Consider the following 144,179-nt stretch of genomic DNA (forward strand, 5'->3'; position numbering starts at 1 on the left):
CCCGCAACTTGTGGCAAAATATAAAATATTCCATGGACTCAACATGCCTCTCAGTAAATAGCTTGGGGTGTCTACTTTCCAAAATGGGGTCATTTTGGGGGGTTTTGTGCTATTTTGGCATTTTATGGCCTTCGAAACTGTGATAGGTAGTGAGGAGTTAAATCAAAAATTTGCACCCTTAGAAATCCTGAAGGTGGTGATTGGTTTTCGGGGTGCCGTGCGCGACTAGACTCCCAAAAAGTCCCACACATGTGGTATCCCCATACTCGGGAGAAGTAGCGGAATATATTTTGGGGTGCAATTCCACATATAACCATGGCATGTGTGAGCAATATATCATTTAGTGACAACTTTTTGTAAAAAATTTTTTTTTTTTTTTTTTTGTCATTATTCAATCCCTTAGGACAAAAAAAATAAATATTCAATGGGCTCAACATACCCATCAGCAATTTCCTTGGGGTGTCTACTTTCCAAAATGGGGTCATTTGGGGGGGATTTGTACTGCCCTGCCATTTTAGCACCTCAAGAAATGAGATCGGCAGTCATAAATTAAAAGCTGTGTAAATTCCAGAAAATGTACTCTAGTTTGTAGACGCTATAACTTTTGCGCAAACCAAAAAATATACGCTTATTGACATTTTTTTTACTAAAGACATGTGGCTGAATAAATTTTGCCCTCAATGTATGACTAAAATTTAGTTTATTCGATTTTTCTTATAACAAAAAGAAGAAAATATCTTTTTTTTTTCAAAATTTTCGCTCTTTTTCCATTTATATCGCAAAAAAAAAAAATCGCAGAGGCAATCAAATACCATCAAAAGAAAGCTCTATTTGTGGGAAGAAAAGGACGCAAATTTCGTTTGGGTGCAATATTGCATGACCGCGCAATTACCAGTTAAAACAGCGCAGTGCGAAATTGCAAAAAGACCTCTGGTCCTTAAGGTGTTTATTGGTCCGGAGCTGAAGTGGTTAAAAATGCCTGTAATGAAAGTTTTTTGGAAGAAAAATGCTGGAAATCAATAAATGTGATTTTCATTTCTCGAAGTCCAAGTCTCACAATGTACTGGGTAACAGAGTTACTAATTTGAGGGTAATTACAAACACTGTTGCAACAGCAGGAAAGTAACATAGTTGTATGTGTCCTCATATGAACCTGCTCCAGTTTGATGGGTACAAGGGATTAAAGTTAATCTCCCTGGAATCAAAAATATTAAGATATAGTTTCTTCATTACTTACATAATACAGCACAGGGACACATTTTTAATATGATATAATCGTAAACTGTTGGCCTTTTTTTCTTGATGCCTTTTATTACATATTTGCACAATCATATTTTTCTTTGTAACTAGTCAGTAATGCGGTGACTGGAAAAACTGGAAACAATATTGTGTTGTGAGATCATATTCACTTTAGTGACAAGGAGAAGAAGAATATGTAAATGCATATTGTGACTTTAGAGTGCCACATTAAAAATAAATGTTAGACTGGAAAAATTTATTTTCTTAATCCACACACTTAATACAAAATTTGGCCGAAATTTGACAAGTGACTTTAGCCTACATTTTAAATATGGTAGAACATCAGTGTTATTTCAACTGAACCCTGCCTACATGGACGAGTTTGACAGCATTCATTGAACCTATACAGCTCCAAAACCCATGTTTGAGTCTCTACTTCCCACCTGGCATGCTGGCACAGCTCCCGAGCTCAATTTGGCCATTCTGTCAGCTAATTTGCTGATGTATATGTATGTTATTCACAAAACTGTTCTACCTTTGTCAACCAGTACAATCCACCTAGATAGTCAGACATTTTTTCTTGGGGAGAGAGAAACAACAGGCGCAAGAGCCACCGTAGTGTTGAAAAGAAAACACTTTATTAAAAAATAGTAAGTTGCACTCACAAGAGCAAGTAGGAGACAGGCAGAAGTGAAAAGATTCACAGCACCGGGTTTCTGACCATGAGAGAAGCCAACAGATGACAGCCAAAGAGATGGTGTTGGGTGCCGGGTGACCAAAGTTTAACTGATATAAATGGTGAGAAATATAGGCTCACAGTGTACCTGAGTGCACTGTACACATACAGTCCTAAAAGTGGGTGGGTGTACGCATTCCTGACATATGGGGTAACTCTGGGGGTTTCCAGTACTTGGCGCCTATTTATTATTACTAAGCTGGCTATCAGTGGGACCTGTCTGTTAGGTGGTGCATGTGTAGCTGTCCCATTAAGACAGTCAACGTATGACTGATGGTCTGCTAGGCATAGTGTAGTCTCTATTGGCATTAACTGTGGGCAGTAAGGGATTAAGCTGGGTTGTTCCACTCGCCACTTCTGGTAAACAGGTTTGGTCCTATACGCTTGGCGGTCAGTTGTCCCAGAAGGCTCAATACGACAATCAGGTCCTCACTGAGTTTGCCCTCTCTGATGCAGGCACACATGACAATGGATCTCTGGGTGCTCAGAACACAGGAGCAGGTTTGCACACTTTGGTTCCCATACTGCTCTGTCTCCTCTGTAGCTGTCTTTCTGGTGGGGCACTGGCAGCCCTGAACATCAGGTCTGCACTGCTCTGTTTTCCTTTGGCAAAGACCCGGACCGCTCCAAAATTACCTGGGAAAATCTCTGTCTATCCTCCTCTGGTGTGCAAAGCCTTGTGTGTACTGAAGTCCAAGCCCTTTTATCTGGCTTTGTACAGTTCTCTTAAGGGAACTATATGCCCCGTGATCCTCTTCCTTTATTCCTGATGAGACCGCCTTGCTGCCAGAAGGGGGGGGGGGGCATTTAGATATAATGGATACAAACGAAGATGTGAGCCCGACAGAGATATATATTTATCCTTATGGTGGCACCATCCCACTTGAGTATATATCAAACCACATCATAAACCCAGTGAAAGGGAAGAACGCACGCTCACAAAGAAGGGGAGAGAGCCCTACCGTCCACAGGGGAAGGGGCTTTATTGTGCCAACAATTGAGGAAACAAAATTAAAAAGTTCAAATGTATAAAATCATAATTTTATGTTATCATTAAAAATAAAGTGCCTTCAAGATAAAAACCAAAAGGTATAAAACCAGTGAAGTATTGGACAGTCAACAATGGGTATGATAAGCGTGTGTAATCAATGTGTTTCGCTGTAATAGCTTCTTTAGGATTCAATAATTGATTGCACATGCTTATTAAATACATTCTTGACTGTCCAATATTTTACTGGTTTTATACCTTTTGGTCTTGATGGCACTTTATTTTTAATATGATATAATAAAATGATTTTATACATTTGATCTTTTTCATTTTGTTTCCTCAATTGTTGGCACAATTAAAGTCCCTTTCCCTGTGGACAGTGAGGCTCACTCCTCCTCTTTGTCAGGGTGCAGTCCTCCCCTTTCCAGGGTTTATGGTGTGATCTGGATTTTACATACAACCCACAGCTGCACCTCTCCCTGATCTCACCACAGCCGCTATGCCACTGCCTTGCTGGAGGGGGGTTGAAGGCGGAGAGCTAGCACAGGCATACACAGCCCATTCCACACACACAGCCAGCAGGCACCCGGCTATGCTTATATTCTAGGCCAGCTAATAAAAACTCTCAAGCACCTTTCCTCACCATTTACAGAATATATCTTATAGAGGAAGTAAACTTCCTCTGCTAACATTTACCTATAGGTAAGCCTAAAATAAGGCTTACCTATAGGTAGTGTAAATATCTCCTAAACGTGTACATTACATGCAGCCGATGACGTCACCGATGCATTCGCTCAGAAGAAACGCCCACCAGTGCCAATCCTTTCAAGCCCATGAGTGACGTCATTGTGGCTCCCATCAGTTACAGATCCATAGCCTGTGAACTCGTGAAGCCTGGGAAATGTGGGAGAAAATGAAAGCGGCTTCGGGCCTGACATTGCTTTGTTTCTTAATCGTACATCACGGGACACAGGGCCATAGTAATTGCTATGTGGGTTATAGGCCACCTTCACAAGACACTGGCACAACCTAAAACAGGAAGTCCATTCCCTGTATAATCTCTCCCAATACTGAGAGTACCTCAGTTTTTTTGCCAGTGTCTAAGGTGTTGGTCACGAGTAAAGATGTGCTGTGCTGAGCTCCACTGGAGCAATCCTTGCTGGGGCTAGCTATGCAGCTAGATCCACCCAAAGTGTCTTTTCAGGCCAAATTGAATGGTACCCGGGCCTCGTGCCAGAAGCCCGTAATGCTTCTCTTTCTAGCGAGCTAGACCCCGGGATCCAGTGCTTTTGGTTTTTTCATCCTTAAGTTTTTTCTGGCGGGGTGTTATATGGGTCCAGGAGTATGGATCCCCTGATAAAAAGGGGCCCCAGTTCCTGATGGTTTTTTAAACAGAAGCCACCGTAAGGGGTGAAGATTGAGTCTGTTGGTTTTACCACAGAAATCCCTGCGGCGGGAAAGGTAAGTGAAGATTTCTAAGGAATTTTTAAAGTTTCTTATGAATTGTCTCATTTAAAAAAGTAAATATTGTCATGCCTAAAAGTCACCACTGGGGGCTGAATAGATCACATACCTTGTCATGCTTTCCTACAATGTGTCATGCTGTCTCAGTAGAAGCTGCAGATTCATCTGATGAGCAGCCCCAGAACTCTGGTAAGATTGGGGGGGGGGTTTCCCTACAAAAACACCTCCCACCTGGAAAAAGCTTTCCCCCTCTCCCAGGATAGGGGGAGGCCAGAACGGTTGGCGATGCTGCTCTGTTTTTTACCGCTCCTGCACGGCGGTTGGATTAATGGATCTCCTCACCACCCCCCCCCCCCCCCCCACACACACACATACACACACACACAAGCCGATCCAGTCAGATCGGAAGCCCCGAGGCCATGCGGGAAAATGCTCCTTTTGAAAAGAGAGGGGGCGCGATGTGATGGAGGGGGCAGGGCTTAGCACGGCGTTGGCGCGTGGCAACGCCCAGCGCAGGAGTATGTTTAAAAAGCTCCATTATTTGCTGGCTGCAACTGCAGGAACACAAGAGCAAAGAGGGGCATGTAAGAGGTTGGTGACACAGGCATTCCCTTGGCACATTCACTAAAAGCATCAGGCTGAGCATTAAATAGCAGCGGCAGTTGCTGGACTATTTGCTCAAGCAGTGAATGCGATTTCTTCTGGTAGTACTTCTGTATTTGTGCACCGGGCTATGGTCAGGAGGGGGGTAAAAACCCCCCAAAAAGGGCTCAAGAGAGACTTGAGGGGCTTCAAGCTCAAAAAAGCCTAAAATCATCTCTAAAATGGCATTCTCCCCTGAGAGATCTAAAGTGGCTGGTCAGAGCGAACCATCAGGGACTTCAGGTGGTGCAACTGTTTCCAACACTGCAGACCCTGTCTGTTACTGAAGAAATTTTGTCCTCAACCATATTAGGATTGTAGCAGAGCTTAGCGGCTTTTATTGCATCCCAGAGTGGGGATAGGCCCCCTTCCGTTACCAAGGACCCTCAAACTTAGGAACCAGGGGCGGGAGGTGAGTTTTTCTCAGGGGACCGAGAAGAGGCTGATGACTCCTCTTCTGAGGGGTCAGATGCGGAAGGATCAGGTTCACAATCTGAAAGATTGATGGTACAATCTCTTAAGCCCCATACACACTATCAGTTTTTCTGCTGAGTTTTTCCTTCAGGTTTACCAAAACCATGTAGTAGAAGGGCCTGCCTGATTACATACAAATTGAAACTCCTAAGGTTTGACCTCATATTATATGGTTTTGGTAAGTCTGAAGGAAAAACTCAGCAGAAAAACTGATAGTGTGTATGGGGCTTTACTGAATTGGTCCGCTCCACATTTATGCTACCCTTAACCTCCCTGGCGGTATGATTATGTCTGATTTTAAGTGCTGAAAGTGGTACAATTATTTTGCATGGAAATTTGATGTTTTATATTGTAGGCCTGGCAAAATAATAAGTGTCTCATAAACAACAAAAAGATAATATGTGAAAAAAATCTTTCTGTAAAGTAAAAATGCACCCAAGCATCTATACGAACATTAACATATTATATGAAAAATAGAACATTAAGTGAGTGGATATAGTCCATATCAAAAATACAATGTGTGTAGGGTGAAGTCCCAGAAGAAAACCAAATGAAGGTGATCTGAAGAACATCCAAGAAAGGTATATCTGGGGAATTCACCACTGTGCTGATACCATCACCGTAAGAAATACAGGCTTACCAGATCCTGGTGACCCAATTAAACATATGTTCAGAGGGTCTTAAATCGCTTATTGCTCCAATTCAGGGGCGCTGGCTTTGCAATCACAGATCTTACTGAATCTCACTATGTGAGTAGTCCTTTTTCAATTTCTGGACATATATATTTAGAATATTTACAGAGACATCTCAGACAGCTACCGAGATTTAACATAGAATGGAAGGAAAAAGCCAAAATAGCATAATACCGTTTAAAAATAAAAATTTAACAAAAACAAAATAATGAACTCACATTTAAGTAATCATTCAAATGCATATCAATAAAAAGTAGGCAGTAATGGAGTCTCGCGACGCGTACATCATCTGGGGTGTACCTCCACTGCTGCTATACTGCCTTATATAAGATACATACCATAGAACAATCAAAATCAATCAGAATCCACCCCTCTGTGACACAGGTGCATACTTCCGGTTTCTAAAAGATGGCAGCTTGTCGTGTGCGTTCCACGCCTCTACTCTATACACTACTATTGCGTTCCACCTGTCTTTCATGTCAGATACTGTAATAATACCATGTATGTCTAATTATTAATTTATTATAGGGATATATAATATCAATCCTATATCTGTATGAATAAATGTATTAATAAAGTAAATTTTTTTTACATTTTTGGGCCACGAACGCGATGTTAACTACATTACATTCCATGTGGCACCAGTGTGTGATGATGCTCATGGGGGCGGTGCCGCGATGGTAACGACATGGCAAGTCCACCAGAAGTCACATCCGGGGTTGCGCAGTAGACCGAAATGGAAACTAGGCGTGAACCTCATAACAAGACCAAGCGGAATAGAAGCAGGGCGTGGATTCGTACATTACTTCCAGGGACACTCCCACTGTGCTAGAAAGCGGCTTGAATATCGTAGAGATGGCAACAGCCATAACATCCCCGCAACTTCCAAACCCAACAAAGGGAACAACACCAACAAAAGTATGAATGAAAAATATAAAGAAAAAATTTGAAATAAAATCTGGTTTCAAAATATCCATGTTTTAGTGCGCCAGCTGCTTTTTCTTTTTGAGATATTTGGGATAGCGCAGTGTCACATTTGTTTTATTATATTGTAGGCCTGCAATTCTTAGGAATAACTCTCTTAAATCTGTTCAAACAAGAGTCTAGTAGAAATCCTGGGTATGATAAAGTTTATAATATAATAAATAACTATAAATAATGATAACAAATAATAATAAGAATTATTCAATAATGTAATTAAATCCAAAAACACTGAAATTTGCTCATTTGCAGAATTGTCGCTGTCATTAGATTTAGTGTTTGATGAGGGATCTCCCCACAAATCGATATCGCTAAATTCTGCAAGTGATTCTAATTTATTATCGTTGTTTTCTAGCTGGTCTAAAATCACTTTTGACATAAAGGGACACTTTTTGGTTGCTATGGACAATCTCCAAATTCCAGGCGGAAAAAAACTGTATTTATAATATAAAAGTGCATGCAGGGCACTGGACAGACCACTAGGGACAAGTGGGATGTGTATTTTTTTATACAGTACTATAATCTGTAAGATTACAGTACTGTATGTGTATTTTAACTTTTTTGAATTTGGCACCAATCTCCGCTCCCGTGCGTCGTAAAGTCGCAGGGAACAGAGCTCGCTGGCACTGTGTGAATCGAGCGGGGAGGACATCGCAGGATCCAGGGGACAAGGTAAGTAACTCTCCCTGTATCCAGCGATGCGATCCCGAGTCTGGCTCTGGGTTACCGCTCATGGTACTGAAATTCCAGCCCGAGCCAGACTCGGGATTACCGCCAGGGAGGTTAACTGAGTCGGTTGATAAACCTACTTGTTTTTTGGGTTTGCTAAAGCCTCCCCAAGCTATCCACTCTTTGCTGGAAAAGCTTGTGTATTCTGAGTGGGATACCGTATATACTCGAGTATAAGCTGAGATTTTCAGCCTCTTTTTTGAGGCTGAAAGTGCCCCCCTCGGCTTATACTCGAGTCATCGCTGTCTGCCCGCTCGATCAGCGTGTCGAGCAGACAGACAGCGGCCATTCTATTCAAAAGCCGCGCCTCCGGCTCCGCCTTCGCCTGTGATAGGCGGAACACTGAATTTCCCAGCAGCCTGTGTTCCGCCTATCACGGACATCGTATCATCCTCGTACTACGGACGAGGATGATACGACGTCTGTGATAGGCGGAACACAGGCTGCTGGGAAATTCAGTGTTCCGCCTATCACAGGCGAAGGCGGCGGCGCAGCTTTTGAACTTTACAATGGCCGCCGACGAAGAGGGCACGGGACGGAGGCAAGGGAAGGCACGGCACGGGACGGGACGGGACGGCGGCGGCAAGGCACGGCACGACACGGGACGGATGCAAGGAGGCAAGTCACGGCACGGGACGGAGGCAAGGAGGCAAGGCACGGGACGGAGGCTCGGGACAAAGGTAGGCTGGACACACACACACACACACACACACACACACACACACACACACACACACACGGATGGAGACACACACAGGGATGGATGGATGGATGGATGGAGACACACACACACACAGGGATGGATGGATGGATGGATGGAGACACACACACACAGGGATGGATGGATGGATGGAGACACACACACACACAGGGATGGATGGATGGATGGACACACACACACACAGGGATGGATGGACGGACACACAGGGATGGACGGACACACAGGGATGGACGGACACACAGGGATGGACGGACACACAGGGATGGACGGACACACACACAGGGATGGACAGGCATGTCTCACCCTCGGCTTATACACGAGTCAATAAGTTTGCCAGTTTTTTTGGGGGTAAATTGGGGGCCTCGGCTTATATTCGGGTCGGCCTATACTCGAGTATATACGGTAACCCAGATAAGCATTTTTATCCTCCTAAAAAGTTTTCAACACTTTATCCTATGGAGGAAAAGTTTAATAAAAAATGTGAGATACCAGCATTTGACGCTGCTATATCCTCTGTGCATAAAAGCCTGACTTTTCCGGTAGACAATGCACAAATGCTTAGGGATCCAACAGATAAGAAGTTGGAATTCCTATTAAAAAACACTTTTTCTCTGGCAGGTCCAGTGACTCAGCCTGCACTGGCAGCAATTGGTGTGTGACAATCCTTGAGAGACCAGTTTAAACAGGTGCTCAAGATTATTCCTGATCAGCAGGCCCAAAATTTGTCCGAGCTACCAGGGGCGTTATGTTTTGCAATAGACGCTATGAGAGATTCTATTCTCCAGGCCTCACGCCTTACGCTTTGGCTGGTGCATATGCATAGAATACTATGGTTGAAAAATTGGTCAGCCGAAGCGCCCTGCAAAAAGCTCCTGGCTAGTTTTCCTCCAGGCAGTCTCAACGGCCTCTACTGTCAAATTCAAGAGGTAAACCTCAGGGTCAACCACAGGGACACAAGAAGTCCTGGGGAAGGAAATCTACAAAATAAAATGCTAAAGCCTCCTTATGAGGATGGCTTCCTCAATTACTGTAGGGTACAAACTAGAGTTCTGAGAGTCCCCGTTCCCTAGTTTTCTCAGATCAAACATTCCCAGGGATCCAGAGAAAAAGAAGTCTCTCTTTCAAGCATTGGACCATCTTTTGTCCCAAAAGGTGATATTGGTGGTCCCCATAGAAGAGCAGGGACTGGGGTTTTATTCAAACCCTTTCACGGTACCAAAATCAAATGGAGATGTCAGACCCATTCTAGATCTCAAAAATCAGTTTTTGAATATCCGCTCTCTTCACATGGAGTCAATCCGATCAGTATTCTCCATCCTACAAGGAGGAGAACTTCTGGTGTCAATTGACATCAAGGATGCATCCATGTGGCGGTTTTCCCCGTTCACCAGAAATATCTACATTTCGAGGTAGAAAATCTTCATTTTCAGTTTGTACCTCTGCCTTTCGGCCTAGCTACTGCACCTCGAGTATTTGAAAAGGTCCTGGCCATTCCTCTAGCCAGATTAAGGGATCAGGGTATAACAATTATAGCGTACCTAGACGATCTGCTCTTGATAGACCAGTCGGTAGCCCTCTTAGACCAAAGTATCGTCACCACGGTCAACTACCTGGAATACCTAGGTTGGATTCTCAACCTAGAGAAATATTCCTTAAAACCATCATGGAGATTGGAAAACTTGGGTCTGATCATAGATACAGTCCAGAAGAGGTTATTCTTACCCCAGGGGAAGATCAGTGCCATAAGGGAGCTGATTCAGGTAGCCAAGGCAAAGAAGAATCAATCTATCTGACTTTGCATGAGACTGTTGGGAAAGATGGTGGCTTCATTTGAGGCCATTCCTTATGCTTAGTTTCATTTGAGACTTCTGCAAAACAGTATCCTATCGGCTTCCAAGCTCTAAATTTCCCAATTTGTTTGTCTCCAAAGGTGCGCCAGAGCCTCAGTTGGTAGTTGATAACCAAGAACCTGCAGAAGGGAAATCCTTCCTACCAATTACCTGGAAGGTGGTAACAACAGATGCCAGCCTTTCGGGTTGGGGAGCAGTCCTGGAAGAGACGACTGTCCAAGGGAAATGGTTCAGATCAGAAATTACCTTGCCCATCGATATTCTAGAGATTCGCTTGGCCAGGAGGGCCTGGACATTCAGGTTACAGAATTGTCCTGTCAGGATCCAATCCGACAATGCCACAGCAGTGGCCTATATCAATCACCAAGAGGGCACGAGAAGTCATGCGGCCCAGAGAGAGATGAATCGTATCCTAACTTGGGCAGAAAACAAAGTACCTTGCCTATCGGCAGTCTTCATTCCAGGAATAGAGAATTGTCAGGCAGACTACTTGAGTCGCCAGCAGTTGTTCCCTGGAGAATGGTCTCTTCACCCCGATATCTTTCTGACAGTATGTCAAAGATGGGGGATTTCGGTTGTACATCTGTTTGTATCCAGGTTCAACAGGAAGATCGACAACTTTGTGTCGAGAACAAAAGATCCGTTAACTTGCGGAACATATGCCTTGGTATTCCCGTGGAATCAGTTTTCACTAATTTATGCATTCCCTCCTGTTCTGCTGCTTCCACGACTTCTTCACAGGATCAAGCCGGAAGGGAATTCGGTGATTCTTGTGGCCCCTCCGTGGCCCAGGAGGTCTTGGTTTGCAGAGATCATAAAGATGGCAGTAGGGGACCCTTAGACCCTACCACCACGTCCAGACATTCTCTCGCAAGGTCTGGTATTTCATCCTACCTTACAAACGCTAAATTTAACAGTTTGGCTATTGAGACCCACATTCTGAAGAAGCATGGGCTGTCAGGTTCAGTGGTATCTACCTTGGTTAATGCAAGGAAGCCAGCCTCCAGAATAATATATTATAGGGTCTGGAAGGCATATGTCTCCTGATGGGAATCCAGGGTTTGGCACCCCAGGGAGTATGTCATAGGTAGAATCCTTGACTTTCTGCAAATGGGGTTAGAAATGAAGCTGGCCTTGAGTACTATCAAAGGCTAGGTCTCGGCCTTATCGGTATTATTTGAGCAACCACTTGCTTCTCATTCTTTGGTTAGTAGCTATATTCAGGTGGTAACGCGTCTTAATCCTCCGGTTAGGTCACCCCTGAACCCCTGGGACTTGAATTTATTTCTCTCAGCATTACAGAAACAGCCTTTTGAGCCAATACAACATATTCCCTTGGTCCTTTTGACAAGGAAACTAGTTTTTCTGGTAGCCATATCTTCTGCAAGAAGGGTATCAGAGTTGTCTGCTCTTTCTTGTAAAGAGCCATATTTAATTATTCATAAGGATAAGGTAGTATTTCGTCCTCACCCTAATTTTCTACCGAAGGTAGGGTCCAGTTTCCATTTAAATCAGGATATTGTTCTACCTTCATTTTTTCCAGAACCCGATTCTACGGAAGAAGATTTTCTACATTCTCTTGATGTGGTGAGAGCAGTCAAAGTCTATTTGAAGCTCGGATTTGAAAAACTGATGTTTTGTTTGTATTGCCTGAAGGTCCTAAAAGAGGGCAGCATCGAAATCTATTATTTCTAAATGGATTCAACAAGTAATTGTTAAAGCTTATGGTTTAAAGAGGAAGATTCCATCTTTTCAAATCAAAGCTCACTCCACAAGGGCTGTTAGTGCTTCGTGGACAGTGCATCACCAAGCCTCCATGGCTCAAATGTGCAAGGCCGCAACTTAGTCTTCAGTCCATACATTTACCAGATTCTATCAGGTAGATGTAAAAAGTCATGAGGATATTGCCTTTGGGCACAGTGTGCTGCAAGCTGCAGCATAAATCCTCTAATTCTAATGGTGCCCTAATTTTGTTGTGTCTCCCTCCCTTCAATTGGCATTGCTCTGGGATATCCTATATAGTAATTATAGGCTCTGTGTCCCGTGATGTACAATTAAGAAAATAGGATTTTTATAACAGTTTACCTATAAAATCCTTTTCTTTCAAGTACATCACGGGACACAGAGGTCCCTCCCCTCTTTCTGGTATACACGTGCATTGCTCTGCTACAAAAACTGAGGTATTCCCAGTAGTGGGAGGGGTTATATAGGGAGTGGACTTCCTGTTTAGGGTGTGCCAGTGCCCATCACCTGAAGGTGGCCTATAACCCACATAGTAATTACTATGGCCATGTCCCGTGATGTCCTTCGAAGAAAAGGATTTTACAGGTAAGCTGTTATAAAAATCCTATTTTTAACCACTTGCCGACCGGCTCATGCCTATATACATCAGCAAAATGTTACGGCTGCGCAAATCAACTTATGGGTCGGTTGTTCCCTTTAAGAGCCGCCGGAGGTGCACTCCGGCTGCATGGCGAGGGACCCGATGCACGTGGCCTTGACCGCATCATGGTCACGAGAGCCAGCATGGGGATTTGTGTCTGTAAACACAAATCCCTTTTCAGTCAGGGGAGAGGAGACATATCGTTTGTTTCTATTAATTAAGAACAGCGATATATCTCCTCCCCTAGTCAGTCCTATCCCCAAACAGTTAGAAACACTAACTAGGGAACACATTTAAACCCTTGATCGCCCCTAGTGTTAACTCCTTCTCTACCAGTGACATTTACATATTAACCCGTGCATTTTTATAGCACTGATCACTGTATAAATGTCCCAAAATAGTCCCAAAAATGTGTCAAAAGTGTCCAATCTGTCCACCGCAATGTCGCAGTGCCGCTAAAAATATTAAATATTTACAAAAATGTGAGGGGTGTACTGACTTTTGTGAGATACTGTAAATGGCTGCAGCATTGGTCTGAAGCTGCAGCTGTCCCCCGCCAGCTCTAATGCCCCGTGCACAGTAGGGCCGTACACACGATCGGAAATTCGGCCAGAAAAAAAACTATGAGAGCTTTTGGTTGGAAAATGCGACCATGTGTATGCTCCATAGGACTTTTGCTGGCCGAATTACCGCCAGCAAAAGATTGAGAGCAGGTTTTCTATTTTTCGGTTGGAAAAAGTTCCGCTCGGAAATTCCTATCGTCTGTACAAATTCCTACGTGCAAAATTCCTACGCATGCTCGGAAACAATTCAACGCATGCTTGGAAGCATTGAACTTAATTTTCTCGGCTCATGGTGGTCTTGTATGTCACCGTGTTCTTGGAGGTCGAAACCATCCATGTTTTTTCTGACGGAAATTCCACTCATGTGTATGGGGCATAATGCCGGACATTCCTACCATAAAATCCGTCTGATTTTTTCAGACGGATTTTGGCCAAAACTTGTCTTGCATACACACGGTCGCACAAAGTTGTCAGAAAATCCGATCGTTTGGAACAAGGTGACGTACAAAACGTACGTCAGAACTACGTAGAGGGCAGTAGCCAATAGCTTTCGTCTCCAAATTTTTTCTGAGCATGCGTGGCACTTTGTGCGTCGGAATTCTCTACACATGATCGCAAAAAGTCAGATCGGATTTTGTTGTCGGAAAATTTTGGATCCAGCTCTCAAACTTTTTCTGTCGTAAATTCCGACTGAAAAAGTCCGATAGAGCCCACACACGATCGGATTTTCCGACAAGATAATTCGATCAGATTTTTTCCATCTGAATTTCCGACCGTGTGTTCAGGGCATAAGACTAAGAACTGAGCAATTACATGACCACTGATCACTGAGTTTTCAGTCCACTCTGAGCAGGGAATGGTGACTGACAGTCAACAGCTCTTGGCTCTGCCCTTCTAGCGCTTACTGGAGTTCTAGGCTGGAGTGGCTGGTTCAGGCTGTCAGTGGCGTGCTGAAAGGCTGAGTAAGCTCCCAGTCAGACATCTGGGTGGATCCCGCATTAAAGTCAAGACCCCACCAGAGTCTGGACAGGCTCTGTGAAGGCAGCTCTCGGCTGAATCTGGGTCACAGGAGTGCAGGAATAAGTGTACCCCTGTGACCCAGAAGAGATATATGGCCAAAAAAGCTTTGGCCATACTTGTCTTTTAACTGTATCCGAGGACCATAAACTGAAAATGCTATTTAATTCATTTTTAATATTCAAAGCAAACACCCATCTATGCATGTCTCCATGCTTTATTTTGTTGAGAGCTCACTGTGAAAAACACCCCCATAGCATTTCTAGCTGCAGCCATCTTGAGTAAGGGCAGATGATTCATTTAGCATTTACTGCACTTCCTGGAATCCATCTGTCCTTAGCTCAGTCATACAGGCAGGATGGTGTGCTTAGCTGAGAAAATCTCCTCTCCCCTCCTCCTGAAAACAAAACATGCCCATGAAGACTTCTGGAATGTATGACATCATTTTGGCCAAGGCCAGATACCAGGAAGCAACTAAAGAACTGTAGAAAAAAAAAAGTTTAAAACAAGTAAATATAATATATCCTTATTTATGGTCGAAGCCCTATGGCCGATACGGATATGAACAAATAGACTTAGCATAAGACTTACAACATGAAATAGACCTGAAGTGTGCCCTGGTCTTATGGTCGGTATACCAAAATAAGGGGGCATACCCTAGATTAGAAATGAATATTTGTGAAGAGAAATTAATTTGAGAAATGCCCTGAAAAGGGGATGGGAGGGTGGGTACCGCGCACAGGAAACCGACAAAGACCACAGGCGAGCGGGCTGGTTAAATACCCCCCGGGCTCCTCCCATGAATTCAGGCCACCATACTGGCCTTCCTACATATATTTATTAAGGCTGGTAGCATAAGGATTAAAATAGTTCATGATGATTGAGATAGCTTAGTTCTGCTTTAAAGGAGAAGCGTGGGAATACAAAAAAACAACTAAATACATACTCATCTCCCTTCGACAGCATTGGTCTGATGCCGGGCTGTGAAGGGGACAATAGCGACTGGCTCAGGCTCTCAGTGACGCTGAGAGCCTGGGTCAGCTGCCGTTCAGGCATTTAGGTGGATCCTGAACACAAGTAAAGTTGGCTGCACATTATACAATTTTCTGGTACAATTTTCCATTAGATTTACCAAAACCATATAACATGAGGTCAAACCTAAACACTTTCAAATGGTACAATCAGGCAGGCCCTTGGACTAAATAGTTAAATCTAAAGAAAATTGAACAATAAAAATTGTATAATATGTAGCCAGCTTAAGGTCAAACAGTTTATTGGCTTATTTTGCTCTTTTGGTAGATATGGTGGCCAATTTTAGTCAATGTGACTGCTTGTTCACCTGGGGGACGCCCTTGTAAAATGTCATCCTGCAAGTACATTGAGCTGACAATGGGTAGGTGCCTCTTCTGCATCTCTGTGGCCTCACGACCATCCTGGTTATTACCGCAGGATCATTGGCTCCCTTTCAAAAGGGTTACTATATATGGTGGCCAATTCTAGTCAATGTGACTGTTTGTTCACCCAGGGGACGCCCAAGTAAAATGTCATATTGCAAGTGCATTGAGCTGACAATGGGTGGGTGCCTCTTCTGCATCTGTGGCCTCACGGCCAACCTGGGTATTACCTCAGGATCATTGGCTCCCTTTCAAGGTGTTAGTAGATATGGTGGCCATTTCTAGACCTTGTGACTGCTTGTTCACCCAGGGGACACCCAACTAAATAGTCATCTTGTAAATGTATGCTGATAACAATGGGTAGGTGCCTCTTCTGCATTTCTGTGGCCTCATGACCATCCTGGTTATTACCGCAGGATCATTGGCCCCCTTTCAGGGGTTTACTAGACATGGTGGCCAATTCTAATCAATGTGACTGCTTGTCCACCCAGGCAGGGCCGTTTTTAAGGCAGGGCAAAAGGGGCAGCTGCCCTGGGCCCTGTTATTGTTGTGGGGCCCAAAGCAGCTACTTCATACTTGCCAACTATCCTGGTTAAAATTCCCTCGCCCCTTGAGATTTTAGTCCTGTGCTGTGTCCCAATATCTCAGTGTAAAGTGCTGCTACTAATGCTGCCAAGGTCTGCCCTATTTTTGTGTACAGATGACTCACCTGTAGACCCTGTGTTTACATGTAAAAGTGGCGGCATTACTAAAGTAAATAGCTGTGGCTAGCGGCATTGATATGTAAATAAAGGTATCAGTCATATGTATATCATGCTCCCCTGCAGTAAGGAGATAATGTGCTGTAACCTCTAGCAACCATTCAGTGAGCAATATTACTGTACAGTAATCTCTAGCAACCAATTAACAAGCAGAAGTAATTTGCTGTAACCTCTAGCAACTAATCAGTGACCCGTAATGTGTGCTGTAACCTCTAGCAACCAGTCATTAAGCAGTAATGATATGCTGTAACCACTGGCAACCAATCGCAATTGCTGCCTGATCTGATACGGTAAACTGACTTTAAGTCTAGCTGCTATTTATTGTAAATAGTGACAGCATTCATATGTAAATAGCGACTGCATTCATATGTAAATAGCGGCGGCCGGCGGCATTTATATGTATATCATGCCCCCCTGAGGTCATATCCACAGTAATCTCTAGCAACAAGCAGAAATCATGTGCTGTAACCTCTAGCAACTAACCAGTGAGCTGTAACCTCTAGCAACCAGTCAGTGAGCGGTAATAATACACTGTAACATCTGGCAACTAATTGCAATAGCTGCCTGATCTGATTCAGTAAATTGATTTTGAGTCTAGCTGCTATTTATTGTATGTCTCAGAGCAGGTGGAGAGCAAAACTGCATGGGGAGGGTCCCCAAGAAAAGTTTTGCCCAGGGTCCAATCAATATTAAAGACGGCCCTGCACCCAGGGGAAGCCCAAGTAAAATGTAATCTTGCAAGTGCATTGAGCTGACAATGGGTAGGTGCCTCTTCTGCATCTCTGTGGCCTCACGGCCATCCTAGTTATTACTGCAGGATCACTGGCTCCCTTTCAATGAGTTATTGCCTGTATGTTATTTGCATGAGTTCCTAGTCAATGCACACTGCCGGGGGGAACCCACACCCCTATTTGTATAGTTCCAGTTTTACTAAGACGCCATTAAGGGCATCACAATTAACTAGTTTTCTCAGTAAATCTAAAAATATGTAAATTATTAGGAAACATAAGCTTGCTGTAAAAGGAAATGTGAGCTGTGAGCTGTTCATGTGTGGTGAGCATTATGATTGTGGAAATGAGCATAACCTCATACATAACGCTACAATCATTATTACACAAACACATTACAAAGCACCTTTTTTTGCAAAAAGACTTTATTTTAATAAATAGCTCAGATTAATAAATAAAGACCATTGGTTCCCCAGATAAAATTTAGGGAGCAATGAGGAAAACATAGGGATGGAGGGCATTTTGTTGCTACCTCCTCCATCTTTGGAGGATGCCCAGTTTCACAGTGTAATTAGGGGATTTAACGCCCGAGGTAATTCAGTCTCCAGCACGGAAGATTTAAGACACACAAAACATGGAGGTTGGGCAGAAGTTGGCATTGAAAACACCCCTGGTTTTGGACAGGAATGGGCAAAGGTTGCTACGTTTCTGGCAAATACCTAATTTTTCCTATTATGGAATACTAAAAAAACCAACAAAAAAAAACACAAGTCTGTCACATCCTTATTGCACATGATTATTATGTTGCAAAATGTTTTAAAAAAATAATGTTCGATGTTCAATTTTTTTTTCTTTTTTTTACAAGTAAAAAACCCTGGTATACTTTATTGTTCTTTTTTCCATTTATCGTTCCATGCAGCGTGGTTAAAAAAGGGATTACCTCTGTCATCCTGCAGATTAATGTTGTGTAATTGTGTAATCTCTTCTTCCATGTGAACCTCTGTTGTACTTGGTAATGAAGGTTTATATGATGTAACAGCTCAATGTATAAAATGCAAAAGGCATACAAAAATTGTGTTTAGTATACAGCCGCCTATTAATAGCATACATCTATCTCTATCCCTGTCTGTATATATATTACTCAATTGGTATGCAAAGTATCCACCAATCCCATTTAAAGCTGGATGCCAAACAAACTGCTGAATATACAGTTCAAATGCAAATATGTAAACTGAATTTTTTTTGTTTGCTCTAACCATGCTTGTGATTCTTACACTGCTAACAAATAGAAAAGTCGGAGGCTGAAACCAATTTCTCAGTTACCAATAATGCTGCGTACACATACACACAATCGGACTTTCCGAAAGACTTGGTCCGGCGGACCGGAATCCGTCAGACAATTTGATCGTGTGTGGGCTCCAGCTGACTTTTTTTTCACAAAAGTCCAACGGACCTAGAAATAAAACATTTTTCAAATCGATCCGACAGACTCAAGTCCGACGGACTAAAAAATCGGGAAAACCGTTCGTCTGTGTGCTGGTCCAACGGACCAAATACGACGCAAGGGCAGCTATTGGCTACTGGATATTGAACTTCCTTGTTTAGTCCCGTTTACGTCATCACGTTCAAAACAAACTGACTTTCGAACAGACTTAGTCCGGTCGTTTGTGACCAAGTCTGTTTTGTGCAGAAAGTCTGTCGAAAGTCCGTCGGGAAGACCGTCGGACCTAGCCCGTCTAAGCCATTGTACACACGGTTGGAGATTCCGACAACCAAATCCATCGGATTTTGTGCGAAACTGTTGCATACACACGGTCGGACAAAGTTGTCGGAAAATCCAATCTTTCAGAACGTGATGACGTAATTTCGTTATGATGGGACTACGTTCAGGCTAGTAGCCAATAGCTTTGATGTAGGAATTTGATCTGAGCATGCGTGGCACTTGGTCCGATCGGAATTCTCTACACATGATCGGAGTATGTCCGATCGGAGCAGTTTGTCGGAAAATATTTCCAGCAAGTTGGAAAATTTGGTCCGACGGATATTCCGACGGAAACATTCCGATGCATACCGCACAAAGTCGGAATATCCGACAAACCGCTCCGATCGGACACATTCCGACGGAATCTCTGACCGTGTGTACAAGGGCTAAAAGTCCGTTTGTGTGTACGCAGCATAAGGGATAAATTGGTGTCACATCCCTGTCTACAACATACTTACTGGAAAATGAGGATGCATGTAAGTCATCAACTTTGCTCTCTCTTCATTTTCATCATGTTGCCGTTAAGCACATGTGCATGCAGCGGAGCCTGATTGGCTCTAAGTGCTACCTCTCCCTCTCCCAGTCTGCTGTACAGGGGAAGACAGAGGCTGATATCAAGGCAGTTTGGGGTATACTAGTTATATGTATCCATTTAATAACGTACCTTAAATGGTATTAAACCCCAAAAAAACATAATTGTATTGCAGCTTACCAGTTCTCACATGTGATGGCTCCATTAGTTTTCTATTTTGGTCTTTCTTTATTTAATTTTCACCTAGTGATCCAGTTAGTAAACTAGAAAGCCTCTTCTGCAAATGTATCAGTCATCCCTCTATGAGATAACCCATTTAACACTGACAGGGGTGCTTACAATGATCAGCTTTTATAGATTTGTTTAGTGTATCTAAATCTGCTAGCACTCCCCTCCCCCAGATTAACAATGTTGCTGTCCAAAAGGTGTTTTTATTGCTCCTTCGTCCAGAGTGTAAGCATTCAAACTCAGGCAGTGTGTTACTGGCCAGATCACTGGGTGAAAATAGAGGGAAGAAATTCTAAAAAAAAAAAGAAAACGAATGCAGCCACCACATCTAATGATTCCTAAGCTGCAATATATTACATTTTTGGTTTAATACAGCTTCAGCCCCAGCTCACACTATGAATGGCACAGGAATGTGTAGCACATTCCTGTGCAGTTCACATGAGATTCAGTGTGGTGAAATTGGGGCCCATAATGGGCTCCAATTGCAATGCATCACACCAAAAGTAGTACATGCATTACTTTTGAAAACGCACTGCAACCAGCATTTTGCACCATGTGATCTGGTGCAGGCAACTGCACTGCATTTGCGACCTGCAATTGGGATGTCGTTAACATTGCACTGACACCCACTGCACATTACAAGGACAGTGCAATTTGAACACACCACAATCTAGTGTGAATATAGCCTTAGGAATATACAACTACAATGCATGGTGCTTTCCTTCTGCCTGGGATAAACTTTCAGAACAAATCAGCCCTAAAGCACCCCATTAATTATGCAATTTTCTTTCCTTCCACCACAGGTGGATACAAAAAAAAATGCTTGATTTCCCATCAATACAGTTAGTGTTCATGGGGCAATCTCTACTGTAGCACCTGTCGGCAGAACACAATGATCACTGCTGGCAGCTATAGCAGCCAGCAGTGATTTAATGAAAAAAAATCCAACAGGTTGGATGTACTGCAGTCGATTAATGGATCGACTTCAATACAACCAGCCTGTCCATAGATAGATCAAATCCCGGCCAGTCCCAGCTGAACTGCCTGGGATTCATTCCATCTATGGCTGGTCTTAAGTCAGCCCAGTCATCCATCCAGTTGATACTGCCCATGTAGACTGCCATTATAAGCATTTACTGCTCACACGGGGAGTAAGTACATTCTGGAATAATGAGAACTTGCTGGCTGACAAGAGATAAATTCACACGCTGTTTAGGCTGTCATTTATAGACATGTATAAAAATATACATACACTATATTGTAAAAAGTATTGGAACACTTGCCTTTGCATGCAGATTAACTTTAATGCCATCCCAGTCGTAGTCCATAGGGTTCAATATTGAGTTGGCCCACCCTTTGCAGCTATAACAGCTTCGCCTCTTCTGGGCAGCCTATACAAGGTTTAGGAGTGTGTCTACGGGAATGTTTGACCATTCTTCCAGAAGTGCATTTGTGAGGTCAAGCACTGATGTTGGAGGAGAAGGCCTGGCTCGCAGTTTCTTCTCTAATTCATCCCAAATGTATTCTATCGCATTGAGGTCAGGACTCTGTGCAGGCCAGTCAAGTTCCTCCACCCCAAACTCGCTCATCCATGTCTTTATGGACCTTGCTGTGTGCACTGGTGCACAGTCATGTTGGAACAGGAAGGCGCCATCCCCAAACTGTTCCCACAAAGTTGGGAGCATGAAATTGTCCAAATTGTCTTGGTATGCTGACGTCTTAAGATTTCCCTTGACTGGAACCAAAGGGCCAAACCCAACCCCTAAAAAACAACCCCACACCATAATCCTCCCTTCACCAAATAATTTGGACCAGTGCACATAGCAAGGTACATAAAGACATGGATAAGTTTGGGGTGGAGGAACATGACTGGCTGCACAGTCTTGACCTCGACCCGATAGAACACCTTTGGGATAAATTAGAGTGGTGACTGCAAGCCAGGCCTTGTCCACATCAGTGCCTGACCTCACAAATGCACTTCTGGAAGAATGGTCAAATGTTCCCATAGACAACCCTAAACCTTGTGGACAGCCTTCCAAGAAGAGTTGAAGCTGTTATAGCTGTAAATGGTGGGCCAACTCTATATTGAACCCTACGGACTAAGACTGGGATGCTATTAAATTTCATGTGTGTGTAAAGGCTATTTACTAAAGCTAATACTTTTGGTACTATAGTGTGTATGTTCTCAGTGCATCACTTTGGGGGAGATTGACTGAAACCGGTGCACTCAGAATCTGGTGAAGCTGTGCATGATAGCCAATCAGCGTCTAACTTTAGCTTATTCAATTAGGCTTTGACAATAAAACCTGGAAGCTGTTTGGTTTCTATTCAGAGTTGCATCCGATTTTGCACTATCCAACTTTAGTAAATAACCCTCATTGCCTTTGCTGGTCATGAACCTAGTGCAATACTTCCATCCAGCAGTGTGTATACATATCAGCATTTAATTATGATGTTGCACATAGCAAGGCCATGTTACCATAAAAGAGAACAGAAACATTAGCCATTACCTGCTTGCATGGGCAGATGTGGCTTGGCAATGACTTATGCTGGCCATACACTATACGAAAAATCGTCCGGAATTCGGTCATTTAGACAGTTCATTCATTTTTTGGCCAGTTAATGGGCATAAAATCGATAATCATTGGGACGTTTTTTGAGCCGAAAAAACAAAGGACAAGTTTGGAAATTTTCTGCTGAATGAACGATAAATTGAAAGGTTAATGTGTTTCCCGTTGAACTGTCTGCACTAGGTATATGTAAAAAAACATATAATTAATATGTTATATGTGTAATAAAAACACATTAATTTATGTCCACTGAACGATTTATCAGTCATTACATGATGGCACTATCGATTGCACTTGTTTTTCGAAAATGGGTTTGGCCAATTTTTCATATAGTGCATGGCCAGCATAAATGATCTGGCTAGGTTTGGAGTAGGCGGTAGTAATCTGGTGTGGAAATGCAGACATCCAAACTAGGTTAAGCATGGCTATGGTCAGTGAGTAAACAGAGACAAGCCTTAGTTAACCTAAAGTAATCTGAAAGCATCTAAATAATCTCCACGACAGCAAAAGCACAAAATGCCACTCTTGCACGATATGTGTAATATCGCAGTCCTCTGGGGCATTTGTGGCTAACTTGTTGTTGGACAAATGATGTTCAGCTCTTTCCACAGGTCACCTTAGTTCCTTACTGATCAAAAAGAATATAAAAGTATTATAAAGTATTGATATCTCTGGAACCTAAAACTGCAGGATGTGTCTTTTTTTTTTTTTTGCAAAAGCAATTAGAGAACTGTGACTTATAAATTTGCATCCGAATCACATTATGTGATCATGTTGTCGGCGCACATTTTCTTCCGATAGTACAGTGTCTGTGGGAACTGAGATGTGAGATTGTGAGGCTCCTCTGGGATTGAAGATTGCTGCTGTAGTATTTTACTGTGAATGGGCTGATAGACTACTGGGGTGTGAAGTTGGATTTTCTGCAAACGCAGAGGCTGTGCATCCACTGGGATCTGACTCGGCTTTTCTAAGTGGGCTGCAGGCTGTCAATGATATGTTGCTTTTTTTTTGTAGATTTTGCTTCTTGTTTTAATCATGACTCGTTTTTGTTCCTCGCCATTTTTTCCCCCCATTCCACACCACAGTGTCTCCTTTCTTCTTTTCTGTTCTTTTCTGTTCATCACACATCGCTCTCAACACCACGTAGCCTGGGGACCAAAATTCTTGGGGTAATTCCAGCATTCAGATCAGATTCAAACTCCAAAAGCTGCCCCATAAAATTCAGGTTAGGAGATATAATTGGGCGCTTCCCTTTGACAAACTTGTATGCATCTCCCACAGTCATCAGAGTGTGCTTCATTAAGTAGGCGATGACCACGGTCGCAGATCGAGAGACTCCAGCCTGGCAGTGGATCAGCACTCCTTTTCCTTCCTGCTGAGCCTCTTCTACAAGAGATAAGAAGAGATGATTGAGAAACATCTATAGAATGCATTCTTGTGTGCTGAAAATGCTGACAGGAAGAGAGAGCAGAGAGATGACCTCATTAGTCTGTCGCTGCTCCTATACTGTCCAGTAATAGGCTAGCAAAAAGACAGTAACCTAGCTTTGTTCGTTAACCTGCAGTAAAGAAAATTCAGGTCACCAGATTGGCTTGTAATGTGTGCACAGTCATGTAAATCTTAGGACTAGACAGACAGACATAACAGGAAATACAAATTCTATCACAGGTGAAACAGTTTCCATATATTGATATCGATGGTGTATTTAGCTATTTGCCTAGAGGTAAGCTCTAGAAATAAAATAAAAACACAAAAAGCTTTAGTGTAAAGCTAGCCAAAGAGATCAAATTGTGTCTGGTTTAACAGGGACTGTCTGAATCTCGATCGATCTATAGCTGTTCGGCTCAGGAGAAGTCGATCTAACAATCAGCTTGTCTTGACTGGGACTATTGGAACATTTTCACTTGATCAGTGCATGCAGCCAATTGCTGCAGAGATCATAAGCTTCTCTCCAATGGGACTGTTGGAAGATTCTCATTCGATCAGCACATGCAGCCAATGGCTGAAGCGCTGATCAGTGTATTCTGACAGTTCCTGCTGTCAGACTACAGTAGCACAGCAGGGAGGGTTCCTTCGTCCACCTCAAATGTGTGGATGGGGGAATTGGTTGTTTTTTTTTTTTTTTTATAATAAAAAAAAGGATCCCTCTATGGCCAGTCTAAAGCCTAGTACACGTGGGCCAAATGTCGGCTGGGTCCAATAGAAACCGGCCGACATTTGGCTTGTGTGTACTTCAGCCATTTGGCCGGCTTCTGTCGATGGGGCATGACCGATGGCCAATGGCTGAGAGTGCTGACCATAGTGTTCTAGCGTGGGGGGTCCCCCTGTCAGAACATAATAGCACAGCAGGGTAGATCGCTGTACTAACACTGAAATGTTAGTACAGCGGCTGTCAAGATTTTTTGTGTTCAGCCCTCCTGGGTTGAACGGAAAAAAAAACGAGTAGTGTGTAGTAGGCTTTACCCTGACCCAAAACTGTAGATAATAGTTGAATGCTTGTTCATTTAATATAAAGGCCAGGAGACATTTTCAGCAAGTCAGTGAAGGTGTGACTCCTAAAGTGTATCCAGTCGTCTGAGTATTTCCAAAGCTTATGCTAAGGCAAAATTAAAATAAAAAGACATATTTAGTATTTCTCTGGATGGCATGCACATTTATCTGTTTTTTATCTAAGCATACGGCAAAAACAAAAAAAATAAAAAATTCTGATGTATCATAGTATTATGGTAGTATGCTCCTACCTATAAAAAAAAAAAAAACTCTGCTGAGCATTGTATATACATATAATAGCTAAATAGAATAAATATGTTTAAAACGAAGCGTCTTCTTTCCTGTGATACATATAGTACTTTGTTTCACTAAGTGACGGTTCACACAGGGGCGACTTGTCAAATGACTTAGCCGCCTGACATTCGCGCACCGTTCTGTACTATGGAACCATTCTAATAGCAACGACTAAAGCCGCTCCGGCTTAGAAAAAGGTTCCTGTACTACTTTGGGACGACTTCAGAGCGACTTGCATTGACTTCTATACAGAAATCATTTTTCAAGCAGTCGCTGAAGTCGTGTGCAGATCACCTTGCAAAGTTGCACTACAAGTTGGGCTGCCCCTGTGTGAACCGGCACTTACACATGAAATCGTGGAACAGGAAGCACATGAAGAATGTTTTGTTATTGTCAGATACTTGGATGTCAAATATCTGTTCTCCTATAGCAAAAAAACATATGCTGGGTAAGAAAAATAATGTAGTAGGGTTAATTTAGAAAAAGCAAAGAGGCTCCGTTCACTTTATAGGGGTAGTTGCACTCTGCAAGGGAATTTTTCCCAGAGCTTAGTGAATGTGAAGAAATTTCACTTGGCAAAGAATTCCCAATCATGCAAGGAAAACAGGTACAACTGCATTTTTGCTAGCACATAATTGGATGATGGAAATCAATAGATCTTCACCTTATTCACTAAGCTCTGGGGAAAAGTCCCTTGTAAAGTTAACAGTCTACCAGTAAATCAACCACAGTGCCTTTATTTACATTACAATACTCAACCGTCAAGACTATAAAGAGGCACCTGGTCTATGGATGAGTTGAATGCTTCAGGAAATTATATCGCTAGAGTCTAGACAATAGGAGGGAGCAGTTGGACAAAGCAAAGACGAATGTTCAAAGAGGTGTCTGGGCAAAGGCTGTGTTTTAAAGGAAACCTTTTTCTGATACTTCTTATTCTGGAAATGCTAGTTGCCTTCAATAACATACGCTACTAAGCCAGAACAAGTATGCAATTAAGACTTCTGACTTTTCTAATATGCAAACTTGTTTTAGATAAGTGACTCAGCAAGCATGAAAGCATATCAGCCTGTCAACAAGCATTTTCATAAGGAGGTCAGCTATTGCAGCCCAGATATAGCAGTGGCAGCTAGTGGTATATTTTTTTTGGGGGGGGGGGGGTGGCAAAAAATCCTGCAGCTTCCCCTGCACCTCTTCCTCCTCCTTGCTAGCCAATAGAATCACTTCTCCTCTGAAATCGGGTGTTGGATCTCAGGACGGAGGAGAATCAGGAAGACAATAGCGAATATTCATTTGCTATTGACACACAACAGGGTGGGCTCAGGGTGCAGTGCTCTGTGCCCTGAGCCCACCCTTTTTTTTAAGCCAATTAGAGCCTCAGACTCTAATCACGTGCTTCTAAAAAAAGAAATAAACCCTCATTGGAATCCATGTGTCCGGCTCCCTGCATGTAGATTAGGGGCCGGGCGCATGGATTAGGGGGGCGGCGTATGAACGAGCCGCCACTGATATATAGTATATAAAGAGAAAGAAGACACAGGGGTTGACTTACTAAAATTGTAAAGTGCAAAATATGGTGCAGCTCGGTTTTGTTGTCAAAGCTTATTTGAGTAAGCTGAAGTTATAAGTAAGGATGGGCCAAATGGACCCCTGCATCAGAACTTTCGAACACCGTGAAAATTTGGACCCGAATAACAAACCCCATTAAAGTTAATAGGACTCAAATGTAAAAAATCAAAAGTGCCCATTCTGAAGGCTTATATGCAAGTAATTGGGCATACAATGGTTATAGGGGTCCGGGTCCTGTCCTGGGGGGCATGTATCAATATAAAAAAGTTTGTGAAAAAATAAATTTTTTCCCTGCAAGCTGCCTTTATTTTGCTCAGCAACAGCTGGGGAGTCATTGTGTATAATGAGGCCACAATGTAGTGCACTGAGAACAAGATTAGATATTTTTTGGATACATTCTGGTGTCACTTTGACTTTGGATAGAAGTAACGGGTTTGGAAAAATTGGTCTTTGGTTGTCGGTGCTGCCTTCCCACATAACCCTATAGAGGTACTCTTGATGAAAGCAAGAATTGGCCTTGCTGTAAAAAATTGCAATGATATGCACCTGTCACACAGGTGCTGAAAAATTGGTCTGCATGCTGTGGCTGGATAGCATGGGCAAACTCACTAAACAGAGGAAATGATGCCCTGCCTGAGGACTGACCACCACATCCACTTTTGCCTGCGGACACAATTGTTGCTGGCCTCCTTACAGTGCCAAGGAAACGTATGCCTCTCCTTGTTGTCCTTCCAGGCATTATTGGGAGGGAGGGGGCGGTGCTTATAAGCAAATGTAAATAAGAAGTTGAAATCTGTACATAGATGCACTTTAATTAATGTAAAGAGGTGTTTGGTGCACTTTAATTTGAGTACTCACACTACACAGACACACTCCACGGATACACTATAATATACTGCAATATAATGTGCCAAACGTACAGTGATGCACAGAACTATATGGCGTTAAACTGGCAGTAATGCACGCAAAACGATATGGCGTTAAACAGGCAGTAACGCACAAGGAACTATATGGCATTAAGCTCTCAGTAATACACAAAACTATATGGCGGTAAAATGGCAGTAACGCATACAGAAGTAAATGGCGTTAAACTAGCAGAGACGCAATCAAATAGCCGGTGTTCAAACATCACTACACCGACGCTATCTCAACTGTCCCTACTCTAGCTATACACTAATGTAAAGATTACTGACACGGTCTCACTACACTACACTGAAACTGTATGAGCTGTCCCTGCTCTACACTAATGTGTGTATGAATGACACGGTCTCACTTCACTACAGTGAAACTATCTGAGCTGTCCCTACTCTAGCTGCACACTCTGCAAAACTGAATGATGGTCCTCCTCACTACACTCACACTATCCCTAGACTGACACTAAACTAATATTCTACACTGAAAATTGAAGCAAAATAGCAGAGTATAGCACACTAACTAACTAATAGCCCAGTTCTATCTCTCTCCATGTGTAAATCACACTCAAATGGCTGCTATTGAAAGAATACTTTTATACTGTGGGGCGGGAATGAGCCATGATTGGATAAAGTCATGATGACATGTGCCCTGATTGGCTGAAGCTTTCACTGCTTCAGCCAGTCAGGGCTTGCAATGCATTGTGGTCAGTTCAGGGGGCTGAACAAATGGTCGAACAACCTGTTTGTTTGGCTGTTCGCCAAACGACCGAACCCCGAAAGTTTGGCCTGAACTTATGCTCGGGCTGAACCATTCGCCCATCTCTAGTTAGAAGCTGATTGGCTACCATGCACAGCTGCACCACATTTTGTATAGTTTTAGTAAATCAACCCCACAATGTCAAATTTTCAACCCTCAATGTCAGATAAGGAATTTGCTGACAACTCATTTTTTCTTAGGGCATCTCACTTACCAATAAATTCGAAGGCTTCCTCAAAATATTGACGCAGATCCTGCTTGCTGTTATCAGTGGCTGGTAGTCTCTTGTACCTCAAGGCCCCAGAGTCAGCATGGTACAAAGGCAGATGAGTTGTGATGTTCAACACATGCCCTATATTTAGGGTAATCATGCAGGCTAGGTCTTGGGCATCCTTCTCATTCCCCAGGAACAAAAAAGGCAAGATGAGGCTAAGCTCAGCTTTCTCAAGGTCAGGCGATAGTGGCACAGGAGGAGACACCTCCACTGGCAGAACACAATCATCAGCCGGGGCATCATTCAAAGCTTTAAAAAAAAATATTGTATATTGAGTGCAACAGTCGCAATGCAATTTATTATTTGCATTTAAAGATACTAATTTAATTGAGACAATTATAAAACAATGTGAGGATATAACTGCATCTTATGCATGCTTGGTTTCCTTAGTTTATTTCTAGCAATGTAGATAAACAATTTTCCTTAGCTAGCCTGAAACAGCTAATAGCATAAAAATATTTCTTTCAAGTGACCTTGAAAATCCGTAAAATGCTCAAATAAGTTTCTTAAGCTGTTGAGTTTTTATTACACATATATTTGTGGGTTTCATTTGGTTCTCTTGTATAAAAACAGTTTTTAAATGTAGAGAAATGAGAAATCACAGTGGGAATAATAAATCATAATGGTTGATTTAACTGACTTCATGGCATAACTAGTCTTGTGTTTAGGGAAAACAATTACATCTACATTTAAGGACCATTGCACATTACAAAATTGTTCTTTCTTTTTAGGATGCATGGTACCAACCAGAGCAGGAGTTTCCTGTGCTGTAATTTAGGCAACAAAACGTTTTGGTGTAGAATATGGTTAAAAAAAACAGCACGGGGCAAAGTGAACATTAGGCCAAGTATTCAGGTGATAGTTACTGTAATGCCGCGTACACACGATCAGACTATCCGGCGGACTTAGTCTGGCGGAACAAACCGCCGGACTGTCCGAACGAGCGGACCTGCCCACACACGGGACTTTTTCAGCAGACTAGGTCTGCCGGACTATCCGCTGTACTTTTGAAATGAACGGACTTGCCCACACACACACGGAGAAAAGTCAGTTCATTCTGAGCGTGGCTCCAGGTAGCCACCTGGTATGGAGTTAAAGGGGAAGCCCTACGCCGAAAAAACGGTGTGGGGGTCCTCCCCAGGTCCATATCAGACCCTTATCCGAGCACGCTACCCAGCCGGTCAGGAAAGGGGGTGGGGACGAGCGAGCGCCCCCACTCCAAAGCATCTTGTCCCCATGTTGATGAGGACAAGGGCCTCTTCCCGACAACCCTGGCCGTCCTCTGGGACTGGGACATCATATTGGGCGGGGACATCATCCGGCGATGTCCCTATATAAGTCGCTGCATGCCGCGTGCCTGTCATTGTGACCGGAGACAGCGACGAGGCAACAGCTCAAGAAGAATAGAAGAGAAGAGAAGAACAGAACAGAAGGCAGCGACAGAAGACCGGGCCACCGCTTGTAAAAGAGCTAGAAGAAGGCGCGGTGGCCCGGCAAGAAGAACCGAAGAGGGGGACAAGACCCCCGAAGTCGGAAGAAGAGGGCGGCGAAGAAGAAAGCCGGGCTCCTCCGCTAGTAAAAGAGCTAGCAGAAGATAGCGGAGGAGTCCGGCGAGAAGACCCCCGAAGACGGAAGAAGACCCCCGGAGCTGTGCAATAAACTATTTTAACCCTTATGTGTTGTGTTTTTTTTTACCTTTTTTCACAGGTGAATGGGTAGGGGTACATTGTACCCCATACTCATTCACATAGGGTGAGGGGCCGGTATCCGGGGCCCCCTTATTAAAGGGGGCTCCCGGATTCCGATAAGCCCCCCACCCGCAGACCCCGACAACCAACAGCCAGGGTTGTCGGGAAGAGGCCCTTGTCCTCATCAACATGGGGACAAGGTGCTTTGGGGTAGGGGGCGCGCGCCCCCCTTCCCCAAAGCACCCCCCATGTTGAGGGCACGTGGCCTGGTATGGCTCAGGAGGGAGGCACTCACTCGTTCCCACCCCCTTTCCTGACTGGCTGGGTAGCGTGCTCAGATAAGCGTCTGATATGGACTCAGGGGGGACCCCCACGCCGTTTTTTCGACGTAGGGCTTCCCCTTTAACTCCATACCAGGTGACGGGGCCAGCAGCGCTTCCTTCGCTGGTCCCGGAGCTCAAAATGAGCGGACTTTTCTCCAAGCGGGAAAAGTCCGTTCATTTCAAAAGTACGGCGGACTAGCACACACGGCCGTATTGTCCGCCGCAATGCGAGTCCGGTGGACATATTTGAGTGCAAAACTACTTTCTTAGTCCACCGGACTTTTGGGTAAAAAAAGTCCGCCGGAGCCCACACGCGGGCGGAAAGCCCGCCGGACTTTTCCACCGGATTGTTTGATCGTGTGTACGCGGCTTAAGTATCATTTAATAGTTCCAGTGACAATTACATTTTTGGGAAAAAATAAACCTTTACCGAGAGGAGTATGGAAGCTGCAATTTCTGAAAAGGTAGCTGCCTGTGATGCAAAGATTGTATGGCTACTGTGACTTAAAGGAGAAGTGCGTAAAAACAAAAAAAAATATACACACTCACCTCCCTGCTGCAGCTTCGGTGTGATGCAGCTGTCCCCCAGTGGCTCTAATCCTGAAAACTAAGTGATCACATGGCTGCTGATTGCTCAGTTATCGGTCTGCTCCGAGCAGAGTGGTGACTGTTAGTCACAAATCTCTGTTCTGCCCCTCCAGCAGTCACTGGAGCGCTGTGCTGGGGAGGAGGCAGGTGTGGTGGGCTCGGGGTCTCAGTGGCACATTGTGAAGCTGAGCCAGCTGCTAGGCAGGCTTTTAGGTGGATCCTGACATTATTGTCAGGATCCTTCCAGAGCCTGGAGCGGCGCTGTGACTTCAGCCAACAGCGGGCTTTAGCCTGCTTTGGCCATGCTTCTCTTATAAGTACTTTTTTTAATTACTGACCTGAAACATACATGCATCCAGTGCAGTTAGAGTGTATTCAGAAGCCCTGTTTTGCATACTTTTTGCATACTTTTAGCAGCGGAGAAGATCTCTGTACTAACGTTGTATAGTAGTCCGTTTTTTTTTATTTCAGCCTGCTGGGTTAAACAAGAAAACCAGCAGTGTGTACTAGGCTTTAGGGTAAGAGATTAGGATGTTAAGATTGAGATGGGGGGATTGGGGTTAAGTGTTAAGGAAGCGTTTGTTTATTTTTATATAATAATTTAGAGGATTGTGATAAATTAAGGGCTAAGTTTGTACATTTATTGCTTTGGTTTTATTATTTAGGAGATACATTGTGGTAAGTGTAGGGATAGGGCATGGGTGATTACATTAAAAACTCATGTTTGATCTCTGCACTTAAAAAAAAAATAAAAGATGCATAGTCCCAATTCCAAAGCAATTTAGACTAATGCACAACTTTCAGACTTGTGCTGCATATGCTTTTAGATGCATGATTATGTCTAGCTATAACATCTATAGTCCGTGGACAAGGGTGCTTCTCACGCAGGCACATTTACAACAGGAAAAATGTTATTATAATAGGAATCTGTCTGACCTCACTCCTCAGGGACACATTCATTTTCTCTGCAAGTGCCGTCATACAGACAATTCAGAAATAGCTGCATACTTGAGTCTGTGTGTCACAGAGGAAACATGTTTCTCTAATAAATCACAGTCACGTGCATATCGGCTGCCTTCCTGTTTACATGTTTGTTTTTGATGACCTGTTTTGTTGCGATTAGTACAGTTCATTCCCACTGTATGTTACATCTAGAACAATATAGTCACATTCACTGAGTACATTATGCCATCACTATATCTCAATTATGGCGCCTTTAACGCGTTGCTTTTGTTTTTTTAAGCAAACATGGGCCTTTCACCTGCCCTGTCATAAGCCAAACGTTTCATCATATGAAGGATCTGTTTATATTTCAGTGATTCAATTTTTTTTGTCAGAATCATTTATGCTCCTTCACTCTTGGCTATGAGAACTTTTTGAGAATGTTGAACAAAGCGACACACGTGCATATGTGGTACCTAGAAATTTCACTGATTTATTTTTGTCACTAATTCATGTGTTTTTTTTGTAAAAGTACAACTTTATCAGTAGAGAAAGTCACTATCATTTATAGAACAGCAATTTGTACAAAATTGTATAACCAAATATTTGGCCATTCGTCTGATACATTTTTATTTCAATGGTTGGAAACAGGCTTCTACTTTTTTGCCCCTGAATCTTCACTTGTTTATTTTGTCATCTTCATCTTGTATTAATGCAGTAACTGTAATAACTGCTGGCATGACACAAGCATCTTGATAGGGTACGATACAGTCATGTTTTTTGCAAATGTTGTCCTCAATGTCCACTAGCAGGTCATGTTTTCCATGCTTTTAGGTAAACCTTTTGAAAAACACAAATGGTTAACTTCTTGCTACTTTATCCTACCCACATACACATATCAGGTATAACAAAGCCCTATATTTTCCTACAATTTTGATGGACCATGTCATCCTTTCATTGTGGTCTATTATTAAACTGTTACAGCTTTTGTTATGTGGGACTTTTGAAGGATGGGTAATATTGGTCGGTGAACCATAAATACAAGATAGAAGGAAAAGTTTTATTTTGGGATATATATTATTTGCCACACAGTACACTTTTCTATAAAATAATTTTCTTTCCTTTTTTTTTTTAAAAACATTAGCACATTTTCATTTTAATTCCTGACACTTACCTCTGCCTGTTCCCCCTGAACTCTCTTTGTCCGTTAATGGCTCAAGAAGAAGGTATAGACTCTGAATCCTCTTGTTTGTCCCTTCAATTGGTGACAAAGGTGGTGGTGTTGATGGTGGAGGAGGAGAACGGGGGCGTGCTGGTTCATCTACCTCCAAGCCCTCTAAACCTCTGGGGTCCAGTAGCAGGGGTGACCCCCCAAGCATTCCACCCCTTGTCCGTGACATAATTTTTCGAGCCAACTCATCTGGCCAAATAGCACGTACGCTGTAATCATCATCATCATAGCTCACCCTTGAGCTCCCCATAAATTGTGGATCAAAAGTTACAATAGGGTCACAGCTACAGGATGAACCCACAGATTTTCTTGGAGGACGAAGCAGGCGCCAGCAGCCTTTGCAGCCACATTTTAGAGGGTGAAGTGCCCAACGGAAGCATGAAGGGGAGCGTGTGGATGGTGATGGAGGAGAACCCCTCCGACGAGAACAGGATTCCCGTGGCCAGCGGGGGGGTTGAAGCTGTGGAAGATGTCCAGGTAAAGTGAGGTCAGCATGTGATGGTGCCCGGTGACCAGGCTGCAGGCCTCTGACTTCAGGAGCCATATGTGAATGAGGTGCAACCCGCAAAGGAAGGGAGCGGGGACGAGGCAGGGGAGCAGAACGATCTTCTAGAGGAACAGGGGGCATAATGCTGCAATGAAAAAATATGAATTATCAATTTATACCATGTAATGCAGGAGTCTTAACTACATAATTTTCTTTTAAGAGTAAAATATAATATAGATCATATGCCTAATTTTAACAATGTCTTTTGGGTTACCTAACAAAAACTGAAAAACAATATAGAACATATCTAATGTTCATTTAAAACCTAATTCAAATACTGTAAGTAACAATACCCTGGATCTTTATTACACACATTGCATTACTTCGTGTTTGAGCAAAGAATGTATAGTATCTTAATTTTCTCTGCTGTACATCTGATTTGCTGTGCTGTCTGTTTGCGGTTCTGCAGTGGCTGCCTCTTTCAAACGTGAGCTCCATCGAATACGCAGAGATCACCTTCACATACTGCAGGGATTCTACGACACTGCTGCCTTACAAAACACAATGCACAGGCCATATTCACCAAATACGCCATAGTGCAATAAAAAAAGCCTGATATCCAAAAGTGATGTCACAAACATATTGCATTTAATATTGTAATGACTTGTATAATTTGCATAGGCATGCATATCCCACAAGTATCACAGTATGTAATTGTACCGCTAGGATGCAGTACATCAACTGTAATGTATGATCATGGAACATCAGGATAATAGTGACTACTTAGGATTAGAGAAATTTTAATGCATGCTCAGCAATAATAAATAGTATTAAAAATAGCGCTTGCTTAGAATTAAAAAAACAAGCATGCACAGTAAATGTGTGTATGTATGTATATATATATTTAAAATGATACTTTCTGTATTATTCTTATTTCTTGTAATGTAAAAACATGCAAGAATTGTTAAAATATTATACATTAGTAATTGCATATAATTTCAAACAATTGTACCTTTGTCAGCTGTTCCCCTCCTCAGTTAATACAGATTCCTTAATAGTTGGCCTCATTTGTGCATGACTGACTCCGCAGTGTCAGTGCTTGTGCATGTCCTTTGTGTTTGAGCCTGTTGGCGTGTGTGTATATGTGTGTCTAGTGTGTGCAGAGGGTGACACTGAATGACGACTGCAAGCACCCTCCCTTCCTTACAGGATGACCTCACCATCAGCCAATCAAAATTCGCCCACATTATCCAAACCGACAAACCAGCCCAAGCTAATTACTACCTTACACATTGTGCTGATTACAAGATAATACTATGTCTGACAAAGAGGAGATGAATACTGTTGAGACACAGATTGACAAAAGAAACAGACATTTGTGAAGTTACAAAAGAGATTTTTTCATTGTATATAGAATTATTTTATGCATTCATGCATGATTAACTTACAGAAGAATTAAAATTATTATTCTGATTTATATTACTTTTTTAACTTTATTTTAATAGATTTTTTTTTTTTAATTGTGGATAATGCATTGTACTGGATGTACAAGTGCTCATTCAGATGAATCAAAGCAAATAGAAATTTGCAGAGCGGATAGCACGCCATTTGCTGATTTCAGCAGATTTCCTCTTTCTCAAGGGGATTGTTCTGATAAATGAAGCATCTTCTGCACATGAATGAATCCACACACTGCAATAAAAAACACATATTTGGGATTAAAACACCATCCCCCCATGCAGAGCATAACAAGAATATACCGTTTAAAAATTTTTTTATTTCAATCACGTATGTATGTATACATCTAGATGACAGATATTTTCTTCTTACAAAATAATTTCAATTGTATACATTTAGACATTTTAGAAAACATTTCTACAAATGCACGAAATGTTATTTTTAAAATTTAGAAGTCAGCTATCTTTATATTGACAGTATGTAGTTATATTAATCATATTTTTGCACCCATGAAAACATACAGGATTGTGCACGGGTTATTAGTACTGCTTTTTCTCTATACTTTAAAACACCAGTTTTTTTAAAATGAAGATAGGAAAATCAAAATGCATATTCTTTTAAACACAGCTGTCAATTAAGATATATTAATAATATTTCTGACACACAGCATGGGCATACTAAGATTTACACAGAACAATTGTAGTATTAGCGATCAGCAATTGTAGCGATCCCTAATGCCCCATAATCACGATCTTAAAATCGTACAAAAAATACAGCTTTTTCAAAGCGATCGTGCGTTAATCGGATCATTAAATACACTATTACATCACTTCTGATTTTTTATTCTGGCATACGAGAATTTTCATAACTGTAACCTCTCCATTTTCGATATGGGACTAGCATTGAAAAAAAAAAATGGATGATCTGTCGTTCGATTTTTGGATTGTGTGTACGGCCCATTAGGGTGTGCACTGATATCTAAATAATTATAGGTGCTTGCATACTTAGATTTACACCTTAAACCACAGTCTGTTACTCTTCCCGTGAATGGACATACCACATTTGTGAGACCTTTTGCAGCCTAACCACATAGAGATGCCTAAAATCCAAGGAATGCCTTCAAGCTTTCAAGGGGCATAAATTAGGCATCTAATTTCATGACTACCTATCACATGTTTGAAGGCCCTGGAGTGCCAGGACAGATGAAACATCCACAAAATCATAGTGTTTTAGTAAACAGACACCCCAAGGTATTTTATAAGAGGCATAAAGAATCTTTGGAAGATTTCCTTTTTCTGCCCCAAGTTTTCGGAAAATGCGAAAAAAAAATTAAAGTAGTTGTAAAGCTTTAATTTTTTACCTTAATGCATTCTATGCATTCTTAATGCATTCTAAAAAAAAAAAAACACTGTGAAAACAACAGCAGAAACTATCAGCAATGGAGTTTTACTATTGGGTTCTGATCATTTTTAAATATAAATAATAAATGTAAAGTTTTATAGTCAGAGATCTGGTATGTTAACCAGTGGGAGCCACTGGCTGGTAGGATTGGGGGCAGTATTTGTGTGTCACCAAGGTTTCTTACTTACACATGATTAGGGGAACAAAGGATTGAGTCTGATATGGAAGACTGGCAGCTCTGCTACCAGTCTGGTACTGACCTTGGCCTGGACTTTGATCCTGCTACTGCCAACTGAATCAGTACCTCTGCTGCTTGGCTGTTGCTGACCTCTGCTCGTCCTGAATACAACCTGCATCTGTAGAATTCAGAGCCTTACCTTCTTCAGCTTTTTGCGCTTGATCTGGTCTTAGCATCTTCAGCATTTAGCAGACTCAAGACTGTTTTCTGAACAACCACTGTGTTTGGACCCCATGCAGGTACATATACCACACCTTATCCCGCTATGCTCTGTTACTGCCTCCATAGTGTAAGATTAAGTAAAGTTAATATCTCTCTTCAACTCGACTTCGACCAAAGTATGTGACAATTTTGTTAACAAAGTGCTGGAAGACTGCAGGAGCATTATTAGGTATTCATAGTGACCATCCCTAGTATTCTTCTTTGATGCAAGTTAAATTATAAGCACATCATAGATTAAGTTTAGCCAATACTTGAGTTCCATAGAGGTGATCAACAATGTCCTCAGAAAGGGGCAGCAAGTTGCATTTTTTGAGAGTGATGTCATTAATGCCATTGTAATCAATCCAGAGGCGGAGAGGGCTGTCTTTCTTTTATACAAAGAAGAATCCTTCCTCAGAAGAAGATTTGCTAATAAAGCCCTTTTGTATTGTATGACATGGTCTTGGGAGACAACAAGGTTATACAGTCCATGTCCTCCAAGGGGAGTATAGTTCAGAAATAGGCTGATCGTGCAATCAAAGGGACGATGTGGTGGGAACTGATCTGCATTGCACTTGGAGAAGACATTTTGGTAATCCAGGTAATAAGATAGAAGTAATGAATTTACCTCAAAAATAGCAATTGAAGAGGCTTGGCTAGCAAGTCTTTAGTAAAGCACACTGAATGACAGGAGGACCCTTTAGACCATTAACTTAGAAAAGGACCAATCCAATACTGGGTAGTGTAGTTGGAGCCAGGGAAGGCCTCATTTTCTTAATGAGAAAGAAATGAGAATTGTGGTAAAGCATACCAACGGGCACAGTTTGAGATGAGATGGGCTCACTGGAAAAGATAGTGCCATCTACTGTGGAGTTTCAAAGGGATTGAAGGGAGGCTCGAGAGACCAGGAAAACTTACAGATGAGGTACACAGAAATTGAGTTGCCAGATGCTTCCAAATCTATGAGGGTTTCCAAGGTGACAGTGGACTTGTCAAGGTGCAGCTGCAGTGGAAGTGTTGGCAATTATGAGGAGGGGAGAGAAGAGCAGTCTAGCATTGCTCTGTATAGGCATGCTAGCTGTTGAAATGTTCCCAATGACTGTAGACATTGAGAATAAAGTGTTCTTTTTTGTCCACAGTAAATATCAAGGCCCTTGGGACTGACATTGGAACATTACTTCTTGGGATAGTCGTGAGCAACCAAGTTGCAAAGCCTCCTCTAGGGGAGATGAAATAGGCAAGACCTCTCTTGGGAGCCCTCTTAAAAGTGAATGTCTGTATAACCAGGGTAGCCAGGTCATCAAAAACAGTAGGAATATCACACCTAGTCAGTTCATCTTTAATTCGCTCAGACAAACCCTGCCAAAAGGTGGCTTCATTATTTTAGGCAAGTTAAGCTCTGAGAGTTTGAAACTTCAGTCATTCAGTAATTGATCCTTGGCTGAAGTGTAGAAGGGCACATGCTGCGGTGGAGGCTCGAGAAGGTTCATCAAGCATTGATTGGAAGAGTGACAGAAAAGCAGCAATGTTGTTAGCCACAAGGTTGCCTTTTTTCTCAGAGCAGGGATGCCAAGGTCAAAGCCTTCCCAGAGAGTGGGGAAGTTAAATAGGCCACTTTAGCATGGTGTGTAGGAAACTTCTGTGGCTTCAGCTTAAACACTACACTGATTTCTAAACCTGTAATAACCCTTGGGATCCTTTGAGAAATGTGAAGGAGGAAGTAAGTGAAGTGTGGAGGCCACAAATGTCACAGATGACTGAGCAGGAGGAGGGTATGATTGGCAAGAGGTTTGGTCACTGAGAGCTGATTAAATGTAGAAATGGCATGTCACCTTGACTTGTCTGTTATCCTGAGCATGGAATGTTTGAGACACACGTTAATTCAAATTGGTTGATGACTGAGGTTAATTGGTTCCTGGTCTGAGTGACTGAGGTCTATATCCACTAATAAAAGGACCGTTCAGATGGTGCAGAAGCATATTGGAGGCTGTATGAAGACTAAAGCCGCGTACACACGGGCGGACTGTATGGCCTACTTAGTCAGTCGAAACACATTTCAGCAGACAGTCCGCTCGTGTGTGGGCTTCAGCGGACTTCAGGACGGACTGTCCGTCGGATTGTATGACGGACTAAGTAGGCCATACAGTCCGCCCGTGTGTACGCGGCTTTAGGTAGACTTAGGTGTCATGAGGAGTCACTAGATGGCACAGGATGCACTGGAGTCATTAGATGACACGGTCAAGATGCTCCGGGTTCACTTGGAGTCACATACAGTAGGTGCACAGGGGACCACTGGAGTAAGTTGATGACACAGGATGCCTTTGAGTTGCACTTGGAATCATGGGATCACATAGGAGTCACTAAATGACACAGGGTATGTTGGAGTCACAGGGCTGCACAGAGGTGCGTTGGGAATCACTATAAATCGCAGGGCACCCTGGAGTCACTAAGTGACACCGGGTGCGCTAGAGTTATAGGTTGTATAGGGGTGCAGTGGAGGGGCAGAGATACTGTGGACGCTGATAGCTGATGATGCATGGTGGAAACACACTGGTCTGATGGCAGGCAATGAGGATGCATTGGGAGTCTGAAGAACACTGGGACTCAGGAGGCACAGAGGAGACTGAAGCTGTATCCATGGTATACACTGGGGGCAGGAGGACGAAGGCAAAACTTTAGCAGTGTAGGGTGCTTGGCTTAGGCGTAGCAATGCAGTGCTTGAATTGTAACCCATGTGTCGCTTTGCAATTTAAAGCCGCTGCAATCAAGAGCGCTGTATACTAATTTTCTGCAAAGCACCAGATGAAACCCAGAAGCGCCTGCGGTAATATGCCAAATAGGAGAACCAGCGCTGGATCTCAAAAGAGGTGAGTGCGACAGAACAAGGGTTTGTTTGCTGCATTGCAGAATAAAATTCAGGACAAGTCTGCTCAGTCTCTGCTTTGTGCATGTTTACCATTTCTACTAGCAGCAAATCCTGTCCCCCCCTTACACCACAAACCCACTATCGTAAACCAAATTGGGTAAGCGTCATAAGGACTTTCAAGTCTGTTTTAAGTATATTTCTGTAGCAGTAACAAATAGACATGTGTGATTCGTTTAGTTATGAATCTAAATTCTGACAACATTTCCATTATTTCGGAGATTCGGATGTATCTGAAACAATAGTAACGAATTTCAAATCCCAAAATAAATAACAAAATGAATTATCCGAATTAGGAAAATAATTTAAATTCTAAATGCTTTGAACACATGAGAGCATATACCAGTAATCAATGATTCCAGGTGTGAGCACACCCGGTGGAGGTTTTTGAGCACTACGTGAAGCACTTTGGATAACAGTGGATTGCACTATATAGAGAGTGTTACTGGGGGTGACACTAAAGGACATTGAACTTTCTTGAAATTTTTGTGATTGAGTAGTCTCTTTATTACTATCATGTTTGTATACATTATAATTTTGATATGGACACTAGTGAAGGAATTAATGTACCATCAGAGCACCACATTGTTAAGCCTCGTACATATGATCGGATTTTTTGACGGGAAATGTGTGATGACAGCCTGTTGGCAGAAAATCCAACTGTGTGTATGCTCCATCAGACAATTGTTGGCCAACTTTCCGTGGACAAATGTTGGATGGCAGGTTTATACATTTTGCACAGACAAATGTGTGTTCACAAGTCCGTCGGACAAAAGTCCAAAGTACAAACACGCATGCTCGGAAGCAAGGACGAGCCAGAAGTGGTCGGTCTTGTAAACTAGTGTTCGTAATGGAGAATTAACATTCGTGACGTGGCAAATTATGCAATCTCAAAATGCAGAGCATATTCTCTTCTTCTATAATGGGATAATAATGAAGCCACTTTGCTGGTGATACTGATGGAGTTATTGCAAACGAATTTTAAAAGGCTTTTTTTTTTCTAGTGATATTAAGAATAATATTATTATGCTTTTTTTCTTTTTTTTTTTAATTTGGGCAAGTTAACACAACACCATTATCCCGTAGTTTTTTAAGATCAAAGATACTATGTTGGTTGCCTACTCCCAAACTGTCATTTGAAGTAAAACACATAGCCAAGTATTATTCTACACAATTTTTTTTATTGTGCATTAAAAAAAGAAAACAAAAACTAAAATTAGACATGCTGTCAATAGAATTTAACCAAAAAGTGAATTCTATGTATCCAAAAATATAGAAAATATACGAAATCAAATCATTATTCAACCAAAAAATAATGTCAAAGCAATAACTCCAAGGCCAATAATAAATAACACGCTATCTCCTCCGATTCTGCAACATGTCTGGTTGACGAACAGCCGTTCAGAACCGAACTGAAAAGCACAAAATGAAAAACGCGAACTGAAAAGCGATAAATGAAAATCGCGAAAAGAAAAGCGTGAATCAACACTCACCAAACTTCTACTAACACAAAATTAACAGAAGGAGCCCAAAGGGTGGCGCTAAAGAGCTGAAAAATGAAGTAGTACGTCACTATGTTCGTATTTGTTGGCCAACAATTGTGTGGCCGTGTGTATGCAAGACAACTTTGGGCCAACGCCTTTCGGAAAAAATTCCACGGTTTTGTTGGCCAACAATCCTATCATGTGTACAAGGTTTTTAGGTACAGTGTGGATATTGGAGTCTATATAAGTTTTGTTCACATGATGATAGAGTGTGAAAGGTGTGAGCCATTCACAATTCATTAGCACCTTATAGTAGGTTTTTGCACATTTTTTGCTCATAGAACATAGCAGCGTGCAGTATTTCAATATTTATTTGATCGCATACATGCGGTAGTATGCTGTCCTGGGTTGGCTCCAGGAAAGAAAAACTAAATTTTTTTTTACACATTTCCATTTTACTAGTAGTACTGTATGCTACCATAGACTGATACCAGATATTGAAAATTACAGTAAGTATTTTTATTTTTTTGAGATGAGATCTCATTGAAAGGACTGGGGATGTTGCCTTCCCAGGGAGCATCTTTGAGGCCAGGGGCTATGTCTCATTTAGGGCAGAGAAACAAATTAGCGTTGAGATTGATCATGTAGCTCTTTTACCATGATTGATAATTACATGAGCCTGAGGATGTGTGCAGCTCTGTTACTTTTGTGTGAAGGTGAATGGCTAACAGGAGCCCCTTATGAGCACCGTCTGTCTGCCCATCAAGTCAAGGATACCTGGGTTTGAGCAGCGGAGAGTGTTTCTGCTACATCACCATTGCCTTCAAGTAGAACTAAGCACAAAACTTTTTTTGTTACTTTGGATAGAGTAAGGGAGAGTTATAACCCCTGTCAGATTGTTTTTGCCACCTGTGTCCCATTGGGGAGATTTTCCTTCACTTCCTGTCCCATAGACAAAACAGGAAGTGAGAGGAAATCCCTAGTTGTCACCAGAACTAGTCTTACATAATCAGCCTGAAAAAAAGACACTGGTCCATTTAGCTCTACCAAAAAAAAAAATATAGAAAACCTCCATATACACTATCCTATACCCACAGATTTCCTGATCCCACAGGAGGCAATTGGATATTCCCTGGATCATTTACCCCTGGCCTTATTACTTCTAAATATTAGTATTCAGTTTATTAGTAGTATTCAGAAATAAATGCTTAATCTCCTATATGCATCTCCGTACGGATAGAAGGCATTCTAATTGGTCAGCACCTTCACATGGATAGTCTGAGTCAGAGTCAGACTCTGTCAAGCCCGTCCAATTAGCGCGAGAGGAGAGAAATCCAGGAGGATTTCAAATCACTGGACTAGGGCTGAGCGAACCCAAACTGTAAAGTTTGGGTTTGTACTGGACTTTTGAGTTTTTGGTTCCCGGACCCAAACAATTTACTGTATGTTCGGGTTCGGTAATGTAATGGCGCTTTTTTAACAGCTGCAGGGCAGCCAATTAACATTCATTTAACTCCTGTGCACTTAGAAACCATCACAGCCATGCCTACTAATGGCATGGCTGTGATTGGCCAGTGCAGCATGTGACCCAGCCTCTATATAAGCTAGAGGCACATAGCACAGCACGCCACTCTGCTTTAGATAGTGTAGGCAAAGGTTGCTGCTGCTGCTTTGAGGGAGAGAATTAGATAGGAGTCCTGCTTCAGAAATCGAATTACTCAACGATCTACCTTGATTTATTTGTGTGGGTGCAGTGCACAATCTTTTTACACTGCCCTGAGTCCAGTGCCAGAGAAAATATAACTTTTATCCGTCTGCTAGTTAGGTTGGCGTCGGCAGCATTTTATGCAAGCTCAGTGCACCAGCACTGCATATGTTACTGTGATACACCTTTTAGATACTGTTGCTCTATTCTGCTACCCTAAAAACACCCATTTAGGGCAAAAAATATATTTTACAGTGTTTTCTGCATATCTGCACATGTGAGATACACACTTTAGATACTGTTCTTCTATTGTGCTATTCAAAAAATAAAATAATTTAGGGCAAAAAACATTTTTATTTTTGAATAACATTTTCTGCATATCTGTACATGTGAGATGCACCGTTTAAATACTGTTGCTCTAGTCTGCTATTCAAAAAACACCCATTTAGGGCCAAAATAAATATTTTACAGTGTTTCCTGCATATCTGTATGTGTGAGATACACACTTTAGATACTGTTCTTGTATTGTGCTATTCAAAAAATAAAATAATTTAGGGCAAAAAAATGTTTTTTTGAATAGCATTTTCTGTATATCTGTACGTGTGAGATACACAGTTTATATACTGTTGCTCTATTCTGCTATTCTATAAACACCCCTTTAAGGCAAAAAACATTTTTCCATAATAATAAGAAATTATTACTAAAGTCCAAAAAGAAGGGAAGAGATGATGAGGTGAGCTCCACAAGCAGAGCTGACTCCAGGGGGAACTGAAAACCAAGTTCCAAGATTCTACAACAAAAGCACAAAGAGAGGGACTCCTCTGGGTGTAGACGTATAAAACAGTTTATTTGCACATTACATATACAGGCAACTCACATTTATGAAGTTGACAGTAAGCATATCAAAAGCATCCTCCTGCTCACTTGGCACCTGGCCATGTAGTGTGAACACCGCTGAATAGTAAAGCCGGTGTCTTGTCAATTAGGGTCCTCTATCAGATGCTGTCCTCTGCGTACTGCGCATGCGCAGTACACAGGAGCACAGATTCCGAAAATTGCCGAGGACGAACGGCGCCTGCGCCGTGAGTCCAGGTTCTATCCCCACTATCCAAGTGGACATAGAGTTAGAATAAAAAAGAGCCGAGCGCAGCGAGGCCGAGCCCGAAGCGTGGCGAGCGAAGCTCGCCCGCGAGGGGCCCTCTAAAATTCTAAACCCTATGTCCGCTTGGATAGTGGGGCTACCTCCTCCACTCACGGCGCAGGCGCCGTTCAGCTTCGGAGATTTTCCGAAGCTTCGTCTGCTCCGTACTGCGCATGCGCAGTACGGAACGGACACATATCGATGGCCGGACTCTATTAGGCAGAACACCGGCCGCGGTGGAGAAAAAACTCACTCAAAACGAGGCCTGGAGCGCTGTGGTAGAAAGGCGAGGGGAGATGTCGTCAGTGGCAAGCGACGCGTTTCCTGATCGTACGGGCTGCGATGACGAGGCAGCCGCACTCCTTCACCAAGCTAAGGATGGATGAAAGTGATTTTTTTTCTCCACCGTGGCCGGCTTTGCTATTCAGCGTTGTTCACAATAACACTGGCCTTAACTTCTTGCAGAACTTCCAGCTGCTGTAGATCCCGCTACCAAGAATGAGAGGCCGAGTGCTATTAATATCACTCTACCTGACATTGTAGCCAGAATTATGGACAAGGCATTGGCTCCTGAGGCAGGTTTGATGCCCCCGAGGCTGCCTGCTCCCTCCTGCCCTGCTTTTCTTGTTCTGTGGCCAGCCGCCGCCTTCATCCACAATCAGTGACAAAAGGTCGGCATGCCCAGGACCAATCTACCAGTCACCTTGATGTGATCGACTGGTAGATCGTGGTCCATGGGTTGTGAGCATTTTGTAACAGCCTCCCGGTGTGTAAATATACAGAACATACAGTATATAGGGAATGCTTTCCTCTGTTTCTTTCACTGCCTGCACCAAACCAAGGGGCTGTGACTGTCCAGGCTGCTGCAGAAGATGGTTCTCCCTTCCCTGAAGCAAAGTACAGAAAAAAAAAAAGACTCACGTGGGCACTTGAGAGCTGAGGGGTCATTTCTTGCTCTGGCATTGAAAATCATTTTGGTAGTGTGCAACCAGTATAGGTGTATGGGAAATGCATGGAGTATGCAGCGAGCATATGGGGTGTTTGGGGAATGCATGGAGTGTGCAAAGAGCATAGGGGGTGTGTGGGGAATGCATGGAGTGTGCAGCAAGCATAGGGTGTGTGTGGGGAATGCATGGAGTGTGCTGAGAGTATAGGGGGTGTGTGGGAAAGGCATGGAGTGTGCAGCGAGTATAGGGGGTGTATGGGGTGTACTGTGAGTATAAGGGGTGTATGTGAAATGCATGGAGTGTGCTGCGAGTATAGGGGGTGTATACAGAATGCATGGAGTATGCTGTGAGTATAGGGGGTGTATGGGGAATGCATGGTACACACACAATGCAGGGTTCAGGAGTGTGCTACCCAAACAATGCAAGGTTCAGGAGTGTGCAACGTGCACACATAATACAGGAATTAGGAGAGTGCTACGCGCACACACAATGCGGGGATCAGGAGTACGCTGAACACACAATGCGGGGTTCAGGAGTGCGCTGAACACACAATGTGGGGTTCAGGAGTGCGCTGAACACACAATGCAGGGTTCAGGAGTGCGCTGAACACACAATGCAGGGTTCAGGAGTGCGCTGAACACACAATGTGGGGTTCAGGAGTGCGCTGAACACACAATGCAGGGTTCAGGAGTGCGCTGAACACACAATGCAGGGTTCAGGAGTGCGCTGAACACACAATGCAGGGTTCAGGAGTGCGCTGAACACACAATGCAGGGTTCAGGAGTGCGCTGCTCAAACAATGCAGGGTTCAGGAGTGCGCTGAACACACAATGTGGGGTTCAGGAGTGCGCTGAACACACAATGCAGGGTTCAGGAGTGCGCTGAACACACAATGCAGGGTTCAGGAGTGCGCTGCACACACAATGCAGGGTTCAGGAGTGCGCTGAACACACAATGCAGGGTTCAGGAGTGCGCTGCACACACAATGCAGGGTTCAGGAGTGCGCTGCTCAAACAATGCAGGGTTCAGGAGTGCGCTGCGCACACAATGTGGGGTTCAGGAGTTCGCTATATACAAAAGCTCTGTCTTGTTACTAAAGTGAGGAAAATTTAGGGTTAGTATAATGCCATCAGAATATCCTTTCATTTTTCAATCCATTCTTCTTGTATTGTGACAGCAGCAATGAGGAATAGATGGTCGTATGGATGAATGAATGGATGGCTGGATAGATAGATGGATGGCTGAGTGAAGGAATGGATAGACGAATGAATGGATGGCTGGATAGATGAATGAATGAATGGATAAGTGAATGGATAGATGGATGAGTGAGTGAATGAATGGATAGATGGATGAATCAATGGTTAGAAGGATGGGTAAGTGAATGGATGGATGAGTAAGTGGATGGATGAATGAATGGATAGATGGGTGAGTAGATAGATGAGTGAATGGATGGATAGATGGATGGATGAGTAGATAGATGAGTGAATGGATGGATAGATGGATAATTCAGAAATCCTGCATTTCCTTCATGTCAGAGTCTCTGTAAGAACCATAACTTGCGCTGGCGGAGAGGAATGCAGGTGTCAGAATACAGGATGGATGGATAAATGGTCTTGTTCTCCTCAGCTATACTTCTCACACTGTAGAGACCAGCTTGTACTCTCCATGCTGGCAGCAGTGCAGGCAAACAACTCATTGTTTCTCAGTTCTGGGGCTGAAGAATGTGTCCCCCATAGCAGGCTGTGTTCTCTCCTCTCTCTCTCCTCTCCCTCCAGCTGCTCACATCTCCTCTTCTCAGAAATCAAAGAAGGCGGGCTGGGGAAAGGGGCGGGTACAGTCTTTACCATTGGCTGAGGAGGCAACAGAGGGGTGGATATCCATCCGCCTCTGAAAATAGCCTGCATCTGGTCTAGCTAAAGATCATCAGCTTCTGCAGCTGTAGCTGCTGTATCCTTCCACAAGAAAAAAAAAAAAAAAAAAAAAGAGTCCCCAGCTTCCAGGCAGCATTAGAGAATGTGCAGGCAAGGAAAAAAAACACTAACATCTGCAAATACTACCATGTGGATTTTGGGGGTGCTTAAAGAATTTTTGGGGGGGCTTGAGCCCCCCCAAGCACCCACCTAGTGCTGCCCCAGTTTACAGATTTTTTGTAAAGGTGAATTTACCCTTTAAACAATCTACAGAGTAGACCAGAGCCAGTTCTTGAGGTAGACTATTCAAAATTTTCACAGATGTGAAGAAGCATTTATTTTCCCCAGACGTAAAGGGTGCTCTTTGTCCTCTGTAATTACCTGAAAATGAATAAATCTACACCAAGTTCACTATATAGACCACTTACTGTGTATATTTATATGTTATCATTGCAAGATGCCCCCTATCTTGTTCTGAAGACAGCCCAAAATTTGAGATTTTCTTTTACCATGCTCAATGATAATGGAAAACAGGACAAAAAGAGAGAGTGGATCTCCCTTAGCCCTTATATTAAGAGAACTGGAAAAGGGGGATTTTTATGGTGCCACAGATATAACAACCATTTAATAAAAAATATGAAACATTTTATTAATAGAAAAATGTAAAAAAGGCGTAAACAAATGTTGACTCTCATATGCAAACAAACAAACATATATAAAATTATCACAACATGATAACAAACAATACAGTGCACAAAGAGCTCGATAAAGCTATATAAATGCCTGTTGGCTCAACATGTTTCACCAATTGCTTCTTCAGGAACTGTAAGGCAATATATTGGCCATCATGTATATCAGTGGTCATCAACCCTGTCCTCAGGGTCCACTCACAGGCCAGGTTTGCAAGATAACCTAAATACATCACAGGTGATATCATTTGCTGCTCAGTGATTGCAGTATTCTAGTCTGCATCTCCCCAAGGTAATACATAAAACATGTTAGTGGGCCCCGAGGACAGCGTTGATGACCACTGATGTATATGAGAAACAAATTGATCAGAGTCCTGTTTGTTCATAAAAGGGGAGCATCAAGTCCAACAATGGGGATCGCAGGGTGGGCAACAAAGAAGATGAAATCAATCCTTAAGTCAATATGCAGACAATGCTCCAAAGAGATTGTAGCATCATCTTACAGACATATATGATGAAAAAGATGTTCACAGCACTGGAGTTTCCAAACAGAGAAAGGGCATACAGCTCCAAAAGAATAGCCAGATGTAGATTCAGTCTAACCAATGAATGAAACCCCATCAAAAGGACCAGCCGGGATGTCTCTACAGAGTTCCTTTGCTCCAAACAAGGGCTTCCTTAGCCCTTGTTCACAACTAAGCCTTGGTTCACATTGATGATACTTTGAAATTGCGCTGCTTCACTTGAAGCAGCGCGATTTCAAAGTAGCAAGGTCAGAGCGATTTCAGGTGCTACATGATAGACATCGGTGTGGAGTCATACACAGATGTCTATTGACGTTGCACCTGAAATCGGCAAAAGTAGTGCAGGAACTACTTTTGCAAATCGGCGCGGCACCACAAAATCTGTGTCACACCAATTGGAACAATGCCATTGCCGCCAATAGGCTGCGACTTGTTTTGCGATTTGATCTCTCAAATTGCATGACAAATCGCTCCAATGTGATCCTAGGCTCAGGGCGGGTTTGAAATCATGCACGATTTCAAACCTGCATTTCAGTGCGAGTTTAGAGGCGATTTGAAAGACATCTGTGCGGGGTCATGCACTGATGTCTTTTGAAATCGCCTCCAAAAGTAATGCAGGGACTACTTTTGGGAATCGGATGGTGCCGTTGCCTGCAATAGGCTCCGATTTGGCATGTAAAATCAGCCCCATGTGAACAGGGGGTAACGGGGAGACAGACAGTAATAAAAACTGAAAGGTCCAATGATGAGGAAACACCGCTCAAGGTGTGAGTGCTGCAAGTCTAGTGTTGCTTCCAAAGCGCATGTGCCTGCCCGGCTCACCTCCGAGATGAACAGGTAAAAATGGATGAATGGCTGCATACTCTGTTAGGATGCCAATATCTTTATAGTAGTGATCCACAAATAAAATCATATACAGCACAGCGAGCACCAAGAGATAAAAATGTTAATGCGTTTCATGCAGATAATAGCTTGATCACATGATTAAGCGGTTATCTGCGTGAAATGCATTAACATTTTTTATCTCCTGGTGCTCGCTGTGCAGTATATGCTTTTATGTTTGTGGATCACTACAATAAAGATTTTGGCATCCTTCCAGTGTGTGCATCCACATTTACCTGTTGATCTAAAAAACAGAGTTTTTGTGTTGTTTCGTTTATTTAACCACTTAAGGACCGGGAGGATTTACCCCCTTGATGACCAGGCCATTTTTTGCGATACGGCACTGTGCCACTTTAACTAACAATTGCGCGGTCGTGCGATGATGTACCCAAACAAAAATGTATGTCCTTTTTTTCCCACAAATAGAGCTTTCTTTTGGTAGTATTTGATCACCTCTTTTTTATTCTCCTTTTTTATTTTTTGCACTATAAACAAATAAAGACAAACTTTTTGCTATAATAAATATGCCCCAAAAAAATTATATATATATATATATATATATATGTATAAAACAAATTTCTTTCTCAGTTTAGGCTGATCTATATTCTGCTACATATATCTGGTAAAAAAAAAATGGAATAAGCGTGTAGTGATTGGTTTGCATAAAAGTAATAGCCTCTATAAAATAGGGAATAGATTTATGGCATTTTTTTTTTTTTTTTACTAGTAATGGTGGTGATCTACGATTTTTAGCGGGACTCCGACATTGTGGCGGACAGATCTGACACCTGACACTTTTGTGGGAACCAGTCACATTATTACAGTAATCAGTGCTAAAAATATGCACTGACAGGGATGGGGTTAACATCAGGGTCGATCAAGGGGTTAAATGTGTTCCCTTCAGGTGTTTTCTAACTGTATGAGGGATGGGCTCCCTGGGGAAACACACAGATCTGCCTTCCTGCATAGCAGAAAGACAAGATCTGTGTGATCTTCCCTGTTGGAATGGAGATTTGCCTTGTTTACACAGCCAGATCCCCATTCTTTCACTGCGGGGAACGATTGCAGGTGACCGGCGGACGATTGGCTCCCCCGCTGGCCAACAAAATATAGTTCCCGAGCCTACGTACGATGGTGATTCGTGGAAACGAGCCAAACAATGATGGTGGCAGGTCGGAAAGTAATTTTTGAAATATATGATTGTTGCGAATACCAATATGTACATGGGTTGTATGTGTGTTTTGTATTGTTTGAATATAAAATCAATAACAGTAGACCTGATTTAACCACTTCAGCCCTGGAAGATTTTACCCCCTTCCTGACCAGAGCACTTTTTGTGATTCAGCACTGCGTCACTATAACTGACAATTGTGCGATGTTGTACCCAAACAAAATTGATGTTCTTTTTTTCCACACAAATAGAGCTTTTTTTGGTGGTATTAGATTGCCTCTGCGGTTTTTATTTTTCGCGCTTAACAAAATAAGAGCTACAATTTTGAAATAAATAAATAAATAAATAAATAAAAACACGCAACACAATATTTTGTACTTTTTGCTATAATAAATATCCCTTTTAAAAAAAAAAAAAAACTTTAGGCTGATATGCATGCTTCCACATATTTTTGGTAATAAAAATTACAATAAACGTATATTGATTGGTTTGCGCAAAAGTTATAGCGTCTACAATGCAGGGGATAGATTTATAGCATTTTTTTTTTTTTTACTCGTAATGGCAGCGATCTGCGATTTTTATTGTGACTACGACATCATAGCAAACACATCGGATAATTTTGACACATTTTTGGGTCCATTGGTATTAATACAGCGATCATTGCTATAAAAATGCAGATTACTGTAAAAATGTCACTGGCAGTGAAGGGGTTAACACTAGGGGGCGATCAAGGGGTTAATTGTGTACCCTAGTGGGTGTTCTAACTGAAGGGGGGATGGGACTGACTAGGGGGAGATGACAGATCGCTGCTTATACTTTGTACGAACAGACAATCTGTCACTTCTCCCCTCAGAGAACCAGGATCTGTGTTTACACACAGAGATCCCGGTTCTCGGCATGTCATGAGCGATCGTGGGAGCCCGGCAGACGCCCCTAGTGGCCACCCAAAGAAGCGGTGTACCATAACGTCGGTTCGCCTGCCCGTGCCATTCTGCGGTAGTAAAACTGTGGAAGCTGGTCGGCAAGCGGTTAAAAAAATAAAATAAACAAATCACAACAGTAGTTCTAACCCATCTCCCCTCCAAAACAAATAAAAAGGTTTTGCCTTGCCGACCAGCCGCTGTCATACTTCGGCAGGTCAGCACAATCCCGCAAGCCGTCATATCTATACCTCTGCTCAATTAAAGAGGAAGTAAACCCTGGTGGGTTTTACTTCCTCTCTATTTCCCTGCAGAGGTAAAGCATAATGGACTACTATGCATCGCATAGTAGCCCATTATGTGTCACCTACCTGAAACCGAAGCCTGCAATGTCACCGCTGTCCCCAATAGCAGGGAACGTCCATCTTTGCCCCTCTTCCTTCAGGGGCTGCGAACCTCCGGTTCTATGACTGACTGGAGTCACGGGAGATGCCGGTCACGGCATGACACTTATTAGAAACGGCACGACGTGCCCTTTGTAAAGTGCGCATGCGCTGATGACATTGGTGCTCGGCTTTTTCATAAATATCTCCTAAACCGTGGAGGTTTAGGAGATATTTCCAGCACCTACAGTTAAGCCTTAATATAGGCTTACTTTTAGGTAAAAGTGGTTGTACATTGTGTACAACCACTTTAAGCGGGATAGCAGGCACGCGCATGCTGCACTGAGGGGGGTGCTGATGACTGCCGGACACGAGAGGCAGAACAGGGACATGTGTGTGAATCACGATCTGTCTTTTCTTCTAGGTCAGTCCCCTCCTCTACAGTTAGAAACACACACACACATTGAACAGTTAACCCTTTGATCGCCCCCTAGTGTTAACCCCTTCCCTGCCAGTGACATTTTTACAGTAATCAGTGCATTTTTTTGGCACCGATTGCTATATAAATGACGATGGTCCTGAAAATGTGTCGAAATTGTACGATGCGTTTGCCCATAATGTCGCAGTCCCGATTTTTTTTTTTTATAAATAGAAAAAAATTATGTGTGTGTGTGTGTATATATATATATATATATATATATATATATGCTATAAATATATCCCCTATTTTGTAAACACTATAACTTTTGAGCAAAACTAGGTAGAAGAATACATATAGGCCTAAATTGAGAAAAGAAAATAGCTTTTTTTTTTTTTTAAATGGGGATATTTATTATAGCAAAAAGTACAATATTGTTTTTTGTTTTTTTAATTGTTGCTATTTTTTTGTTGATAGTGCAAAAACAAAAAAACGCAGAGATGATCAAACATCAACAAAAGAAAGCTCTGTGTGTGGGGGGGGGGGAAGGACGTCAATTTTGTTTGGGTGCAACATCGCACGATCGCGGAATTATCAGTTAAAGCGATGCAGTGCTGAATCGCAAAAAATGGCCTGGGCATCGAGCAGCCAAATCTTCCGGCGCTGAATCTGTTAATTGTACCTGCAATCAAAAAAACAAAACGATGTTAGATGATATCAGGACAGCACACAGAGCTTCATGCTGGTGATCATTGTATAGAAAGGAAGGAAGGAGATGTCCGCTGCGATTTGCGCCATTCCCATCCCTCTGACAGTCAGCACACACTCTGTCCTCTTCCATTCCACTGTCAGGAAAATGAAATCACACCGCGATCAGCTGACAGAGCAGACAGCCAACCGCCGCTCTCCATTCCCCACATTACAAAAAAGAGGCGTACCTAAGAGAGAGCTCAGTGGATGCTGATAGGGCAGGTGGGCGGAAACAAGAACGGCATGGAACGATGTGGGCGTGGTTTGTGTGTGGCGGGTGTTTTGGGAGTTGAACAGCATAATCTGGCGGGAAGTTGTTTTCGGACGCGGAGAGGCGGAACTATACGGAGGACATGGAGGGACTGCCGGAATTCTACGTCCTGTGTAATACCTGCGAGCCCCCCGTGAGACTGCACCGGTAATGAGAGGGAGGGGAGGAGCTACGTACTTATAGCACCTGTGTGGGGGGATTATTCGTCCTGTGACGTCAGGCGGGGAGCGGGTCTGGGCTCACAAACATTCATAATGCATTATGGTATATGGCTCAGTGCACCCATGATGGGCACAGGCTGCTTATAGGGGGTTTTGCTGCACTGTGCTACTTTAATTGACAATTGTGCGGTTGTGCAACACTACCCACATAAAATTTGTTATTTTTCTCCACAAATAGAGATTTCTTTTGGTGGTTTCTGATCACCTCTGCGGTTTTTATTTTTTTGCGCTATAAACAAAAAAAAAAGAGCGAAAAAAAAAAAAAAAAAAAATATATATATATATATATATATATATATATATATATATATATATATATATATATATATATATATATATTATCATTTTTTTTTTTTTTTTTTTTTTTTTTTTTTTTTTTTTTACTTTCTGCTATAAAACGTAAAAAAAATTATAAATCTAGGCCAATATGTATTCTGCGTATATTGATTGGCTTATGCAAGCTTTAAAGTGTCTACAGATGAAGGGACGTATTTATGGAATTTTTATTCTTTAGTAACTGTGACGATCGGCGACTTATAGCGGGACTGTGATATTTTGCGGGACAATCGGACACCAAGGCCCCTTTCACGCTATTGCGACTTCAAAGTCCTGCGATTTTTTTTTTTTTTTTTTTTTTTTTTTTTTTTTTTCTTTGGATTTTTTTTTTTCTTCTTGCGATTTCGCGGCTATTTCATACCTCGGGACTGTCCCTGATTTTGAGGGACTGTCCCTGATTTGGAGCAATGTCCCTCATTTTGGTCTGATCTAAATAGCTGTATATAAAATGCACTTTTTATCTTTCAAAAAGTGTTTCCCAGTGCTAAACCTTTCATCCAAAATCTAAATTGCTGCATTTGTAACTTTCAAAAGCCAATATAAAGGAATAGTAGTGGTAAAAAAGAAGCCCTTGTGGGTTTAACAAATTTTTTTTTTTTTTAGGTTAATTCTCCTTTAAGGGGGCATGGTAGGGGGCGTGTCCTATGCCTATATGCTTTTGCTAGTAGGTGTCCCTCATTCCCATCTCAAAAAGTTGAGAGTTATGCTATTTTAGGGAATGCCTGTGTAAACTTGTGGTCTATGGACCTCAATTTGCGTCAAAGTCGGACCAAAGTGGTACAGGGACTACTTTGAAGTCGGAGCGACTTGAAGTTACACAGATATGAATGGTACTCATTGAAAGTCATGGGGTATGACTTGTCATGTGACGTCGCAGGAAAAGTCACACAAGTGTGAAAGGGGCCTAAGGCTGCATTCACACCTGAGGTCGCCAATGTAAAAAGCTGAAAAACACCCGAATTGAGCAAAAAAAAAAGCTCCAGAACTTTGAGTTTCGGGTGACATGGAGTGGAGATGTGGACCGACTCCATAGAGAATTTTTTTTTTTTTTTTCTCTTCAAGCGGTTTGGAGCTTCAAGCTACAAATGCTGAGTTGTGAATGGGGCCTTATACAGTGAGCAGTGCTAAAAATATGCACTGTCACTGTACTAATGACACTGGCTGGGAAGGGGTTAACATAAGGGGCGAGTAAAGGGTTACCTGGGTTTTGGGTACACACTTTGCTGCTTTTACTAAGGGAAGAGTTGGATTCTAATCCCTGCTTTGCAGAGACATAGGATCGCTCCCTTCCCCCCCATCAGAACTGAGATATGCCTTGTTTACATATCTGCATATCTCATTTCTCTGTGTATTGCCGACAATCGGCAGGTGCTGGACAGTGGTGGCTGGTGGGGGTTTTGTTTGGGGGGGGGGGGGCAGAAAACAACCACCAACCCCCCCCCTGGCCAGGGGGACAGGCTGCGGTGGGCATCTGGGAGCATCTTCTTTCCTTCGGCTTATGCCATGCGTCCCCTCCTAGGCGTTCAATAGGATCGCCTGACCTTTCAGCCAATTGGGAATCGGGTAACATACCTGCGCTTCCTGATTGGCGGAGAGGCAATTCAGTGTTAGGAAAGTGACTATTTGTTTTTCTAACACATATGGGTGGGCTCTGAGCGCAATGCCTTGTGCTCCAAATTCACACTATTTTGAAGCCTATTAGAGCCTATGGCTCTAATCAGATGCTTAAAAAAAAAAAAAAAAAAACACCCCCGCCCCTGTAATTCACACTCCCAGAGTCCTGAAAGGGGCCAGATGCATTAATAGGGGTTGGCCACAGCGGCCATGGATATATTCATGTCATGCATGAATCTATCCATTAACCATATGGAGGGGTGGCCTGATAGAGGAGGTTGCACCCATGCGCCCTCAATGGACGGGCCACCGCTGGAGGACATTGAGTGCCTGGCACCTGCAAATCGACTTCTGCTGTGAATATTCATAGTTGATGTGGCCTTCTGGTAGCACGCACCACCTGCAGGTGGAAATGCGGAATCACGTGTGTGTATACATGATTCTGCACAGGAGAGCCGCCTTGTAGCAGTAAAATTGCTATGGGGCAGACGTTAAGTGGTTAATAATAACAGTACAAAAAAAAGGTTCAGGGACTTCTTTCCTCACAGGTATGGCAGCTTATTGAAATGCATGCGCACGTGCATTTTGCCTGTACAAACCCACACACACATACGTGAACACGGAGTAAGCATGTTTCTGCAATAAGTATGGTCAGGTGTTTGTTTAGGCTACATTCGCAAGCCCAGGCGGGTTCAGACACAAGTCCGAACCCGCCTGAGCCAACTCACTAGGAATCTTTCACTGCGGACAGCCAAACATAAGCGCCAGAAGCATTCCCCACCCTGCAGCCACACATCACTTGTATATGGGCATCTGGGAGGGGGGGGGGATTCCTTTGCCAGTTAGAATTGGCTGGCCACTTTGGTGGCTTCTTGCTGTGATGGCTTATACCTGTGAATTCCTACTGTATTGTATGCAAACCGCTTTGATTGTTCAACCTGTACAAAGCAATGACAAGCCGAGAGGAGCCCCAGCTGTCTGAGGTTGTTCACATGTATCCAGACATCCAGCGATTAGTAACAGATAACCTGTCCTGGATGCAATTTGTCATTGTTTTGTACAGGCTGAGGGGCTGCAGCTGTTTGCACACACCTGTGATTGGATGAACAAATGAATGACAGACTGACAGCAGCCGCATGTAATCGCACATAGTGCGATCACATGTAGTTAGATATAGAGGAGTGGCCCTGAATGCAGACATTTGGTGTTCTGGGTCACTCATCTTGTCTCTACCGCCCCATTGCAAGTACATGTGGATAGGTGCAGCTGCTATCAGACTATTGCACATCGTTTGCTCACTCTCTAGAGCACACAGTGTTGGGATCGGTGACCCGCTGTGTCCACAGTATCATGAGGTTGCTGTGACCAATCACAGCGAGCACATGAGCAATAGTATACAATGATGTCATTGTTTACTACTGTGTGAGCTCTGTGATTGGTCACAGCAATCACACAATACCATGGCCAAGTACAACGCCCGGCACCATGTGATAGCTGTGACCAATCACAGTAGTACACAAGGTTTCATGAATGAAACCTTTACCGATTGCTTATTAGACAGGGGAGACAGGTGGTCAGAGGACAGAAGAGCAGATGACGGAAGCACGTAAACTGGGTTCAGGGTTCAGCAGCCATGTTAAGCCATGGTCAGTTTACAGGGGGGAGGAATGTCGGCTAGGTATTTCAGGTGTTACAGGGGGCCAAATTACACAGTACAAGCACTGTGCTGTATAATATGCTTTAAAGTAGGGCTGTCCTGACCGATACTCCTTTTTCAAGTACTCGCCGATACTTTATTTTTTTTAATGTCATGTGACAGTTTTCCAAGTACACATTACATTCACAGTACAGATTAGGTAGCACTAACATGCAGCACTGATAGGATTAGGTGGCACTGATATGCAGCACCGACTGTCTGGCACTGATGGGTGGCACTGACAGGCAGCACTTATGGGCATTGGGCACTGATAGGTGGCATTTATGGACACTGATGGACATGCACTGAAATGCAGCCAACAAAAATTACATGAGAAGAAAGGCTGCCTGCGACATCCATCTTGGTACTTCTTGCACTCGGCCAAATAAAAGCAGCAGCGGACATCTTGTTACAACCAGCCTGAACTATATGAGATGGGTGTAACAAGATGTCCGTTGCTGGCTTACTGCGGCCGAGTGCAGGGTGTACCAAGATGGGTGTCGGGATGGAACGGAGCGTCACTTCTGTTGATCCCCCACTGACTTCCGGTAGCGCCGCCTCTCCCAGATATCGGAATAGGCATCGGGAGCATTTGTGCGAGTACAAGTTCTTGCGTAAATGCTTGGTATAGGTCCCGATACTAGTATTAGGACAACTCTACTTTAAAGGGTAACAAACACTTTGAAGCTGATCTCCATCTTATCATATACTTTTACATAGGTCGTTTAGGCCAACTTGTCCCAAATGAACCATGTCCCTCACTAACGTGTGTGTGTGTTATAAAAACTGTATGTAGCCAAAGTCAGGTTGTGACATCAACCTGTTTCTCTGGCTCAGCCAATCAGAGGAAGCTTTGTGTTTATTGCTCATTGTTTTCTCTGAATGGTTGAGCTTAAAGGGGAGGGCTGGTTTTGGTAAAAAAAATAAAATAAAAGTCAGCAGCTGCAAACACTGTAGCTGCTGACTTTTAATAAGCAGACTTACCTGTCCAGGGCGCCCGTGATGTTGGCCGCCCGAGGCTGACCCGTCCCTCGGTCTCGGGTCCCGGCGCCGCCATTTTGGGTAAGGGAAACAGGCAGTGGAGCCTTGCGGCTTCACTGCCCGTTTCCTACTGCGCATGCGTGAGTCGCGCATCGCTTTGTGAATGGAATGCGCTGTGTTCTGGGACACACAGTTCCCAGAACACGGTGCGACCTATTACCCAGAAGACGCCGCACGGAGAAGAGAAGAAAGAAGATCTTCACGGAGGAGGAAGAGGCAGATTAGGATGATGTGCCTAGCAACAGGCATTTCTGGTAAGTAAAAAAAAATTATTTTTTTTTAATGATTTTTTTTTCAAATTTTTTATGTATTTTTTTTTTTCAGGGTGGCCCTGCACTTTAAACCCTCAAAGGATAACTACCTTTCTGAACATGTTAAATGTTACACCTGTATTTGGGATGTAACATGTTTTTCACCTCTCTCTACCTATGGCAGCAGGCGGGGGATCTCCCTGCATCTATTGTTTTAAAATCAGTGTCACTGTGCGGGGCTCCTCCTGCACAACCACGCTATTCATTCACAGGGTTCTGTGAATGAAGGAACTACAGGTTCTCTCTTCTACCATGGCAGATGGTTTGTAGTTTTCAATGAACTGCAAAGGCACTGGTGAGCACTCTCATAGCTCATTGATTGTTCCTGGACTTCAGTAACTGCTGATCACGAGTGCAATGCTCTATAGGCTCCAAAGAAAAAAAAAAGCAATAAATGCATGATTTTTACCTGAAAACAAATATGCATTTCTCCAGTCGTCAGGAGAACACAGGAGAGAGACAGGCTCCACCCCCAGAGACAGGAAACACAAATCGTTAAGTCTTTTAGGGAGGTCGCCATCCCCCTTCCTCAGTCTTTTGTGTCTCCTCCACCGGAGGAGGAACAGGTTATGGAGTTCTGTCTCTCCTAAGCCTAGGAAGGCTGTCTAGAAGCTACCTGTGTAGGCATGAAGGGCCCCTGGTCAGGCTGCAGTGGAAGCTGGTAACAGCACTTCTTCAGAAAAAGCCCAGGGAGGGCTGGACGTCTGCCGTGCGGAGGGGGTGGGGCTTCACTTCTGGTTCTGGGTCCTGCAGCGAGCGAGGACCCCGAACCCTGGCAGTTGATTTAGATGCCAGCCATGAGCTTCCGGTGGTCCGGAGCCTGGTCACAAGTGTAACGGCATGATGTTGCAGGAGGAGGACACATCCATGGAAGCGGCACAGAGTGACGGGCGGCGGCCTGGGGGTTCCTAGGTATCTCTTGTATTGGATCCGAGCTTAAGGACCTTGAGAATCCAATTATGGCTGCTGGGGTAGCACTGTGGCGTTGGTCTGCAACTAATGATTATTTTAGTAATTGATTAGTTGGGCCGATTGTTTCGATTAATAACCTTAAAAAAATTGTGGTGCATAATTTTTTTTTAATATGTAAAGTTAAAAAAAAAAAGCAATTTGTTTCTTAAATATCTCTGTGCAGATGTGTGTGTGTATATGTGTGTGTGTATATATATATATATATATATATATATATATATATATATATATATATATATATATATATATATATAATCTCTATCCAGCTATATGGCTAGGGAACAAAATAATCCACTCTGAGAATAACAGTATACTGTATATACTATTAGAGGAGAGATATACTATTAGAGGATATATACTATTAGAGGAGTGATATACTATTAGAGGATATATACTGTATATACTATTAGAGGAGAGATATACTATTAAAGGGTGAATCTGGTAAATATTAGACTCGGAGATCACATTTTTTGATTTAAAAAAACAAGCAATGTCTTCCTTCAAAAATGAATGTAATTTTAAGAACGTTTGTTCGATTTTTCTAATCGTTATTGGGGTCAAATCAGCATTCATTTTCAACCACAGTGACGGGAAAATTAGAAAATAGAAAACTTCTTGGTCAAAGGAATTTTCCAACAGTGTTCGTTCAGAAATTACATTGATTTTAAAAACAAGTGAAAATTTCAAACCTTCATTCAGTGAATGTACAAAGATATTTCGTCTGAATATTCTCGTCTGAAAATTGATTCATGTGTGGCCAGCATAAGGCTTGGTACACACCTATGCAGTTTGCTTTTGATCTGTTTCTGCAGTGCTTTTTGCTGTGTGTTTTTTTTGATTTTTTTTTTTTTTTTGCGCACGTGATTTTGCTCCGATTTTTGCTTTTTTAATTTTTTTTTTTTGGGCCAATGTGGTGTTGGGCAAATTAAAAAACACAAATTGCTGCAAAAATGCATTACGTGCTTTTCGGCTGCTTCTCCATTGAAGTATATTGAACCTAAAAAAAAAGCACCGTTTTGCGTTAAAAAAAAAAAGTCCCTGACCCTTTCCAAATATGCAGTGGCTGAAAAAAGCCTTGATGTGAACGTGTCCCGTTGAAAACGTGTAAATGAACTGTAGTGCGTTTCTGCAAAAAACACATAAATGTGAACCAGGTCTAAGACGTTTAGTCACATAATTGGGTTAAAAAAACTAAAATTAGCCTTTTATAGTACAAAAAAAGCAGATAATCACTATTGTAAGGGGTTAATTTTTTTTTTTTTTTTTTTTTCTGTAGAACTGTGAAAGTAATATTTACAGTAGTGATTATCTGCTCTTTTTGTACTATAAAGGGCTTATTTTTCTTTTTAACCCCATTATGTTCCTGGATGATTAATCGAATATGAAAATGGTAATCGATTCATTTAATAATCGATTAGTTGTTTCAGCCCTACTGTGGTGTCAGTATAGAAAACCAGATAAGGTCTGGTGTCACGAGTAACACACCTCCACCCCTGTAATATGCAACAAAAAAAACACTGTGGTGTCAGTGATGGTACACCCAGGAGAAGTCAGGAGGGAAGAAGTGCCTGTCTTGCATGACAAGGTTTAAAGAGGGTTGGAATAAACCACTCTGCAAGCCATGTATAGACAAACTAGTCTACAACGAGGCAACAGGGGATTGTAAAGACTTCATCTCGTGTGTGAATAAGGAAATTAAGGCAATTAATCAATGCTGTTGAGCCTTGAGACCCCAAAACAGCCAGTTTAAGTACCTCTTGTTACAGCCCCAGAGTAGAGTTGTGGAACGGAAGAGGAAGATTCGGAATCTTTGCAGGAGCGAAGGTGAAGCAACCTCATCCAAAAATATACCAGAACAAGGGACAAGGAGGAGGTGGACGCCTTGCTGGGGGTAATCTATGAAACCTGGAGACTAAGGAAAAACATGACCAAATGTACCAGACCCTGAAGGAAGACAAAGGCAGGGTACACAGCGCCTTATCAGAATCCATCAAAAAAGAGTGGGTAGAGCCTGAGAAAGTTGTTTTTTCCCCAAAAGCTTAAAAAGGAGGTTCCCCTTTAACGAGGACCCTGCGTTTGAGGACATGGGGTTCCTTAAGGAACCCATGAACAAAAGGATGGAGGTGTTACTAAAGAGGTAATGGGAAGTAGTCATGGCCAACTTAAAGCCGGCAGTGGCTACAATGGTAGTGGCCCGCAATTTGGAGGACTGGTTAGACCATCTGCAGGCAGACTTGGTAGGAAATCCTGGACTCTGTCTATGTTGCAAAAGGCGGTAGGCTATATGACAGATGCCTCAGCAGAGTCTATCAAGCTTTCGGCTAAAGCCGCAGCCTTGGTTAACTCCTCTCGCGGGCTCTGTGGCTGAAATCTTGGTCTGGGGATCTGGCCTCAAAAATAACTGTGGCATTTCGTTTGAGGGAGATCTTTTATTCGGGAAGGACCTAGATAAGGTCTTTGACCGGACTGCTGATAAGAAGGCTTTTCCGGTTAAAAGCAGAAAGGCCCCGGAAGAGCACCTTGTTCACCCTCAGGCCCCTAAAACAACCACTAAAAAACAGTGGGGGAGGGGGAAAAAAACCCCAATGATATGTAGTTCCTACAGTGGGAAAAAATTACCCCAAATGGATTCATTCAGAGGATAATCAGGGAGGTGTACCAAATTCAGTTCAAGGGTATTCCGCCCACAAAAACGTTCATAACCTCCCCTCCCAGGGATCCTAAAATTGGCGACCTGATGGACCAGTGGGTGCTCATTCCAACACCCACTGGTCTATAACAAATCTGGGTTTCTATTTGCACGTTTTGGTGGTACAGGAACCATCGGCAAATTCCGCCTAATTCTAAATTTTAAGTCTCTAAACAAGAGGGTGGTCTACAAAAAGTTTTGGATAGAGACAATTTTTACAGCAAAGGCAATTCCTCCCCCAAATTGCTTTTTTGCTTCCCTTGAGCTGAGGGACACATATTTACATATCCCAATCCACAAAGACTCGCAGGAGTTTTTGAGGGTGGTGATCAAGTGGGGGCGAGAGCATCTGCCATCTCCGGTTCAGGGCTCTGCAGTTTGGCCTGTCCTCATCCCCCAGGATTTTCACAAAGGTCCTGGCAGAGGCACTAGGCCCCCTGAGACTAAAGGGGATCTCAATCATCCCGTATTTAGACAACCTATTATTTTTTTGCCCCCCACCTTGCTTCAATTACAGAGGGATCTGAGGGTGGCCATTCCTTTTCTGGAAGACATGGGGTGATTGATAAACCAATAAAAATGAAACCTGACCCCCGACACAAGACTTGCGTTACCTAGCCTACAGGGTGAACTTGGTAACACAGAAAGTCTATCTTATGGAGAAGATGGGGGGGAAAAAGTAAAGCTTACAGCAGCCTTTCTTCAAAAGAATCGGGCGGTGTCCATCAGAATAACCATGTCAGGCCTGGGTCTCATGGCTGCAACAATCCCAGCGGTTCTGTGGGCAAGGGCCCATTTCAGGTTTTCCCCAGGCCGATATCCTAATAAACTGGGATGGGTCAACAATCGCTGGACGAGACCTTCCACCTATCTCCAAAGACCAAGAGATCCTTGTGGTGGTGGAGAGAGGAGGAGAACCTCCTGTGGGGTCTCCAGTGGTCCTTTCTGGTGTCTGCTTGTATCACCACGGATGCCAGTGTTTGGGGATGGGGGGCCACTGGGGGGGGCACTGCAGGAAGAAGTTGCAGGCAGTTTGGGAAGTCCTGAGGGCATTCGCCAAGGAATTGAGAGATCACCATGTACAGGTCCTTTTGGACAGCATAGTAGCGGTCTCATATCAACAAGCAGGGAGGAACACGGTGTCCTTCCCTGATCCAGTTGGCAAAGGCCATTTTTGCCTGGGCCAAGATCAACCCAAGTTCAATTTCTGCAGTCCACCTCAAGGGGTAGACAACTGTCTGGCAGACTTTTAAGTCGCCACCAGGTCTCTGGGGATATTTTTTAGCCTATTGCTGGAAAATGGGACCTTCCAGAAGTGGATTTATTTGCCAAAAAGTCGAATGCCAAAGTCCCAATATACTTTTCGTTAGAGAAGGACAAAAGGGCTAAGGGGAGAGATGTCCCTTTCTCGGAAATGGGTGTTTCGACTATGCTATGCTTTTCCCCCATTCAAAACTATTCCCCTGGTACTAAGGAAATTTACTCAAGAACACACAACAATGATTAAAGTGGTTCCATATTGGCCAAAGAGGGCCTGATTTTCCACGCTGCTGTGCCTGGCAGTGGAGCCTCTCCTCATGTTGCCCGAGAGGGAAAATCTGCTGTCGCAGGGGCCGGTCCTTGTGCCAAAGTTACAGAGTCTAAAGCTGTCAGCATGGTGTCTGAAGAAAGCCTCCTGAAGACTAAGGGGCTTTCAGCCAAGGTGGTTAATGCAATCCTTTCCAGTAGAAAAAAGGTGATCCAAGCAATTTATTTTAAATTTTGGAAGGTTTTTCGTTTTATGGTTGGACACCAGGAAGGTGTCAGCAGGTGTTCCGGCCATCTTGGAATTTTTACAAGACAGAGCGGAACAAGGGCTGGCCATCAGTACCTTTTTTTTTTTTTTTTTTTTAAAGGTTTAAGTGGAGGCATTGTCGATATTTTTGGAACAGCCCCTGGCTTTAGACCCGCTAGTTGGCAGGTTCTTCAAGGGGTTAGCCAAGAATTAGGCCAATTCCATTCAGGACCCTGGCGATATGGGATTTGACAATTGTGTTGGAAGGGTGGACAAACCGTCCACCAGAGGAAGATCTGTCCTTAAAGTGGGCTACTCTCCCTTTTCTGGTTGTGATTTTTGACAGCCAGATGCATTAGCAAACTGCAAGCACGTTCTATTAAAGAACCATACAAATCTTTGAAGACAGGCTGGTAATGCGTACAGATCTGGGGTTCTTGCCGAAGGTGACCTCTAAATTCCATAGGGCCCAGGAGATTGTGGTGCTCTCCTTCTGTGCTTCTCCAACTAAACCTAAATAAACAGAATTCCACGAACTGGACGTGAGGGCCTTGGTCTTGCGTTATTTGGAATTATCTGAAGGCATCAGAAAATCGAATTGCCTTTTTATTGTACATTCTTATAAAAATGTGGGGTGTCAAACGTCGAAGAGCACAATCATCCGTTGAATCAACAGGCAATTATGGAAGCTTACAAAACTGAAGAAAGAGTGACCTTTTCCCCAATGGCTCACTTTTACTCTTGGGCGGAGTGAGCTTGGCCACACCGAAAAAAATCTGCTGAGCAGCAACATGGTCAAGTTACTCAACGTTCATTAAACATTATAGGCTGGACCTTCTCTCAGCTCAAGATCAAGCGTTTGGGAGAAAGGTCCGCTCCCCCCCCCCCCCTCCCCAATCTGGTTCTTTTTGATCCTCTCCTGTGCTGTCCTTGACAGACGACTGGAGAAAACCAGAGTTAGACTAATGCTGTGTACACACGACCGGACTTTCCAGCAGAAAAGGTCCGCTGGTCTTCCCGACGGAGTTCCGATCGAACGGACTTGCCCACACATGAACGGACCAAAGTCCGTTCATTTTGACCGTGATGATGTACGACGGGACTAGAAAAGGAAGTTCAATAGCCAGTAGCCAATAGCTGCCCTTGCGTCGTATTTGGACCGTCGGACCAGCATACAGACGAAAGGGTTTTCCAGATAGAAATTGATTCCTTTGAACAGATTTGAAACATGTTCTATTTCTTGGTCCGTCTGTATTTTTGAAGAAAAAAGTCAGATGAAGCCCACACACGATTCCATCGGACCTTTTCTGCCGGAAAGTCCGGTCATGTGCACGCGACATTATCGGTAACTGTTTCTGTTTCTAGGAGTCGTTTAGGACAGCAGGGGTTCTCTCCCTATATGTTATAATGTTGGACGAATGGTTTTTCTGTTTTAGAATCCGTTCCGAGGAAGTTCTCGTTTGAAAGACTGAGGAAGAGGGATGGTTAAAGACTATTTGTGTTTCTTTTTCATGCATCATGGGACACAGAGTTAGGCTAATATTCATTACCTGCTGGGTTATACTACTTATCCAGGTGAATGGACACTGGTAGACCAAATGTCTTTAGACAGCAAGTGATCCCCTATATAACCCCTCCAATACAGGAAGTACGTCCGCTTTTTTTTAATTTATTTTTTTTAACCAGTTTCTGCAAGGTGGATAGCACGCTTGTTTGAGCTCCAGATCTCTAGTCCCACAAACGGTTCTTAAATGAATCAAGTGATTGACTGATTGGATCCATTTGACGCAGACTTTATATGCTTAGATAAATGGTACCCGAGCCTTGCAAAGAAGTTTCAATATCCTGCAAGGTTTTGCCTGTAATGTGGCCTCCGGGCGCTGGACCCTGCAAAGTGGAATCCTGGACTCCACAGCGCTAAGGCATTCCTGCAGGGTGTTGTACAGGTCCAAGGGAGTGGACCCCAAACATGAAAAGGGTACCCAGTCCTTGAAGGTTCTCAAGTGACAGGACCCCGCCATGAAGGGTGAAGATTGGGCTCTTAGTTTCTAAGCTGCCCTGCGCCTGGACATGTAAGTGAAACCCCTTTTATTTAATTTTGTGGGGTGTCCCAATGATTGTAACAATCAGTCAAGCTAGCTAGAGGCTGTACACCTGTGTGCGGTGACCATACGGGGGAGTTTTTGGGCTAGCTGTGGATGTTTGCAGCATGTACTTTTGTTTTTTTGTTTTTGCTTGTCTGGCTGTTTTTTACTTGTACGATGGTGTGCCAGTTCGCCATGGCGCACGTGCGTTTCCAAGAGCACCACTGGGCATAGCAGTTTGTTTGGCAGCCACGGCGCACGCAAGTTCGCTGCACGTGCGCTGTAGCCTTTGTCTGGGAGTACGAAGCCCGTTCGCTGTGAACACACGCACAGAATGCTCCGGCACACAGCCAGCTTATTTAAGCTGTATATGCCAAGCATGCTGGGCTTCCAGAGGGCAGCTGTGGGACACAGCAGGCTCCGAACCAGACATTTGCAGCGGTTCATTTCTCCTTACCTGGGTCATGTGAGTCACCAAGTGTTGCTTGGCAGGCTAAAGGTACTCCCTTCTGAGGCGTGTTAATACTACACCCAAGCAGTAACTGTCTTAAAAAAAAAAGAGGAGCGGGACTAACACTACAAGGAAGAGCACACCTATGTCCTCAATAGTTCCTCATGAACCTAGTTGTATCCCTAGTGTTGTATTCCCCCTGAAGGATCAGCGGCTTTTGGAAACAGTTACTGGTAAGTCTAACTGTTTTTTTTTTTTTTTCCAAGTAAACTTATCCTTTAATAACTTTAACCACTTGCTTACTGGGCACTTAAACCCCCCTCAGTCCCAGACCAATTTTCAGCTTTCAGCGCTGATGCACTTTGAGTGACAATTGCGCGGTCATACAACACTGTACCCAAATGAAATTTTTATCATTTTTTTCCCACAAATAGAGCTTTCTTTTGGTGGTATTTAGTTACAGCTCAGAGTTTTATTTTTTGCTAAACAAACAAAAAAAGATGCAAAAAAAAAAAAAAAAAAAAAATCATGTTTTAATAGTTTGTTATAAAATTTTGCAAACGGGTCATTTTTCTCCTTCATTGAAGTGCGCTGATTAGGCGGCACTGATAGGCTGCATTGGTGGGCACTGATGGGCTGCATTGGTGGGCACTGATGGGCTGCATTGGTGGGCACTGATGGGCTGCATTGGTGGGCACTGATGGGCTGCATTGGTGGGCACTGATGGGCTGCATTGGTGGGCACTGATGGGCTGCATTGGTGGGCACTGATGGGCTGCATTGGTGGGCACTGGTGGGCACTGATGGGCTGCACTGGTGGGCACTGATGGGCTGCACTGGTGGGCACTGATGGGCTGCACTGGTGGGCACTGATGGGCTGCACTGGTGGGCACTGATGGGCTGCACTGGTGGGCACTGATGGGCTGCACTGGTGGGCACTGATAGGCTGCACTGGTGGGCACTGATAGGCATAGTTAAGGCGGCACTAATAGGCACAGATAAGGCGGCACTGATGGGCAAAGATGGGCACAGATAAGATGGCACGGATGGGTGGCACGGATAAGTGGCACGGATGGGTGGCACGGATGGGCACTGATAGGTACCACAGATAGATGGGACTGATGGGCACTGATAGGTGGCACTGCTGGGCACTGATGGGCGGCACTGCTGGGCACTGATGGGCGGCACTGCTGGGCACTGATGGGCGGCACTGGGGTGCAGCACCTTTGAGGCAGATTTTGGGTGGCACTGTGGGTGGCACTGCTGGGTGGCACTGCTGGGTGGCACTGTGGGCACTGCTGGGTGGCACTGTGGGCACTGCTGGGTGGCACTATGGGCACTGCTGGGTGGCACTGACAGGGGGGCACTTACTTTATTTCAGGATGGCACTGCGGGTGGCAGGTGGGCACTGGCAGGGGGCAGGTGTCCGCTTGAATTGTTGGCCGTGATCGGGACTGATGTCCCGAACACGGCCGCCGGCGATCGGCTTTTTTTTTTTCTCCTCGCGCTGTCAGCGCGAGGAGGAATACTAGCCGATTACCGGCTCCGTTTTATCACATGATCAGCTGTCATTGGCTGACAGCTGATCACGTGATAAGGGGTCGGGATCGACCCCTTACACGGATCGGTGATCAGGCGAGTCTCACGGACTCGCCGATCACAGAGCGCGCCGCGCGCGCCCCTCAGGGGGCGCGCAGGCCGCTCGTAACCGGGACGACGTCAATAGACGTAGTCCCGGCAATCTAGGTCCGCGCTAATGCCGTCATTCGGCAATAGCGCGGATCCCAAGTGGTTAAACTTAATAGCCAAGGAAAAGTGTAATTTTTAACTTCAAAAATTCTGCATTATCAGTGTATAGCAAAGCACAAGACTCTACTTATGTTTTAACACTGAATATTTGAATTCATGCATCTGACTAAGGCTTCATTCTCAGGGGTGCTGAAACCCCTCGTTTTGAATGGGCCATGTGCGTATGCAATTTTAGCTGCTAAATGCTGCATGCAGACAACCATTTAGATGTATGGGGACTGCACAGACATAGCCACTCATCCCAATTTCACTGGTATCTGGGTGAGTGGCCCCAAAAGCTCACTGTCTGGGTTTCAGGACCACATCCCTGCAAGCCTATTAAAATTGGATGGGTAACTGTGTCCATGCAGCTGCTGCGTCTCCATAAACTTAAATATTTTCATGACGTAGGGACCTCAGTGCCTGCGTGAACAAGGCTTAATTGTGACTTGTTCTAAATAAAGATGTGCTTTGTTTATAAATGTAATCTAAGGTGTAAAGTTAGCTATGAAAGTAGGATGATAATATTACAAATATGGTTCTAATTCATCCAAGTGAACAAATGCTCATAGTTCAGAGCCTGAATAGGCCTGCAGACCTAAATTAACACAGCCTATGACAGGTCTCTGACAGGAAGCCCCCCTCGGGCTCCCTGACAAGATCCTGTAAGCTTGTGGCTGTCAGTAATTACTGTTGCCTGACTGGGGGGACAAGCCATCAAAGGTTCCTGTTTTAGATTCCTGCCTAGCTGACTGCTCGGCTCCACACTGTCGGCAATCAGAACTAATTTTCTAAACATCAGATGAAATGTTTAATTTCTCATAAGCTCCAAAATAATAATTGTGGGAAGAAGAGTTATTCTTTCTGTATGAGCTAAGAGCTGCATACAGTGCCAAATGGCATTCTCTGGCCTAATAGAACCTAGGAACTGACCAAACAATTTTATGGACCCCTTGGCAGGCAGGACATGTTTGGACCTGCTGCGATTGGGATAATGCACTGGTTTCAGAATATACAGTTGTGATCATAAGTTTACATACCCTGGCAGAATTTATTATTTCTTGGCCATTTTTCAGAGACTATGAATGATAACACAAAAATGTTTCTTTCACTCAGGTTGGTGTTTGGCTGAAGCCATTTATTATCAATCAACTGTGTTTAATCTCTCTAAGGCCACGTACACTGGAGTGAAAGGGGCCGGTTTTTTTCAGGCGCTACACAGGCGCTATTTTTAGCGCTGTAACGCCTGAATACCGCCCCAGTGTAAAAGCAGCCTTATACAAGCTGTACACTCACTGCTTTAGATTGTAGCAAAGTGTCATCACATGAAAAGGTATGGAAAAAAATTATTTACAAAAATGTGAGTGGTATGCTCACTTTTGTCAGATACTGAAAAAAAACAAAAATGTATACACATATAATGTACACACACACACACACACAGTTGTGCTCATAAGTTTACATACCTTGGCAGAATTTATTATTTCTTGGCCATTTTTCAGAGACTATGAATGATAACACAAAAATGTTTCTTTCACTCAGGTTGGTGTTTGGCTGAAGCCATTTATTATCAATCAACTGTGTTTAATCTCTCTAAGGCCACGTACACATGGGTGGACTATCCGTCCAACTAAGTCCGTCAGACAATCCGACAGACAGTCCGTCTTACTTTTGAATGAACGGACTTGACCACACACGATGAACAGACAGTCCGCTGAAAGCTTGCGCGATGACGTGTACAGCACGTACGACGGGACTAGAAATACGACGTCCAATACACTGCAATGCAACCTTCGGCCGTGTAAATCCTTTCTGAGCATGCGCCATACTTAGTCCGTCCAACTAGTTTGGACGGACAATATTACGGAAATTCCGAAAGACTTAGTCCGCCAGACTGTCCGCTGAAAAAGTCAGCTGAAGCCCACACACACGAGCGGATTGTCCGCTGAAACACTTTTCAGCGGACCAAGTCCGTCAGACAGTCCGCCCGTGTGTACGCGGCCTAAATCATAATGGCAACAGAAACTACTCAAATGACCCTGATCAAAAGTTTACATACCCTGGTGATTTTGGCCTTATAATATGCACACAAGTTGACACACAGGGGTTTGAATGGCTATTAGAGGTAACTATCCTCCCCTGTGATCTGTTTCCTTGTAATTTGTGTGTAAAAGGTCAATGAGTTTCTGGACTCCTGGCAGACCCTTGCATCTTTCATGGGGAAAGCAAAAGATTTGTCAAAGGATCTGCGGGAAAAAGTAGCTGAACTGTATAAAACAGGAAAGTGATATAAAAAGGATATCCAAGGAATTGAGAATGCCAATCAGTAGTGTTCAAACTCTAATCAAGAACTGGAAAATGAGGTGTTCTGTTGAAACCAAACTACGGTCAGGTGGACCAACTAAAATTTCAGCCACAACTTCCAGGAAGGTTTGAGATGCAAAGAAAAACCCACAAATAACTTCAGGTGAAATACAGGACTCTGAAAACATGTGGTGTGGCTGTTTCAAGATGCACAATAAGTAGGGACTTGAAGAAAGATGGGCTTCATGGTCGAGTCGCCAGAAGAAAGCCATTGCTACACAAATGCCACAAAGTATCCCACTTACAAACAGCACAGAGACAAGCCTCAAACCTTCTGGCACAAAGTCATTTGGAGGGATTAGACCAAAGTTTAGCTTTTTGGCCACAACAATAAACGCTTCATTTGGAAAGGTACACCATTCCTACTGTGAAACACGGAGGTGGGATCGCTGATGTTTTGGGGATGTGTGAGCTACAAAAGGCACAGGAAATTTGGTCAAAATTGATGGCAAGATGAATGCAGTATGTTATCAAAAAATACAGGAAGAACATTTGCATTCATCAGCCACGAAGCTGCACGTGGGACGTATTTGGACATTCCAACATCACAATGATCCAAAAATACAAGGCTAAGTCGACCTGTCATTGGCTACAGCAGAATAAACTGAAGGTTCTGGAGAGGCCATCTCAGTCTCCTGACCTCAATATCATTGAGCCACTCTGGGAAGATCTCAAACGTGCAGTTCATGCAAGACAGTAGAGGTGCATGATTCTGGCTAAATTGAGAATCACTATTTTTTTTGCTTAGAAGATGGATCACGATTCTTGCGAAGTAAAATCAATAAAACAAAAAAAAATTGGGCTAACTTTACTGTTTCATTGAGGAGGACCCTCCTGTGCCTTTTGTATTGAACTGTACTGTAATTGTGTTATTCCCCATACATTGTAAAGCGAAGCGTAAACTGTTGGCGCTATATAAATCATGTATAATAAGGAAGAGTTAGTTACAATGTTTCATGTTAAAACTTGGCAGACTGCCCGGATGTTTTCTTTTGACAGCTGAGTGAGCAGATACGTCTCTCCACTTGTTATATGAACGAATATGCAAAATCTGCAATAGAGATCATCAGTGGGGTTGAATCGAGATCACAATTTTTTTTACGATTAATTGTGCAGCTCTACAAGACAGCCCAAGAATTTACAGGAACTGGAGGCTCTTTTTGCCAAGAGAAAACACAGCTATACCATCTGAGAAGATAAAGAGCCTCATCCACAAATACCACAAAAGACTTCAAGCTGCCATTGATGTTGAAGGAGGCAATACATGGTATATTAAGAACTGGGGTATGTAAACTTTTGATCAGGGTCATTTGGGTAGTTTCTGTTGTGATTATAATTTAAAAAGGGTAAACACAGTTGATTGATAAATGGCTTCAGCCAAACACTAACCAGGATTGAAGTGAAAGAACACTTTTTGTTATCATTCATATTCTATGAAAAATGGCCAAGAAATCATAAATTCTGCCAAGGTATGTAAACTTATGAGCACAACTGTGTGTGTGTGTGTGTGTGTGTACATTATATGTGTATACATTTTAGTTTTTTTTCAGTATCTGACAAAAGTGAGCATACCACTCACATTTTTGTAAATAATTTTTTTCCATACCTTTTCATGTGATGACACTTTGCTACAATCTAAAGCAGTGAGTGTACAGCTTGTATAAGGCTGCTTTTACACTGGGGCGGTATTCAGGCGTTACAGCGCTAAAAATAGCGCCTGTGTAGCGCCTGAAAAAAACCGGCCCCTTTCACTCCAGTGTGAAAGCCGGAGGGCTTTCACACTGGAGCGGTGCGCTGGCAGGACAGTGAAAAAAGTCCTGCTAGCCGCATCTTTGGAGCGGTGTATTCACCGCTCCTACCCATTGAAATCAATGGGACAGCGCGGCAATACCGCCGGCATAGCGCCACTTTGCGGGCGGTTTTAACCCTTTTTCGGCCGCTAGCGGGGGTTAAAACCACCCCGCTAGCGCCCGCAGACCGCCGCTAAAACGACAGTAAAGCGCCGCTAAAAATAGCGCCGCTTTACCGCCGACGCCCCCACCGCCCCAGTGTGAAAGGGGCCTAACAGTGTAAATTTTCTGTCTCCCTCAAAATAACTCACACAGCTATTAATGTATAAACTGCTGGCAACAAGTGAGTACACCCCTAAGTGAAAATGTCCAAATTGGGCCAAAAGTGTCAATATTTTGTGTGGCCACCATTATTTTCCAGCACTGCCTTAACCCTCATGGGCATAGAGTTCAACAGAGCTTCACAGGTTGCCAATGGAGTCCTCTTCCATTCCTCCATGATGACAACACAGAGCTGGTGGATGTTAGAGACCTTGCGCTCCTCCACCTTCTGTTTTGAGGATGCCCCACAGATGCTCAATAAGGTTTAGGTCTGGAGACATGCTTTGCCAAATCCATCATCTTTACCCTCAGCTTCTTTAGCAAGGCAGTAGTCGTATAGGAGGTGTGTTTGGTGTCGTTATCATGTTGGAATACTGCCCTGCTGCCCAGTCTCCAAAGAGAGGGGATCATTCTCTGCTTCAGCATGTCACCATACATGTTGGTATTCATGTTTCCCTCAATGAACTGTAGCTCCCCAGTGCCGGCAGCACTCATGCAGCCCCAGATCATGACACTCCCACCAACGTGCTTGACTTTAGGCAAGACATACTTGTCTTTGTACTCCTCACCTGGTTGGCGCTACACACGTTTGACCGAACCAAATAAGTTTTATCTTGGTTTCATCAGAACACAGGACATGGTTCCAGTAATCCATGTCCTTGGTCTGCTTGTCTTCAGCAAACTGTTTGGAACCTGTTCTGTTAAACCGCTGTATGGTCTTGGCCACCGTGCTGCAGCTCAGTTTTAGGGTCTTAGGGTGCGTACTCACTTTTGTGAGATTGTGTGTGTGTGTGTGTGTAATATATTAACCTCTTCCCGACCAATTGCCGCAGTTGTACTGTGGCAGGTTGACTCGCCTGCGTAAGTCATTGTAGCTGTATGTCGGCTCGTGGGTTCGAGATAGCAGGCGCACATGCCCGTTGCACAGCGGGGATGCTGATGCTCATGGCCGACGGTATGATGACCGGCCACAAGCGATCGTGTGCAGGAGAAACGGAACAAGGACTAGGTGTAGTGTAAACACACACTTCCCTGTTCTGTTCTGACAGGAGTGACAGATCGTGTGTTCCTATTAGCTGGGAACCAGGATCCTTCACTTCCTGTAGTCAGTCACCTCCTGGGGAACACAGTTAACCCCTCAATCGCCCCCTAGTGTTAACCCCTTCGATGCCAGTGACATTTTTACAGTAATCAATGCAATTTTATAACATTGATCGCTATATTAATGCCAATGGTCCCAAAAATGTGTAAAAATTGTCCGATGTGTCCGCCATAATGTCCCAGTCATGATAAAAATTGCAGATCGCTACCATTACTAGTAAAAAAAAGAATAAAAATGCTCTAAATCTATCCCCTATTTTGTAGACGTGATAACTTTTGCACAAACCAATCAATATACGCTTATTGCAGAAATTGTCACTCTTTTTGTTTTATAGCACAAAACATAAAAACAGCAGAGGCGATCAAATGCCACCAAAAGAAAGCTCTATTTCTTGGGAAAAAAAGACGTCAATTTTATTCGGGTACAAGGTCGTTTCAGTTAAAGCGACGCAGTGCCGAAACACAAAAAGTGCTCTGGTCAGGAAGGGGGTAAATTCTTCTGAGGCTGAAGTGGTTAATAAATATATAATGTGAGACAAGACGTACAACGAGCCGAGAAAAAGGAAGTTCAATGGCCACTGCGGCTCCTTCTGCTTGATTCCGAGCATGCGTGAACTTTTGCCTGGCAGCTTTATGTACACACGATCTTGCTTTCCAACAACAAAGTTTTGTTGGTGGAAAATTTGAGAACCTGCTATCAAATATTCGTTGGCGGAAAGTCCGATAGCAAATGTTCAATGGAGCGTACACACAGTTGGGCTTTCCGACAGCAAGCTCGCATCCAACATTTTACGTCGGAAAATCCAACCATGTGTACGCTCCATAAGTCTTTAAGTGGTTAAACTTCCCTCATTAACAGACCCAAGTTTATTCCTTTGATCTAAAACGGGGGTCTCCAAACTTTCAAAACACAGGGCCAGTTTACTGTCCTTCATACTTTAGGGGGGCCAGAATGTGACCAGGGGGATTTGAAAAATTTTCGGGCATCAGTGGGAGTAAACAATGCCCTATCTTTAGTATTAGGAGGAATAGTGCCCCATTGATGGTGTCAGTGGAAGAAATGGCACCCTATTATTGATGCCATTGGCAAGAATTCTACCCTATTTTTGGTGTCCGGGCAGAATAGTGTCTCGTATCAGCTCGTATCAGGGCCACATGGGCTGCAGTTTTTTAGATCCCTGATCGAAAAGAACGTGTTGAGAATGTGTTTCTCTTTATCTTCGCCTCTGACCCGGGTCACACGGGCGGCTTCAAAGTCACCCGACTCTGAAGCTGCCCCGTTCAGCGTGGCTTACAAAATGACTTCTGTATAGAAGTCAATGCAAGCTGCCCCAAAGTTGTGCAGGAACCTTTTTCTACGTCGCAGCGACTTGAGCCGCTCCTATTAGAATGGTTCCATTGTACAGAAAGGAGTGTGACTTATCAGACAGCTAAGTTGCCTGACAGGTTGCCCCTGTGTGAACCGGGTCTAAGCAATGTTGTGAAAAAGTTGGCAGACTGCCTTTTTTTTTTTTTTTTGGTAGCTGTCAGCAGAGAACACTCTGCACTGAATCGGGAAAATGCTGTTTTAAAGAGCATCTAAACCCTTTTAATGCATTTTACCTTTTATGTGATGCAAATTGAATCCTTGAAACCTGTAAACAACTGTGCATTGAATCTGTCTGTAAAACTATCCTAAACTACGGCACCTTTTTGCAGGTTGATACCCGGTCACATGGTCATCCTTTTTGTTCTTCAATGCGATCTGAAATCAGTGAGTGGAGAATGCAGGCATACTGTGATGCTCTCAGTAGACATTACAGGAGAAAGTTTAGATGCGATCTCTGTGACCGCAAAGCACCAATTTTAGCATTGCAGCAGTCATGTGTCGATATAAAAAAAACAAAAAAAACACAGGTTTTGGTTTTTAAGCAAACTTTGCAAAAAAGAACATGAAATCACTCCATTTAATCTAAAATGAAAAACACTAAGAATATTTAGGTCTTTAGTTTTTTTTTAAAAGCTTGGGCTGATATAGGTGGAGTTTCTGCAGATGGATAGTTGTAGCTGCCCTATAAGATGGAAATAGTCAGATGAGGCGGCATACAGGGAGAACGCAGCTACTTCACAGAGAATAGCTGCAGCATGTGCATTGAGAGTGGCAGAGAAGATTCGCTGTGATATCACTGCCACTCAGAAGAAGGAAGACCAGAAAAATGGCAGGATCAACCAGATATTTACTAGCGGTGTACATCTTCACTGGTCTCACGATTCAATTACAATTATCTGGACAATGATTTGATTTGATTCTGCGATGCATCGCAATTACTGACACACTCCCACTTCTGCTTGGACCCTTCCTCCCTGCAATCTTCTAGGACACATCACAAGTCCCAGAAGATTGCCCGGCTATGCAGGACAGCACAGTGAGACATGCACACCCAGCTGCAAAGCTGCAAGCTGTCACAGCCAGATGCCCACAGTAGTATTGCCAGCACCCTGGACAGGCGGGGGAGAGAATGGAGGGTTCGGGTGGCCCCATCGCTGGATTGTGGGACAGGTGAGTGTCTTTTTATTAAAAGTAAGAAGATACGCTTTTTTGTAGCTGCTGACTTTTAATAAACAAAAAAATTACTGGAATTCTGCTTTGAGCTAAAAATAACCTTACTCCATTAAAGTGGAGTTCCACCCAAAAGTGGAACTTCCGCTTTAAGCACTCAAACCCCCCCCCTCCCTCCAGTCCCAGCCGCCTAGATAACTCCTCCTCTCGCCCTAAAGGGCCCCTCCCTGCCAGCGATCTACTGCGACACAACACAGGTCCCAGAAGATTGGCTGGCCAATGGCAAAGCGCAGTGCCGCAAAGTCATAAGCTGTCACGGCCAGAAGCCACTACCCACAGTAGATATGATGGGGCCGAAGAGAGGAGGGGGAGAGGAGCGTGGCTCCATCGATGAACTGTGGGAGTATCCATCGATGAACTGTGGGAGTGTTGGTTTAATAAAAGTCAACAGCTAAACTTTTTGTAGCTGCTGACTTTTAATAAACGAAAAAATGGGTGGAACTCCGCTTTAGAAAGTGCACTACAGGGTACAGGAATTCACACACACGGCTGCTGGGAGGTCGGGAGGGATTAGAATCCACAACTGACAAAAAGCCCGCTCTGTGAAGTTCCCTGTACTGTCTCTGTGCTGACATTTCTCTGGGCTCCCCTGTTTGCACCTTCCAGCACACCAGGCGTTAACAGAGTGGAAAGGGCAAATGGGGGAGGGGGGCGGGGATATGTCAGCCCAACGCACGTGTAGGAGCCAGTGTAATTAGAGTATAAACACATTTGTACTCTACATACTGCTGTTAAAATACCTGTGTAGTAATAAATGCAGAGTTATATCCATTAAGTGCCAAGCTGTATGTGCTTTTTAAAATATATGCAGCTTCATACCTCATTTCTTAGTGTGTCTGTATAACTGTATATGCCGCTCATGTGACTGCCTGGTCTGGCCCGCCTCTCTCCTCTCACGTCTCTCCTGACATCAGTGAGAGTTCTCAGCCCTGCCCGGCGATTGTAGCTATCAGATCAGAAGAGAGGCGGGCGGGGCTGGCGTCAGGAGAGACACGAGAGGAGAGAGGCAGGTCAGACCGGGCAGTCACATGAGCGGCATATACAGTTATACACAGACTAAGAAATGATGTATGAAGCTGCATATATTTTAAAAAGCACATACAGAGGTGGCCACTTGGTGGATTATAACTGCCTTTATTACAAAACAGTTAATTTGACAGACACGCTCGGATCCCGGGAGGGTCGGGGAAAGTCAGGATGACGTCACTCGACATCGATTTTTCAGGTCGCATGCATCGATGACACCTGAATCGGGATGCAGCGATTAAATTCTGCACCCCTAATATTTACTAGAAGTGCATATATTAATAAAGGACCGGATGGACACACTCTAGGAGTTCAGCTATTTTGTAAAAACTTTAGGCATCCAATGAGGTGCATGTCACCTCCTGAATTTATCACTTAAATTTAGATCTGACAGGTTTATTGTGCTCCAGGAAGATGGCTTCCAGTGCACCGATGCTCTGGTCTCAGCTCCTTCGAGTGCAGAAGCCTTTGTATTACTTGAACCAAGGTGGGTAAAAATCTATGAATTTTTGTTTTTTTGTAAAAAAAAATTATTATTTAAACTGGATTGATTTGATTTTTTTTTTTTAAATCAAATTTAGTAATACTTTTGGAGTATAAAAATATATCCAAAGATAGTTTTCAATTTAAGATACATTAATAATTTAGTTTATTTAGCATGAAATGGAGCTTAGTCATGAAGCATGAGGCTGTATATTATGCAATATTTTACATTATTGGTAAACTCAGTCAATGAGTCTAAGCTCTGTAAGCTGAGATAACATGCACTGCATTTACACAATTTCACAATAACCATGAGATAAACCAAAGTTCAGGAATATTCCTTTATCCCATTGTTTTGCAAATCTATGTACACTACAAACTGTATGATTGTTTGAAGAGAAATTAATCTGTACCAGGCTCTAAGGGTCGGTTCACACTGGGACAACTTCTCAGGAGACTTAGCTGCCTGACAAGTCGCGTCCCGTTCTGTACAAAGGAACTGTTCTAATCGGAGCGACACAAGTCGCTCCGACTTAGAAAAAGGTTCCTGTGCGACTTGAGGCGACTTGCATTGATTTCTATAGAGAAGTCGTTTTGCAAGTCGCCGCAGAGGTTGGATGCAGGTTGCCTGAGGCAGTCGCGCTGCAAGTCGTGCTGCCTCAGTGTGAACTGACACTAAGTGTGAGGAGGAAGGGCAAGCCGTAAAAAAAGTGAAACCTTCTAAGCAGCTTATAAACATTGTGATCATTCTGCACATAACTTGAAGTGCTTTATTTCTCCCTTCATGAGCAAAATGGCAGCAAGCCGTAAGACAGTGGTTCTCAGCCCTGTCATCAAGTACCCCCAACAGGCCATGTTTTGGGAATTTCTCTTGGATAAAATAGCTGTTCAAAATACCAAGCCATTGACTCTGGTTTTGTTATCCTGACCGGGCATCAAATGACGTCCAGCAGGATAACATGCGAGGGTGCGTAGTGCGGCGAGTCGCTGACACACCACATCTCCGATCGTGGTAAGGAGCCTGTGACCAATCACAGCAGATCATCGCATGAACCAAGAAGTGCTGGTGAACGGCATTCCTCGGTTCACGCTGCCAGGGAGAGCTGATCAGCGGCTCTCCCTGGTGGGGGGGGGTCTGTGCTGATCATCAGCACAGCCACCATCAGCTGTGCCCATCAGCTGCCAGTCAATGCCCCCTCAAAATGTCTCAGTGCCCAGCAGTAACACCTGTCAGTACCTCATCATCAGTGCTGCCCATCAGTGCCATCTTTTAGTGTCCATCAGTGCTGCATATCAGTGCCAACTCATCAGTCCTGCCTCATCAGTGCCTGTCAGTGAAGGAGAAAACAACATTTTATGGCAAATGAAAAAACTTTTTATTTATTTTTTTCAAAAATTTCGGTCTTTTGTTTTTCTCAAATTTCGGTCTTTTTTTTAGTTTGTTTACCAAAAAATAAAAACCCAAGAGGTGATCAAATACCACCAAAGGAAAGCAGCTATGTTTGTGGGAAGAAAATGATAAAAATGTAGTTTGGGTACAATGTTGCTTGACCGCGCAATTGTTGTTCAAAGTGCGACAGCGCTGAAAGCTGAAAATTGTCCTGGGCAGGAAGGGACGAAAGTGCCTGGTATTGAAGTGGTTAAAGCACCTCGTGCAAAATAAAGGAAAACCTGTAAACGTGGCCTGTTGGGGGTACTTGAGGACATGGTTGAGAGCCACTGCCGTAAGAGACCCAGTTTGGGAATATTTTTAATGAAGTTCCTCCTCGTAATGGGTAAAGCAGGTATACATGCAAAATGCAAGTAATGCAACAAAGAGATGCAAGGCCTGGTGGCCCGAATGAAACAACATCATGAGAAGATGTGCTGTGATGAAAGGACCATGTTTGACGTGGTTTTTTTTTTTTCAAAGGAAAAAATGCACTTACAAAGTGCAACAGAGTTATACAATATTAGAAGCAAGTTCAAAAGGCATTTCTCTCTGCGAGTATTACACAGCAATCAATGATGTAGAAATAGAAAAAGGAACAACAACCATGCCCAGCAGCAATAAATTAATTGGCAATCAAATAACTAAGCCATGCCTGAAATTGCGATGTGTTTCACATCCAAAAAATGTAAGTTAAATAAAAAATTAAGATTGGGGGCCCTTCAGCCATGGACCATAGGACTTAAAACCCCAATTGGTCTTCTATGGGACCACTCAAGCTTTTGTCAGATGTACATAGAGATAAGTTCAGGAGGGGGAATGAAGCACGTTAGACATAGTGTTTTGTTAAGGAACATTTTTTTTCTACAGTTCCCTCTGATATATAACATTGAAGCTGCACAGTGCATGTCATTTATAAATATATGCGGTATAATAGCTGACTGTCCGCTGGTCTCCTCTCCCAATGCGATAGCTCCTTTTGAGGAGGGGAGGAGACTGGTGGGCAGTCACGTGAGCGCCGAACAGTGTTCTGACATAAGCTGTTATACCGCATATTTTTATAAATGAGATGCACTGCAGCGCTTAATGTTATATATCAGAGGGAACTGTAGAAAAAAATGTTTTTTTTAGAGCAGGATGGGAGGATTGGGGAGCTGACAGGCTGAGAGGGGAGACACAGGAGAGCAGGCTGCAGATGACAGGCACGCACAGATGACTCCGGTGTCAGAGCTCAGCAGCTCTGATAGATCGGAGTCGGGACAGAGAGGAGAGGGTAGAAACTGGCAGGATCAGCCAGGTTTTTCAGGTGTTACAAGGGGCCAAATGACACAGCACAAGCACTGTGCTGTATAACATGCTTTAAACAGGAACAGGATTTATTTTTATTTTTGTTGGGGGTTAACAAACACTTTAACGCATATTATGCTTGAACATATTACAAAACACCTTAATTCCTGGAATTCAGCTTTAATGACACTTTTTTTAAATACAAAATTATTAAGTAGGCCTTCTTTGTACTCAGCAAAAGTCATAAAGAGACTATTGTATTGAATTGCCACATGCCTTTATGTTAAATTATAAATTCGCTAATCTGTGTGATATTGTATTGTGTAGCTGCACCCTTGTGTTTTCTATAAGTAAACAATTGGCTGACAGAGTACTGGATGGCCAATCTGATTGCATGATGATTAGTGTCAGTATGTTGATGTTATTAGATTTGCCAAAGGATGGGATACATGTCATTACCAGCAACAGGCATATGTGTGAATGGCTTTTTAGTAGACCATTCAGCTGACAAACTGCAGGTGATGGCAGTGCTGCTGGGTACACAGGATCCAAATATCAACCAGTTCAGAAAGGGACTGGCTGACATTTGGACAGTGTGTACAGTTGCCAGTCCAACAAAAGATCGCCCCCAAGAGTGGCTTCTGTCGAGCGGGCATGCTGGAAAACCAGTATCCAACTGGTGTGTTTTAATATGGTGGGGGGGGGGGGGTGTGGGTACCCGGTCGGGGCTGGTTGATTTCCTTTTTTTTTTCCTTTTCATCTTTATTTGGGCCAAAATGGCTGAGAAAGTGATCGGCTACTGGGAGCAAAGCCAATACAAGGTCAGACTTCAGACCAGCGTGGGCCAGATGAAAAAACAGTTGGTCTATGTCCTGGATGAGCATGATTGTGCAGAGCAAGTGCTTGCTTTGGCATCACACATAACCCTGAGGAGGAGCAGTCTTCACCACAGGATGCAGAAAGATATGACATTCAAGGTGGCCAACCTGACCCCTAGATGCCATCCTTGTTGGCCGACCTATAGCTACTGGGCTCCATTGATCCAACCCTCCAGAACCAGCAGCCTTCTACAGCATCAACAAATAGAATACCAACACTAGCTGCTAGCCAAACTACAGCTTAAAAAAATGGGTCTGCTGGTTTCATAGTGTTCAGAGAGTAGAAAATCCCCCTGGACAACTGTACAGAAATGGTGATATGGCCACAATTTTCCAGGGACTTGAAAAAACTTTTTGTCAGCACTGTATGCCCAATGAGCAAAGGCCTTGGTACCTTACACTAGGACTAAGAGGCAAGGCCTTGGAAACAATTCTAAATCTTCCAGAGCACCAAAGAAGAGGACATTAAACGGGCCATAACTCAATGGCACCATCTCCCTCCAAACATGTATAGCACATAGAGATTGTTTACTCTGGTTCCTGCTAAACCACTGTCATACCTACAGAGCAATTGATGCAATTCCTGTGTCCATTTGGCTATAACAAGCATGCCCCATTAGCTAAAAATTAGATAAGAATGCATTTTCATTAATTTCTTGGATTTTTTTTTTCTTTATATCTCTTCAGATTGCCATCTGATTCTCAAGAATCTTTCCAGCTTTCTGCACCAGTGTTGCCATCTCTTTCTTCCCAGCTCTTGCTTTTCAGTGTTGGGGATTGGTCTGGATTATCCCATGATAGTAAATATGAGGTCCAGCTGGAAGCAACTGGAGGTAAAAAAATCACCTTGGGAACACTGTCCCGTGAATCTAGGTAAGGTGTACACAAGTTAAACGTTTCTTTGATTTTCGTAATAACTGACCAGTATACGATTATCATTTATTACAATAATTGTGTGAAAATTCAGTAATGCATGAAAGGAATAACACTGATTTTAGATAGAAAGGCATTGTTTTATTTTAGTAATGGTTTTGTTTTCTATCTCTTCAGACTGTTCTCTGCTTTTATCAGACTTTGAAATAGGCTGTGGTAAACATAAAATGGTGCAGTTGATTGTGGAAAACAACAATTAGCGTTTTTTAATTTTTTTATTTTATACATATGCAGTGAAAATTGCGTACTGCGGTTTTATTTTGTTCTTTTGCTATATTTACTGTTAAAATAAGGCACCAGTATATACACAATTAAACTAAAGCTGTGATAAGTAAGCTGGGATAGTTGTAAAAGCTTTGGCATTTACCATTGTGAAAATTGTAGAAGAGCTGTTTACTAAGTCGTACAATAGCCATTACACAACACAATTATATACCACCATTTTCTTTTCTGAGGTAATGGTATAAGAGCTTACATTTATGAATTGGACTTGCTTCATACTCTTTGTAAAAATGGGCAGCATAGTATCTCAGTGGCTGTCATGCTTTTCTTGCTGGGGCCCTGAATTAGATTATATATATATATATATATATATATATATATATATATATATATATATATATATATATATATATATATATATATATATATATATTATCTATATATAGATAGATAGATAGATTATATATATATAGATAGATAGATAGATAGATAGATTATATAGATAGATAGATAGATAGATAGATAGATTATATATATATATATAGATAGATAGATAGATTATATATATATATATATATATAGATAGATTATATATATAATAAATATATTGGTTCAGTGGCAGCCCCAATAATTTCTATATAACCCATATGCTGATTGAATGCATTGTAAGCTCTACGGAGGTTTACTGGGATATATTTATAATGTGTCTTGTTATAAATGTACACCAAATGATTGCATTCTTTTTTTTCTACATTGTAGTATTTTTGTTTCTTATATAGCTGTTAGTTTTTAACTTGGATAATAAAGTATAGTGATTTTCTCATCCATTGAGGAACACACTTTAGGCTTTGGGTTAAACTGCCACCTACAGGACTGGACACTGACAAACATTTTTTGTCCAACCCAGATTAACCCTTTCCAATATCAGCATGGCATCAGTAGTTTTCTAGTGTCCTAGAACAATTGATTTCTTGTTTTACAGCTCTGCTGTGTTAAAAAAATAAAAAAATGTTTTTGCTAGCCCCCCCCCCCCTTTTTTTTTCTCTCTTAATTTTCAGAGCAGAACACTATCCAAGTCCAAACCCATTGGCATTTCCCTGTCTCTAAAGACTCAGTGACTGGGCTGGTTGGGCCGTGCATTGGGCGTTATCACAATTACTTAGGTTGCTGAGTGTCTTTATTCCCCATTCCCAGTGAATTTGCCGTAGGAGGGGTTAACGCTGTGGGAAGGAGTGCTGATATTATCCTCAGGGTGGATTGGCGTAAACTTGCATTATGTGTCTTCTCTGTCCCACCATACAGCATAAAGGGGGCATCTCACCACTGTTTCTTCTGCGTGAAAAAAAGCCTTGTAGAACTTTAATCTGTTAATCTGTTCTTTCTGCCCATCCAGAAGAAGTGGCTTTGGTCACCTCTAGCCATTAGACCCTTGCGACAGGGTTGCCACATGTCTGTTTCTAGACATGCAGGGGCACATTCTACTAACACATGCAGGGGCACATTCTACTAACAGTTCCGGGACTGCTTTCAGCATGCCTTCTGATGATGCCAACATCTGCGGCCCCTGAGGAGTCACAATCTACTGCTAATAATCCCAAATTAAAAGAGAACTGTTTTTGCTCTTATTGATACTGTATGCACCACTCTTAAAATAGAGGATCAGCCTGTTGCTTCTAACAGTGCTGTTTCCAGGCTTTAGTCATTTAAAATGCCTAAGATTGCAAAGAATTTACCATTGTACCTGCTTTTTCCAACTGTTTTGCTATGGAGATTGGAAACATCTTAAGCTGTTGGCTCCCCCTGAATGCTTATTGGCAGAGGAAGCGTGACTGCCAATTGCCCATTTTTGAGATGTACATTGCTGACACGACTTAAAAGTGAAGTTTTGCCCAAGACAGGCTGAGCTACCTCTCTTGCCAGGGTCAGACGTCTGTCTCCTTGACCCAGAAGAGCTTGCCTGTATGCTGAATGTGTTCCAGGACCTGTTTCCTAGGTAGGGAGTGCTGAGTGTGAATCGCCTGGCTTCCAGGTAAACAACAAACTAAATGGGCTTGTCTCCAGGTTTAGAGATTCTCTAGCAGAAGTGGTGGACGTTGTGGTTCTGTGGTATCAGCACATCATGATTTATTTCCTCCTACTGAAAGTTCTTCCTTGCCTGCTTTTGTGGATAGAAATGGAGGGGAGTTCTTGATAATTTTGCTCTCTGGACTGGCCTATTCAGATGTGGAATGCCAACCTGGTAAGATTCCTGGCAGGTGCTCTGTGGACCGGGCTTCTGTCCCAAGGACCGATTCTTCACCCACTTTACGGTCACTGGCATTGCAGGTATAGTTGTTGAAACCCAGGTTCTGAGAGACGGGGGGCATCCTAAGCCTGATTCATACAATTATAAAAGTTAGAAAATATACTTCTTGCAAGGTCTATCATCAGACATGAAAGATTTGCTTCACTTGGTGTGAATCTCAGGACTTGCACCCCAGGAGTTTCTTAGTGGGACAAATTGTCTTCTGTCTTTGGGTCTGGACCATTGTCTGGCTCTCAGTACTATCTAGGGTCAAGTTTCTGGCTCTTTCTATTTTGTTTCAGAGACTGTTGACCTCTGATTTAAGACTTTTGTACAATGGATCTCCCTCTAATCTTTCTCCTGTGACTTTGTGTGATATAAATTTCTCTGTGCTTCAGAAACTGCCTTTTGAATCCATTAGAAACATCCCTTACCCACAAGGATGTTTTAAGCCATTACCTCTGCAAGGTACACATTAGAACTGCCGTATCTTGAAAGAAACCCTTCATAGTTCTGCATAGGAAGTGGGGTTGAGGTCCTCTTTATGGCTCCAGTCCACCCACAGGAAATTTCCTTCCATTTTCTTGATGTGGTGCAGGCTGTGAGGGTTTCAGCCACTACTTCGTTTAGGAAATCGATTATTTTTTTCCCCATAAGGGTCCACAAGCTTTTTGTTCCACCATCTAGGTGGTTCAGGCAGGGTACAAACCAAGCTCGTGGTTTGGGTTTCAATCTTTCCTGTCAAGGTATACTCTACCAGATCTGTGAGTATTCCTTGGCTTTTGACATCAAGCAACTGTTTGCTAGATTTACAGGGCTGCCACCTGGTCTTCTGCTCACCCATTCTATCAGGAGGCTGTTGTGGCCTCATCTGATGCCAGCTTTGGGAGTAAAGTTCTTTGGATGGATGTTTGAGCTGCAGGCAGTCCCAAGTTTTCTGTTGTCTTGGCTTTTGTTGCCAGACTGCTTTTATAAAGTCCTGAAGGTTAAAGGAGAAGTCCAGCCTGAGCTTTTTAGGCTGGGCTTCGCCTATCAGAAGAATTCGTTCTGCACTCCTCTGACCCATTTTCAGTGGAGAGCAGTCTGAAGTCCCCTCTCCGCTGTTGTCACTGCAATGAGTCGAGGCAGAGCGTCATCCCGACCTCCGAAGTCTGGATCCGCCAGCTGCCTTGACTGATGGTAGTTTCAGCCTCTCAGCGAGCCGCTGAGACGGCCGTTCACTGCCACTCCACAGCTCAGCGCTCCAATGAGTATGGAGGAGCAGAGCAGGAGAGATGCAGACTTACAGGCAGCATCTCTCCACTCAAGGAGATGAGAGAACCGAGTCATCGGCGTTGTTCGGTGGCTCAGCTCTCAGTGCAGAGACACCGGGAGACAGCTGCAGCATTGGTCTGATGGGATATACCTAGGTAGGTGTGACTATAAAAACAAAACTCCTTCTCTTTTAAAGAATTCCTGTGACCTTCAATGAACAAGAAACTAAATAGGAGAATTTTTTTTTTTCTTTACTCACAGTAAAGTCCTTTTCATAGAGTCCACTGAGGGACACAGGTCCCACTACTCTGTGTTTATAATCATGTTGTTGATGCTGCTTTGCTACAAAAGTGAGGTGTGGTGGTCTGCCAGCACTGGAGCAGGGGGAGGTCCTCCCATCCCACCTTCTTGAAGATCCTCTCATCAGAGAATTCTCATCTCTCCATTTACATCCTGGATTCTCAGGCATTGTGTTTCCTTCTGCATTGTATTACCATGGTGGGTTACATGATCGGAATCTCATTGAAGTATGCCATGGTGCTGGCATGCCTCCACCATTGAGGAGTAACAGGAGATCTTGCTGTGACAAACATGTTGGGATTCTGACCTGTCCAGAACGATAATTGCTGTGCTTATGCCTTCAATGTAATAGGGTCTAATTACCCACCCTTGCCTGCTATCCTTTTTTGGATTAGAAGGGTTATTATACCATTATTTCTGAGCTATTCCTTTTTGGATCAGAGGGGTTACCATACCATTATTTTTGAGCAGCGTCAAATCCCCGTTCTGAATACATCACTGGTACATAAGCGACTTTTACTCTTCCAGCATCAAGCATCATTTCTCAATGCAAGGCTGCCACCTGGCCTGCTGTTCTTATTTTTATTTATTACCAGGTGGATGTTTGAGCCTCATCTAATGCTAGCTTTGGGTCTAAGGCTCCGTTCACACGGGGCGACGTGAGGCGACACGACTTGCCGTGCCGCGACCTGACAAGTCGCCCCCGTTCTGTACTACGGAACCGTTCTTAGAGGAGCGACTCGAGTCGCTCCGACTTAGAAAAAAGGTTCCTGTACTACTTTTGGGCGACCTCGGGGCGACTTGCATTGACTTCTATACAGAAGTCATTTGCAAGTCGCTGCTGAGGTCGCGGCAGGTCGCGGCGAGGCAGGTCGTGTCGCCTCGCATCGCCCCCTGTGTGAACCGAGCCTAAGTCATTTAGGCAACTTGAGCAACTGTGAGTCCCCAGTTTATGTTTTTGGGCTTGTTAGCAATTGTTTACTGTGTTGCCAACCCCTCAGCTGGACTGTTTTTGGATGTCTTGAAAGTGATCGACCTGTGGTCCTAAATCATTGATGAAGAAAATAGGATTTCACTGTAAATTATTATTTATTTTTTCGAAGTCTGAGGGACACAAGTACTCTGTGTTTTGATCATACTTTTGGTACTAGTTGGCTTGCTGGTAGTTGAAGGTGGTGGTTGGGGGGGGGGGTTTATTCTGGGCAGTTTTTTTCTTTCTTTAGTTTGCCAGTGTCCAGTTCTTCTGTGGGCAGTAGTATAACCCAATAGTGATTTAATTTATCCCTCAATGGACTACAAGAAGAGGATTTTATGGTTGGTGAGTACAAAAATCCAATATTTTGCCATGATCTTGATAAATGTATCTTGTACTGCAGGTGTTTCATCTGGGACTGTGATTCATGTAAAGATCTAACCTGTATGTTGAAGGACTCCAAGGTGCATGTCGCCATCCTTATACAAGGACAGGTAAAAATATGATATTGGTACATTGCAGTCAAAGTGAGGCCGTCGGATTTTAAAATATGTTGTTCTGGTACCTCAAGATGGCAAACCACACTCAAATTCTTGAACAAAGGGAACAAATAGGCTCCTTAAGCGACATAAGATAAGCTAAATTAGCAGTATATAATTCTTCCAATAGGTTATTTTAATGAATCCATTTGGTCTTTTGGTCAAAGTTCTAGGAGCCCTTTTAACAAGATGCATACAGGAGGCAAAGACGGCCTGCTTAGTTTCTCTGTTTTTGTGCAGTCATTTCTGTACTGCACTAGTCCCGACTATTTCCTTTTGTTGGTAGTTTTGAGTTTGGAATGTGCTTTCTTTTTTTTCTGCAGTATACAGTTCAAGCTCCTTACTGTCTAACATACACTGCAAGCCTACAGAAGATGCTAGTATTAAAAAAAAAAAAAATCAAACATTAATTTTGGAAGCTTGAACCTAATTGGTGATAAAGGAAAAATAGAGGGAGGAGCAGCATAGGTTCCAGGAATGTCTGCCTAAGGACCCTGTTCTGTGAAATATAACTACAGTGGATTTGTCAAAACTCAATAAAGACTTATTGGAATGTGAGAAACAAAAAATGTTTTTTTTTTGTTTGTTTTTTTGTTTTGTTTTTTAGCAACTTTTTTCCCAGACAATTTCCTGCGCAGTGCAGTGTGTACTCCCTGCAATCTATCAGCTGCCGAAGAGTAGAGCCTAGAAAGAACTGGCTGCTGTGGATTTGTGAGAGAAAACGCTCCAAACAGCTCCCCACTTTAATTCCTCCCAGGTGTTTTCTATCGGGTTGAGGTCAGGACTCTGTGCAGGCTAGTCAATTTATTCCACCCCAAACTCGCTCATCCATGTCTTTACAGACCATGTTTGTGCACTGGTGGTCATGTTGGAACAGGAAGGGGCCATCCCCCAAACTGTTCCCATAAAGTTGAAAATGTCTTGGTATGCTGACGCCTTAAGAGTTCCCTTCACTGCAATGAAGGGGCCAAGCCCAAACCCTGAAAAACAACCCCACACCATAATCCCCCTCCACCAAATGATTTGGACCAGTGCACAAAGCAAGGTCCTGGATGAGTGAGATTGGTGTGGAGGAGATTGACTGGGCTGCACAGAGTCCTGACCTCAACCCTCAACCTTTGGGATGAATTAGAGCAGAGAATGCGAGCCAGGCCTTCTTGTCCACATCAGTGCCTGACCTCACAAATGCGCTTCTGGAAGAATGGTCAAACATTCCCATAGACACACTCCTAAACCTTGTGGACAGCCTTCCCACAAGAGTAGAAGCTGTTATAGGGTGATATTGATATCAATATTGAACCCTACTGAGTAAGACTGGGATGCTAAAAAAAAAATGCATCCACCACATTTAATGACTGGTAAGCTGTAGTATAATAAATGTTTGTTCTTGGGTTAAGCTACATCATAAGAAGAATGAACCAAAACAAGAGAGCAGAAAGAGAAAACGATTGAAGGGTGAAGAAGAGAACATTTGTCCTAACAAGGGGCTTGTTAAAGGTGATACAGCAAAATCGAAGAATAAGAACAGCAAAAGTGCTCCATTGCCCAAGCCAGTAGCTGTTGCAAAAACAACCAATGGCATTTCAGGTATGTAAGGGATTTTTTAAAGATGGCATTTTATTTTAAAATGTAAGAAATATAACAGAGTTCCCCATTTTGCGTTTTAGCCTTCTAGAATATGAAATAATATAGTTATTAAGCTGTGGTCTGGCACAACAGAATTCACTCAGCTAAACTGTGTTTTTATTTTTTATATTTAGGTGTCCCATCAGGACGTTGGGGTCATACTTTATGCCCTGCTGATTCTGAAACCGTGATACTGATAGGGGGGCAAGGCACGCGCATGCAGTTCTGTAAGGATTCCATGTGGAAGCTTAAAACAGGTAAACATAATTTGGAATTCATTTTTTGCTCTAGAAGTGAGTGGTTTACTATTCAGTGGGGGAAGGTTTACTAAAATTGGTGCACTCGGCTTCTAACTTCAGCTTGCTCAGTTAAACCTTGAAAATAAAACCTGGAAGCTGATTGGTTTCTATGCAGAGTTGCACCAGATTTTGCATGTTGTAGCTTTGCTCCTTCTCACCTGAACTTCAAACATTTTTCATCAGTAGTTTTTCTATTTTTTAAATTTTCTTAGAGTGACATTAAACGTTTAAGATGTTTTTTTTGTTTTAGGCAGGTGGTTAGATTATTGATCTGGCTAATACATTATTCTTATGAATTTAGAGAAAAACACATGGTTTCCTTTGGAGACAGTAGCTGATGGTTCTACTCCAGAAGCGCGCACAGGTCACACTGCAGTCTTTGATCCAGAGAGCTGCCGGATTTATGTATTCGGAGGTTCCAAAAACAAGAAGTGGTTTAATGATGTTCATATCTTGGATACAGAGGCTTGGAGATGGAGAAGTGTTGAGGTTAGTGAGTACATGTGCTTCTTGCTTGTAGTATTTTTCTCTCATTTACCTGTTTTTTGGCTTTTTTAAACTGAAATTAACATTGCACTTTTATTCTCTCCTCTAGGCCCAGGGAAAAGTTCCTCCTCTCTCCTATCATTCTTGTTCCCTATTTCAGGGAGAATTATTTGTATATGGTGGGGTATTCCCTCGTCCAAACCCACAACCAGACGGTTGCAGTGACTCCGTATACATCTTTGATCCTCAGCATGAAATTTGGTACCAGCCCATTGTTTTAGGAAAAAAGCCTTCGGCTCGTTCAGGGTAAGAATTTTTTGCAGCACATTGAGCATGTGTGTCCAGACATAAAATGTAGCAAGGGGGCTTCTATGTGGCTTCCCTGGTCAAATATCTTCCATCTCTGTGGGATTTGATTTTTTTTGTACTTTTGTTCCTTCAGACACCCCTGTAGGTTTTAAACTTCCTCTGTCCATTAATTTACTCCTTTACTCATCCAATGAGGGGCACAGAAATTCCTGAGTCCTAGGAGGTAGGATGTCTTTTCCTCAGGTCTGCTAATTTTTCGATGGCTTTCCTTACTTTGTGGAATTTTTTCCTTTAATGACTTAATTCACTTTGCAGACACCATTGTTTGTTTGAGCTGGTGTCTGTATAGTAGCTATCTGGGTCTGCATTTCCACAGCCTAGCTTTAGAGGCTGTACTCCGACTTTGCTTGACTGGCCATGCGGGGCTACCCTAGTAATGTGAGTTTTGTGCATAGGGCTCTTCATTGGGCACTTTCCAGACCAGAACATTCTACATTAACCGCAGAATACTTTCCAGGTCCAGAGCTGTGGCACAGCCTCATGCAACTGTAAAATCTTTTTTTTTGGAGTCCCATTGAGGGACCCAAGTACAACGCCTCTGCTTTTTTTTGCTTTACCCTGGTGCCGTGTTTTCACAAAACTGAGGCATGCTGGCTAGAGTAGGAGTTATACAAGGTGGCCTTGCCAGTATCCTAAACCACATGTAGGCATCAGTATAATCTGAATTCCTGTGTCCCTCAATGGACTCCAAGAAAATGTTTTCACGGTAAGTTTAGAAATCTTATTTTACGGTGAGTACAAAAAAACATTTTTTTTCCATAAAGTGATACTAAAATCTTGTTTTTTATAAATAAAAATAACAAACATGTTATACTTACCTGTTTTGTGCAGTGGTTTTGCACAGTGCAGCCCAGATCCTCCTCTTCCCGGGTCCCTCTTTGGTGCTCCTGGCCCCTCCTTCCTGCTGAGTGCCCCCACAGCAAGCAGCTTGCTATGGGGGCACCCAAGCCGAGCCACAGCTCCCTGTGTCCATTCAGACACAAAGCGGTCTGGCCCCATCCCCTTTCTCTTCTCATTGGCTGACTGTCTTTAATTCACAGCAGTGGGAGCCAATGGCGCCATGCTGCTGTCTCAGCCAATGAGGAGGGGAGTTCCGGCAGCCGAGAAACTCCTACAAATTCGCTGGATCTAGATGGAGCTCAGGTAAGTGCTAAGGGGGGCTGCTGCACACAGAAGGCTTTTTATCTTAAAGGGGTTGTAAAGTCAGAAGGTTTTTTTATCTTTATACATTCTATGCATTAAGATAAAAAAAACCTGCAGCAGCCCCCTTAATGCTTACCTGAGCCCCATCTCCCTCCAGTGATGTCCACGACTGTCTTTGCTGTCCGGGACCCCCCCCCCCCCCCCCCAAATTGGCTGAGACATTGCTGCTGCGCCATTGGCTCTTGCTGCCGTCAAAGTCAGTTAGCCAATGAGGGTAGGGAGGGGGTGGGGCTGAACCGAAGCTCCGTGTCTGAATGAATACGCAAAGCTGTGCATTGGCTCGGGTGCCCCCATAGATAGCTGTTTGCTGCGGGGACACTCAAAGGGAGGAAGGGGCCATGAGAGCCGACGAGGGACTCGAGGAGAATCCAGGCTGCTCTGTGCAAAACCACTACACAGAGGAGGCAAGTATAACATGTTTGTTATTTTTACTGAAAAAAAAAAGACTTTACAATCGCCTAATGCATAGAATGAATTAAGATTAAAAGAAAAAAAAAAACCTTCTGCCTTTACAATCACTTTAAGTAATTAAAGACAAAGCAGTGTATGATATATATTTTGCCATCTGTAATTGTATATTCAGATGGGAGGCCTGTATAACGACTTGTTTCCTTCTGTTCAGGCACACTGCCAGCTTATTAAACAGGGAGCTTTACATATTTGGAGGTTGGGACACACCGCTGTGTTATAATGATCTCTTTCTGCTCGATCTGGGTAAGTGAGGTTTGTAAATATTGCAGAATAGTTTAAAGATACCTAAACGTATAGGAATCTATTTATAAAACATTTGTTAAAGCAGAACTCTGGGAAAAACCTTTTTTCCATGTCCTTGTTGCTGATCTCACACCTTCACTGACTATGCCATCCATGTTCTTCTGATCTCTGTAGTTCCTCTGCAATAGCCTGCTGATTTTGAAGAAAAACGTTACTGCCCTGTGTTATTCTGTTTGTAAAACCGCTGGCTGCTATTCCTCCTGTACTCCCAGCCAGCGGGCTTGTCACTTCCCACTTCTAGTTCTCCACAGCGAGCAGGGACTTGTAAATTCGACTCCCCATGCTCTCACAACCCCCGGTCTGTACGTCCATGGAGGTGGTTTCCTCTCCTCCTCCTCCGCTCCCTGCCAGCACCTCCCCCAATCAGCCCCAGACCCCGCCGCCAGGTGACAGAGCAGAGATCTTGGGCTGTGACAGATCTTGTATTTGAAACACTGATTTCCATACAGCCCCGCCTACTGGGCTGGCATCGGAGCAGGCCAGTGTGCTGTTAATCACAACGGCAGCCCAGGAGGCGGGACGTTACGGTGATTGGTGTTTGATATACATAATTTGTCACAGTGCAAGATCTCCACTCTGTGACCTGGCTGGTGTCTCATAATGATCACTGCTCTGCACCTAATGGGCTCTGATGAGACTGTACCTATGGGCTCTGATGAGACTGTACCTATGGGCTCTGTTGAGAGAGCCTATACAAGCACTGATTGCTGTTAGAAACATCTCAAAGCTGCAGCAGGAGGAGGAATATCTCTAATACTGAATATCAGCAGAGTACAGTGTGTAGAATATATAATTATGGGCATGTGTCTCTACAGTTCGGTAATGATTACATAAAGCAAGTAAGGGGAATATGTTTATCTCCTGCTGCGTCTGGAGGGGGAGAGCAAAGACATGCTTTGCATTTATAAGGCTGTAACCTATCCTGCTGTGTTACTGAGCAGTGGGGCTGGCTGCAAAATGAGGGGCGTCAATTATGTGGAAGTGGGCTTGTTTACATGTACAGGCCTAGAGTACCCTCCCACATTCAGTGCAATTCTAGAAGCATGATGGGAAGTGTAGTTGGCTAGAGAGAAGAGGATATGAGGTAATCGCTGTTCTAACAGCTCCTCCTTGGCAAAATACATGATGCATTTTTTGAACTACAGAGAGCACTTCCTGAAAATTCAATTAGACTTTTCCCTTCAATGGTAAGGAATTTCACAAATGTAATAATTTAGTGTTTTGTGTAGGGGGGTGTACTAATAGGGGATTTTTTGCTGATCCCAGAGATCTGATTTAAATGAACGTCACAACATTTGTGTAGGTTGCACAAATTTCCCTGTATTTCCTGTAATGATCTATCACCGCCATCTAGTGACCAAAATGCAATGAAATAACAATGCTGTAATAAATGGAAATAAAGGGAAATGTTGGGCACCCTACAAGAATGCTTGTAACATTTGTTCAACAATTTTTTTTTCAGATAGACTTTTTAATGAAATGTGTGTTTAATAAACTATTAAAATCGTTTTTATTGGTAAACTGCTTTCGTTTTCTTCCCTTTTTTTTTTTCATTTACAGTTAAAAATTGTTTTAAAGCAGGGGTCTCCAAACTTTTCAAGCAAAGGGACAATTTACTGTCCTTCAGACTTTAAGGGGGGCAGATTGTGGCCAGTGGGGGTAGAAAATATACCAGGCTAAGCCAGCATCAGAGAGAATAAACATATTTTTCAGGGTTGGTGGTTAGTAGGTGGAGGAATAGTACCCCATCATTGGTATTAGTGGGAGGAATAGCACCCTATCATTGGTGTCAGTGCAAGAGTAATGCCCCACTGTTTGGTGACAGTTGGAGGAGTAGTGCCCCACCAATGGTGTCAGTGGATGGAATAGTACTCAATCATTTATATTAGTGGGAGGAATAGTGCTCTATCATTGGTGTCCGTTCAAGAATAATGCCCCACTGTTTGGTGTCAGTTGGAGGAATAATGCCTCATATCATTGGGGAAGTATAGTGCCCCAAGGGCTGGATAAAGACTAGCAAAGGGCTGCACTGAAGGCGTTTTTTAGGCACTTTAGCGCTAAAAATGGTGCCTATAAAGCACCTGAAAAGTGTCTCATTTGCAGTCCCATTGTGAAAGCCCGAGTGCTTTCACACTGGGACACTGCACTGGCAGGACGTTAAAAAAAAGTCCTGCAAGCAGCATCTTTGGGGCGCTTTATATATACACAGCTCCTAAAGCATCCCCCGCCCATTGAAATCAATGGGCAACGCCTGCAATGGCGCTTTGCGTGCGATTAACCCTTTATTTGGCCGTTAGCGGGTGTTAAAAGTGCTCCGCTAGCAGCCGAAAAGCGGCTCTAAAACGACGGCAAAGCACCGCTAAAACTAGCGGTGCTTTACCGCTAACACGGCCACGCTGCCAATGTGAAAGGGAGGATGCATGAAATCTGAGGCATTATTGGGATTTGTTTTGTTTTTTTTGTGCAAATTGCCTCCACAGTGTTTTTTTTGTTTTTTTGTTTTTTTGTTTTTTTTACAGTCACTTTAAAATTCCAAATTGGCAGTACACCAATTAGTAAACCATTTGCAAGGAAAATTAAAAAAAAATAAAAAATCCTGTTTGCTTCTGACTGGACGATTGTATTTAGTACAACTTCAACTCATTCACAAAGCTAAATTAATTTTCTCTTTGCAAGGATAATTTTTACTTGGCTTAGTAGTTGAAGTAAACTTATGCTAAGATGTCCAATTATCATATTCATTCATTGATCACTGCCTTGTAATAATTAGAAATACCTTTTTTTAAATCCATTCTAGCCAGATAATTTTTCTTTCCTCAGCATTGCACAGTATGATCTGTGGGAGGAACTCAGCCACAGCATGTCGTGTATTGCTCATGTCACTGCTGTTGATTCTTCATGCGATCACGTGACTGCTATATATATATATATATATATATATATATATATATATATATATATATATATAATATATTGGACACCATCATGTGATCAGGAGGGCCAATCACAGAGCCCTCCTGGCATTCTGAGATGCGCTGTGTCTGGATGACACTCTTCTTCTGAACTACGTTCCTGAAATCCACTCAGGAGGAAGCGCCTACTAGGCCGTATATGTACAGTGGGAGATGGTTAAAGAGTCAAATTGCTGGAAGATTGAAGAACTACCCTTCCAGACTAAACCGTCATCGATGATAACGGATCCGCCCAGCAATGGGACAGAAAGGTATCATAGGTTGTTGCCTTGCAGATGATCTTTGGCAAGACCCCTTCACATGACGAAGATACTGCCCTGACCGAAAGTGCCTTTGTTCCCACTGGATTCTTGACTCCTTTGGCGATTTGCAGGTCTAAACTAAATTCTGGACTATTCTGATGTGCTTTCTTGTGAAAGCAAGGTGCTGTTTCCCATTGCTGAATGGAATGATAAACAGGTTGTCTGCCTGTCTCCAGGATGTTGCTTTGTCCATGTACCCAATGTGAAACGTTGCCTACATGCAGCTCATGCATAATCTTAAGTCAAGCTCTTGGAACAGTGGTAACATGATGTTTCAAGGTAAATGAAAGAACACAAGGTCTGAAAAGGGGAAGAGTTTGATAATCGAGTCCATTTGGAAACCACACATGTGCAGTTTCTTTCATCCTAGTTCTTGTAGCTGGAGATTATAGCTGTCTGGAAGGCTGACATTAGAGTGAGATTCCATGGAGAGCAAGGGTCAATAGAATAGAAAGGAGGTCCTGCAACCACATCAAGGACAGATTCTATGAGAGAAAAGGTACTCTTCATGGAGGTCTGATCTTTATGCTTTTCTCATATACTGCCTGACCATATGGTGAGATGCCCAATGCATACCCAGCAGATAGGACAGGGCATACTTGTGCACCCTTAACCGCTTAATCCCTAGACCATTTTGCAGCTAAAGGACCAGGCCCCTTTTTGCGATTCGGCACTGCGTCGCTTTAACTGAAAATTGCGCGGTCGTGCGACGTGGCTCCCAAACAAAATTGGCGTCCTTTTTTTCCTGCAAATAGAGATTTCTTTTGGTGGTATTTGATCACCTCTGTGGTTTTTATTTTTTGCGCTATAAACAAAAATAGAGCGACAATTTTGAAAAAAATGCAATATTTTTTACTTTTTGCTATAATAAATATCCCTATAAAATATATATATATATATATATATATATATATATAAAAAACTTTTTTTTCCTCAGTTTCAGCTGATACGTATTCTTCTACGTGTTTTTGGTAAAAAAAATCGCAATAAACGTTTGATTGATTTGTGCAAAAGTTATAGCATCTACAAAATAGGGGATAGTTTTATGGTATTTTTATTAATAATTTTTTTTTTTTACTAGTAATGGCAGTGATTTTTATTGTGACTGCGACTTAATGGCGGACACGTCGGACAATTTTGACACATTTGTGGGACCATTGGCATTAATACAGCGATCCATGCGATTAAAAATGCATTGATGTAAAAATGTCACTGGTAGTGAAGGGGTTAACACTAGGGGGCAGTGAAGGGATTAAGTGTGACCTAATGTGTGTTTCTTACTGGGGTGGGGGTGGCTTGGCGTGTGACATCACTGATCGTCCTTCCTTATGACAGGGAACAGACGATCAGTGACAGGCAACTAGGAAGCACAGGGAGAGGTTTATTTACACTTACCTCTCCCCGTTCTTCAGCTCTGTGAACCGATCGCGGGACACCGGCGGCTATCGGGTCCGCAGGTCCTGCGGTCGCGGAGTTCAAGACCGGGGTCGCGAGCGCGGCGGCGCGCACGTGACCCACGGCTGGGCTCTTAAAGGGCAACGTACCTGTACGTGCTTGTGCCCAGCCATGCCATTCTGCCGACGTATATCGGCGTGAGGTGGTCCTTAAGTGGTTAAAGTGTAATTACCCTCAAACCCATATTCAGGGCTAGCTGTAAGAACTCAAGAACGTGTGAAACTTCTGGCTTTTAGGGATTAAAGGTGACTGCACTGGCAAAACTTACAAACTTATCCCACATTCTGGCATTGAACCAGGAATTCGCATGATGTGGGCAGCATGACTGGAGGTTCCAATGCCAGTGACTGAAGAAGTGGGGGTCGCCCTATGGGTCAGAACTGAATCATCGCTATCACTTATGTCGCAAATGACCCATTTCTTCACAGCAATCTGAAAATCATGAGAATTGGAGGAAACGCATATCCCAGTTTAAAATTCCAGGGACATGAGACCAGCCATTCCCTCTGCTACAGAGATTCTCCTCCTGGCCAGAAGGTGCGTGCACTTGGCCTTGGTTGGCAGTGCCATTGTATCTAGTCCTGGATGCTCCCTACATTCATTGGAAAGTTTATTGATTCAGAGACCACTTGTGGTTCAATTTCTCTTGACTCCAGGTGTCTACTAGAACATTCTGAAAGCATAGGGGTTGTAAGTACTCATTAAAGTCACCAAGTTCTACTGTACCCACAGCGTTATAGACACTACTACCACCTTCGGATGTTGCCCTGGTGACGATTGTATGAGATGACCATCTTGTTGTCTCACTAAAGGCTTATAGCTATTCCTTTTGATTTGTGGGTTGAAGGCTTTCAGAGCTCAAAACACTGATCGGTTAACCATTGACCTTGAACAAGCTGATCGTGCAGATGTCCTCCCCATCCTGACTCGCTGGTGTCTGATGTAGCAGTAGTGCAGTCAGGGGCTAGCTTGTGGCAATTCTCATGTTGGTAACCCTCAGCCCCATAATATATGTGGGGTATTGCTAGGAACCATCAAGGTTAAGTGAATGGGCACTAAATACCACTGAAGGAGAACTTTATAGTTTCCACATGCATATGTATTGTGGGAACAGGATTTGGCTGTATTCCAGATTTATATCTGTTTAGCTTGTCCTAATTTAGCGGTTGTGTTTCATATAGAGAAGGGAAAACAAGCCTGGGGAATATGAGTGGTTTTTACACTCCACATTTCAAGTATTTTACCAAACTTTGTTGCTATTCTGAAGAAATAGCTGTTTATTTGCCAGAGTCCATGTGATCATGTAGACATTTGATAATTTGTGCCCAGTATGTTTGGATCACTGGGCAGGACCACATTAGGTGATAGAATGTACATGGCTGACCAGCACACCTGGGACATAATGAATAATTGGTTCGGATAGCCTGGGAGAGGCCCTCTTATTGTTTTCCAATATCTCGTCCCAGTCTGACTCTTCTATGGGGCCTATGTCTCCCTCCCATCTGGTTCTAGCAGTATCAGTGATCCGTGACACATAAAGTTTGTGGGTTTGGAAAGCCGTCTGCAAATTGGATTTGGATAGGGCATGTCTTATCTGTAGATATCAGAATAGCATATAGGAGGGCAGCTCGAACTCGTCTTTCAGTGATTGGAAATCTCGTACTCCGAGCAGGGCGATTACTTGATATAGGTATCCCCTTAGAGGCCCAGATGTCAACGTCCAGGATTAAAGTCAATTCCTTTATTTGGGGATTGTGCCACAAGGGTGTGTGTGAGTGGTAAAAGTCAGCGTCGGTTATTTTGAGCGCAATCTCCCAGACACGTCTGTGGTGTGATAGCAGGAAGCTCTGACTGTCGGCACCCCCCCACCCCCACACCTCTAAATATTACCTGCATCAGGGAGTGTGTGCTACGGCCTGGCTTCTTGCAAGTTAGGGTTTGGTATCTAGGTCCGTCAGATCTATGAAGGTGGTAAAAATGGGAGAGTTGGGCCGCTATGTAATATGAGTGGAAGTCTGGGAGGGCCACTCCTCCCGAGGAGGTTGGATTTTTTTAAGAGTATTCAACACTAATTTAGGTCTACTGGGTCCCCAAATGAAAGTGTTAATAATACTGTTTAGCGTTTTGAAGATTTTTAGAGGGATTAGAACGGGAGAATGCCAAAACATGTAAAAAATATTTGGAAGCAGGATCATTTTGTTAAGATTGATCCTCCCTGTCACTCCCAATGGGAGTTGTGACCAAGATTGCATGCAAGATTTCAGGAATGTGAATAGAGGTTCTGTATTATTTTTAAGATATTCTTGCGGCTCTTTAGTAATCCTTACCCCTAAGTATTGGATATGGGACACCCTGCTCAATGGGAGGGAAGCAGAGCAGCTAGACGGTGGGAATGAGTCTAAGGGTAAAATTTGGGACTTAGACCAATTTATACGCAGGCCCGAATGTTTACCGAATTCCTCTATGATCTGGAGGGCGAATAGCAAACCTTTAGTGAAACAAAGAACACATTAATCATGCCGTAACGGAAAAACAATATGGATAACAGGAAATGGAATCTCTGCCTTTATCAGAAAACTAGGCGCTGGCGATTGAGAAACTTATGTCTTAGGTTCACTATACACGTGAGGTATTGTCACGTGCGTTAGAGCAACAGTTCTAGCACTAGACCTCTGTAACTCTAAACTGGTAACCTGTAAACAATTTTAAAGTCTCACCTATGGAGATTTGAAGTATCAAAGTTTGGTGCCATTCCACAATGTGTGCGCAATTTTAAAGCGTGACATGTTGGGTATCTATTTACTCAGCGTAACATCATCTTTCACATTATACAAAAACATTGGGCTAACTTTACTGTTTTTATTTTGTTTTTTAATTCATTAAACTTTTTTTTTCCCAAAAGAAACGCGTTTGAAAAAGTTTTTTCCGCAAAAACCGTGTGACAAAAAAAGTTGCAATGACCGCCATTTTATTCCCTAGAGTGTCTGTTAAAGAAAAAACATATAATGTGAAAGAAGTGCCAGAATAGGCCTGGTATGGAAGTAGTTAAAAGACTATATAGCTCCTATTTAATGATTTCCCTTTTTTCTCCAAGTCCATTTCAATGTGCCATCCTCTGCATCATTTTTAACACAAATTTCTAGATAAAGCACATGACAATGAATGTGTTTAAAAACACAAAAGTGTGAATAGATCAATAGAGAGGTATTATGTACAAAAATAATGATGATTAACGTTTCTGTTGAGCCAGGAATGTTTTCATATATTTGCTATCTGTGTTTTTCTTTTGCTCAAGCTCCTAATGTTTTTACTTTGCTATAGGACTTATGGAATTCTCTCCAGTTGAGGTGAATGGTATCTCCCCCAGTCCTCGAAGGTAAGGAAAACTTGGTAATGCTGCCTGGCCTTATCTGTCAGCGTTAACCCCCCCATATGAAAATATCTCAACAAGCTAACTGCCTTTCCTATTGCAATCACATTTCCATTTTTGGGTTACATGCAATGAAGGAACTAATTGTTATGGGCAACATGTGGAAATGTATGTACAAAAACTGAGCAAAAAATGTATCTCCTAGAACCAAAGATGTTACAACTGCTAGATTCAGCAAGGAATCTTTAACGTTTCTGTGAATCTGCCCAATGGAGGTTTTTGTGCAGATTTCTGTATACTTAAGTTTTTATGTATCACATAACAAACAACAATTTTGATGTATAATAGTTACTTCATGGTTGTAGCTGTCTGATAAGAAAGGGACAAACGAAAAACACACTGCTATTCACAAATGGATTGTGAGCTAAATCCAAACAAAATGTATGTACCTGAATAGGTTTCTAGTTTATTTGGATCCTTTACCAGTTCATGTTTGTTCTTCATATTGTTAATATGATGTCAATATTTATACCACATTTTAAATGCACATTTAAAGTAGTATTGTCCCTATCCTTAACCAGGTTCCGACCAACGCACACCGATGTACGTCGGCAGAATGGCATGGACAGGCATATTGGCGTACAGGTACGTCCAATCTTTAATGCCGCCCTGCCATTGGGAGCGCGCCGGCGCACTTGCATGCCGGTCGGGCCCCGGGGGGTCCGGTCGCCGCGGTTCCCGTGGCCTCGATCGCCCACGATCGTCTCACGGGGCGGCTGAACGAGGAAATGCTGTTGTAAACAGCATTCCCCGTTCTGCCTAGCAACTAGTGACGCTGATCTCTGCTCCATGTGATTGGAGCAGAGATCAGTGTTCACTAAATTAAAGCCCAGCCCCCTACAGTTAGTAACACACCCCTAGGAACACTTAACCCCTACACTGCCACCCACTGGTTAACCCCTTCACTGCCAGTGTCATTTACATAGGAATCACTGCATTTATATAGCAGTGATTGCTGTATAAATGACAATGGTCCCAAAAATTTGTCAAAAATGTCCGATGTGTCCGCCATAATGTAGCAGTCACAATAAAAATCGCTGATCGCCGCCATTACTAGTAAAAAAAAAAAAAATATTAATAAAAATGCCATAAAACGATCCCCTATTTTGTAAACTATAACTTTGGCGCAAACCAATCAATCGCTTATTGTGATTTATTTTTATTTATTTTTTTACCAAAAATATGTAGAATACATATCGGCCTAAACTGAGGGAAAAAAATGTTTTTTTTTTATATGATATTTATTATAACAAAAAGTAAAAAATAATGCATTTTTTTTCAAAATTGTCGCTCTATTTTTGTTTATAGCGCAAAAAATAAAAACCGCAGGGGTGATCACATACCACCAAAAGAAATCTCTATTTGTGGGGAAAAAAAGGACATCAATTTTGTTTGGGAGCCACGTCGCATGACTGCGCAATTGTCAGTTAAAGCGACACAGTGCCGTATCGCAAAAAGTGGTCTGGTCTTTGACCAGCAAAATGGTCCGGGCTGAAGTCGTCAAAGTGGATGTAAACCCACCGCTCACCCAGTATAAACGAATGGCACAATATTAATCTGTGCATAGATGCAAAACTCCTGCATGTACCCTTGCCTTTTCCTCTGTAAACTCCTTCAGCTGTAGAAGTCCCTCAAAGCTCCTGAATCGGTGGACGGGTCTCCCTGCTGGCATTTGAGGGGCGGGGTCGTGCCTCCCTGCTCACTTCTACACTCTCCTACTCTTTCTGCTACTGTTTTGGGAGCTGACTGCACCATGTAAATCCTCCTTAGTCCCGCTGATCTTCTGCTGATCTCGTGGATTATGTCCCATGATGAGTACCATCCAGTCAAAACTCAGGAAAGGTATCACATGATTTCAGCATGCCCACTCATGCTGAGGTGGGGTGCAGCCAATCCTTGGAGAGCTTGAGAAGAAAGGAGGAGGGATGTGAAGCTGGAATTGTAAACTCGCTCTCTGCTCTCATGCTATGCATGAGATAAAGAAATTAGATGTCAGTCACAGCAGTGAGGGATGTGTTGACACACATTTATCTGTGTGTCGTTTTTTTATCTTAGTAAAAAAAGAGAATTGCTCAGAGCAGGATTAACTCTTTGTGGTAAGACTGGGCACAGATGACTTGACATCCTCTACTGTACCAGGTAGATGTCTTCATTAAAAAATATTTTTTTCAGGTTTACATCCACTTTAAGATGGGATCATCTAAATGTTATATTTTGAAATCATAGTTGAAAGAATTCTAATGTATCTGTCAGTGTTCCTGTTCTTAATGCATCGTACAGAAAGGGGTAGACACAATGCATAAATGGGTTTGTGCAGTTACCTGCTTTAGTTTTGATATTTCCTTTTGTATAAAGACCTTAAAGTAGTTGAAAAAGGCAGAATTTTTTTATGTTAATGCATTGTATGCATTAAGATAAAAAGCCTTCTGTGTGCAGCAGCCCTTCTAAAACTTACTTGAGCCCCATCTCGTTCCAGCGATGTTGTATGAGAGACACTGCTGCCTGGGAGAGGGGACGGGGCCGGGCTGCGGCTTGGTATCTGACTGGACACAGGGAGCTGCGACTCGGCTGCCCCTATAGCAAGCTGCTTGCTATGGGGGCACTCAACAGGAGACTTTAGTATGTCTTTAAAGCAGAATTCAGGCCTAACTCTAACTGAGCTTAAAACTGCTCCCATCCACCTTCTAACTTATATTCTAACTGACCTGTAGAAGGAAGATACTTATACTTGCCTATTCTCAAAACACTCTGGTCTGGTCACATGATCTTCTCAGTGGGTGGCTTTAATGGATGGAATGCCTGGGCTGTGACATCACTCATAGGCTTACTTTGGCTGCTGGAGCCGATCACATGACTGGAGCATCCTGAGAAAAGGTAATTGGAAGCATCTAAAATTTAAATAAGCACATCACCAAAATGAATAGAATGAATGAATAATTGTCCAAAGTGAAAAAACAACATGAAAAAAACTTAAATTCATGATTAGACATAAAGTGCAAAGGTGCATGAAAAAAACAAAATATAAAAGTGTCTTAAAACATCCCATTTCAAGGGAACTGTGCAGTGTCAAAACCTGTTCAACATCAGCTGGGAACTAGCATCTTATGTAAAAGGTGTTGGACTCGCAGTGTAGTTTGTAGAAAAAACTGTTTAAAAGAAAAAAAAAAGCTCAGCGAAGAATGTAGCTAATATGTTGTAGTATTTATTTGGTAAATGTAGAAGTACATGTACAAAAAGGCCACAATGTTTTGTGCTCAAACACATTGTCTAAGGGATCTGCCTATGTGTTTGACCACGAAATGCGTCGGGAAGGGTCCTATACACTGATATTATTGCTGCCGCGACCTTGTGGCAGGAGAATTGTGTTTTTTTTTTTTTTCCTTGCATTAAATACAATTTTTTTTTATACCCTTTTTGTACATGTACTTGTCACGTACCTAATGGTTTTGAGCCCGAATTGCAGAGGAGAGCCTCCCTTACGGCTCCCACTACCGGTTCCCTGGTAAGGTAACAGGAGACACAGGAGTAAGGAGGGGCACAGGTGCCTGGCAGGATCAATAGACCGGAAGGGATGAACAGATTGGGTCAGCTTGGCCGACCGGAACAGCTCAGCAGATTGGATCAGCTTGGCCGACCGGGTCAGCTCAGCAAACTGGATCAGCTTGGCCGACCGGGTCGGGTATCAGGCTGGAAGCGAGGTACAAGGGAGCAGGCAGAAGAGTAGTCACAGACAGGCCAAGGTCAGGTATCGGGCTGGCAGCAATGTACAAGGGAGCTGGCAGGAGAGTAGTCAGACAGGCCGGGGTCGGGTGCAGGCAGATAACAGGTAGGTAGATAACAGACAAGCCGGGTCTAAATCACAGGTAAGTACTTCAGATCAGGTTCTCGGGCACACAACGCTGTAGAGCAGACAGCGGGGACCGTCTGTGACAGAGGCTTAAATAGCCTGTCTGGCGCCAACAGGGGTGCGTGTCCGCGGGCGTGAGCCAGAGGGCCTGGGGTGCAGATTTCTGGCAGGATCTCCATGACAGTACTCCTGCATTTACCCAATAAATACACTTATTTGATTTTATATTGTTTGAGGATTGTATAGTCACCTTTTTATGTACTAAGGAAAGTGTTTTTATTTTTTTATTTTTTTAAACAAGTTACCAAGTTACTTTATTTACTTTAATTTTGTAAATGATTTATATATCTGTATAAACTGATCACACATTTTTTTTTTTTTTTTTTTCAGTTGGCATTCAGCTGCGTCTGTGTCTGATATTTCTTTCCTAATCTATGGAGGCTATGATGGGAATCAGGCTTTAACTGACACCCATATGTTTAATACAGGTACAAATGTGACTTGTTTTTACTTTGACCTAATTTACAGTTTTTGGCTGTTGCTACTGAAGGGCTTAGAATGAGCCTGTTGGCCATTTTAAACGTTTGCCTACCAGCACATACTGGTATTGTAAGCTGGACAAATCTCTTCTGTGTGCCTACACTTTGCTGGGGCCTGGCTTCAGGCATACAGATCATCAACTGCTTGTTTCCCAGTATGATGAGAGTGTGCTTTTGAGCAACTGAGGTATTGAATTGGGCATGGGAATTGAAAGGTAAAATAAGAATTGTTTCCCATCTAACCACGCTAACAGGCATCATGGGGGGCATCCTGTAGGACAGGACTTTTGCAAGTCAAAAATGGCTGATAGTCACTTCCACGTTGGGGGGGGGGGGGGGGGGATGGAGAGATTTTTATTGAGCTCAATACTAACACAGCATAATATAACCTAACAGAACAAGTCAATTGTTCATGACCCATTATCAAGAACAAGGGGAAGAAAAATTTAAGAACGTACACTGCCTTGAGGAGGAGCAAAACGCAATGGACATACCTAGCCTTTTGGAAACCATATGGAGGCATATAGGTCAAAGTTATATACAATTTTTCAGCCGCGGGCAGGTGTTTTGCACAGAGCAGCCTGGATCCTCCTCTTCTCGGGTCCCTCTTATCCTGGCCCCTCCCTCCTGATGAGTGCCCCTACAGCAAGCAGCTTGCTATGGGGGCACCCGAGCCGAGTCACAGCTCCGTGTGTCCATTTAGACATGGACCTGCGGCCTGCCCCCTTTCTTTCCTCATTGGTTGACTGACTTTGACAGCAGCTGGAGCCAATGGCGCTGTGCTGCTGTCTCAGCCAGTAAGGAGGGGAGTCCCGGGCAGCCTAGACACTCCTACAACATTGCTGGAACTAGATGGGGCTCAGGTAAGTATATTTGCGGAGGGGCTGATGGACACAGAAGGCTTTTTATCTTAATGCATAGAATGCATTAAGATAACAAAAAAAACGTATGCCTTTACAATCGCTTGAAACACACATTTAGCTGTTTCGGCTATTGGTCCTATATTTTGTTTTATTTGTAGGATCATCCTCTATGTAAATGTAATTACTTTTTTATGTGTCAGGGTGGAGTTCACCTCCACCAACCATAGTTCAAATGATGGAGTAGTTGCCTACATCCAGGTCTGCTGATAGGGTCACTTCAAATACTTATTTGCTTTTAGTTCATTTGCAGCACATTGGAAAAAAATGTGCTACAAATTAGATGATTAAAAATTATGTTAGAGACCTAGTCATTGGAAAAAAAAACAACTGCTGCGGGTTTAAAGTGCACCTTATCTGCAGTAACCACCCACACCCTCAAATGAAATTTTGGGCCTCTTTGACCAGCAAAGCTCCAAAATGTCCAAATAGAACCTGAGTTTGCCTTTTCCTTCTGCCCCCACAGATTTTTTATTTTTTTTGCCCATTAGGCAAAAGAACTGTACAGAAGGCAGGCAGAGGCTTGCAAGCTCTGATGCTATCAAGAAGTATGAGAGCTTTGCCCTTTCAGCTGTAGGAACAAAATTATATGGGACTGCTTGCATGTTATACTTATAGTAGTTTTTTTGTAGATTTTCCATGTTCTGTCCTTTGTGAAAAGTACACATTCAATTTGGTGGGAGAACCTTTGATAAAAGCTGAACAATAATCTGCATAAAACTACTGCATCACATTTCTAAAGTACATATGCAACATAAAAATAGTTTAACTGTTGCAACCCATCAAATAAAATTTGATTTGTAGCTAGTTATTGCATGACATTTTGTCTTGCTGCCAGTTGACTGAAAATGAACAAAGTTTGGGTTACATCTCACAACTCTTTGAGCTTATGCATGAAACCTTAGGTTCAGTAACAGAATCGCCAAAATGTGTTTGCCGCCATTGACCGAACCCTTCGTGTGTCTATTCTGTTGTGGGCTGTGAATGCATATCTTAATCTTATTTCCAAATTGGCTATTGTACAGTGAAATAGTACATTGTATCGAATTGGGAAATATTACATAATTAACCACTTCAGATCCGCGCTATTGCCAAATGACGGCATTAGCGCGGACCTACATTTCCAGGACTACGTCTATTGACGTCGTCCTGGTTACGAGCGGCCTGCGCGCCCCCTGAGGGGCGCGCGCGGCGCGCTCTGTGATCGGCGAGTCCGTGAGACTCGCCTGATCACCGATCCGTGTAAGGGGTCGATCCCGACCCCTTATCACGTGATCAGCTGTCAGCCAATGACAGCTGATCATGTGATAGAACGGAGCCGGTAATCGGCTATTATTCCTCCTCGCGCTGACAGCGCGAGGAGAGAAAAAAAAAGCCGATCACCGGCGGCCATGATCGGGACATCAGTCCCGATCACGGCCATCAATACAAGGGACCACCTGCCTGTGCCCACCTGCCTCCCGCAGTGCCATCCTGAAGTAAAATAAAAGAAAAAGTAAGTGCCCCCCGTCAGTGCCCCCTGTCAGTGCCCACAGTGCCACCCACAGTGCCACCCACAGTGCCACCCCACAGTGCCACCCAATCTGCCTCAAAGGTGCTGCACCCCAGTGCCGCCCATCAGTGCCCAGCAGTGCCGCCCATCAGTGCCCAGCAGTGCCGCCCATCAGTGCCCAGCAGTGCCACCTATCAGAGCCACCTATCAGTGCCACCTATCAGTGCCCATCAGTCCCATCTATCTGTGGTACCTATCAGTGCCCATCCGTGCCACCCATCCGTGCCACTTATCCGTGCCACCCATCCGTGCCATCTTATCTGTGCCCATCTTTGCCCATCAGTGCCGCCTTATCTGTGCCCATCGGTGCCGCCTTATCTGTGCCTATTAGTGCCGCCTTAACTATGCCTATCAGTGCCCACCAGTGCAGCCCATCAGTGCCCACCAATGCAGCCCATCAGTGCCCACCAATGCAGCCCATCAGTGCCCACCAATGCAGCCTATCAGTGCCGCCTAATCAGCGCACTTCAATGAAGGAGAAAAATGACCCGTTTGCAAAATTTTATAACAAACTATTAAAACATGATTTATTTTTATTTTTTTTTTGCATCTTTTTTTGTTTGTTTAGCAAAAAATAAAACTCCGAGCTGTAACTAAATACCACCAAAAGAAAGCTCTATTTGTGGGAAAAAAATGATAAAAATTTCATTTGGGTACAGTGTTGTATGCCCGCGCAATTGTCACTCAAAGTGCATCAGCGCTGAAAGCTGAAAATTGGTCTGGGACTGAGGGGGGTTTAAGTGCCCAGTAAGCAAGTGGTTAAAATGTTTTTAAGGTTTCTTTTTCTCTTACAGTAACAAAGACTTGGACTGCTTTAGTTCACAAATCATTGCCTCGTTCACCCCGTGCAGGGTACGCTATGCTCACCCTCCCTGCTGTGCAAGAGGAAAGTAAGGATTGCAGTCCTCAGGAATTGCTGATCTTTGGTGGAGGAGACAACGAGGGGCAGTTCTACTCTGATACTGTCAGACTGCAGATAACCGATATTGTGAATTTGTAGAGTTCTGACTTCTCTTCTGTTTATAAATCTTTTGACTTTTTATTTTGTATATAAATGTGAATTGTGATTTGTATAGAATTTTAATAAAATCTGACTTGCTTAAAGTGGTAGTAAAATCGCTACTGAAATAAAAATTCAGTGGGCCCTCTGCAGGCTAGGGTCAAGTCATAATGTACTCGTATGCACTGCATACTAGCACATTTTGATACTTGCCTGTAAAGTGGATCCCTCCGATGCAGCGTTGTCATGGATTCCCGGTGCCGTCATCTTCACTTGCTCTTCCTTCCGGGTTTGCGGGCTTCGGCTGTGTGAGTGGCCAGAGCCACGGTAGATCGGGTGCCCTTGGCTTCAGCACGAAGCTCTTGAAATACGACACAAATATGCCATCCCTTCAGAGCTCATGCGATGGTGACATCACTGGCAGCATCGCTTGTGAATATCTCCTATACAGTGTAAGTTTAGGAGATATGTACTGTACATATAAGTAAGCTTTATTATCTGTAGCTACAAGTTCAAAAGTTTCGTTTTCTTCCACATTAAAAATAATATACTGTAGGTAGTCCTATTTAACAGAAAAACTTATGTATACAGTAAAACGTTCAAATGGGGGATAAAAAGCATCTTTTAAGTGTGTTAGCAGAGCTTGTTTCATTTGGTTGTACATTTTGAATTCTACATGCTTGTTTCACTGTAAAGAGAGTTTTATACAATTATGAGTAGTTAGAAATCAGTTTTACATATTCTTTAAATTTGTTCTTTGTGTCTTAAGACTGCCTAGTTGTTATTTCTGTCATACGAATGCTATCAAATACAAGTATTTGTTAATAGCACTGCTTTTTTTCTTTGTCTCTTTTACTGGATCATGTTATTTTGGTGCAGGTTTGTCTATAGTACTAACACCAAATTTAACACACCTGCTCCCCATTCACACATGAGACCTTCTAACACTGACAGATGATACCGGGGTGGGAAAATGGCTAATTGAGCCCAATTTGGAAATTTTAACTTAGGGGTGTACTCACTTTTATTGCCAACGGTTTAGACATTAACCACTTGCCGACCAGGCCATGGCCGAAAGACGGCTACAGAGCGGTCGGCTTATTCTGGGAGGGCGTCCATGGATGTCCTCCCGGAATGTTGAACTTGCGCGCCCACTGGGGAGCGCTCTCGGAGATATCCATGACCGCCGGGTCTGGAAAACCCAGCACATCACGTTAAATGGCCGCTGGTAGCGGCTGCTTACCACTTGATCGCTTTGTCAAATGACGGAGCGATCACTTGTCATCTCATGACGCCGGTTCCTCTCCCCCCCCCCCCCCCCCCGTACCGATCTGTACAGTACCAGGGGAGTGGGGGAGAGATTGCTTGCTGTGGGCTGGATCTGTAGTGCCCACAGCACTGCTCAGTGCCAATACTCTGCAATAAATTTTAACAGAAACAAATAATTTTATTTTTTACCCGAATTTTGTCTTTTTTGATTTATAGCGCAAAAAAATAAAAAACGCATCAATGATTAAATAGCACCAAAAGAATGCTCTATTTGTGTGGAAAATGTGTTGTGCGGTAATTTGACTGTAGCTACGATCTTACAGTAGATTTTTCTCATAACATGCATCATTATTTTTCCATCTATGATTTCCATGACTGGAGCCTGTAGGAACACAGTCTGCACAGTCTGCAGCGCTGAGAGCAACATTCCTATAGATGGCTTATTTCTATGATATAAAACACTTTCCCATTTTACTGGTCCTGACCTGGTTTTGAAAGTGCAAAAAAGCTTACAGTATATAAGATGTTTATCTCTAATATTGAGAAACAATTGGTGACTTGGTTTACACTGTTGCAATCTGATTTTGTTCCAACTTTCAGTGATTTTATGCAGTGCTACTTGGATGTGGTTTGCATATTCTATGGGGACAAAACTGCATCGGAATCGCACCAAAGTAGTGCAGGAGCCTTTTACAAAACCACTATGTGCTGAGTTGCATTGATTTCTACGGACAGCAATGTGATATCATGCAATTCTGTGCAACTCAAGTAGCGTCTGAAATGCCACCAGGCCTCAATCTGGTTTTTCTTTGTTTGTGTTCATTAGATGTGCAACAAAGTTGATAATTCTCTCCCAAAGTTTTTAAAGGAGAAGTACACCCAAAGCTCACTTGTGCTGTACTTCTTCAGTGGGTCACAGGAGTGCAATTAATTTTGCACTCCTGTAATCCAGTTTTAGCAGATAGTGGGCTGAATCCCCTGTCTGGTGACGTCACCGAATGGGTCCAGGCTCGAGCATCATCACGATCATAGCGTCAGGATCCGCCTGGATTCCTGGACCAGCACTTGGCTCAGGCTCTCAGCGACCCGCTGAGAAACCTGAGCTGGCTGCTCCCACCCCTTCCACAGCCCAGCGCTCCAGTGAGCGAGGGGGGATAGAGCAGAAAGCCGCTGACTGATAGCTTGGTTCTCACAGCTCCATATGCAGAGAGCTGCTATCAGTGGTATTTGATCGCTCTGTTCTGAGTGTTAGAGGCGATGGGGGGACCGATGATACATCCACCTAGGTAAGTATGATACAAAAAAAAATAAAAAATACTCTTTTAATGGACTGGTATAATCTTTGTAAGAAACCACAATGACTTAAAGCCAACAAACTGAAAGTTATAGATGTAAAGATATGCATTTGGCTCTGAATCCATCTCAGTTGAGGGTTCAAACTATATAAATGGCAGATTTTGTTTTATATTAAAACAGTAAAATTGGTAGAAAATTGAATTGGGAAGATACATTGATAAGCCATAAGTTTATGTTGACCCACTTAATATTGAGAAGGTCCCTTTTTGCTGCCAAAACAGCACTGACGCATCAAGGCATGGATGAAATTAGAGCTTTAAAGGTATGCTTTGGTATTTGGCACCAAACTGTCAGTAGCAGATCCTTTAACCACTTCCGGACCGCGCACCACACATATACTGTGGCGGGGCGGCCTGGCTGCGTGAACCGACGTACCTGTACAGTGGATGCACGCAATGTGAATCTACTTTTTTCTATTGAAAAGCCTGTGGAGTGCAAAACACCCAAAAACTTCCACCCGGTGCCAAAAAAAGTGCACACACATAAAGAGTGTACCACTGTCCTCCATGAGGAAGGACCTTACCCTGATCCCCCGGGGTGTTAGGCTCCAGACGGGGACTGAGGTACCATACTAGGTCCATCTGGCCGAAACCAGATGACCACCTTTCTCTGGAAGGTCTGCCGAAACAGACCCACCCAAGTACTCGGTTGGGGAGACCCCCAGAGAGAGAGAGGGCGAACCAAGCCAGAATGCTTATGTCCACCCCCTCCCAAGACTTTCAGGGTTGGCCCGAGGGCCGACACCCTACTCATCACACAGTGACAAAACGTGACACACCAAAAAAAAAAGTGACAAAGGGATACATAAAAAGAAAGTGGGGAGAAGGAAGTGGGAGAGTGAGTGAAAGTGACCATTGTGAGATACAATGGCTGGCCCTCCGGCCAGGAATAAAAATTTCCCCTGGTCCTAGCCAAAAGGCTGGGCCCAAGAGGCAGGTGTGAAAAACGTGTGTTGTGGTGAAGTGACCTTGGTGCCAAACATCAAAGTGATTTCTCACAGTGAAAGCAAGGCACCCCTGAACTGCCACTTCAGGGGCACATCACCACAGGCTTTTCAAAAGCATCCCTGACACACAGCAGCCCCCTCCCCAGGCAGAAAGACATGGAGATCTAGGAGCTTAGTGAGAGCCCTTTGCCATCAGGCCTCACCCTGACTCCCATCACTCCTACCTAATTACATTCAGGAAGTACTGGCCGTTCCCCCCGGTGGGAGAAAGGGGAACCAGCGTTCCCTCCCGAAAAACTGACCAGAGCTAGAAGGCCAGGGTCCCCTCCCTTCGGCGATGACCAGTGGTTCTCCATCCCCATCATAAGGCTTCCCTTTCGGCTACGAACCACTCCAGTTTACCTTCACGCCAGCAGGTTGTGCATAGCAACCGCCACCCCTGCTCCACCTCGCTGCAGAGCAGGGACAGGAGCAAGCGCCACCTCCTGGCAACTGATAAGAACAGATACTACACTTGATCTTAGCCAAAAGGCCGAGATGCGATGTGGATCTAGACTGCATCTGAGCACCACAAACCAAGAACACTATTTAATTAATTTTTAATATTCAAAGCAAACTACCCTATCCATGTTGCAATGTTTTATTATGTTGAGAAATCACCTTGAAAAACACTCCCTTAACATTTCTAGCTGTTGCGATCTTGAGTAAAGGCAAATGATTCATGTAACATTTACTTCCTAGAATCCATCTGCCCTTAGCCAAGCATGCATGCAGGAGAGTAGGCTTAGCTGAGAAAACCCTTCCTCCTGTCCTCCTGAAGACTCCTGATATGTACAGTTAGACAGCATTTTCCTAGGCCAGCCTTTTTTAACCAGGGTGCCTTGAGGTTTCTTCAGGGGGTGCCTACAGTCTGAAGTCGCCAAGCAGACATCTTTTTTTACACCCACTAAGTCTTACATTTCACACTTACTGTTAGCACTTACCTGAGCTGATATCATTAAACATAGTATTTAAAAGTCTGTACCACTGTGTTGATGTTGAATTTTAACCACTTGACAACTGGGCACTTAAACCCCCCTTGTGACCAGACCAATTTTCAGCTTTCAGTACTCTCACACTTTGAATGACAATTACTCAGTCATGTAACACTGTACCCAAATTAATTTTTTGTCCTTTTTTTCCCCACAAAGAGTTTTCTTTTGGTGGTATTTGATCACCTCTGGGGGTTTTTTTTTTTTGCGCTATAAATGAAGAAAGACCAAAAATTTGGGAAAAAAAATTAATTTTTCTTTGTTTCTGTGATAAAATTTTGCAAATTATTAATTTTTCTTCATAAATTTTGGCCACAATTTATACTGCTACATGTCTTTGTGAAAGTTAGTCTACAAGCTGTGGTGCAAATCATACAAAATTGATCACATCTGATGTACTGGTGGCCTATCTCATCAGTTCTTGAGACCAGAACAAGCCAGCAAAGTACAAATACCCCCAAATTACCCCTTTTTTTTCAAAGTAGACATTCCAAGGTATTTAGTAAGAGGCATGGTGAGCTTTTTGATGTTGTCATTTTTTCCCACAATTCTTTGCAAAATGAAGATTTTTTATTATTTGTTATTTCTCTCACATGGCATGTGTATACCACAAATGACACCCCAAAATAAATTCTGCTACTCCTCCTGAGTATTGCGATACCACATGTATGGGACTTTTCCACAGCCTAAGCGACTCAGAGGCCCAACATGCAGGGAGCACCATCAGGTGTTCTAGGAGCATAAATTACACATCTAACTTGTTGACTATCTATTACACTTTTGAAGGCCCTGGAGCACCAGGACAATGACACGTGGCACTGATGACAGATGCCACTAATATGTGGCAGATTACATGTGGCACTGATGACAAATGGCACTGACAGGTGGTACTAATATGTGACACTAATATGGTACTGATGACAGATGGCACTATGTGGCACTGATGACAGATGGCACTTATACGTGGCACTGGGGACAGATGGCACTGACAGGTAGAAGTGGGGACAGATGGCACTTTATTTTCAGGTTTTTAACGGCCACTGCAGCCGTTCATCTCTCCCTCCTCACACGCTGTCTCTGTGTGAAGAGGGAGAGCCAGCGATGAGAGATGATCTCATATGTTTACATATGAGATCATCTCTCATTGGACATGCCGATCGCGCTATAAACGGCCGCTGTGATTGTCAATTTACAGCGATCTGTGACTGGCTGTGTCCAAGGGACATAGCCAGCACAGAACTTCCCTGATACGCGGGAGCATGCAACGCGGAACTAAACGGGAGGACCGCCTCCCGGCAATTGGCGTCCGCGCTGCAGCCGTCTTTCGGCTATAGCACGGACGCCTAGTGGTTAAAAGCAGTGGTGTTCTGTCACATTAGCAAACATGTGAGATCAGCAGGCTTTCCACTGCTTGGTGGTAAAAATAAGTGTGAAATGCAAGATTTTGGTGGGTGTAAAAAGATGTCCGCTTGGTGACTTCAGACTGGGCGAGTGGGGGGTGTACCAAGATGGCCGTGACGGAACGTCACTTCCGATACGCCTAATCGGACATAACACAACAATGTTGCAGGGTGTCTTATGATACTGCAGGTAAGATAGCCAGCTCCCTGCTACTTACTGTATATTTTTAAAAGTTAAAATTGAACTAGAAATTTTTTATTTTAACACAATAATGATCTGAAGCACACTAGCAAATCTACCAAGGATTTAGAAACGCAAACAAATTGAGGCCGAACTCCAGCTAATTACATTTACAGCAACAGTTTTGGGGGGGGGGGGGGGATAGAGGTTTTACATGAATAACAAAAGCTGATCATTGTGGGCACTTGTCAGTGGTAAATGGTTTGTCTCATCCTTGTAAATTGATACATCTGGAAGACAGCTTGTTCTCTCGAAAAACAACAGACTTATTGACTGGATCACCAGATGAAAATAGAAGAAATAAAGCCTAAAAAAGAAAACGATGGCAGAATTGGTAAACTGCAATGTAATAAATGCTTGCTTTTGGTTTTAAAAAAGGTTTAAATAACCAAAGGCTAATACTGTAAAAATACAGGCCAGATAGGGAATAAATTAACTACGTACATCTCTTAAGATTGTAAGAGAAGAAATACTTGTATTTGGACAAAATCAACAACAATATGTAAACAGAACCATGATAGTCATTTGACCCGTCTACACTACACGCACATATTCACTCAATATGTGAATCATGGTGACATCTAGTGACCAAGTTCAGTAATGCAGAACAATGTCACTACATACTTTAGTGTACACAAAATATTTTAAAAAAAAATATGAAAAAGTACAGAAAACTTGTAATGCAACAAATCGAAGGTAAAAATGAAAACAAGGTGGCAATTAGGAAAGGAAAGTACTGGAACACACAGTATTTTGCATGTATGCACTTAAAGATGAGCTCCAGGCTCCTGCAGATATTTTTTAAGTCAGAGGCTACAAATATTCTAGCTGCTGACTTTTAATATTAGGACACTTACCTGTCCAGGAATCCAGCAGTGTCCTCACCCGAGACGATTTTTCAATCAGCTATAGGATGCTCCCACTGCCATCTTCACTAAAGGAAACCAGCAGTGAAGCTGTGCTGTTTCACAGCTGGCTCCCTACTGTGCATGCACGAAGCATGCTACACTCTCCGATTGGGCTGGCTGCGAGGGAAGGAGGATGGGGTCAAACTTCCGGCTGAGTTCACTGTGGTACCTAGGTACACCAGATGGTGGAACTTCCCATTTTTGGCAGAGCTCCGCTTTAAGTCTTTCCATATTTGTAGTGTCTTGGCCTAAAATTAAAATGGATTTGATTGAGTTTGTTACAGTTTGATTTACACAACTTAAATCTAATATATAATATATCTTATATCTTAACATATAAAGTTGAACTCGCTGTAAAATGTGTTGGAATACTATGTGTTAAAGCAAAACTATAGGCAAAACTTTTTTATTTCATTTTGGATAGAGTAATGAAGGGTTATAACCCATGTCAGATTTTATTTTGCCATCTTTGTCCCATTACGGAGATTTCTCTTCACTTAGTTTTCTGTAGCCAAACAGTAAGTGAAAGGAAATCCCTGCAAATGAAGGGAATTCCTTGGGGACCCCCGGGTCACCAGAATTAATGTCCCCATTGGAGGATTTTTCCTCTATTACTTTTCTGAGGACAACCCAAAATGTGGGATTTTCTTTTACTTTCTCTTTAAATGATAATGGTAAACAAGATGAATAGAAAGGGTGAACCTCCTTAATGGGAGCACAGATAGCATTAAAAACTGATATGTATTCTAATCCCTCTCCACACTATACAAAACTAAAAAAAGGTTTTGTCTTTAGTTTTACTTTAAGTCCAACGAGGTGCATGCCACCTCCTGGACTTATTTCTTTCATTTACATCTAACAGTTTTTCGCAGTTCTGGGCGTAAAGGAAAGACAATGTCTTCTCACACAGCATCTCTACCCACCCCTCCCCTCTGCTGTTCATTCACAGAAGCCTTTGTATTTTTTGAATGAGTACACATAATACAGTGCTTTGTAATTAGGAAACAGGAGGGGAGGAGTGAGCATAGCGGCTGCATGGAGCTGAGATCAGAAGGTCCAGCATCAGAGTAATGGAAGTATAGAAATAGCTAAAAACATCAATTTTGAATTAAAGACCAAGTTCGCCTTCTAAAAAAAAAATGCACATATTTTTGCAGGAAATAAATTTGAATTTATTTTTTCCTGACAGACTCCATGGCAGCCAACTTGTGGGTTTAGTCACGCCTCTACTACCCTATAGGACACTACTCCCATAAATCTTTGCTCCCTGCCAGCAGCCATGTTCTTTTCTTGTCCTCCTCCGAAGGACCTAGTTGATGGTCTTCCTGCCCGAAGATTTTTTCTCCTACGATCAGAAACAACTGAATGACTCTGGTGATGAGGAGTCGCATTATTCCAATAAGCCCTAGCTACCAGCAGGGTATGCAGGAGGCATTTGGAAGAGGTGCTGAAGATGCTATAGTCCTAGTCACTAACAGGAAAAGCAGCGCATTGGCCATTCAGCCTAGCAACTTGTGGGTGGCCCTATTGCCTTACTAAGTCCGGCTTATTTACCTTAACTTGGTCCAGTGATGATCATGACAGGAGCGGTGAGTTTGTTCCAGTTTCTCTATATGGCAGCAGTTTTTGTGTCATCCTTTTCCCTTTTGTATGTTTTTTTGGATTTCCTGTGCCCCTCTCATGCTTGCCGGGTGCAGTGTGACTGGCAGGCATGGCGGTTGGTTTCCTCTGCATTTCAGCTGCCATTCACTTCCTGGTTCGTTTTGTGGCCGTTCTGCGCATGCACGAGTTCGGCTTGAAAACAAGGCTTGGTTCGCACATGCGCATTGCCGGCAAGATGGCAGCAATCATGCATGTGCACTAGCGCCGTGTCTGGCGCAGCGGTGACGTCACGGGAACACCCTTTTATAAACAGAAATTGGCCTGCAAGCTTGGGAATTCTTGCAAGCTTATGGTACTGACTTCCCCTGGCTCCTTATTGTTTGAAAAAGGTAAGGGGCTTCAAGGGGACAGGTGGTATTCATGCAGGTTTGCATTTTCTCTTGCTGAACCTGATCGCTCTCTTTCTAGTCCTGATGGAACCCTCCAGGACTATGGATACGTCACTGCCTGCCCGTGGCCAGCCCTCTAGCAGCAGGTACATGGTAGGGGGTCTCACTGGGTGTTACCTGTCAGGGGGTAGGTGGAGCATCATTTACTGTTGTCTCCCTTAACAGGGATGTGCTTTGTTTTTTCTTTTTTATGTCAGCCCTTCTAGATTTAACCAGCAGCGCAGTTCGCACAAAGGAAGTGACTCATCGAAATGAGGAAGAGGAAATCTCATCGCCGGCATTCCTCTTCCAGATCTAGACACCACAGTTCTCCCTCAAGATCGAGACACCGCAGCCTGGAACCATCTCAACACTCCCACGGCTCACTCCAGTTGTACAGCCGAAGGAGTCTGTTGGGGGTGTAGGGCACATGTTCCTGTGGGCAAATCCTTCTGTGATCTCTGCTGCACAAAAGCAACAGGCGAAAGAGGTGGTACGGACCAACAACTAAAGTCTCTGGTCGAAAGGGTCGTTAAGAAAAGTCTGAGCGAGATGGAGGCCAGCCAGCCCCATGTATCTCCTACAGAGCCTCCACGCTCACCAGGGAGGGATACTCAAGCTCAGGACACTTGGGAGTCCTCTTTGCCAAGTCACCCATCTGCTGTCCCCTCGGATAGTGACTGAGGAAGAAGACCCCTGCACCGGATTTGACTTCGCCCTGCTTCCTCCTTTGGTTAAAGCCATAAAGGAGAAGAGACAGTAGTGGCCCCTGCAAAGCAGAGAAAATACTTCAAGCAATTGAAGAAGGAACGGGTCAGCTTCCCGTTTATTTCCGAACTGGGTAAAGTCATCACGGATGAGTGGGGAAAAGTGGAGAAAAACGCTCTTCTCTAAAATACTGAGGCTTTATCCCTTCAAAGAGGAAGAAGTTAAGCATTTAGAATCAGCTCCTTTGGTGGATGCAGCTGTGATGAGGTTGGTCAGACACGTGACCCTTCCTCTGGAGGATACGGTCTCTTTCAGGGACGCCTTGGATAGGCGGATAGACTCTGACCTAAAACTGGTCTATCTTAAAGCAGGCATGGCCTGCAAGCCAGCCTTGGCTCTGGCTGCCATGTCAAGAGCCATGGAGATTTGGATGGACAATGTGGATGAGACACTCAGAAATGTCTTGGAGGATCTGGCCAAGAGTTCACCCATCCAGGAGTTGAGGTTGGCATCGGCCTTCTTGGGGGAATCCTCTAATGATATTATCCACCTGGTGGCTCGGGTTATGCTGTCTGCAGTCATCGCCAAGCGGGCTCTGTGGCTTCGTCCTTAGCTGACCGACCCAGCATCTAAACAGGTGTGGGGCCGTATTCCTTTTTATGGATCCTCCCTTTTTGGCAACAAATTGGATAATGCCATAACTCATGCCACCGAAGGTAAGTCAGGGTTCCTCTCTCAGAACAGGCGTCTGGAAGGCCAGAGAAGATAGTTTCCAAGGAAACAGAACCCGGATCGTGCCAGGGAAGCATTTAGTTACAGGCCAGGCCATGAGTTCTTCAGATCTTGTAAGGCTAGACAGTCCTCTTTCAAGAAAACCTCTAAGAGCGGTTTGATGGGAGAGAAGGAACCAAATCTTTTAGAGATTGGGCCCGCCCAGGCAGGCCAGGTGGGGGCTCATCTTCTCTGCTTTCGGCATGTTTGGGCGGCCTCGATCCAGGACTTCTGGACTGTCAGAATGGTCTATTCAGGTCACGCCTGGACTTTCAGCAGCACTCCCAGATTTAGGTGTGTTCCCATGTCTCTTCCAGCCCCAGAAGAAAAAAGACAAATTCTATCAGCCTACGTAAAATCTTTATTGGAACAAGAAGCTGTCATTCCTGTCCCAGACGACCAGCGTGGCATGGGGATTTATTCTCCTCTCTTTATGGTCCAGAAGAAGAATGGTACATGGAGACCCGCCATAGATCTGACGCATCTGAACCGTTTCATCAAAAAAAGGTTAAAAATGGAGACTCTGTCCACAATCCAGCAATTGGTCCAACCAAGAGACTGGCTTGTCTCTATAGACCTCAGGGAACGCTTACTTCCACGTTCCAGTGGCAGTAGATTTCCAACGGTTTCACCGGTTTTCCATAGGCCAACTTTAGTTTCAATTCACCTGCCTTCCCTTCAGACTGTCGACTTCTCCACATGTCTTTTCAAAGGTCTTGTTGGCTGTTGTGGCTCTATTAAGAACCAGAGGGATCTGTCTCCATCATTACCTAGACGATATAGTAAGTTAGAGTATCCCCGCGCTGTCACCAAGGGCCTAAGCTATTTGTAAGGGTAGGTTGCAGCAAACCACCGGCAGAGGTATAAACCATAACCCCCAGATAGTATATTTAAAAATCAAACAAATGGTGTTGCGCTACCTGAACTAAATAAAATTAAAGTGCCTTATGCTTATGTAAATAGTGACAGTGTTATTAAGTGATAATAGATAATGGTAGATAATATTGCACTACCTGAAAACGTTAGACTAAACTACGCTAAATTAGAATTAAAGTGCCTTGTGCTTATATAAAAAATAATAATGTTAAATGAGTGACCCACTCCCGGGAGCAGTGTCTCCTTCTTATTGGGTGATAATTATTCCTTTGGATAAATATGTGATAGTAAAAAATTTAAAAATTATGCACAATTACAATATGAAAAAAATCCAAAGTTGTGAAGTTTCTCCAACAAATTAATCCTTAAATAATCAATGAAAAGGGATATCCAGTCTGTTACAAATCATAAGCCAAAAGTGTCATGTGCTTTAAATAAAATTGAATATCTCCAACAGAAAAACTCATAAAATATTTTTCCTTATATTAAAACGTGCAACACACAATGCATGCTTGAACAAGAAAGCTATGTAATAAAGTCTTTGGTGAAATAAAATAAAATACGGTGACCAGTGGTTATTTGTTCAGTGATCTTCTTAATAAGAAAGATACAATAATAGAGTCTATATGTGAGCTGAAATGAATAAAGTGACCAGTGGCTTATTCAGTGCTTCTCAAAGACAGGTGCCAGCAACCGTGTTTTGTGATTCCTGTATCTCCAGTGTACACGGCACACCAGGTAGAGTGGCCCCTTACCTTACTGCTGTAAGGTAAACAGCAAACCAAACAAACAACAGGGTCCAGGGATTGTGCCCTAATTCCTGGTAGATGGGTACTGGCCCCCTCGGCTGGGTTTTTTTCTTTCAGATAATTTCCATATGGATCTTAAGCTTCAATACCATCCACAGAGGTCTTGAACCGTGGCAGGATTTGTCCGATTCAAACATAGGATGAGCTGCCCCATATGGGGTAAATCACACCATTGGCTCATTGGTAACTTTTGTTCACTTGAGCTATTGAGCTCTATAACACTGAATCCGAAGCAGTACAACCAACAAAATCATCCAGAAACAAAGCTAGTCAGGTCAGATAGGAGACACCAGAGGAGAAATCAAAGGCCAAGCTGGGTGAGCAGGTCACGTCAGGTGGAGCTATTCCCGGGACCAGCTGAACAATCACTAATTTTAGCTCCCATGGCTTTTTTACAGGGCACTACCAGGGGTCGTTTACTATAGCGCCATGGTGCCAATTAGCGATAATCGCGGTAATTATCGCTAAAACGGTATTCCCAAAATTGAATTTACTATAGTTCCCTGAAATCAAATAGCGCCCAAACCCTTATTCTGCTAAAACCTACAGAATTGCACATGGAAATAATGTTTAGAGCATGATATAATTGCCTAAATGGTAATGAAATATGTGGTATATTATTTATAGATAATCTACTTTTAAACTGTGTGAAAAAGTGTTTTCTACACTGAAATATCTTTAAAAGGCTGAGAAGAGATAAATTCCATGTTTTTGTACAACTAGGTGCTAACACAACTGAGCATGTTCAGACCTGCAAATAGCTCTCATTTTAGCTTCAATGTCTTTTTTGTTCTGAATTCTGTGTTCTGAATTTCAAATTCCATGTTCCATATTCTGTGTTCCTTATTTCAAATTTCATGTTCCAAATTCTGTGTTCCGTGTTCCAAATTCCATGTTCTGAATTCCAAATTCCGGTTTCTAAATTCCATATTCCAAATTCCATGTTCCAAATTCCAAATTCTGTGTTCCGAATTGCAAAGTCCATGTTCCAATTTCCATGTTCCGTCTTCCAAATTTCGTGTTTCATGTTCCAAATTTTGTTTTCCGAATTCCAAATTCCGCGTTCTGAATTAAAAATTCTGTGTTCCATGCTCCATATTCCGTGTTCCAAATTCCATGTTCTACATTCCAAATTCTGTTGTCCGTGTTCCAAATTCTGCGTTCCGTGTTCCAAATTCCGTGTTCTAAATTCTATGTTCCAAATTCCATGTTCCATATTCCAAATTCTAAATTTTAGAGGTGCACTGTGTACAGAGTTCCAAATTCCTTGTTCCCTTTTCCAAATTCCGTGTTTCAAATTCTGTGTTCTGAATTTCAAATTCTGTGTTCTGAATTTCAAATTCTGTGTTCTGAATTTCAAATTCCGTGTTCCATATTCCATGTTCCGAATTTCAAATTCCGTGTTCCATATTCCGAATTCTAAATTTTAGAGGTGCACTGCATACAGAGTTCCAAATTCCGTGTTCGGAATTTCAAATTCCATGTTCGGAATTTCAAATTCCATGTTCCATATTCTGTGTTCCTTATTCCAAATTTCATGTTCCAAATTCTGTGTTCTGTGTTCCAAATTCTATGTTCTGAATTCCAAATTCCGTGTTCTGAATTCCAAATTCCGGTTTCCAAATTCCATGTTCCAAATTCCGTGTTTCATGTTCCAAATTTCGTTTTCTGAATTCCAAATTCCATGTTCCGAATTCCATATTCCGACATATTCTGTGTTCCAAATTCAAAATTCTGTGTTCCAATTTCCATGTTCCGTCTTCTACATTCCGTGTTCCATGTTCCAAATGCCGTGTTCCGAATTCCATATTCCGTATTCCAAATTCCGTGTTTCAAATTCCAAATTCCGTGTTCCAATTTCCATGTTCTGTCTTCCAAATTCTGTGTGCCTATAAATTCTCTTACTCTTAAATTATAAACTGTGAAACAAAACTTTGAGTAAAAGAAGATAAATCGCATATATGCATTGCTGGCCAATATACATTATGATGAACTGTGATCTGTGATGACTACTACATATACCACTGGACTGTAATAGTTGACTCATGTATCATTTAACAGAGATTGCTGGGTTATACACAACTGAACAATTAAGCAATTGAACAGGGAGTGCTAAAACTTATATATCACTGAATTGTGAATACCAGCTTAAATCCCATTGGACTGAGAATACTAGCTTAGGTACCATTGAATGGAGTTTTCTATATTACTCTCCTGGGTATTATTAAACTGGAATAATTAGTGTAAGCACCATTGAACAAGGATGGCCGCCTAGTGCACTGCTTGAGTTGTGATCAATAGCAAAAAATAAAACTATATTATTGAGTTGAGATCACTAGCAAATGTACCATTGAAGTGGGAATTCAAGCCTATGTAATATTGAACTGCACTCGCTGGCATACAAACCATGGAAGTGTGATAATGTATTACTGAGCAAGGATCACTATTCAATATACCACTGAGAGCTGTTGGCCTATATAGCATTGTACCCCTGAGTTGAGATTACTGGCTGTTATATTTCTGTTATATTGCTGGCTGTTACACTATTGAAATGAAAATTGCTGGGATATACATCACTGAACAGCGATCATTGGCTTATGTACCACATATGCATCACTGAACTGTGACCATTGGTCCATATATCATGGAACTGTGATGGCGGGTGTAAGCACTACTGAATTAGGATTGTTCGTCCATGTTTTGCTACACTGGGACTGTTACATATCAATGAATTGTAATTACTGGCCTAAATATCATTAGTAGGTCACTGTTGGACCACATATTACAGAGTAGTGGTTAAAGGCCTATGTATTATCAAACAGAGAGCCCCAGTGTAGGCATTTGAAGGTTCAATGCCGATATATGCATCATCAAACTGGGACTGTTAGTTTGGGGCACTGCTGAATGGTGACCACCAATCTATATAGTTTTGAACTGGGCCTACATCCTTAGGCATTACAGAGCAGTGAGGTACCAAAATATATATGCCTTAACTCTTGGGGGATGGTAGGCTGGGGACCGGGAACACCCAAGTGAAAACATTTGTGACAAAGCCTTAAATATACAGTGAAAGAGGTCTGAGAAGATCATGAGGGGAAAATCCCCCTAAAATAAGTTCTAGCCCTGGCATAATAAAAAAATATATGACACAAGATGGAAATCAAAATACCACGGCTTCAGAATTCAGGAACACGGAAAATATTGAACACGGATTTTGGAACACGGAATTTGTGAACACGGAATATGGAACACAGAATATGGAATACGGTATTTGGAACTCTGAAAGCGGAATTTGGAAACTGAAACACGGAATTTGGAAAATAAAACACGGAATTCTGAAAACGGAATTTGGAAAACGAAACACGGAATTTGGAACATGGAAAATTGAATTTGGAACACAGAATTTGGAATATGGAACACGGAATTTGGGAACACAGAATATGGAACATGGAATTTAAAAATCAGAGAACGGAATTTGGAAAATTTAATTTGAAACACGGAATTAGAAACACGGAATTTGAAACAGAATTTGAAACACAGAATTAGAAACACGGAACTTGGAACACGGAATTTTGAATTTGGAACGCGGAATTTGGAACATGGAGTTTGTAACACAGAATTTGCAATATAGAACACAGAATTCAGGAACGTGGAATTCGGAACGTGGAATTTGGAATTCGGTATACGGAATTTAGAACACAGAATTTGGAATTCGGAACACAGAATTTAGAATTCAGAACACAGAATATGGAAAGCGGAATTTGGAACATGGAATTGGAATTCGTAAAAAAGAATTCAGAACAAAGAATTTGGAACATGGAATTTGGAATTCGGAATACGGAATATGGAACACAGAATTTGCAACGCGGACCACAGAATTTGGAATATGGAACACAGAATTCGGGAACACAGAATATGGAAAACAGAATTCAGGAACACAGAATATGGAAAACGGAATTTGGAGTTCGGAATACGGAACCCGCAGTTTGGAACACTGAATCTGGAACACAGAATTTGGAATTTAGAACACGGAATTTGGAATTCGGAACACAGAATTTGGGAACATGGAATATGGAACACGGAATTTGGAATTCAGAACATGGAATTTGGAATTCAGAACATGGACTTTGGTATTCGGAAAACAGAATTTGTAAACACAGAATTTGGAACGCGGAATTCGGAACATGGAACACAGAATTTGAAATTCAGTATATGCAATTTGGAACATGGAATACGCAATTTGGAACACGGAATTCAAAACACAGAATTTGGAATTCAGAACACAGAAGATGGAAAGCGGAATTTGGAACATGGAATTGGAATTCGTAAAAAATAATTTGGAACACAGAATTCAGAACAAAGAATTTGGAACACGGAATTTGGAATTCGGAATACGGAATATGGAACACAGAATTTGCAACGCGGAACACAGAATTTGGAATATGGAACACAGAATTCGGGAACACGGAATATGGAAAACGGAATTTGGAGTTCGGAATACGGAACCCGCAATTTGGAACACTGAATCTGGAACACAGAATTTGGAATTTGGAACACGGAATTTGGAATTCGGAACACAGAATTTGGGAACATGGAATATGGAACATGGAATTTGGAATTCAGAACATGGAATTTGGAATTCAGAACATGGACTTTGGTATTTGGAAAATAGAATTCGTAAACACGGAATTTGGAACGCAGAATTCGGAACATGGAACACACAATTTGAAATTCAGTATAGGCAATTTGGAACATGGAATACGCAATTTGGAATACGGAATTCAAAACACAGAATTTGGAATTCAGAACACGAAATTCAGAACATTTAGGAATATGGAAAACGGAACATGGAATTGGTATTTGGAATTTGGAATTTTGAATTCGGAATTTGGAACAAGGAATTTGGAACACAGAATTCAGGAACGCAGAATATGGAACACAGTATTTGGAACACTGAATTTGGAATTTGGGATATGTAATGATTTATTTTTTTCCGGGATGTGGCTCCTTGCTGTCATTACCAGCTTGACATTAGCACCTTTTTGTAGGTTGGGGGGTAATGTCCACTTTGGGACCTCAGGTTCCATGAGGTGGCCCCTCCCCCCTTTTGCACAAATATAGCAGTGTGTGATTTGCCGACCACGCAGCCATTGCTTGACTGGTGGTCCTTGTGGTTGTCACGGTGACCCTGTGTGAGCGGCGGCGTCCCTCTGTGGCTATGCCGCTCTTCCCATCTATGGCGGACAGGCCCCATTGGTTAAGGGGTCTTGCCCAGCATCAGCATTGGTTATACCATCACCATGGTCACAGTGGCAGAATGGTGGCGTCGTTCCATAGGGATGGCGCCGCTGTCTCTCTCTCCTGGCGGTATGGCCTCACTGTTGTGAGGTCATTTCCAGTTCCGGATGGCAGCGTCACTGCCACGACCACGTGGGGTGGGCGGCGGTGGTGTCGCCTTGGCGACGATGCTGCGGCCTTGTCCTTTGTTTGACGGCGGTGGCGCCGTCGTCGTTCCGGGTGATGGCGTTGCCGAGTCCGTTATGGGGGGTGCAGCAACATGTGTGGACCCTCCGGCATTCATCGGACAGATCGAATCACCCTGGTCCTTCCACATTGGTCCCGCCCACTGCCGGTTGAATGACGCAGTGGCAGTGTTCCGCATTGCATCACGTTTTGGCGCCTTTTTGCCAATTATGGGGATTGGATCCATTCACACCGTTTGGGTTAATGGGAACAGTGTTTTTCACTGGAAGATGGACCTTTTTTGTGCTGGACCAGGACCGGTGGTGGTGTGGAGAATCCAGCCTATAATATTTTCTTGAAGTCTCTTGTAAGTTTTTTTATTTTATTTTATTATTTTTTTTTTTTGTTTTTTTTGTTCCCTCATACCCTTTTCTCTGCCCAGATTTTTCTGGGGGTTTAAGATATGTTTGGTGGAGCGTTTTCTTAATGAATGTCCTCGTAGAGTTCTTTACTCTTGGGCCCTTTTTGCGGTGAAAGATTATGACCGTACTGGTTTTTACCTAAGGTGGGGGAGCGTCTCTATCCTGGATCAATAGGTTGATATGTGAGTAGATTTTCAGGGGCATTATGTATACGTCTATTGATATATACAAATGTATAAACAAAAAATTTTTGTGTCGTCTCTTTTTTTGTATTGATTTCATATTTTGTGTTTTCAGAGAGTGTTTGTATTCTTCGTACAACCATAATTCTTATATTTTTTGTAATAATAAATAATGTTTGTATATATATATATATATATATATATATATATATATATATATATATATATATATATATATATATATATGATTTTGTTTTTTGGTTACACATTGCCTTTAAAATCCCAATGTTTGAGGTATTCAAATAATACACAGAATCAGAATACGGAACAAGGAATTTTGAATTTGGAACACAGAATTCAGGAACGCAAAATATGGAACACGGAGTTTAGAACACGGAATTCGAAACACATAATTTGTAATTCAGAACACTAAATATGGAAAATGGAATTTGGAACATGAAATTGGAATTTGGAAAAAAGAATTTGGAATACGGAATTTAAAAAACAGAATTTGGCACACGGAATTTGGAATGCGGGATATGGAATACGGAATTTGGAACGCGGAATTTTAAACGCAGAATTTGGAACACTGAATTTGGAACACAGAATTTGGAACATGGAATTCGGGAACATGGAATTTGGAACACGGAATTCGGGAACACGGAATACTGAACACGTAATTTGTGAACATGGAATACAGAACACGGAATATGGAATAAGGTATTTGGAATTTGGAACGCGGAATTTGGAAAATGAAATACAGAATTCTGAAAACGGAATTTGGAAAACGAAACACGGAATTTGGAACATTGGAACACAGAATTTGGAATATGGAACACAGAATTTGAGAACACAGAATATAGAACACGGAATTTGAAAATCAGAGAACGGAATTTGGAAAACTGAATTAGAAACACGGAATTAGAAACACGGAATTTGAAAAACGGAATTTGAAACACGGAATTTGAAACACGGAATTTGAAACACGGAATTTTGAATTCGGAAATGGAATTTGGAATTTGGAACATGGAACATAGAATTTGGAATATAGAACACAGAATTTGGGAACACGGAATTTAGAATTCGGTATACTGAATTTGGAACACAGAATTTGGAATTCGGAACACAGAATTTGGAATTCAGAACATGGAATTCAGAACACAGAATATGGAAAATGGAATTTGGAACAAGAAATTGGAATTCGTAAAAAATCATTTGGAACACAGAATTCAGAACACAGAATTTGGAATACGGAATATGGAACACTGAATTTGCAATGCGGAACACAGAATTTGGAATATGGAACACAGAATTCGGGAACACGGGATATAGAAAGCGGAATTTTGAGTTCGGAATACGGAACACGAAATTTGGAACGCTGAATTTTGGAATTCAGAACATGGAATTTGGAAAACAGAACATGGAATGTGCAATTCGGAACACAGAAAGTGAAACACGGAATTTGGAACACAGAATTTGGAATTCAGAGCATGGAATTTGGAAAACGGAACACGTGAATATGTAAAACAGAACACAGAATTTGGAATTCGGAACACAGAATTTGGAATTCGGGAAACAGAATTTGGAACACGGAATTTGTAACGCTGAATTCGGAAGATGGAATTCTGGACACGGAATTAATAACACGGAAGTTGAAACATGGAATTTGGAACATGCCATTTGGAATTCGGGAACACAGAACACAGAATTTGGAATACAGAATTCGGCAACGCAGAATATGGAACATGGAATTTGGAATACGGAACACGGAATTTGGAACACAGAATTTGGAATTTGGGAAACAGAATTTGGAATTAGGAACACAGCATTTGGAATACAGAATTTGTAATGCTGAATTCGGAAGATGGAATTCTGGACACGGAATTAAAAACACGGAAGTTGAAACACGGAATTTGGAACATGCCATTTGGAATTCGGGAACACAGAACACAGAATTTGGAATACAGAATTCGGGAACACAGAATATGGAACATGGAATTTGGAATACGGAACACGGAATTTGGAACACTGAATTTGTAAAATGGAATTTGGAATTCAGAAAACGGAATTTGTAAAATGGAATTTGAAACACGGAATTTGAAACACGGAATTAGAAACACGGAATTTGGAGCACAGAATTTGAAACATGGAATTTGGAACACAGAAATTTGGAACACGGAATTTGGAAGTCGGAACACGGAATTTGGAACGTGAAATTTGAAAGATGGAATTCTGAACACGGAATTAAAAACACGGAAGTTGAAAATTTGGAATTCGGAACATGGAATTTTGAATTTGGAACACAGAATTTGGAACATGGAATACAGAATTCGGGAACACAGAATATGGAACATGGAATTTGGAATACGGAATCTGGAACACTGAATTTGGAAAACGGAATTTGGAATTCAGAAAATGGAATTTGGAAAATGGAATTTGAAACACGTAATTAGAAACACGGAATCTGGAACACAGAATTTGAAACACAGAATTTGAAACACAGAATTTGAAACACAGAATTTGAAACACGGAATCTGGAACATGGAAAATTGGAACATGGAACACGGAATTTGAAACACGGAATTTAGAACACAGAATTCGGAGCATGGAATTTGGAATTTGGAACACGTAATTCTGAAAACAGAACATGGAATTTATCCAATCTAAGCTTTTCTGCCATATGAGATATATGTTAGTTATAAGTTGTGATAAGTATTACCGATGGCCGCCACATGATGGCGACATTTGTGAATCAATACCCTATTTGGGTTTGACCACCAAGTTGTCGCATGTGAGGCCAAACTATTAAATTTTCCAATTTTCTGTAGTCATTTTTATCTATTATATTTTAGCCAATATAATTCTTTATCCACTATTGAACAAGTACATTTATTAGTACAAAGTTTATTTTTATTCAATTCAATGGCATTTGGAAGGATTGGATTGGATATCCTTGAGTGGGCAACAGTATAAATAATGGAGGTGAATGTATCTGGTCATGTGATAACGTCATACATGCTGACGAAACGCATTGTGTATGGTCATGTGTGATACGTCACTTCCGCCCACAGTGGAATGCAGGTGTCCGCGCATACATTTGTATAGTTTTTACTTTTGTTCTTTGTTGGATGGTCTTAAGAGCTATTTTTATTGGATAAACCTTTTTATGATATATTTCACCATGGGAGATTGTTCCTTGTTTCATGTCTGACCCGGATATGTGTGGCCATTCCTCTTAAATGATCAATTGGCGGTACCACCGGGCTTGTTGAGACGGATCCTCAGAAATATCTAATTTCTCAATGCTGTTATGATCTCTGTAATAGAGATCATCTCCATCTGGTGAGTAGGCTGAGTGCTTGGTGTTGGTGGAGGAGTCCTACAGAAACCCATTCATTGGATTAATTAAATCACTGGTTCACTGGAGAATGTTTGATGAGATTCTTTGGACTTAAATTATTTTCTTATCCTTGGTTATTTGGACACTATCAATTTGTGATTCTTATTGAGTTGATGGAATTTATATGTTTGATCACAGTTTATTTACATTTGTGGTTATCATTTAGGCCCCCGTTCACACCTATGCGAATTAGATGCGGCATACACCGCATCCAATTTGCAGGACATTTCAAAATACATTCATTTTAATGAGGCTGGTTCACATATCTGCAGTGCATTTGCACTCCGCATTGCACAAAAAACATGCATGTTTTCTAGGCAGTGCGGTCCGACTCAGATGCAAATTCAGGGCCCATTATCTTCTACATTATCTTCTATGGGCACGCATCTAATTCGCAGATGTGTTCCGTTGTGAACAGGATAAAATACTGATGCAATCCTGAGCTGATACTGAAGCAATCCTGAGCTAATATGACCAAAAACTGACATGAAACGCTGAACAACTGAGTTTTCTCTTCGCAGGGAAACCTGAGCTTCAATTCGCACCGCACATGTGTGAACGCAGCCTAATGCCCCATACGCGCGGTTGGAAATTCCGACGGAAAAAGTCCAATCGGATTATGTTGTCGGAAAATCCGATCGTGTGTGGGCTCTATTGGAATTTTTCCGTCGGATTTTCTGATGCACAAAGTTTGAGAGCAGGATCTAAAATTTTCGGACCGCAAAATCCGATCATTTAAATTCCGATTGTGTGTAGACAATTCCGGACGGACAAAGTGCCGCGCATGCTCAAAATAAACTAAAAGACAAAAGCTATTGGCTACTGGCCCGTTTATACTCCCGACGTACGTGTTTGACGCCACCTTGTTCCGAACGATCGGATTTTCGACAACTTTGTGTGACCGTGAGCAAGACAAGTTTGGCCAAAACCAGACGGATTTTGTGATCGGAATGTCCGACCGTGTGTATGGGGCATTAGTGTTTGATTAATTCTCCTATTGGAGTGAATCCGGTGGTTGTATACTTTATTTTGCACTGTATGCACTTTAAATTAAGGTATTAACCCACAGGGAGTGCAGTTCCTCACACACATATCTTCACTACACTGACCACCACATTGACCTCAAATTACGTCTACACTGACCTACCTGATTACTGACACGAACACTGACCTTCCTGATTCCTACACTGACCTACCACTCCACTACGCTATCTGACCACTACACTGACCTACTTGATCACTATACTGACACCTACACTGAGCTACCTGGTTCCTACACTGACCTACCTGACCACTACATTGACACCTACATTTACCTATCTGACCACTACACTGACCTACCTGATTCCTACGCTGACCTACTTGACCCACCTGGTTCCTACACTGACCTACCTGACCACTACACTGAACTACCCGATTCCTACACTGACCTACCTGACCACTACACTGACTTTCCTGATTCCTACAATGACCTACCTGACACATACACTGAGCTACCTGACCACTACACTGACCTACCTGACCACTAAATTGACCTACACGATTCCTACACTGACCTACCTGACCATTACACTGACACCTACACTTGCCTACGTGACCACTACACTGACCTACTTGACCCCCCTGGTTCCTAAACTGACCTACCTGACAGCTACACTGACCTACCTGACCACTACACTGACCTACTCGATTCCTACACTGACCTACCTGATTTGTACACTGACATACCTGACCACTACACTGACCTTCCTGATACCTACACTGATGTATACACTGAGCTAGCTGACCAGTACACTGACCTACCTGACCACTACACTGACCTACCTGATTCCTACACTGATCTACTTGACCCACCTGGTTCCTACACTGACCTACCTGGTTCTTACACTGACCTACCTGACAGCTACACTGACCTACCTGACTGCTACACTGACCTACCTGACCACTACAGTGACCTACCTGACCACTACACTGACCTACCCGACACCTACACTGACCAACTGATCACTACACTGACCTACCTGACTACTACACTGACGTACCCCGACACCTACACTGACCACCACACTGAGCTACCTGACCACTATACTGACCTACCTGACCACTACATTGACACCTACACTGACCTACCTGACACCTACACTGACTTATACACTGAGCTAACTGACCAATACACAGACCTACCTGGTTCCTACACTGACCCACCAGACCGCTACACTGACCTACCTGACCACTACACTGATCTTCCTGATTACTACATGGACCTAACTTACCACTACACTGACCTACCTGGTTCCTACACTGACCTAGCTGATTCCCACACGGACCTACCTGACCACTACACTGACCTTACTGATTCCTACACTTACCTACCTGATTCCTACACTGAGCTACCTGACCACTACACTGACACCTACACTGGCCTACCTGACCACTACACTAATCTTCCAGATTCCTACATGGACCTAACTGACCACTACACTGACCTACCTGGTTCCTATACTGACCTTTCCGGATTCCTACACTGACCTACCTGATTCCCACACTGACCTGACACCTACACTGACCTACCTGACCACTACACTGACCTACCCGATTCGTACACTGACACCTACACTGACCTACCTGGTTCCTATACTGACCTTTCCGGATTCCTACACTGACCTACCTGATTCCCACACTGACCTGACACCTACACTGACCTACCTGACCACTACACTGACCTACCCGATTCGTACACTGACACCTACACTGACCTACCTGACACCTACACTGACCATACTGATTCCTACACTGACCTACCTGATACCTACACTGACATAGCCGACCACTACACAGACCTACCTGGTTCATATACTGAGCCCCCTGATTCCTACACTGACCTACCTGACCACTATACTGATCTTCCTGATTCCTACATGGACCTAACTGACCACTACACTGACCTACCTGGTTCCTACACTGACCTACCTGATTCCTACACTGACCTTACTGATTTCTACACTGATCTACCTGATTCCTACACTTACCTACCTGACACCTACACTGACCTACCTGATTCCTACACTGACCACTGCACTGAGCTAACTGACCACTACACAAACTTACCTGGCTCCTACATTGACCTACCTGATTTCTACACTGACCTACCTGACCACTACACCAATTTTCATGATTCCTACACTGACCGCTACACAGACCTACCTGATCACTACACTGACACATACACTGACCTACCTGACTATTACACTGACCTACCCCGACACCTACACTGACCACTACACTGAGCTACCTGACCACTATGCTGACCTACCTGACCACTACATTGACACTTACACTGACCTACCTGATTCCTACACTGACTTACCTCTCCCCTCTCCCCTGACCATGTCCACTTTCCTGGGTCCGGTGGGCTGACAACACATCAATCACGGACTCAATCACCTCTGTCTGCGGAGTCCCATCGGCTATTATGTGGCCTCTGCCAGACACTGCCACAATAAGAACTCGAGTGGGAACTCCGGAGCAGAGGAGAGAAACAGCGTGCCAGTGTAGAGGTGGCCGCAAGGTGAGGCGGGACTCTGGAAACAAGCGGCGCTGCACATGCACCGACTGCAATCTTCACCCACAGGCCAGCCCTGTCCCGTGGCTGCATGTGAGAATTTCAGTCACTCACAGGGCACGCATGTCCGCCTTTTGTCCATCACAGAGCAGCGGTCACAGATCGCAGTCGAAGTGGGGGAAAGCGGATAGGACAGTGTATAGGTAAAGAAGGGAGGACACAGTGACTTTGTGGATGGCGGGTGCGCAATGCGTTCCGGGCCAACGTCCCCTCTGCACCCCCCAAGCTACGCCACTGCAGAAGGAATGTCAGCCAAGCAAGTCTTTAACAGGAACACAGGAGAGCGTCTCTATAGCTGTGACCAAGGTGAAGGCAGAGATCATCAACAGGTAAGTCACTGTGGAGAGAAAAGAGCTGGCAATTAGCAGACAGCTGAGTGGCCAGATTTGAGAAGGAAGGGCTGAGCCCAGCCCTGACAGTACCCCCCCCCCTCAAGCCCCACCAGGCTTGAGGGGAAAACGTCAATAGAAATCACGGAGGAGGACAGGGGCATGTACGTCCGAGGATGAGATCCAACTTTCCAATCCACCACTGTATGCGCCCACGGAACCTACAGGAGTCAACAATGGACTGTACTTCATACTCCTCATGGTTCTCAACCTGTACAGGGTGAGGACAAAGCACTGAGGTGGTAAAACGGTTGCAGACCAAAGGTTTTAATAAGGAAACATGAATAGATTTGAGATACACATATTAGAAGGAAGGTCTAATGCATAAGCCACTGGGTTAATCCTGCGAAGAATACGGAAAGGCCCAATAAACAAACTTCAGAGAGGAAACACGAAGTCACTGGTTGCGAGATAACAGCCAGACCCAGTCTCCAACCTGGTAGGAAGGTGCAGGTATGCATCTGGGGTCAGCATGGAGTCTGTACCTATCATTAGCATGTCGCAAAGCCTCCTGGACTTGTGCCCAAGTGGAACGAAGACCACGGAGATGCTCCTCTAATGCAGGAATACTCTGTGGAACAAACGAGTCAGGCAACATGGAAGTTTGGGAACCTGTCAGAAACCATGAACCAGACCGAGACAGAAGTACAATTAAATCACACTTGTTTATTAATAAAAAATAATAAGGTAAATAGAGTAAGCGTAGTCAAAGCATAGCCAGAGTCCAGTAATCGGATCGAGTAGTCATCCAGGCCAGAGTTCAATAACCAAATCGGGTAATCAGCCAGGCCAGAAGTCAGGGATCCAAGTGGAGGAACAGCAAGCAAGATAAAGAGCCAGAAGGGATGTCAGCAAGCCAGTCTTTAAACAGGAACACAGGAGATGGTTTCTTGTAATGTGACCAAGGCGAAGGCAGAGATGAAGTGAGCTGGACAGCCTTTAGTAGGCAGGTCAGACAAGCAGGATCAGGAACAGCTGGGTAACTGTGGAGAGAGATAAGAGCTGGCAATTAGCCGACAGCTGAGCAGCCAGCCCAGAAAAGGAAGGGCTAAGCCAGCCCTGACAAAACCATAGTTCGCCATAAACGGGGACCATCGGGAAGCAGAATTCAAGGCATGAAAAGAGAGTTTTCCCTAGCTAACTGACTGAGCTATTTGTGGACCACATTCCAGATACATGTAGTAAAGAATGGGTTTCCTCAAATTGGGATTTTAGACGGACCACAAACAGTAATCATAAAAAATTACAAATTTATTAGTATATAATAAACAAGACATAAATAACAAAATTTCAAGGCAATAAAAGCAAACACATAAATACAGAAATACTCTGCGGAACAAACAAGTCAGACAACGTGGAAGGTTGGAAACCATAGTTCGCCAAAACGGGGCCAATCTAGAAGCAGAATTCAAGGCACTATTGTGAGCAAACTCCACCCATGGTAAGAGGTCTGACCAGTTGTTATGATGGTCAGAAATATAGCAACGTAGGAATTGCTCCAAGGACTGATTGGCTCATTCTGCAGCCCCATTAGACTGCGGGTAATACACAGAGGAGAAAGCAAGCTAAATTGCCAACTGTGCACAAAAGGTTCACCAGAACCGGGACACAAACTGACTACCCCTGTCCGAGACAATCACCTTGGGTAGCCCATGTAAGCGAAAGATCTCCTGAGCAGAAATGGAAGCCAGTTCCTTAGAAGTGGGCAACTTCTTAAGTGGAATACAATGGGACGTTTTTGAGAACCGGTCAACCACCATAAGGATAACTGTGTTGCCCTGGGTGTTGGGTAACTCCACAATTAAATCCACAGACAGGTGGGTCCAGGGCCTCTCTCCATTGGGTAGGGTTGTAGGAGGCCCACTGGAAGGTGTCGTGAGAGTCTTACTCTGAGCACACATGGAACAGGCAGTTACAAAGGTGGTTACATCAGCACATAGACTAGGCCACCAGAATTGTTGGGAAATGGCCCAAATGAGTTGATGCTTCCCAGGGTGGCCAGCAGCCTTGGGAGAATGATAAGGCTGGAGCACAGCAGTACAGAGACTCTCTGGGACAAAGGTCACAAGGTTTCTCAGGAGGAGCATGGACCTGAGCAGCAAGCATTTTGTCACCCAAAGGAGAAGTGACAAAGTGCTAACCGTAGCCAGAATACGGTCAGGAGGAATTACCGGAACGGACTCCATCTTGGAAGTGGAGGAAAATTGTTGTGACAAAGAGTCAGTCCTTATATTCTTAGTACCGGGTAAGAATGAGACAATGTAATTGAAACTAGACAAGAAAAGAGCCCATCGTGCCCTTCTGAGAGAGAGACATTTAGCCTCAGACAAGAATATGAGATTCTTATGGTCAGTAAGAATGAGAACCGGCACAGTAGTACCTTCAAGAAGATGTCTCCATTCTTTCAGGGCTAACACCTCTCTGTCACCGTTCTCGTAATTGCACTCCGCAGGTGACAATTTCTTGGAAAAGTAGCCACAAGGATGCATAGCGCTCTCAGAGGTAGGACATTCAGACAGAAGGGCGCCAACTCCAGTCTCAGAAGCATCAACCTCAAGGATAAAAATTTTGGATAAGGATGTGCCAACACAGGAGCAGAAACAAAGGCAGTCTTGATGGACTCCGGAGATGGACTCAAAGGCCTTAATGGACTCCGGAAACCAACTGTGTGGGTTACCATCCTTTCTGGTAATATCAATTAGGGGCTTGACCAGAGACGAGAAGTTACAAATAAACTTCCGATAATAGTTGGCAAAGCCAAGAAAATGTTGCAGAGGATTTAACCCTCGGGTCGGGGCCACTGTAGGACTGCTGAAAGTTTCTATGGGTCCATCAAAAAACCAGCAGTGGAAATGACATAACCCAGGAATTTAACCTGTTCACAATGGAATTCGCACTTCTCCAATTTACAATAGAGATTGTTCTCTCTTCGTTTCTGAAGCACACATCAGACATCTGTGTGGTGGCTCTCCAAGGACTTGGAAAATATGAGGATATCATGGAGATAAACCACCACACATAACTGCAACAAATCTCGGAAGGACATAGATAATAAATTCCTGAAAAACTGTCGGGGTGTTACAAAGGCCAAAAGGCATTACAAGGTACTTATAATGGCCTATTCCGATATTAAACACAGTTTTCCTCTTAAACCTCATGAGATTGTATGCCCCTCTCAAATCAAGCTTTGTGAAAACCGTTGCTCCCTTGAGGCGGTCAAATAACTCCATAATCAATGGAATCAGATAGGCATTCTTAATCATGAAATGATTGAGACCCCTATAATCAATGCAAGTTCTCAGTTCACCACTCTTCTTCACAAAGAAGAAATCAGCAACAGCAGGAGTCAAGGATTTGCGGATGAAACCTTGAGAAAGTGCTTCTGCAATATACTCCTCCATGGCCCTATCCTCCAAGACAAACAAAGGGTAAACAGGGCCACGAGGGGGTATGGCACCAGGTTGAAGGTCAATTGTGCAATCATATGACCGTTGTGGAGGCAAACTACCGGCTTGACCTTTGTCAAAGACATTGCTAAAATCGTGGTAATCCTCCGTCAGGGAGGAGAGTGAAGAGGTGCACAGGACCTTGGCTACCTTTTGGAAGCATGTCTTACTGCATTGTGGTGAACAGGAGAGAACATCAGCATTGAGCCAATCAAAAGAGGGGTTGTGCCTCTGTAACCAAAGATAACCAATAACCAGCGGAAACTTAGGTGAGGAAATAAATTGGAATTCGATTATCTCATGGTGAAGAGCCCCTACGGCCATGGACAATGGAACACTCTAATGAGTCACATTGGCAGGCTGTAGAGATCTCCCATCAAGAGCCTCAATGGCAAGTGGAGTGTCACGATGCTTCAATACAAAGGTAGCATCAATGAACAGGCCTGCAGCCCCAGAGTCGATTAGAGCCTGTATCTCGACGGATGACTCAGCTTAAGAAAGGGTAACAGAAACCAGGGGCTTATCCTTCTGGATAACTGGGGAAGAAACAACGCCACCTAAGGTCTGTCTGTGACCGGACCTCAAGGTTGGGGCGTTTCCTGTACGGGTAGGACAAGACTTCAAAAAGTGACCTGCCTGGCCACAATAAAGGCACAATCTCTCCCTCCTCCTAAGGGTTCTCTCATCCGCAGAGAGACACGTGAAGAGACAGAATAGTAGTCCATTATGCTTTACCTTTGCAGGAAATCAAAGAGGAAGTAAACTCATCAGGGTTTACTTCCTCTTTAACAGCAACACAGGAGAATGTCTCCTTAGATGTGGCCAAGGTGAAGGCAGAGATCATCTGGGCTGGACGGCTTAAGTAGGCAGGACTGAGGAGCAGTATATCATCAACAGGTAAGTCGCCATGGAGAGAAAAGAGCTGGCAATTAGCCAACAGATGAGCGGCCAGCTTTGAGAAAGAAGGGCTGAGCCCAGTCCTGACACGGGGTTCATTTAGAGGTGCAGTGAATATAAAAAGTCTACACACCCCTGTTAAAATGTCAGGCTTCTGTGATGTAAAAAGTTGAGACAAAGATAAATCATTTCAGAACCTTTTCCACCTTTAATGTGACCTATAAACTGTACAAAGTGGAGAGAAGTAAAAATATAAAAATATAATAATATGGTTGCATAAGTGTGCACATCCTTAAACCAAAACTTTGTAGAAGCACCTTATTGAGTTTATTACAGCACTCAGAGGTTGATTTACTAAAGGCAAATCCGCTCTGAACTACAAGTGCCCTGCAAGGGCACTTGAAAGTACAGTTGCTGTAAATCCGAGGGGGAAGAGCTAAAATCAGGGGAAGCGCTGCTGATTTTATCATCCAATCATGTACAAGCAAAAATGCTGTTTTTTATTCTCCTTGCATGTTCCCCGCGGATCTACAGCGACTGCACTTCCAAGTGTAGTGCAAAGTGCATTTGCCTTTATTAAATAAACCCCCCAGTCTTTTTGGGTATGAATCTATCAGCATGGCACATCTTGACTTGGCAATACTTGCCTGCTGTTCTTTGCAAAAACACTCCAATGCCGCGTGCACAGGGTCGGAATTTCCAAAAACAAATGTTCGATGTGAGCTTGTTGTCGGAAATTTCGACTGTGTGTAGGCTCCATCCGACATTTGCTGTCAGAATTTCCGACAACAAAAATTTGAGAGCTGGATCTCAAATTTTCCAACAAAATCCGTTCTTGGAATTTCCAATCATGTGTACACAATTTCAACGCACAAAATTCCACACATGCTCAGAATCAAGCAGAAGAGCTGCAGTGGCTATGGAACTTAATTCTTTTCGGCTCGTCGTACGTGTTGTACGTCACCGCATTCTTGATGTTCAGAATTTCTGACAACATTTGTGTGACCGTGTGTATGCAAGACAAGTTTGAGCCAACATCCGTCGGGAATAAATCCATGATTTTGTTGTCGGAACGTCCGATCGTGTGTGTACGCAGCATAGGTTTGTCAGATTGTGAGAGCCTCTCCTATGCACAGCCCTCTTCAGATCAACTCACAGATTTTCAATCGGATTTAGGTCTGAGCTCTGGCTGGGCCATTCCAAAACTGTAATCTTCTTCTGGGGAAGCCATTCCTTTGTTGATTTGGATGTATGCTTTGGGTCGTTGTCATGCTGAAAGATGAAGTTCCTCTTCATGTTCAGCTTTCTAGCAGAAGCCTGAAGGTTTTGTGCCAATATTGGCTGGTATTTGGAACTGTTCATAATTTCTTCTACGTTGACTAAGGCCCCTGTTCCAGCTGAAGAAAAACAGCCCCAAAGCATGATGCTGCCACCACCATACTTCACGGTGGATATGGTGTTCTTTTGATGGTGTGCAGTGTTATTTTTGCGCCAAAAATATCTTCTGGAACTATGGCCAAAAAGTTCAACCTTTGTTTCATCAGACCATAACACATTTTCCCACATGCTTTCCAGAAACTTTAGATGTGTTTTTGCAAAATTTAGCCGTGCTTGGATGTTTTTCTTAGTAAGAAAAGGCTTCCATCTTGCCACGCTACCCCATAGCCCAAACATATAAAGAATATGGAAGATTGTTGTCACATGTACCACACAGCCAGTAGTTGCCAGACTTTCCTGCAGCTCCCTAAATGTTGCTGTAGGCCTCTTGGAAGCCTCCCTGACCGGTTTTCTTCTCGTCAATTTTGTTGTGCCATATTTTCTCCACTTAATGAAGACTACTGTCTTTACTGTGTTCCAGGGTATATATCTAATGCCTTGGAAATTATTTTGTATCCTTCTCTTGGCTGATACCTTTTAACAATGAGATCCCTCTGATGCTTTTGTAGCTCTCTGCGGACCATGGCTTTTGCTGTAGGATGCGACTAAGAAAATGTCAGGAAAGACCTACTAGAACAGCTTTATTTGGGGTTAATCAGAGGCACTTTAAATGATGGCAGGTGTGCACTGACTCCTATTTAACTTTAGTTTGAATTTGATTGCTTAATTCTGAACACAGCTACATCCCCAGTTATAAGAGGGTGTGCACACTTATGCAACCACATTATTTTATTTTTTTATTTTTATTCCTCTCCCTAAAAGATTTCAGTTTGTTTTTTAATTGAGTTGTACAGTTTATAGGTCACATTAAATTTGGCCACCCCCACTATTAGATGCAATCTGGTCATGCCTATTGCTCTCTTTGGCATGCAAAACAGAACTTGTTTTTCAATTGCATCCCAGCAGGGTGGCTGATAATTTGTCATGCTGTGTTGACTTTTTAAATGTAAACCAGGCCAATTACCTGTTATGGGTATTGTCAGTGTTTAAAGATTGTTTTTATACTATTTAAATATCTATTGTATTTAAAATACATTCTATTGTATTTGTTTCTAATATGAGTTCTGTCATTTGTTTAGACACCTATAAACATTTGACAATCATCAGATGTTCAGTAACAATCTAACCATGAAAGTATTTCTCACTATGCACAAATTGATATGCATGGGCACCAGAAACTGGACAGGAGTGATGTTGTATTCAGTTGTGTATGTGTACCCCATGGGCAGCTGCACTGTCACCTGTATAGTGGAACTATACTCACTGACGAGTGACAGTGAGTATAGTTCCACTATACATTGACGTGGTGTCCACGAGCTTCCTTCTGGCCACCGACATCTTCAGCCAGACTGGAATGACGTAATTTCTGTGCATACACAGAATTTCATTCAACTGGGCATTGCTGAATTTACACACTAAGCTGCAGGTGCACAGTTCAGTGTATAGTGCAGACAGACAGGTAAGAAACTAAAATAATAAAAAATTAGCACAAGGGAGATTACTTGTCTTCAGCGAAAGCTAAGGGGTTGCGACCGACTCTCATCAACAGTGGCGATTACGCCTTCCTTTTCTGCCTACTCCTCCATTCATAAAGGCCGTACTACAGCCCTGAATGAAACCTGATCTATAAATGGAGTGACCTATCAAAAATCCTCCCCTCCATTCATAGAAGCTATAGTAACGGCTTCTATGAAAGAAGCTGCTGGGCGCAGAGGTCAGCATTCTCAAAAGCTTGTCACAGCCCCTTAGTTCTATTAACCCCTGCCACACCAGAAGATTACAGTAACACAGTAACGGGGGGGATTTTGGTCGAAAGGAGGACGTGGCTCTGTGTATGTTCTTTGAGCAGGCAGGTAGGATTATTTTATCACAGAAGAAACATTGCATGTTTCTTCTGCAATAAAGAGTCTGTCTGCCTGCTTAGATTTTTAATATTAGAACTCTGCTTTAATAGCATTTTAACCACTTTAGTCCTTAGGCGGTTCAAAAAGTCTTGGACTTGAAGTGTAGCCATGATCTTAGTGTCACTTTTTTCAGCCGGTGTCCGATCAGATAGTGTCCCCCATCACATAGTGTCCGCCCTGTAATGCGTTTGTGCAGTACGGGGGACAAGGAGAAGCCGAACATCTCTTAAGATAAACGGCGCCTGCACACTGTGTCCAGGTTTAAGCCCCACCATCCAAGTGGAATTAAAATATAAAAGAGCTGAGCGAAGCGAGGCCGTGCCCGAAGCGTGGCGAGCAAAGTGAGCCCACAATGGGCCCTGTTACTATGAGCAACCCTATGTCCACTTGGATGGTGGGGCTTCAACCTGGACTCAGTGCGCAGGCACCTCTCTTCTTCAGAGATGTTCGGCTTCTCCTTGTCCCCTGTACTGCGCAAGCACTGCGCCAGTGCAGTACGGCCCGGACACTATGCGATAGGTGGACACTTTGTGTCAGAACACCGGCAACTGTCTGAAATTGATCTGGGTTGCTCTACAGCCATCCAGTGGCGAGAAGGTCTGTAGCTTTGAATGGCAGTGACTTTGAGAGCAGGAGGTGATCAAGTAACATCCATCCAACCCTGTAACTAATGACCCTGGAAGCAATATGTAATATGTGACTTCCTGATTCACAGATCTTATGTCTATGTTATGTCCATGGCTACTGTAGCTGAGGATGCAGCTAATCAAGCATGAACCTGTTCTTGTTTAGCTGCAGTGGAGGGCAGGGGAGAGATTGGGGGTCTAATAGACCGCTGATGTCTACCTACAGAGAACCTGTGGCCAGCCTATGCTGTCAAGTGGGGGGCTTGTTTTTTAATTAAAATAAAAAAGAGGTTTATAATTACCTGCTTTGCGCAATACAAGTCCCTCACCTCCTCTTAAGGAGTCCCCTGCCTGCGCTGTCCACTCCTTCTTCCTGTGGGTGCCCCATAGCAAGCTGTGTGCTTAGAGGGCACCTGTATGGGCTTGCTCCTGAGCTGGGCTGTGTGCATCCATATAACATACTGTATGTGTAGGTCCTGCACGTGTATATATAACATACTGTACGTGTAGGTCCTGCACGTGTATATAGCATACTGTACGTGTAGGTCCCACACGTGTGGATTGCACCACACATTTGAGGTATCATCATGAACGTCAGCCTGACAGCAATAATTATAGTGCCATTGTTCATGGTTATTGACAAACTGTAAAGGCTTTTAAAGTGTAACCTATAAAAATTTTAGCCACTGTACTTTTACACTATTTCATGGGAGCACACAATTGGGTATTATATTGTCTTAGTGTACACTAAAATGTATGTTATTGTATTTTTTCTCTTATCCACTTGCTGCCAAACAACATACTGGTATCTGAACCCGTATCTTTTTTTTAGAGCTGGCGATACTGATAATGTAAAAGCTTTTACAAGCTGCTGCCCTCTGTTGCCCCTCTGGGCTCTCTTGTCCCACCTGGGAGCAGGATTGAAGTTCGTGGTTCCATCGGCTGATCATACAGCCAAACAGAGACCGGAATGGCCCCAATCATCTCTATGGTCTAAGAGATCAGAAGCAACGAATATTTTGTCATTTTTGGTTTGGGCAGGAGGTAAACAATCCATTTTTGAATTGGGAAAACAACTGTTCAAACTGA

General features: G+C 43.1%; 2 protein-coding genes and 1 pseudogene across 2 annotated transcripts; 1 reads left to right on the forward strand and 2 right to left on the reverse strand.

Moving 5' to 3' along the window:
- Positions 1–17,775: 17,775 nt before the first annotated feature.
- Positions 17,776–35,169, reverse strand: LOC143959415 (uncharacterized). Its single transcript, XM_077468057.1, has 4 exons — positions 35,021–35,169; positions 33,465–34,153; positions 28,690–28,998; positions 17,776–23,840 (listed from the first exon to the last, which is right to left on the reverse strand). The coding sequence occupies exons 2-4, from the start codon at positions 34,147–34,149 to the stop codon at positions 23,575–23,577; spliced, it is 1,260 nt and encodes a 419-aa protein (XP_077324183.1). The 5' UTR covers positions 34,150–34,153; positions 35,021–35,169; the 3' UTR covers positions 17,776–23,574.
- An 18,245-nt stretch (positions 35,170–53,414) lies between these two features.
- On the forward strand, positions 53,415–109,784 carry LOC143959416 (kelch domain-containing protein 2-like). Its single transcript, XM_077468058.1, has 11 exons — positions 53,415–53,571; positions 82,366–82,551; positions 88,048–88,138; positions 89,581–89,770; positions 89,944–90,066; positions 90,410–90,597; positions 90,704–90,900; positions 92,789–92,880; positions 100,991–101,045; positions 105,337–105,434; positions 108,752–109,784. Exons 1-11 carry the CDS (start codon positions 53,507–53,509, stop codon positions 108,955–108,957), a joined length of 1,491 nt encoding a protein of 496 aa, XP_077324184.1. The 5' UTR covers positions 53,415–53,506; the 3' UTR covers positions 108,958–109,784.
- A 3,155-nt stretch (positions 109,785–112,939) lies between these two features.
- LOC143959430 (U2 spliceosomal RNA) lies at positions 112,940–113,072 on the reverse strand (annotated as a pseudogene).
- Between the last annotated feature and the right edge of the window lie 31,107 nt (positions 113,073–144,179).

This window comes from Lithobates pipiens, unplaced genomic scaffold (assembly GCF_037356315.1).
Source record: "Lithobates pipiens isolate NorthernLeopardFrog02 unplaced genomic scaffold, aLitPip1_a1.2 Scaffold_74, whole genome shotgun sequence".
NCBI lineage: Eukaryota > Metazoa > Chordata > Amphibia > Anura > Ranidae > Lithobates > Lithobates pipiens.

Excerpts from the sequence above, each read along its gene's own strand:
- LOC143959416 (XM_077468058.1), top strand. The coding sequence starts at position 53,507 with ATGGAGGGACTGCCGGAATTCTACGTCCTGTGTAATACCTGCGAGCCC. Across the intron at positions 89,771-89,943 it reads AACAACCAATGGCATTTCAG|GTGTCCCATCAGGACGTTGG; the intron begins GTATGTAAGGGA and ends TTTTATATTTAG. Across the intron at positions 90,598-90,703 it reads GGAGATGGAGAAGTGTTGAG|GCCCAGGGAAAAGTTCCTCC; the intron begins GTTAGTGAGTAC and ends TCTCTCCTCTAG.
- LOC143959415 (XM_077468057.1), bottom strand. The coding sequence starts at position 34,149 with ATGCCCCCTGTTCCTCTAGAAGATCGTTCTGCTCCCCTGCCTCGTCCC. Across the intron at positions 28,999-33,464 it reads TTCAGGGGGAACAGGCAGAG|CTTTGAATGATGCCCCGGCT; the intron begins GTAAGTGTCAGG and ends TTTTTTTTAAAG. Across the intron at positions 23,841-28,689 it reads GGAAGCCTTCGAATTTATTG|AAGAGGCTCAGCAGGAAGGA; the intron begins GTAAGTGAGATG and ends TATCTCTTGTAG.